General features: G+C 41.9%; 8 protein-coding genes and 1 non-coding gene across 9 annotated transcripts; 4 read left to right on the top strand and 5 right to left on the bottom strand.

Annotated features, from left to right (window-relative positions):
- Nucleotides 1-10,087: 10,087 nt before the first annotated feature.
- Nucleotides 10,088-16,601, bottom strand: ccdc3a (coiled-coil domain containing 3a). Its single transcript, XM_061081002.1, has 3 exons — nt 16,192-16,601; nt 15,723-15,981; nt 10,088-10,393 (listed from the first exon to the last, which is right to left on the bottom strand). Exons 1-3 carry the CDS (start codon nt 16,599-16,601, stop codon nt 10,088-10,090), a joined length of 975 nt encoding a protein of 324 aa, XP_060936985.1.
- Nucleotides 16,602-19,553: 2,952 nt separating this feature from the next.
- optn (optineurin) lies at nt 19,554-26,696 on the top strand. The gene is made up of 13 exons (XM_061072000.1): nt 19,554-19,686; nt 20,782-20,906; nt 21,133-21,344; nt 21,453-21,614; nt 22,085-22,272; nt 22,430-22,532; nt 22,726-22,841; nt 23,041-23,190; nt 23,395-23,485; nt 24,364-24,522; nt 24,656-24,798; nt 24,915-24,997; nt 25,701-26,696. The coding sequence occupies exons 2-13, from the start codon at nt 20,786-20,788 to the stop codon at nt 25,808-25,810; spliced, it is 1,638 nt and encodes a 545-aa protein (XP_060927983.1). The 5' UTR covers nt 19,554-19,686; nt 20,782-20,785; the 3' UTR covers nt 25,811-26,696.
- Nucleotides 26,697-28,904: 2,208 nt separating this feature from the next.
- Nucleotides 28,905-34,779, top strand: mcm10 (minichromosome maintenance 10 replication initiation factor). Its single transcript, XM_061080318.1, has 17 exons — nt 28,905-28,911; nt 28,986-29,270; nt 29,384-29,596; nt 29,697-29,837; nt 29,942-30,140; nt 30,246-30,411; nt 30,946-31,113; nt 31,678-31,794; nt 31,907-32,103; nt 32,353-32,438; nt 32,653-32,766; nt 32,965-33,459; nt 33,630-33,760; nt 33,905-34,018; nt 34,187-34,332; nt 34,549-34,591; nt 34,699-34,779. Exons 1-17 carry the CDS (start codon nt 28,905-28,907, stop codon nt 34,777-34,779), a joined length of 2,703 nt encoding a protein of 900 aa, XP_060936301.1.
- A 1,394-nt stretch (nt 34,780-36,173) lies between these two features.
- On the bottom strand, nt 36,174-42,334 carry ucmaa (upper zone of growth plate and cartilage matrix associated a). Its single transcript, XM_061068941.1, has 6 exons — nt 41,339-42,334; nt 40,725-40,826; nt 40,034-40,093; nt 39,853-39,945; nt 37,776-37,874; nt 36,174-36,633 (listed from the first exon to the last, which is right to left on the bottom strand). The coding sequence occupies exons 2-6, from the start codon at nt 40,780-40,782 to the stop codon at nt 36,545-36,547; spliced, it is 399 nt and encodes a 132-aa protein (XP_060924924.1). The 5' UTR covers nt 40,783-40,826; nt 41,339-42,334; the 3' UTR covers nt 36,174-36,544.
- Nucleotides 42,335-42,416: 82 nt separating this feature from the next.
- phyh (phytanoyl-CoA 2-hydroxylase) lies at nt 42,417-47,938 on the bottom strand. The gene is made up of 9 exons (XM_061068930.1): nt 47,818-47,938; nt 46,834-46,892; nt 46,331-46,441; nt 45,991-46,159; nt 45,661-45,742; nt 44,279-44,460; nt 44,036-44,185; nt 43,708-43,839; nt 42,417-43,181 (listed from the first exon to the last, which is right to left on the bottom strand). The coding sequence occupies exons 1-9, from the start codon at nt 47,881-47,883 to the stop codon at nt 43,128-43,130; spliced, it is 1,005 nt and encodes a 334-aa protein (XP_060924913.1). The 5' UTR covers nt 47,884-47,938; the 3' UTR covers nt 42,417-43,127.
- trnaq-cug (transfer RNA glutamine (anticodon CUG)) lies at nt 45,417-45,488 on the bottom strand. The gene has a single exon. It is a non-coding gene; the product is annotated as a tRNA-Gln (tRNA).
- A 2,339-nt stretch (nt 47,939-50,277) lies between the features above and the next one.
- Nucleotides 50,278-83,314, top strand: cdk17 (cyclin dependent kinase 17). The gene is made up of 17 exons (XM_061093892.1): nt 50,278-50,584; nt 67,108-67,252; nt 69,462-69,626; nt 74,814-74,947; nt 77,664-77,789; nt 78,600-78,656; nt 78,764-78,878; nt 79,079-79,173; nt 79,566-79,628; nt 80,109-80,232; nt 80,396-80,516; nt 80,659-80,756; nt 80,851-80,956; nt 81,198-81,240; nt 81,759-81,849; nt 81,957-82,034; nt 82,760-83,314. The coding sequence occupies exons 2-17, from the start codon at nt 67,126-67,128 to the stop codon at nt 82,798-82,800; spliced, it is 1,584 nt and encodes a 527-aa protein (XP_060949875.1). The 5' UTR covers nt 50,278-50,584; nt 67,108-67,125; the 3' UTR covers nt 82,801-83,314.
- Nucleotides 83,315-85,803: 2,489 nt separating this feature from the next.
- Nucleotides 85,804-96,091, bottom strand: elk3 (ETS transcription factor ELK3). Its single transcript, XM_061093777.1, has 5 exons — nt 95,681-96,091; nt 91,994-92,229; nt 91,110-91,829; nt 89,322-89,444; nt 85,804-87,871 (listed from the first exon to the last, which is right to left on the bottom strand). The coding sequence occupies exons 2-5, from the start codon at nt 92,198-92,200 to the stop codon at nt 87,782-87,784; spliced, it is 1,140 nt and encodes a 379-aa protein (XP_060949760.1). The 5' UTR covers nt 92,201-92,229; nt 95,681-96,091; the 3' UTR covers nt 85,804-87,781.
- A 1,342-nt stretch (nt 96,092-97,433) lies between these two features.
- hcfc2 (host cell factor C2) lies at nt 97,434-105,149 on the top strand. The gene is made up of 17 exons (XM_061093661.1): nt 97,434-97,610; nt 98,214-98,362; nt 98,456-98,616; nt 99,885-100,087; nt 100,268-100,352; nt 100,475-100,578; nt 100,678-100,908; nt 100,997-101,203; nt 101,814-101,878; nt 102,178-102,298; nt 102,646-102,705; nt 102,803-102,855; nt 102,934-103,068; nt 103,161-103,358; nt 103,458-103,755; nt 103,851-103,923; nt 104,025-105,149. Exons 1-17 carry the CDS (start codon nt 97,442-97,444, stop codon nt 104,032-104,034), a joined length of 2,322 nt encoding a protein of 773 aa, XP_060949644.1. The 5' UTR covers nt 97,434-97,441; the 3' UTR covers nt 104,035-105,149.
- Nucleotides 105,150-105,785: the final 636 nt, after the last annotated feature.

The following is a 105,785-nucleotide window of genomic DNA, read 5'->3' as shown; positions in this document are numbered from 1 at the left end:
TAACTTTTAACAAATATATCATTGTCAAACTGATCTTTGGTATCATAGCTGTAAATGAAAAAGACCCTAGACAAGGTGACAGCTTGCTATTGATTGCACAACTGTTTGTCAAGATTAAGATCCTATTTCCCATAACCCCCCTTGTTTCATCTTCATCCATCACCACATTGTCTAAAATCCGTAACTTTCTCTGTGCACCAATCAGCAAGATTTAAATGCAGAAAAGAGGCAGGCAGACTTCTGAGTAATGACCTCATCAGTTTACACAAATCACACTAATGTTGTAAACTTGCTTGACAATGATTTACCCATGTGAAAAAGTTACACACACCACCTTTAAGACCTTTTCTATGTCCTTATGGGCTTGTTTGTTTGTTTGTGCTTTAAGAAGTGCTTTAAAAGTACCATACGACTGTTGAGATGTGAAAACATGAGTAAGCGCTTTATCTATTTTGCACAGAGAGGGTCAGATATGTTCTCAGACACAGGTAAGCCACTCTCCACTCATAGTTCAAAAAACTTTAAAAACAGAAACCCAGGGTGGACTTCAAAGCATTTCACTACTTCTATATTGTCTGAAACATTCTGAATTATTCTGATTTATTTATTATTTTCTTGCTTTATAAGACTTTTATAACAATCACCCCTAAAGGGGAACACATACAGGTTACTAAGAAGCATGCAGCAAGTTAAGGATAGGTTAGGAGAAGATAGAGATGTGTATTTACTGGAAGAACTGCCTCCAGCTGAGAATGTTTGTGACCAATAGCTCACATTTCACTTCCCAAACAAAGGAGCCACGAGCAGCACAGGGAGCTACAGGACATACAGATGTTATCTTATATTCACCTGCCTCCCACGTGAACCTTCGGAGTATTTTAGCCCATGTGGAGTCAGAAAAACAGTTTGGAGAAGCTGCGACCTCCCATCGTTCCTTCCCCCTCTAATGAAGCCATGATCTCCCCTTCTCGCGTCGTGAGGCTGTTCGCAGATCAGTAGTGCTCAGGGAAAACCGCAGCTGTACTGTGTGCTGTCCACCGCTGGTTTCCTGGTTTAGGTGTTTCCGTCATGGTCCAGGTGATGTGGCGTCGCAGTTAATGATCCAGGGCTCCAGACGTTAGCCGTGTCCTTACTGCAGAGTCTTTAGTGACTCGTGACTCGAGCATTTAGGACTTTACCACCACTATGGACTGGGTTTTGAACCATAAACCTTGCTTTCTTTTTCTCAGTGCTACCTTAACGTCTCACCTGATCACCTGTTTGGTTAATAGGCCGAATCATCGAAAAACAAGAATGGCGTCGAGCCCAATGCCTCCTCTAAGGTCCAACAGTCCACATTAATTCAATCAAGGTGCAAAAAATTGCACACACTCATAGATATCAGTCCCTGAAATGTGCTGGATTATAATAATTATCAAGATAAGTTTCCATGGGAAATTGATGAAAATGTCAAACTACCCTATCTTGCAATGTTGAAAAAAAATGGACAAAAGAATTCCTGGATCCACAATTTCATCCAGATCCACGGCTAGATTAAATTGGTTCCCTCTGGGCTCACGTCCCAAAACTCGGTTTAATCTGACTTTTCTTTTTTCAGACTAGATTTAACTGTTACTTTGGTATTGACCTTTTAAGCATGACTCAGAGTGCAGATGTGAAAAATGTTCGATGCTCAGTCACACATATCAGATTGTCATGTCTTTATTAGATGCAAATCTATTGATCCCTTTATTGTCAATTGTGGCTAAAGACTAGTGCTGGGTACTAAGATAATTTGGTTCATTCAACAGTATGTGGTGAATTAACCAGAACAGAACTAGGAACTGAACGTAAGGGCTGAATTAATCCGGAGAGACATCATTGACTTTTGACTTCAACTTCCTACTCTGTTGCCATTTGCCTTTTTTTGCTATCTCCACTCTGTGCTGCTGAAATCTATCTGCAAATTATTCATAGTGCTTGTTGTAATCTGTTTGAGGCGAGGTGCCAGTAAATCAACACTCGCCCAAGCTGTCTGGAATTCACTTTGGCTCACTGCTTCATTTTTTTGTGTGTGGATGTGTTCAGCCCAAACGATCTGGCACTGAAATCGACTTCAGAAAAACATGACGAGACATTTGTGAATGTTGCCCAATCTCTGGAAGGACAATTCCAGTTTTTGATTCTTTTGCGACTCTTTCAACTTTAAGTGCAAGACTAAATCACTGGAATACCCCTTTAAGAAATGAGAAACGTTTCACCTTTAATGACGCTGGAATTGTCCTTTAACAGAACACCTTGCACTCAACTCATTTATATATGTTTAGAGCTTTCAGACACACACACCACAGATCTGCTGCATGTTTCCCCAAGCACTTCATACCTTATGTGAGTTGCTTCTGTGGAGACAGCAGGAGCAGACCCTCTGTTGTCCTCATGGTCCTTTTTAGATTTGAGACAAACCTTGCTGTGACTCGATGCACGTCCTCCTTTCAGGTTGAACTAGTGTGTAAGCAAAGGCCAGTTAACCTGATTTATTGTGTTTTTTTTTAAATGTGCACATCTCAAAGCGGTCAGAGAAAGCTAACCTTGTAGTGTTTCTTACTGAACGACAACACCCATGTGTCTACACAGGAGCCTGTATTTATTCTGGCAAGGTCTTGTGTTACATTTTTTCCCCTCTAACCACACATTTCGAGTCGGTCCAATATAATTACCCACGTGTCACAACAGAGGGGAAGGTTTCAACCATGTAAGGGCTTTATATTCCAATGATCACCTTAATCTGATTAATCACTGTAACTGTGTGTAGTACCCATTTACTGCTATGCATTTTTTAACACTTTGGAGGGATTTTTTTTGTGTATTTTCTTGGATGTGAAATCAGGAAACACAGAGGAAACATCAGCAGCTATAGTAAAACAGTTACAGACACTGAGTCCCTCTCAGACAATTTCAATCTGTTAATTATCATATTTATCATTAGTATTGAATGAGCTACGATGTGAGAATGGTGTTCCAGGTGCTTCTCTGGCACAAAGAATCTTCTGCCAGGACTGTAAGCTTGATTCAATCCGATGTCGTCCACTTCAGTTGGGACGCTTTGGGTTTACGAATGTGTCGCGAGCCAGGCAGAGGGTTCAGGTTCATGCTCTGTGGTTTCATGTCGGCTGTTTGTGTTTGCTCTAGTCTACAGACACAGACAGAGATAAAAAAAAAAAAAAATCTATCTTTCCATGTTAAAGAATCTCCTGTAAATAGATTGTGAATATGAATGATCATTTTCCAGATAACATATAAGAATGTTTTGCTTTTCAGGCACGAGCGAGTGGACGAGCCTGTGTCGGGGGAAGTTGATTGTATTCTTTGTGGAATGTTTAATGTAGACAAGAAAAGAAAAAAAAAAGCTGAATTCCCCTTTACACCCCACCGCAGTTTGCTTTTCTACACTGTAGCGCACTGTGTGACTGCCACCTGCAGCGCTGCACAGTCCAATGCCATCAGTGTTCCACCACCACCTCAGTCACGCCCACTGAGGGGGGGAAGCATCGTTTACTGAACTCAGGCTTACGTTTTTTTTGCCATTCTAAAAGGAAGAAATCCAAAGCTGTGACCCACTCAGAAACAGAAGTCAAAGCTGTTTGAAGGAGCGACAACGAGCCGCTCTCATCCGCCCATCGACATCCTCTGACATTTTCCTTTTTTTAACCGAAGGCGCTGCCGAAGTGCATCGTCGCAAAAAAAGATGAAAACACAAGCATGTCGGGGGGGAAGTGCTTCGAGAATCCAACTCCACCATGAGTGTTTGCATTATCTTGTATCCCCTTGTATGATGTTAGTATCTCTGTATTATGTAAAGACGCGCACAGGTTCAGATGCCAGAGTCCACGAAAAGCTGAGGTCGGCGGAAGATGCAGTTTCACATCTACCAACAGTTTTTAGCGGCGGAAAGAATCTCTCTGCTTAATGCACTTTCATATTCTTTTTTTCACATTCATTTTAAAAGACATTGTGCTCCCCTGACACGTTAATAATGTAAAAATGAAAGAATTAGCGACAAATGGTTACAGTAAATCATCTATTGGTGGTTGTGTCAGAAAAGTTTTTGCACGATTATTTGGGAGTATACTTTGTAGTACATATTACAAGTTGATTTCCTTTGGCCAGTGGTCTTAAAGTTTTCTACATTTGTGACTGTGGACCCTATAGAAATATAGCCTCGTAGCTTAGCACCATTTTTTTAGGCCTCAGTTAACATCGTAAAAACTCCAAAACCATAGCTAGGTTAGTTGAGGCTAACAACACATCTCATACAGTATCTCATTTCAAGAAAGTTGAAAAAGATAATGATTTATTGTGTTCTACCTTGAGTCCTGCCCCACCCCTCCAAAAGATTTCATGGAAATCGTGTCAGACAGTAGTTTTTTTGGTAATCCCGCTCCACCTGGCGTCCCCCTGTGCGCGTCCCCCCCCCCCAGCGCCTGCTGAGCTAGCTGGCTGTATTTACTCTCTGCATGTGACCACGACAAACTCCCATCTTGTGCACTGTCGCCACGTTGGCGCCACCCTCACGTCTCCGAGCGGGCGCCGCCCCGCCGCACTTACTGTGCTGTGATGAAGATGACGACTTTCTGTTAATGGGGCTTGTATATCCGATGCCTTCGACAATCATGTGCACATATCAGAGTTACCATGACGACACAGGCCAGAGCGATTGATTGTGTTTCGTTTGTCTTTTCTCCTCGAATAAATCCTGAATGATCGTAAGATGACCCCTCGCCCATATATTCTTTGGTTGTGCTAGTTTTGTTGTGTGTTTTTGTGCGTGCAAATTAAGCGATGGCTTATTAGTGTAATTAATACTCTGAAGAATAGGGACAGTTCTACGAAATATGTACCTGTGCATTTCTGTGTGCAGACACCAGACACTCCTCACCGCTCTGACAGACATTCAGCCCATATACATATGCTGCACAGCAGATGTTTAGCAGACAGGCAGATGTTGAGGCACATGTTGGGATATATCATTATGGTTAAAGCATTAAAAGCACATTGGCCACAGATGTTTCTTCCCTTCGTGGTTTCTGCCTTGGGATTCACTCCCAGTATTCCCACTTCAACAATGTGCATTTGCAGCAGGTTTCAATTACAACAGACCTCTTATCAATTTAGCAATATCAGTGAGTTTCTGTGAAAGCAATTATTTTTGGCCATTAGGCATTAGTTATCAAATAAATTAAGGAAATTCATAACTTGTTAATTATACATTTATCTGAAACTAAAATTTATGAAATAACTTTTTCTGTTAATCTGATGCTATAAAAACAGCTGAGATTAGTCATTGGTGTGAAATGGCAGCGTTTTTATCCAGGATACTTTTACTTCATAAGTGGTCTGACGGAAGAAGTGGAAACCTGTCATCCATCTTTAATCACAGTCTATATGTTCAATATTCTAACATCACATTTACACTGTAACACTTTATTTCTCCTCTGTCCTGATACCTACAGAGGGCCTGGTGAGATCCATCAGTGCTGTTGCTGTTCTCTTGTGAAAGTGCAACCACAAACTGCAGCAGACACCAAATTCTGCAGTGTGATAAACAGGCATCTGTGCGCTCCATTAACTCAAGATGCATTTGTGCCATGTTTGAATTCCACTCTGGCCCTGAACACAACTTAAGAGAGAGGAAGAGTCAGAAATATATATCAACATGAGCCAGAGGAGCTGCAGGCTGCTTCCTGCTTCCTGCTCCTCGGAAAACCACAGCTAATAAGCTCTCGTACAATCTCACTTTTGGAAGTCAACTTTGAAATTATCTTCAAGTGAAGTGACGCACTTGGCTGACTTTTGCCTGCTGGGCTTCTCTGCATGAGCTCGTCACGGTTACGTTGTGTTAATAATTACAATGTTATTGGTCCTTTATTGGCAGAGTTGTGGCCTGAGGCAGCTTTTTGAGGTTCAAGTCATCAGATTTTTTTCTGGACTGTCCTTTATAGCAGGTTATTGGAAGTCTCTCTCTCTATCTCTCTCTCTCACTCTCTCTCTCAATCACGCACACACACACACACACACACACACACACACACACACACACACACACACACATTCTGAATGTGCCAGCTTAGTCAAAAGTATTCATCCCTCTCACACACACATTCACCAAAGCTTTGAAATGAAAATTGTGAAATCAAAGTATTGTGTTTCCCTTTGATGCTCCGTCCCTAATAGCATGCACACACAACATCGTGCTCAGCCACACACACACACACACAATCACACAAACAAATTACCCTTTACAGCTCTTGTTGACATTGGCTGTCAAGCTGTGTTTGTGCTCCAGAGTCACTGATCTCTCTGCCTCTTAAACTGATTTCTCCTCATCTTTAATTCAGGACCTTGCCCCCCCCCCCCCCCCCCCCCTGTCTCCCACCCTCTCTCCCCTGCAGAAACATGGTGTTTTGTTCTTCACTAATCGCCATAACAACGCTAATTACAGGCAGATCATCTGAAACTGCGAGATAGCGCACAGCCTCGCGGGAAGCAGAGCAGAGATCGTGGAATCCGAGGTGTTGGAGGGCGGCCCGTGTCATCTGGGCGGACAGTTCTGACTGCGAACAGCAGGCGGTGATGAGATGTTTCCCCCCTGCTGCCCCTCAAGAATATCCAAAAAAAATACCCAAACTGTAAGCTGTGTTGAAAATAAACTTGCAGCACCGTCATTATGCCACCAGTTACCTTAAGAGATCTCTTCTTCTAGAGTCATGCAAGATAATGTTCTTTTAAAAGAAGTTACAGAACTAACTGGTAGGGGAGAGGAGAGTCAGGCCAAGACTCTAACCTGCCCTACAATGTCCAGAAGCGAGAAACTCTTGATTTGTCTTTATTAGGCAGTTAATTGTCAAGAAACAGACAACAAGGGGCCATGATGCAGAATCTGTGAAGACTCTTATTCCAAAGAGGTAGATACAAAGAGCCAAATGTTCTAAAATGACCCTAAGATGAGTGGGAGTCAAGTGGACGAGGACATAAGTGAATACATTTAAAGATGAAAAATGACAAAGGGGGGCATCAAAAACAACCCCATTGGATTGAACTCAGGGTCACTTTGGTGACTGCTTGAAAACAAGACCAAACAAGTGCGTGTGTTGTTAGTCTAACAGACTGGCTAGGTTTGGTAATCCTGGAAAAGTGGACCCACCCCAGTCCATCGGCCCTCTCGTCAAACCTTTACCCCAAAACACATGAACGCTCACCGACTCACAACCACTAGAGGACGACTTTTCCTTTACCTGGCTTACTAACTTATGTCTCTGTTATAGCGGTGTATGTCTCTCTGGCTGAAGACTCTGGACAGGGGCCGGGTTGCGAGCAGGTAGGTCGGTTAGTGACAGACTGGTACGACCGATCATGTTTGATCGTTGTGTTTATCACAGTCCTGACACAGTTTTTTTTTTCCAAACGCCTATGTATTGATTCAACAAATAAGATAAAAACAACCTTTAAAACATTTTAACAATCAAAAAGCTGCAGCAATCGGGCGAAGATCCTGCACAGTAGCTTTAAAACCTTAGATCAGGGCAGCATGTCTAGACATTTACAACTAGTCACAACATGCATTTGGAAAGTAAATTAGTTTTTTTTATAGTGTTGCTGTATTTCTTTGAGTGACTCTGAGCTCTGCAGCAATATTGACATGTGGTGTGTATTAATATAGAGCTTTTCTTGTGTGATCGACCACTCAAGGCACCTCACACTGCTGGCACAGCCTTCAGGGGGCTCAGTATGTTGCCTGAGGACACTTTGCAGCCTGGACGATCCAAGGATCAAACCACCGACCTCTGGAGTAGCACTACTATCCTGTCCCGCCCTGGCTGTTGCAGTGTAACAAAACACATAAAGAACTTCCTCCACATGTTGTACTTCTCTATCTGCTCAGCGCAGACCAGGGGGATGAAGGTCTGTTACACCTTTAGAAGAGAGAAAATGTGTTTTGTTTCAGCGTTGATGCTGGCATTGACCTGAGCCAGGTCATAACTCAACTGCTGCTTTGCCCCTCACCTCATCCCCCCCCTCCCCGTCCATCCAGCCCTCCTCTCACTGTGGTGAGTTGTGGTGATTTGTTTTCCTCTCATCGACCGGGATCTCGTGATGAGACGGACGCCTGCCTCCCTCCAGAGCTTTTAAATTTCCAGACTGAATTAGAGGAATATTTCGGCGACATCCTGCTGTTCAGAACACTGCTGCTCACAAAAACACATTCCAGTCACTTGATGGACCAGACGGACACACACACACACACACACACATACACACCCAAATAGTGCATGTATACACATGCAGTGTCTTCTCTGACCTTGACTCTCTGCATGACATCGTAAGGATTAAATTATGTCGTAGAGATTAAATGGTGTGTGTGTGTGTGTCTGTGTGTGTGTGTGTGTTGCTATTTGCTTTATGTAATCAGATGACCCAGATGTTAATATTCTTCTTCGAAACACTTCAAGTTCACACTGTTATTCATCCAATTTCAATTTTATAAGCAGAAAAACGTTCATACAAAAATATTTACATACAAGCTGATGTTCAGTCTTGAATTAATAACAAATCAAACATCCAATAACTTTCATTCACAGACATAAAACTCTCTCTGAAGTAACAGTTGACTAATAAGACATGTTAAATATTGATTGTTATAAGAACAAAAATTGTATTTAGATTGCTGATATTGATTCTATGAAGACAGTGCACTTGCCAGAGCCAGATTTTAATGCCCAAATTCTGACTTTACCACTGGATCCATAGTGCAACTCAAGTGTCCTTAGGGTTTAGGGTTAGAAGAGATAACACAGTCGACTTCACTGTGATTATTCGAAGGGGGCTCCTTGTGGAAAGAAAAATTGCTTTGTCCCATTTCAGGGGCTGCATCCTTCACAGGCCGCATTTGAAGACGGCCTGCATCACAGCGGAGAAACTAGGCTGTTCCATTTCGAAAAGCTCCTTCAAGTGCGTCCTTCCATTCCTGAGCAACAAAGGATCCAACAGGTGTATCCTTCTCAGGCCAACCTATCCCAGGATTTATTTCGCGCTCGTAAGAGTGGGACAAGCCAGTGATTAGGAAATCCCCTGTGGAACACACCGTCTCATTTCAGCTCGACATCCGTGGACCATGTCCTTGAAAGAAGGGGGCCCCTGAATTCAGACTATCGAAAATAAAAATGTAAAATATAGGTGAAGGGCCCATTTAACTTTCTTATTTTCTTGTTATCGATCCTGCATAAACAGATCTGTACTTCATAGATTTAGTATCAAAGGTTGGTGGAAACACAAAATTTGAGAATGACCATGATAACGTGTCATTATCATGGACCACGCCACAAAAATGTATTGTTAAATCTTTTGAAGGAACTCAGGCTGTATTGGATATTGTGGATGGATGAATGGATGTGAAGGCTGAGGAAGAGGACGGATGAATAATGTCTCTGGGAGGATATGCCGTGGACTGGGCGGATGGAGACTCAGTGTGGGGACTGAACCTAGGGAGAGACATGAGAGAAAAATGCCCTGGATGGAGCTGGAAGGGATGAGGGAGCGGATGATGAATGGATGTAGGTAGGGATGAGGAAGGAAGAGGGAGGTTGAGATCTGAGACATATGGAGCAGGATGGGTTGACCAGGTATAAGAAGGGTTGATGGGTAATTAGAGGAGTGGTTAAGGTGTGGTCCAGCTCCCGAACCTAAATTAAATTATTAACTTCATCTCTTTGCACTCCTATGAGCGCCTGCTGATGTTTTTACTGTCGCTCACTCACAGTTGTGCTGAGTGTCAGGAAGTCAGCGGAGCAAGAAGTGCTGCTTATCCAGAGAATAAATGTTGGATTCGGTGACCATGGAATCATCCTAACCCTCACTGTAATTGCAATCAAAGATATAAAAGAGAGAATTAATAAGACAAACCTACGTGGATTATTACTTTACAGCTGATTTTGCTCTTATATGAGGATAATTGTTAGTCCCGCCCCTTCCTGAGAGGCCGCCCAGCAGCCTCTCCCTCTCCACAGCCAGTGTTCTGTCCAGGCGGGTGGCAGGTTGTGGCAGGTGGGAGGAGTTAAAGCTGCATCCGCTGGCGCATCGCTGTGCTCGCATAACGCCCCGGTGAGGGCTCCTCCTGCGTGATGGCGTTGAGGTGGTGCCCCTCCCTCCGCTCCACGGCCTTCAGCTTCTCCTGCAGCTCCTGCACCTCCTGCTCGGCCTTGCGCGTGGCCTTGCGGGCGTTCCTCAGGGAGCGCTTCACCTTGCGAACGCGCTCCTTCAGCTGCCGGTTCCTCCTCTCCGCCCCGGAGAGGCGCTCCTGCAGCTTCCGGCCTCGCTCCTCCTCTTCAAACAGGGCCCCCTGCACCGAGGAGCACATCAGCTGTGGGGGGGGGGGGGGGGGGGGGGGGACAGAGAGGAAAAGTGTGGAAGTTAGTGAACATTAAGGAAGGTGTGTTTTTGTAACGGCTACACAAACAGTTGTAAACCACCAGTTGCCATCTCGTCAGCTGGTTGTTTAGTGTGGGAGCCCTGGTGATGGGATTTTCCCAGCAGCCTCTCTGGGAAAATGAAAGAAAACCTCATCGGTCTTTTGATCTGCACAGCTAGTTCTCCTCTGCGATCACACTTGGAAGGAGGGAGCATTGGGAAAAGTGGAGGTCCTGACCCTCGTCATTTGTATTTATCCACATAGGCGCCCTGCTCGTGGTTCAATAACACACCAGGAGAATGTGTACGCTGCTCGTGTGTGTCTGTGTCGCCCCCCCCCCCTCCCTGACATTGTGAGGGTCACGCACTCTGATGTTGCAGGGGCCCTAATTTTCCTTCTCATCATTAGAGCAGAGCTGACCTGAACCATGTGGGGTTAGCAGGGGTGAACGCTCTCAAAGTGGGGAGTGTGTGTGTGTGTGCGTGCATGTGTGTGTGTGTGTGTGTGTGTGTGTGTGTGTGTGTGTGTGTGTCTGTGTGTGTGTGTGTGCGTGTCTGTGTGTGCGTTTTCCTTCCTCAGGAACACAAACTTACACCATGTACACTAAACCTACACAACATTATTTTTTCACCACATTTTTCCACAACAGTTTATGTTCTCTGTGGCTTTTTTTCACATTTCTGCAGTTGTAGGATGCTATTTCTGATAACTGGTATAATTTCACTGATACATTTAAGGAAATACACTTATCAGCTTTTTGGTCAAGCGGTAGCTGATAAGATAGAGAAGATCGAGATGAGAAGAAGATATCACTGTTGTTCGTGTAGGTTTGGAACAATGATGTTTAACTTCAGTGCTGACATGACATGAGACACTACAAGAGTCTATTGCACTTCTGTCCGTCCTGGGAGAGGGATCCCTCACATGTGTCTCTCTCTAAGATTTCTACGTATTTTTACCTGTTAAAAGGGTTTTTAGTAGTTTTTCTTTACTCTTGTTGAGGGTTTAGGACAGAGGATGTCACACCATGTTAAAGCCCTATGAGACGAATTGTGATTTGTGAATATGGGATATACAAATAAAATGGGATTTATTTGATTGATGAGTCAACGTGGTTCTTGAATGTTTGGAGGTGGTGACGGTGTCGACTATGATGTCCCTGATGATGACTGTTTGTATTAGGGATAGCAAGATGCTGATCATGTTCATGTTCTTTGATGTGTTTATGTTTCATGTCTTATGTGTCGTAGCCCCTGCTATGAACACAAATTGCCCTTTGGGGACAAAGAAAGTTTAAGCTGGACAGAGTTAGCTCTTCAACTTATCTTCTAAATAGGTGAATATTCACCTCATGAGAAAAACATGAATGGTAGCAATCTCCCAAAATGACAAACTATTGTTACTGGAGTGAAAGTAGGTTTTGGATTTCCACAAAAAAATCCAGCTTCATTTGAAATTACCAAATATGTAATTTATATATTCATCGAGTGAAAGGTACTTTGACTTTGAAATAATGTTTTTAACAGCAAAGATAAGTTATGAATGATGACATGTATGAACTTTTGTATTTTTCTCCATGTTTATTTGTTATAGTCAGTTCACCAAGGACATGTCAAGCAACAGAGGCTCCAACTAGGAACATTGCTGTTGCACAGCCGCTGCCTTAGAACAAGGAACAAGAGACAAATATCCTTTAAGTCTTTTTCTTCCTGTAACACTGATACTCTTTTTTGTACAGTTTGAACTCTTTGTCGTAGGAAGACTCTCAGTCTGCTGCTTGACCCCAACAGACACACACCACCTGTCAAAACATCTGGGTGTCACCTGCCTGCTGTTCATCATCATCTGTATAAACAGTATTTAGAGGACATGTGCAGACACACACACACACACACACACACACACACACACACACACACACATGAATGCGCACAATGTCCTTAAATACAAGTATGCTACGTTTTAAATGCAGCAACACAGAAAGACAGTTTCTCTATTGTCCAACACAGTTGAATGTCAAAACAAAGGGGAGATGACTGTCATACATATGGATAGATAGATAGATAGATAGATAGATAGATAGATAGATAGATAGATAGATAGATAGATAGATAGATAGATAGATAGATAGATAGATAGATAGATAGATAGATAGATAGATAGATAGATAGATAGATAGATAGATAGATAGATAGATAGATAGATAGATAGATAGATAGATAGATAGATAGATAGATAGATAGATAGATAGATAGATAGATAGATAGATAGATAGATAGATAGATAGATAGATAGATAGATAGATAGATAGATAGATAGATAGATAGATAGATAGATAGATAGATAGATAGATAGATAGATTTCCATATCATTATTTTGTTTATATCCCATACATCTCATACTTTGATGTCTATGTTGTGAACTTGTTGTGCTGACCCCAACAGCAGAGGAAAGTGTGAATACCAGGATTGGAATATATATATATATATATTTTTAAGATATCACTAATTCTACGACATCTTCACTTCTGCTGATGTTTTCTTCTCTCTATGAAGCCTGACATAACTCGATGAAACAAGCTTCATGTTCTCTGGGATGTCGTCTGTCCTACTTCACTGAACAACCACATGGGGGATTCAATGAGGTTTAATGGGAGTAAACTTAATGTAGGAGCCTTGGCACAGTGATATTCAATATATTTCCCCCTGGACCAGACTACAGCACAAATTTTATCTTGTTAAAAAAACAATTTGAATTAGAAAAAAAAACTGACAGAGGAGGAAAATTAGGAAAATAGAGACTGTAAACAAAAGAGCTCATTTATTTCGGAACTTTTGGAAATGAGCAGGTCGCCAGGGTTTCTCCTCTTCCTCCTGGGTGAATTTTATTTTGAGACGTGTGTGTGTGTGTGTGTGTGTAAGGGATGTTAAACAAGAGACAGAGAAGAGAGAAAGTGAGTGATAAAGAGATAAAAAGGAACAGAAGGGAGACAGAGAAAGGAAGAAAAACAAAGATGAGACAGAGACAGTGGGAAACACACAACACACACACACACACACACACACACACACACACACACACACAGACACACACTGCATTCTGCATTCACCCTGAGCTTTAACTACTGAGTGAAACAGGCAGAGTAAGCGTCCACATAAAAATGTTAATGGCACAGAGAACTTGTTAAAGGTGTTTACTTGACAGTTACCACCAGAGTTGGCTCTCGTTGTGGCAACAATCATGTCATTAGGCCGCACGTAAACAGAGAAAAGTGCTGATTTAGAGGTATTTGGGGAATTCGTCTTTATCTCACCGTGACCTGAAGGCTAAAGCGCCCATGATAAGTGAAATCTGTATTAAATATACACCGATCTTGCAAGAGTCTCTACCTCTGGCTCATGGTTAAAGCAACTCAGCACGCTGCCGATAAGAAGAAGCTTTGAACAAAAGCTAATTGAAGGGTTTTGGCAGAAAAGTGGAGGAAGTGTATTGTCTCTCCCTGTGGAGGGGCGTCTGGTTCCCACGAGGCGGAAACCAGAAGCAAACCTCCAGCTGGAGGATCTCTTTGAATCCTCCACGCACTTGGAGAGGGATACGACCGTGGAAATGCTTTAGAAACCCTTTTGGACCAAACCCAAAATACAGGACGAAGAAATTAGAAATAAGATCTTGTCTCTCTTTTTAATTTAGTTTCATTTGCAGCCCAAACAAACAGAGGGGGAAGAAAGGCAAGAGGGGTTTTCTTTAGCTTCCAATCTGATTTTCATCTTCTTCTAAGGGCGGGGAAGGTGAGACATGAAGTGGAAGAAGGAGGTCCTGCTATCTCAACACTCCTCCATAAATTCCCGGAGCGAAACATCCGCTTGGCGCCACGGCCTCGCCTGAGGGTCACAGCCTCTGCATGCGGGTGCCTGTCCACTAAATGAGCAGCGCGTTTAAACCCTGTCTGTCTGACCTCTGACCTCATGGATCAGACCTGCAGGTCAAACATGCAGAGAAAGGGAGAGGACGACACCACCCACACCTCCCGCTCCTTTAAACCATTCCAGGAACCATTAGCCATGTCAACCTGTAGGAACGCTGCAGGCAGAGATTGGCTCGGTCTGGAACAAGGTGCAGTTTCCACTGAAAAGTGCAAAAGATCTGAGATGGCAATGATATACAAGTGAATTTAGTAATTTTGTGCAAATTACCTGCAATGTGTTGATTTTTTAATTACCTTAATGATGCAACTAGGTTAAAATCTGTGTTGTTTTGGAGCATGTCCATGTCTCAAGACATTCAACACAAGTCGAGTCAAAAAACATTTAAAAGACTGTGGAAACACTTTGGGTCAAACATATTTTGGAACAATTCCAAGTCAAATCTCATGTCACGAGATAGAAGACCCAATTCAACGTCAAGTCGACAAACACAGTCACGTTTTAAGAGTCAAGCGTTGTCAATTGGAGTCAAGTAGCAACAGATGAATTCAAGCCTGAAGTAATTTGCGATTGTGTACAGCTAAACTATGCTTGCTTTCGACGTTCAACAGTTTCTCCTCCATCTGCTCTACTTAAAGCAAAACACTTGTGTGTGTTTCCTCCTTGTTCTGTCTTGTTCAAGGTGCGACCTGCTTATTTCAGTCAGAGCAGGTGATAAATGCTTGAACCTCCGCATCGGCCCGTCGTCTCCTGTCGAAAGGGCTCAGCTTAACTCTGCTCTCAAGTCAGCGAGATTGACACACTTTCAAACTGCTGTCTGCACAAGGATGTGGACCTTTGCTATTTGCCCTTTGACCCCTGGACGACCAGTATCCCGAGGAGCCAGACAGACGGACATTGACCAATCAGCGATCGCTCTGATCTTCAACTTGCTGGGACGTGATCACACAGGACCAATCACACGCTGGAATTCTATCAAAGAGGCGAATCATTTCTTTTGTGTATGTTTGTGTGTGTGTGTGTGTTTGTGTGTGTGTGTGTGTGTGTGTGTGTGTGTGTGTGTGTGTGTGTGTGTGTGTGTGTGTGTGTGTGTGTGTGTGTGTGTGTGTGCTTGTGTGTGGATACCTAATCTTTCATCTTTACTTGAGCTTTGCTGACAGGAATGTGGTAAGGATCCCTAGAATCTGAGTTTAACTACCCTCTGGCACAACACACACACCCACACACAAACCAAGACCTCACTCGGTCACACTTTCCTTCCAACACACTGAAATGAAATTCACACTTCATCACCACAAGCATGTGTGTGCATGTGTGTGAGTGTGTGTGTCTGTGTGGTAGTTGAAACAGGCCGTTACCCTGTTGTCCTCCTGGGTGTCCCACTCAGGGCTGAAGGTGTGGAACGGCTGGCTCCCTTGGGTGCAGTTGGAGAACTGGAAGAGGCTGGAGAACGTGCGCCTGTTCTCAGAGGTGTCCGGGAAGATGGCGTCCTGGAAGTTGACGCCGTGGGGGAGGATGTGGTAGTTCTCGTCCATCCTGGAGGAGACATGGACAGGAGGAGATTTGAGGAGGAAAAGTATCATTTCCAGTCCCTTAATGGAAATGCTGAAGCAGCCAGCACCTCAGAATTACATTGTATTATAAGTGCAGGAGTCTGACTCTACATAGTTTGCTCCAAAAATGTAAAGACAAGAGTTGTTATTTTACTAAATGCACTTTTGTTTGGGAGTTTTTGTGTGTTTGAGAATGTTCAGAGTAAGTTTTAAGTTATATTCAGAGTCTAAGCATCGGTGTGTTTGCAGTGTGTGTGTCCAGGCCTTGCATCCTCACCTGAGGAAGAAGAAGTAGGAGTAGTTCTCCATCACCGTGTGGGACTGGCAGGACAGGTACCCCAGCCCAGTCAGGTTGAGCCTGGACCCGGTGGGTACCTCCAGCATGCTGCCCCAAGCCTGGTCGCACAGCAGCTCCACCTCGGCCGAGTACAGCAGCCCTTCCTCTGCGCCCTCGTAGCCGTACCCGAACCCGAAGGACAGCGAGTTGTACATGCTGCCCTCCCCGCCGCCCACGGGCTCCCGGTGGAGAGCCAGGACTCGGGCGTACACGATGATCTCCGCCAGCTCCGCCCGGCAGCCCTCGCTCAGCGGCCGCCACTCGGAGGGCAGCTGGCAGCCGTGCGTCAAAGTGCCCATGTGCGCAAGGACGCAGAGCGCAGTGAGGAGGAGAGTCGCAGAAAACATCCCGAAGAAGTCCGTGAGCACACTGGATGATGCAGCTCCTAATATCGTGTTTCAAAAGTGTTATTTGTGAAGAAGTCAACACTTCTGGTGGTTACCTGATCGCTTCAGGATGCTCTACTTGACCCAAAATACCCAAAAGTCAAATCTCCACATTCCATTCGAGCATCAATGCAGAGATTTGCATTTTGCACAATTTCCCTTAATGAAAAAGTATAAAGATCAAAGCGCAGAAAGTCCCACAGCTCCAACCTGTTGTGTTCGTGGAGTTTCTCTCTCATCTGCTGCTGCAGGAGAGAGAGGAGCTTCTTCAGAGCGCACCGGTGCTGCGTTCACGGTCTGATGTGACGCTCTGACATCTGAGGTTTCCTTGTGGGACGTTCACTGCATCCAAGTGCTATTTGTTTTGGATAAGTGGGATGAACTCTATTTTGAACTGGCTGAACGAGATAATGTACTCGTAAAACCTAATTTAACACATATTCAGAACATTACATGTTATCACTTAATTCATTTAAGACAAGATGTGTTTTTTTTCTTTGTTTCTAGTGTTTCTCTCCTGTGGCTGTTACTTCTTCTGCCCCTGGTCTCTTGCACTCCTGCTGAGCTCATAATTATAAGGCTGTGGTCTGTCGTACATATTTGAATATAGGTTTTCAACCTTATCGCTTTTAAAACTAGACTTGGTGTCCATATTTATCAATGAACAACTTAATCTAATTTTGCCTCCCTTATGCTATGCCACTTTTGGTCTATAATTTTCAGATTTGTATGCATATTTCTCTCACAGATACATATGTCGCTGTAGTGAAATTATAAGTATGTTTTTTTGAAAATTTTATTTAATTTTAAAATATATCGATTCACTGCTCTCAAACCAACAAGTTGCTCTTTCATAGAAATCATTTCAACCATTAGGCATTTGAAAGCATCAAAGGAGGATTCAAAAAGCATGAAAAAACAAGTGGTCCCTCAGTGAGGTAGAAAAGTGGTGTCTAATCTAAGAGAACATAGAAGCTTTTGAGTAGTTTCCAGGCAGCACTGAAGGATTTTGACTTCCCCAGGGAAGTGTCCTAAATTCTGTTTTCCAGGGGACACTTAAAGTTCCTGACATGGACTTACATGTAGGTGAGTCTAGGTTTCAGGCAATGGTCAGATGTAATGAAGAATATTTACTTCATTATGTGCTTGATACATTTTTCATTTATCCTAATTTACTTTAAGTAGATTTATTATGAGGTACTTCCCACTTTTACTCTTCTTCATCTATCAGCAAATATATGTACTTTCTACTCCAATACACGTTTACAATGCATCGTGTCACATGTTCACATTGTTTTTAAAATGTTTTTAGTAATCAATACGGAGAGGTGATTAGATACTGATCCAATCAGGTGGGGTCTAATGGGCAGTGACCATTAGACCCCACCTCTTGCAAGAGCAGCATCACTGATGAAGAAATAAAATGGATTTGGAAGAGGCCGAGTCTCAGCCATCAGATATCCCTGGTCTGTCCTATTCTTGTTTTAAAGAATATACAGGATATGATGTAGTAGACCGCTGCATTCAGTAAGTACTTTGACTTTAAGTAGATTCAAACACAATGTGGGAATTTCAAATATAAATATATTGAATACATGAATAAAATCTTTGAGTAGTTCCTCCACCACTGGTTCTGGGGACTCCTGGTCCATGTCAGTATTAAGTCCATGATAAGAGAAGGTGTTGGAGGAACAGGGATGGTGCTCCTGGTCCTAGATCCAGGGGCTTTGAGGGATTGAAAGACCTTCTGCTGGGAGCTCAGTGGGACCAGTGGGGCTGAAGAAGAGACTGATGAAACTCTCCATCAGTCCTACCACCAACAGGCCCCCTTGCACTGTCATGCGTGGTTTGCTTGGGCATCACTGACATCTAGTGGCCGTTGTAGTGAAATGCAACGTGTGCTTGTTTTTGTTTTTGCGTAACAAATGCTCAGAATGGATTAATTGAAAGGTTGCTATGGAAATGAATACAAATAAAAGAGGCAAACTGGTATTTCGAAACCATGATATTAGCAGAATACATTTTCCACTACAGTCTAATATTTGTTTTTTGCAGTGTTAGATTTTCCACTGGGATTGGTTATATTATTGTTCTGTTTAATTGTATTATACATTTATATAAGACATGACTGTGCGGGTGTGTCTCAGGGAAACTCCAGTTCCTCCCCTCTCGAAGTGCAAGGTGACTCTAGCAGGGAAATACCCTGACAGCAGGCCCCGCCCCCAGCTGTCAGACTGCAGCTGATGTATAAAACATGTGGATGAACCTGTAAAGCTGCGGCTCTGCCACCGACGCTGCTGCGCGTTATATACACATCTTTGCTGCTGCATGACATCATTTCAAGGAAATGAAAGTCCCTGCAATAAGCAACACAAGTCAGAGCTGCGTCAAAAAACGATAATTAGACCAGTGTGGACCGGAAGTTAAAAAAGTGAGCCTGAAAAATAAAATAAAATAAACGAAAACAAAACTACTTAACTACAACTGAATTTTTTTATTGAGGTTCAGTCTAGTGTATTTAGACATAACAACATAGTTAGTTGGGTCATTAGATCAAATAAAAAAGAATCAAGTGATTTCTGAATACAATAATGTTGTATAATATGGTCCGTTAAACTGTAAGGGAGATTAGATTTTATTTGTTCGTTTTACCTTTTGAAATATGTTCTATTTCCACGTGTTGTGTATTTAATTGAATTGAATTCCATTTAATTTAATTCTATGTATCATTTTAGTAAAAAATTAAATAAAGTAAAAATCTGTTATTTTACATTTACTTTAAAACCATGTATTATAAATGTGTTGCTGTAGGTTTATCTCCAATCTTTTACCTTTTCCTGACCGAACCACACATCAAGTATCAAAGTGGAACTTTATTTGTTTAATCCCTTCCCGGAAGTGCCGTGTTGCTGCTCGTGAACTGACGTCAGCACAGAGCTCTGGCTTGCGGGACACTTGTGTGTGTCCGTCTCTCCATGACTGTGATCTGAAGACATTGCGAACACAAACACACAAACTGTGTTTAGCTCCACGGCTCCTACAGCAGGTGAGTGAAACGACCTTAAACCCCTTATACCCCCCCACCCCGTGTGACGCAGTCAGTTCGGACTCGGACTCGTGTTCCGTGTCGTGTGAGTCGGTGTTGAACTTTTCACTGAGTGGCAGCAGGGGCACAGCGGACAGGCCCACAGAGGACCGGGTTCCAACCCAACACCTATCTCCGTGGGACCAGTGAGTCTGTGGCGTCACACGACGGGTTCGAGCTGTTGTTTACCTCTCTGTGTTTCACATCGTGTTTATGAAGTGACCGACCTGTCCTGTCACATCCCTCCATTATTAATACTGTGTGATTCATCAGAGACCTGTTTCCGGTCAGTGTGTGAGGACAGGGACAGACAGGGGCTCCCTGCTGTCTTATTATTTAATGGTTGATCAGTCATGTGACCTGATCACTCCCTGTCTGTGGCGGAATCACTGACTCACCGGCTCCTGTCAACAAGCAGATAAAGTTGATCATACTTAAAGGTCCAGTGTGTCCCATTTAGCTGAAAGGGATCTATAGGCAGAAAATGAATAGAAAATAATCCTGGGGATGTTTTCACATTTATTATTGTCCTGGTTTCACGGTTTTCACAATTATCTATACCATAGAAAGAAAAAAAAACACACAATAAGCAATATATAGCTAATAATGTAGCTAGTGAACTAAAATGTGTTTTATTATCGTCAACTTTATCCAGTTAGTTTCATAGTGAACCTTTTGGCTATTTACAAGTAATTTATAATGGTTACTAGGAAGAGAGAGAGAGAGAGAGAGAGAGAGAGAGAGAGAGAGAGAGAGAGAGAGAACAAGAGAGGGTGGTGGGTTTGTGTGTGTCAGAAAACGAAAGTAAACAGGGATTGAAAGACAGAGCAAAGGTCAGACAGATATAACAGACAGACGGACAGAGATGATGATGGTGAGGATGATGATGATGATGATGATGAGAAGATCTTCAATATCTCAATGTAGAGAAAAGAACATGAGAGGGAGAGAAAGATATCTGAGGGTCTGTTGATTTGTGTTTTTTATTTTTTAAAGTAAATTCTTAAATAGAAAGGTTTAGAAGGCTAAATTGTCCTCTTATTTCCTTCCTCTCAGCATCATGGCGTCTGGAGGCCCTGTGATAAACGGCGACATCGCTCGCTCTCCCAGTCAGTCGGGCCCGCTGGAGGACACGCTGCTGCAGATGAACATCCTCATCCAGGAGAACCGAGACCTGAAAGGTGAGTGCCAGGGACGAGGAGGTTGTGGTCAGAGCAGCAGGCTCGTGTTTGAGGAGACAGTCATTTGTTGTTGAACAATGCAGAACTCTGTCCAAGTCATTATCTGGACTGGCTGTGCCGTCTTGGGTCAAAGGTCAGATTGTTTTCCTGACGCTGTAGTTGAGGAAGAATGTAATTCAGTACAATGTGCATTTATTCAAACTTTCTGTCTGACTCTCGTCACCAGAGGCCCTGCGTCAGACCAACGTGATGATGAAGGAGCGCTTCGAGGGTCTCACCGTGTGGCGGGAGAAGCAGCGGGAGGAGCGGAACTTCCTGCAGACCAAGCTGGAGGAGGCTCAAGGCCGCATCGAGGAGCTGACCCACGACAACCAGGAGCTGAGCAGGAGGCTGGAGGTGGTGGGGAGAGCAGGAGGAGGAGCTCCAGGAGGGAGTCAGGTGAGGGTTGGAGCAGCTGAGAGACACTGTTGTGTTCCTGTGTTACACTATGTTAAGCTAGTGTATTATAACCCAATTAACACTGTTGACATGTGGTGTGGTCTCCAGGCAACATCGTCCAAACAGAGTGCGGAGGTGGAGGCCCTGCGTGCCCATGTTGCTCGCCTGCAGGCGGAGAAGAACGACCTGGTGGCCATGAACTCTGAGCTGCAGCTGAAGGCGGACGAGGACTCGCAGGACGACTCCTTCATCGAGATCATCAGGGTCTCGGTAAGATGCAAAGCGTTTACACACACATATTATATAAAAGAAATTAGAAAGATACACATATCGAGCGAGTGTTTCCCGAAGAATTTTCTGTTATTATGCCAGCAACTAGAGACTATGTTTTCTGGTCTGTGAATCCATCAGTGCAACTTTGAATGAGCAATCTCAGGAACGCCACAAGAGAATTTCTTTGACACAAACTTTTACCTGGATCCAAAATTTAATTGATTCGATTTTTGTGGTCAAAGGTCAAAGTCAGCATGGTGGTAATTCTAGTCCGGCCAGGAAAGACCTCTAACAAAAATGTCTCCATTGAAACTCACCAATCAAACTGTGATATGGGGACAGTGTAGTATTCATCAATCCTGCAGTTAGCATTGTGTCTAGAATAGAAAAAATCCAAATCAGGTTTCTCCTGTGATTATGGTCTTAAACTACATTTTTGCGTCTAACTGGGTGTTTTTTCTTCAAAGGATGGAGGCGTTGATGGCGTGAACAACGTGTGCGGCACAGAGCGAAGCACACGTCTGGACATGAGCATGACGGCGTCCCGGCTGGACAGCACCAAGGAGGAGACGGTGAGCCAGCTGCTGCAGCTGCTGAGGAACGAGACCCAGCGAGCCGATCAGCTGAAGACAGAGCTGCAGGCTTCTACCGCCAGGTGACCTAAGCATTAAAGAACACTCCACTGCATCCATATTGGATTTATTTGATTGTTTTTCAGTAATGCCGTTTAGTTCACATTTACAGATTTCTTTCAATTTGTTATTAGTGCAACATTTTCATTCAATCTCACCTCTTGAAATTTGTTACAACAGAGTTATAGAGCTGAGGGAGAGGAAGAGTATTGAAGACGAATCCACACAGACAACACAGCCAGAAATCACAGTGACCAAAGAGGATTCTGGGATGGAAGAGAAGGTATTTTTTTTTTTTTTGTACTCAATTCTCGATAGATCCATATCTATCTATTTATGTTTTATTTATTTGTGTGAAATGGTCACGTTTTTGTAGTTTATCCTCGCTAACAGTTTAAAAGAGGAAGCTGTGTCTGCTTTGCCTGATGAGAAATGTTTAATGTGTAATGTTTGTGTGCCATTCTGGAAATATTCAGACACCATCTGAGGTGGAGAATCTCAAGTCTCAGACTATGACGCTGTTCAAAGAGCTGCAGCATGCCCAGAGCAAGCTGGACGAAGCAGAAGGCATGAAGAAGAACCTGCAGGACAGGTTAGACACACACATGCGCGAATATGCAACATATGTAACATCTAGCCCCATGAATGAGTGCAACCGTAATTTAAGGTTACCATAATTTGTTTAAATTTTGCTTAATTTAAATTAAAAATACAGGGAGATGCAGAAAAAGCATTACAAAACTGGTACAAATGTTTCCTCTCCGTGTCTGATGTCCGTTTCCTTGCTCTAGATACCGGGAGGTGGAGCAGGACGTGGCGACTCTGAGGGCTCAGCTGGTGGAGAAACAGGTGGTTCAGTCGGAGAACGACCGGCTGAAGCTGCAGCTGGACAGCATGCAGGCCCAGAGCCTGATGGAGCAGAAGAAGGCCGGGGAGGAGAGGTCAGAGGACACACAGAAATACAGCAGACACAGACATCAGCAGGCCAAGTGATACGTTTGAATCTCTGCTGCGTTGAATGGCTTTAGCAAATGACAAAGCATAATGTTTGAACTGGTTAGGCACTGGAAACCACCTTTTTCCTCGAGCCACCATGACAGTAATTTTCCCTGAGCCTGACTCACCTGTAACTTCCTCCTTCACAGAAACACATTAGGCCAGCTGAAGGACGCCTATACCAAACTGTTTGAAGACTACAATGAGCTCATAGAGGAGGAGAAGAAGAAGAAGAGAGAGGTATTTTTGTGTTGCATCATGAGGACTTTTTTATTCAAATGCTTTACACCAAACTACATGCAGGTATACAAGTGTAAATCTGGAGCAGCGGAGATCTTCTAGTTTAGGTTAAACCAGAGGCAAAAATTAAACTACATCTTTATAACTAAGACGGAAATTAGGGTTGTAGTTTTACTGGAGTGCATGCACTCCAGAGGATGAAAAATTAGAAACACCTCACAATATAATAATGTCTAGTTCAAAATCACAGCAGACTACAACCTCAACTTGTAGTTAAATTAATACATCTCAACAAAGTGTGTCAACACAAATTATTTTTTTATTTGTAAATGTATTGCTGAAGCTGTTGCAACAAATCTTGTCTTAAGTGTGTGCAGTGGTATCTGCAGGTTTATGAACATTTAAACTAGAAACATAGTATATTATATTAATATTATATTATTTAGGATGAAAAATACATTCAGTAAGAAGAATCTATGAAAAAATACCCAAATCAGAATGAGCAAATTTAGACATGTCAAATTGCTACATCCAGTTTTGAAAAAATATTCTACATACTGAATTTGATTCAGTAGGGAAGAGGGAAGGCGAGTTGCAGGCTGAACTCAGACCAGGCAGGAGAACCGGAGCCATTAATATCAGTATCAGGAGTTATATTTTTAAATATACAGCCGTCTCTCACTTGGTTTGCTGTACTTTCTTCATTTTGGTTGCCTGATTTTCAAAGATTAAAAGCTGTTTGCTGGAAGATCTCTAAGGGGTAGAGGAGATGACCTTGATTGTGATGAATAGTCAAAGCTCCCTGGCATAAGTTGTGATAGAAACGATTTTTCAAATTAAATCCAGTCACGCTTGACCTTTGCCCTTTGCTCCGGCAGTCTCAGCTCGTGAAGAAGGATTTTGTGGACGAGCTGCAGGTTCGACTGACTGCAGCAGAAGAAGCTCTGGCAGTAAAACAGAGCAAGATTGATGACATGAAGCAGGAGATTTTCATGAAGGAGTCGGAGCTGGATACCATATCTGTGTTCCAGGCGCAGGTCAGTGTGTGACTGCATGTTTTCATGTGACGTTGAGTGCTTACATGTTGTCCAGCATTAGACCTGGAGTATCGAGCTCACATGGCTCCCTTCAGTCCCACGGTGTTCATCATGCTTTTTTTGCTGTGTGTAGGCCGAGGTCTACTCCTCGGACTTCTACGCTGAGCGAGCTGCGAGGGAGAAACTCCACGAAGAGAGGGAGCGTCTGGCTGCCCAGCTGGAGTTTGTGAAGAAGCAGAACTCGCAGCTGCAGGAGGAGATGGAGTCACTGGGCCGGTACGGAAGCTAATAGAAGTCTTGAAGTGTTTTTAGTTGTACAATATCCTGGACTCTAAAGTCGTTTGTCAGTGTGCCCTCTGTTCACTGAAGGCTTTTGTTGTCCGTCTCCACAGGCACTCACTGAACGAGATGCAGAGGAGACATGTGTCTGCGGGAGGAAATCAACGTGGAGCCGGCCCATCCCTGGTTGGAAGAGGTACAACTTCATTTATTTTATCACCCTGAGTTTGATTTACAAAGACGCCTTCCTCCCAGGCTGCGTACAATAGAGTGCATATGAATTTGATATGGTAAATACTGTATGTTAGTACACTTACAAATCCAGCAGACACAAAGCTGTTTTAGCTTTAACCATACGGGGCAACTTAAAACATGTTATGAAAACATGCCGATATGAAGCCTAGTCGGTTGCAAGGAATTGTTTTATTGTGAAAGACTATAACAAAACCTTTGACTACTTCACTTCCGCACTAGCTAGTACATGGAAGTGGTTCACATAAAGTCATAAATAGCCAGTGGTGAACACGTTGTCACTGGCTTTGCTGCTTGTAAAAAGTTCCAAAATGCATCAGCTTTTCTAGTCACAAGCTGGTTATGTCATCACTGAGGAAACACACTGACAGCTGAAGGAGCACAGGTGCTCTGACAATTCACAAAAACATTTCTAACAACACAACTCAACTGCAAAAACAAAGAGGCCATAACCCAGAATAGGCGGGTGGAAGACTTGGAGTTAATAGCTGGTAATGGGTTGTATCTGGTATGGAGCTTTGCAGGGGCAGGCGGGTGCAGGTTTGAAAACATGGACCCATGCAGGACTCTGATCGCAGCTGGTAGGAAGTGCTTGTTCAGTATCTAACCAGAAGATTCATGTTGTGATCAATGTCTCTAACCCTCAGGTACGGACTGGCAGCAGGGGAACATTCCCGAACACGCGTGTCCCAAGTGCAATGAGATCCTGCCAGACCTGGACTCCCTGCAGTGTCACATCATGGACTGCATCAACTAGACCCCCCCGTCATCATCAGTATCGATGACAACAGCAGCAGCATTAGCACCTTTATCTGAGTCTTCCTCTGCTTTGACATGTACCTCTTCTCTGGTCCCTGTGATAGCTCTTCACATGCCCTGTAAGATCAGTAATATTCACTGTAGGATAGGGACACTTACCGCAATACAAGTCAATGGTTCCCAAAGCTGTTTCAAGGGTTATAGCACAGGAAATTGTTTAAAAAAGCTGGCGTCTCAAGTTTGAAAATGCTGAAAACATTCAGAATAGTACATAAATAATACTGTGGGACTCGTCCTCTTGTAGGTTTTGTGTCTATGCTGTTTGTTTGTTGCTATGAAAACAAGCTGAAGGGGAAATTCTTCGAGGCATAAGAAATCTGGAACATCCAAACGGAAACTGTATGAACCCTTTGACAATATTTAAGTGTGGTGTTACCTTCCGGCCGAGCACTCATTAACGAATCAACCAAAGCTGAGAATTTATAATTTGTATTTGTGTACCAAGTTGATTGCTTAAGGCAATTTCTTTATTTAAAAAATGTTTCTTTGTCAAATTATAATTAAATTCTTTCTTTCTTTTTTAGCCTGAGAAGGAGATTTTGGGCTCATAGCTGTTATTTTTGGTGTTGGTGTAAAAAGGAGAATTCGCCATGTAGACATTTTATTATGAGGATATATTTTATTCTGCCTCTGCAGATGATATCTGGGAATTAGAACACACTATACCTAATTTGTTAATCAACCTATGACTTTCAGCAGCAGCCTTTGTATGATACGTCCAGGAGGCCTCAACACCATGTTGGTTCTGTGCTCTGTCCATTATAAAGGCTTGCTGAATCTATGTTGTAGTTCTGTGAATATAACAAATAAAGTGATTTCCAAACTGCTGTCTACTTTTACTAATATCAGAACCTTGAAGTAAATACTTAGATTTGTAAAACGATTAGTATCCATATTTTACATGATGATAATTAATCTGTTTTTACATTGTGACAAAATGTAAGAAGGTCTATCTGGTTTATTTATTTATTGTAACTTTTCTATTAAAAAATACATATTTATCAGACAAAAACATTTACAACAACAATATAAAACTGAGCGAATCAATATAAATGTGCAGTATATTAATATGCACAAACACAAAATCATAGGTTCAAAAGTAAAATAAGTTTTAAATAAATAGATAAATAAAATGAAACTATGGGCATAATAATATAATAATCCTACACACAGCCCGTTCCTCAGCCATGTAAATACATATTGTAGGCTCTTGGGTTCGCCTTGAAAAAAACAAAAATAAAAAAACAATATCAAACTGATTTTGTTGTAACATTTTCTTTAATCACAAAAAAAGTAATAAATTTTGAACAATTCAATATTAGTTTTTTGGTCGAAGTGCTAGTCGAAGTCTACGACACAGATACCTCTTCTCTTCAATAAGGCAAATTATTGGCCACCTATCACAGCTTTGACAACACAGCGGGGTCCTCCGTTTAGCGCGAGTTTAGATTTTCTCCCTCGCTCTGAGTCTTTGTAGAAGAAACGAGACGAACTGAATGGGACGTTTTTACTAAATATAACTGTAGTAATGGATCAAAGCTGTGGTTACTGTTGATTACAGGGACGTTTGTGTTATATATACAGACCGGACGTGTTTAAAAAGTCTGTCAAGGTTGCTTCTGAGCGAAGGACCCATAGCTTCACAAGATTCTCGAGGTGAGTCGGCTGTCATCTCAAAACTCAAAGTGTTTTATAAAACTGTCTCAATAGTTTCATTCTGAAATGCGCAGAGACATGTCATTGTACTAATCTCTCAAAGTTGAGAGTCAAGTCTCTGCTAGAACATTAAATGTCCGTTTAAATGGGCCCAGTGAACCAAGGCATGGCCTCCTCTGAGATACTGCAGTTTCCACAGGAAGAACCTTAATCATACTCAACTCTTTTATACAGAATGGGAGTTTTTTTTAATAGTCAGACAAGAGTTTTTCCTGCACAGATCTGTGCTGGACTGTTGTCACAGCACCACTGGGTTACAGATTGTATACATAGTGGGAATGGTGCTTCCATTTACTGGACACACATGATAACATGGAAATTCAATTTCTCTCAGAATACAGCTCCTTAGAAAACTTACATAGGTTGAAATGATCAATGTTTACTTTATGCTGTTAAAGTTGTATCAATCATGTAACTTAATATTAAGAGTCATATTGGAAATGAGCAGGGTTTTAATTGTGGTCACAGCCTCATATATATGTTAATATCTGATACAGTGTCATATAATATACAGCCTATGTTTACCAATGTAGACAACAAAGAATTTGATGTTGCTGCTAGTTTTGTTGAGAGCAGACATTCACATCTGTAAGAACAGAACATCCACATTTTAATACGATGTCCATCTTGTTCGCTTTCCAAAACCAAATGTTTCCTGCAGGTCTGGGAATCAAACCGCTGACCTTTTGTATCCATATTAGATACGTTAAAATAGTGTCATGCTTGAATGAAATACTCACCTATGTAGAGAATATGCGAATTGGCTGAAGCTGCTAGTGCAACAAGACAAAAGATCATACTTGAAATAGCTTCAGAGAATTGAGACACTATACTGCAGAGTGCCTGTTTAACATATACAAATGTGCAGTATTGGGTGAAGTAAACATATAAATAAAACTGTAAACCTGTTGACTACAGGAAGAGTCCTTAACATTTTAATGTGAGGAAAATATGCATGATAGGATTAAGTATCATGGGTCTTTGTAGCAGCAGATGTCATTTTAAAGGGGTAGATAAGGGATGAAAGACACATTGAAATTGATGTAGATTGACAAACCATGAAAGATTAAATATTGATTAGTTTACCAACAAGTCAAGTATAGTGTGTACAAATTGTCTGGATCATCATTTCAGTTTGTTTTGCAGATTTTATGGATCAAACCAATGAAAATGAAGTTAAATTGAAAAGGTGTTTCTAGAGAGAAATGTGTTTTAACTTAAAGAGCTACTGAATTAGATTCTCTTCAATTTCTTATTCTGCTTCTCTATAGGTCACCAGATCACCTTAAATCCGCCCCATCATCAATATCCCTAAAATGGACAGTAAGTATCAGAAGACTTATAATATGCTTTACCAATAGTTCAAGAAAACATATTTACACTCATCATCTGCTCAGGTGAGGATGATCTGGACATCTTGACTGCGCTGCTGGCCGAGAGCGAGGATGTTGTTGAAGAACAGGGCGGTCAGGAGCAGAAAGACGACTTAGAAGCCCTGTTTGATGATGACAACAACGAGGAGGAGGAGTACAAAGAGGGCATAGAGGAGGAAGAGCGGAATGCAGGAACGGAGGGCGTGGTGTCAGATCTCTTTGGAGATGTGGATGACATTGAAAATGAGGAGAAAGACACTACAGGGAAATCAAGTGGAGCAGAAGCCAAATCCAAGAAGGATTTACAAGGTTTGTGCCACAGCAGTCGCTCCTTAAATCTGTTCATGTGCAAAGTAATTTAGTTCAGTAAAACGTTGCTGGATGAGTCTGTGTTCACCCCCGGAGCCGTCTTCCCTCTCCAGAGGAGCTGAGAAAGATGCAAGAGCAGATGCAGAGGTTGCAGCAGCAGCTGGAGGTGAGTCAGAAGGTTTCCAGCCCGTCATCCACTCCAGTCAGGACAGCCGGGAGGTCAGCTGCTCCTAAACGTATGACCCCCAAACCAACACCTCCCCGACAGCTCCCCTCCAAAGTGACTCCGGCAAAATCAGCAGCTGCTACACAGAAGACACAAGCGGGTAAATGTTTTGTTGTTTGCTATTTAATGTTACACTTTAAGTACAATAAAAATCTGCCAGGGAAACAGACGATGACTGTGTCTCTGTTTTCTGACTGCAGCAACATCTTCATCCACTCCAGTCAGAGAAGGAAAGGTGAAGGTCCAAGAGTCCTCTGACTTTTCCGACCAGATGAATAACATTGACTCCTTCAAACGCAAAGCCAGGCTAGCCCACCAAGCCAAACCCAGCACATCACCAGGTGAAACTTGCACTTAAACCATCTTTTCACAAATTACAGAATCGCTCAAAATGTTCCTTAATTGTAATTTGAAGACTGTACTTTTCTTTCTGTTTTCCCCTCAGAGGAAAGGGGGCCACTGGTGGAGATAAAGCTCGGTGGCACCTTCCAGCCTCTGGAGAGCACCAGCAAGGTTTACAAGCCTCTGCGTTCACCTCCGGCCACCAAACCTTCACCAGCTGCAACCGCGGCACCCAAACCTTCTTCTCTCCCTGCTCTCCCTAAAGATGTGGCTATTGAGAAATACTCAGGACTGCGGCTCAGGTAAGGACACAGACAATTTGTGATTTACTTTTTATTTAAAGGGCAAAGATCCATTCACAATAAAGGCTTTTTGGTCTGAATCTAAGCTTCTTTTCTTTTTTTCAGAAAACCTCGGGTTTCCTCCATTGATATGGACCGCAGGATGGGAGACCGCCGCCTGATCCGTCTGTCGCAGGTGCCGGATTGTTTGGCTCGGGAGAAGCTGGAGGACAGTGACTGGGTGACGTTTGGAGTATTGGTCCACAAGGCCACACCACAGAGCAGCAGCAGTGTAGGTCTATGCACCTTCCTCCCATCTTGGATTGTAACTGTCTGTGTTTTAATGAATATTGTTGTTGTCTTCACCAGTTCTACATTTTCTCTTGTATGTTTTATGAGTTTAAGAAACAAAGATACTGTGACATCTGCACTGTGGTTGTTAGCACAAGACAGGTTTGTCAATCATGTGGAAGGAATCTCCAGGTTCTAGCAGCTCTGCAAATAAATTAAACTTGGATAAATGGATTTTGACTGACTATTAACTCAAACTTTTCAGCAATACTACAAATATGGATTTCGCGTTCCATTAAAACAAATTCTGTGCTTTTCTCAAACATTTTTCCCATGTTTCCATTCAGTGCAGCCATATCCCCGTAATGACAAAAAATGGGGGTACATTTTAGATCGTATGACTTCAAATTGTGATTAGTGTAAATTCTCTGTGATGAGTTTTTTTTTTCGCAGCAGTAAAGCTCCATCCAATCTAAAATGTATTGGAGAATTTTGTGCTCCATCACACTCCTGTCTAAATGCATCTTCTCTACAGGGCAAAACCTTCAGCATCTGGAAGCTGAACGACCTCCACAACCTGGACGTGTTTGTGTCTCTGTTGCTGTTTAGCGAAGTCCACAAAGAGCACTGGAAGACAGAGCTGGGCACCGTTATCGGACTCCTCAACCCAAACCCCATGAAGCAGAAGGAAGGATACGATGGGGTGAGTGCACAGTCTGGACGTTTCCAGTTCCCAGCAGCACATTTTGAGGATAGTTTTCTCTCATTATCTTGATGTTTGTGCAGCAAACTCCTCCAATCATCCCCTTTTATTAATTTAGTGTTGTTGAGAGCAGTTGTCAACATTCACAACTGTCAGAAAATCCCCAGTTAAATATGATGTCCACTGAACAGATCTGCTGGAGCTTTTTGATTTTTCAGGTTCCCCAACCAAATGTTTCATGCAGTTCTGGCTAATCCCACCATTGATCTTCCAGTTACAAGCCTGGTTCCCTCATCTGAGGGTCCTAAACTTAAACTTGGAATGACATGTCAGGAATGGATCTCCCTGAAACTCTCCTGTTTTAATATTAAGAAAATTACAGTTTTATCAGAAGGTTTCCGATAAAAATCATAGACTTTTCTCTCAAGGATCATCGACTGTCTCCAGTTTTTCAAATAATGAGATGAGAGGAACAGACAATTTCAGAGAATCTTGAAAAAACTGTTGACATGATATATCCTCTACCTCACTCCGAAAGTAAGAGTTTGTGGTGAACTTGTACAGGTCAGCCTGACGGTGGATCACCAACAGAAGGTGCTGCTGATGGGTGAAGCTCAAGACTTCGGCAACTGCCAGGGCATGAAGAAGAACGGAGACCCCTGCTCTCAGATTGTCAACCTGGTGTGTGCATCCTTTCAAGCTCCTTCTTTCCCTAAGTTTACCCGTGTTTTTAAGTCCACATCCTCACCACGGATCAATATTCCATTGTTTCTATGTGCTTGTTTGTTTACAGTACGAGTGCCAGTTCTGCCAGTACCACGTCAAGGCCCAGTATAAGAAGATGAGCTCGAAGAGGGCGGAGCTGCAGTCCTCATTCTCTGGAAAAGCTCCCAACAAGTTCAAAGGGAAAGGCGGCAGCCTGAAGGACCGGCTGTGTCAGGACGGCTTCCACTATGGTGGCGTTTCCTCGGCCGCCTGCGCTTCGTCACTGTGAGTCAATAGATTGATTGTGTGTTCTTGCAAATTAGTCTCATCCAATGGCAAACATATAACGTTTTTTTAATGACACGGTCATTCAAACTGAGATAACAACTATCCCAGTTTAGATTGTGGCATAAATGATATTTGCACTTTAACTATGTGTATGTTGAAGTCACTTGTGGAGACTAACTGGTGTTTTTAAAGCCAGCAACACTGTGGGTATTGGCCAGAGTCTCGGCCTCCTGGCATTTTCACAAGCACATCTGTGTGTTACAGAAAGTCCTCCAAGCCCGTCCAGAAAACTCTGGACAAGCTGTTTGTGAAAGGCGCGGATAAGAGGCTCGGTAAGTAGGAAGACACACACACACATACTGCTTACACAATTATAAGTCAGATTGCTTGTTTAGATCATAGATCATTATCTATTATTACCAGTACAGGCTAAAAAAGTTGTCTTCTTAAAAAAATGTAAAAATATTTAAATATTTTGAGGATTTGTTAATAGTGAATTCTCTCTACAGTTCATTTTGTTGTGCTTTTCTTTCTTTTTCTATATAGGTGTGCAGTCCGGCGAAGTTTCAGGTTGTACAAGTGAATTCAAGAGTCTGATGTCGATGCCAACACCAGGAGCTCTGCAGCTGAAGAAGCACTTAGTCCACGGCAGCAAATCAGGTACACAGCCCTGTTTGCTTAGTAATTTAGGTGGAATATATAACAAATGTTCAGTTTGACAACAATGATTGATTTCACTGAGGCTCTAATGAGGTTAGAAATGGAAAATGGAGAGTCTGTATGGGTCGATACCTGACTGGTAGCCTGGTATTTACATTGCCCAGATATTCTCCGGATTGTTCTGTTGTCCATCCTCAGTTCCCACAGATGCGACTGGTGCTCCAGTTCAGTCCATCACAGCCTCTGACCTGCTGAAGCAGCAGAAACAGATGCAGCGGGAGCTTTTGCAGAACCGTCGACAAAGAGCGGAGGAGATGAAGAAAGGGGCGCTGCAGACCTCTGCAGGGGTCAGACCCGGATTGTCGACGTCATCACGGGCCCAAGGTGGTCTGATGTCCCCGAAAGTAGCTTCTGAGGTCCCCAGATCCACACAAAGCCCCGCAGCACCCCATGCGCCCACCCTGGGCCGAGGCTTCTCCGAGGGGGACGACATCCTCTTCTTTGAGAACAGCCCCCCTCCGGCCCCTGCGGCCAGCGCTCTGAGCCTATCAGCCGCCAAGCTGGCTGCTCTGAAGAGACTGAGAGGAAAAGGGACGAAGCTCAAAAAGGAAGACCCCAACTCTGTGAAGAGGAAGAGGAGTAATGACGGGGAAATCAACGCTCGGGTGGAGAAGAATCTGACCTCACCCCCAGGTACATGCACACACACACATTTTTTTTTGTTTTTTTTTGTTTATGTTTTTCAGGACAGGACATCCACTAACGTATATGAAGAAATGTTCACTTCATTTCAGAATTCTTCGACAGTAAATTAGCTTAATTAGTAAATTTCTCATTACCTGCTCTTCATCTTACCTGAACAGGTGAATCGTCCGGCAATGAGGAAGAGGAGCCAGCCGAAAAGAAGAAGAGAGAACAGCTCCGCTACATTGAGTCAGACGAGTTCCAGAAGATCCTCAACGCCAAATCTCGCCACGGCGCTGTGCTACAAGCGGTATGACCCGTGCATCTATTTTCATAGCCCAGTTTGATTAAAATACATCTAATTTTTCTTTGTATTTTTGACATCAGATGCTTTTGTACATATTAATCGTAGTAAAATGTGTGGAAACTAAAGAAACTTTCTCCCCTGACTTAGGCGGAGTACCAGCTGCAGGAGCGCTATTTTGACCTTCTGGTGAAGAAAGAGCAGATGGAGGACAAGATGAGGGGCGTCAGAGAGATGAAGTGTCGGGCTGTCAGCTGTAAAAAGGTACTGAGCGGCTTGGATTAGTGAATGTATGTGATGCTATTTCAAAAAATCTTTAAGCTAAGGTTTGTATGTCAGTGTAATAATCAAGGTGGAGATGATTGGTGGCCTCTGACCATCTCAGGAGTTGGAGAATTAAGCAATTTTTTCCCCATGTTCTGCCGATTCCAGTGTAATTACACCTACTTTAAGCCGGCGGATCGCTGTGTGGAGGAGAACCACGCCCTGCGGTGGCACGACGCCCTGAAACGCTTCTTCAAATGTCCGTGTGGACAGAGAGCCATCGCTCTGGACAGACTGCCGCACATCCACTGCAGGTGAGACTCCGGCTGTGTCTCCAGCTTTTGTTGTCTCTCTCACATTTACTGTTTTTTGAATTTGCAATGGTTTACTTTCCATTAGTTCAGCAATAGTGAGTGGAAGCTAAACTGGAGTAGTACCTTGACTTATGGAATACAATCAAATGTTAATAAGTTGTTTTCTGTCTTTTTTATCCTTTATCACATGAATAACTAATTGTTTTACTATTACAGTAACTGTGGTCTGTTCAAATGGGAGCGTGACGGGATGCTGAAGGTAAACTTTCTCTCTGGCTCAGATTTCCTCATTTAAAGTGAAATAAATATACTTTTATGGCTGTGTAAGAAAACTCTCCTGAGGTTGATGTTCATATTTTATTTCAGGAGAAAGTAGGCCCAAAAATCGCCGGAGAGCTTCTCCAGCCTCGAGGAGAGGAGCATGGAAAGTTCCTCAACAGCAGATGAAGTCACTTCATCTTCATCCCTTCGGCAACCTGGTCGTCAACGGAACAGCGTGTAGTTGGATATTTTATTGTTTGTTTGTCTTGTGTCTATCTACATGAATGTCTATGAATTATGTTTTTAAATATTTTGATTATGGAGATTTAAATGTTTTTGATTATATTGACTGGAAAGAATCTTATTAAAGTAAGAATTTGCATCAGATTTCACGTGAAATGTGTGTTTCTACTTTCTGCAGATAAACTTAAATGAAGAAAAGCTGAGCAAACAGATGCTGTATCTAAGTATGAAAGGTTTAAATATGCATATGGTAAATATGTCCCTCAGGTTAAAACAGCAACATCAGATCAATTTTTAAAAAATCTTACAGAATAGTAATGAATTCCTTCTTTCCTCTTTGTTGGACTTTTTCACAACAGAGATTTTGACTAGAAAAAGAATGTGGGAGTGCATGATGGCTGAATTCCATGTAGCTGCTTCAGTCTCAGGACGCTGTTGTTGTTCCTGCTGCCTCACAGTCACATTGTCTTATGACCTAAACTGAACAGAGCCATTGTTGTTCCTATAAATAAGATCTGTGCTAGTCCTGCTGTGGTCGGTCAAAATGTCTGCTATGAAAAAGGATTATCCAACTAAATAAAAACTACTAAATGGATATCCACGAAACCTAAAAATAAGTCCTGGGCCGAGAAGGAACACTTTTCGTTTTGGTGCATTTTTTTTTATCTGTCATATTTAGGGAACTAATATAATGTGTGAAATTTGGTGCAGCTTGATTGAATTTAAGGGGGCTGCCACGTCTTGGCAATGGTTTTTATGATTTTCATCAATATTGGATGGAAGTTAAGATACTAAGAATGTAAAAATAAGGCAGTTTGCTTATATATCCAACTTATTTTTGTATCACATTAGTGAGGAATCATTATTGTGAGTTATTACTCCGTTAATAGTTCTGAACTGATATATTTGGGTCATGGGGACTGAACCAGTCTCCAGTGATGGGACACAAACACCCACTAACACGCACCATGTGTTGGAGCGATGACTGCAGAGGCCAAGTGGCACTCGCTCAAGTCTCCGAGCCAACGGTCTTAAAACAGGAGAGATCTGAGGTGGAATCATAGTATAGATATGAAATCAAGTTTTGGGATATATGTAATTATTCAGAGTCAAGAGTCAAGTTAATTTTCGGGTCATTACCCTGCTGCTGCTTTTTTTCTTCCTCCTCTCTCTACCTCTCTACCCAGTCTAATATTTCCACTCTGGAATGTGGAATGAATTTCCGCCTGATGACTTCTGCAGCTCACCTCGTCTTCTCTTTTATTCCAAACCACCTCCCTCCCTTTAAATTCTCCAAATACCAGACAGTGCTCGCTTGAGTCAAAACAGTGGCCTGGTAATGAGGAAATTCCCCTTTATTTGTCATTTACACTTAAAGTAATGACGTCACTCTCAGGCTGACTGAAGGACACTGTATATAACCACGTATGTGTGTAAAAGGTATAAAAACAAGCATGCAAAACATTGATGAAAACATTTAGCTTCAATTCAAAAAGTGCACTTTAAATGCACTTTACAGTTTAACATGGAGACACATATTGAACTGTTTAGGCTGTATAAAAAATAAAGCAAAAGAAAAATTTCATCCTGCAGATTAAAGTAGAAAAAATACAGTACAACTTTTTGCACTGGCTCTCAACGTGTCACAGTGGCAGTACCACTGCTGCCCCAGTGAGAGGCGCTGTAGCTTCCACACCAGCAGGTGTTCTCAGTGGAACCACTGGGAGCGGGGATAAAAGCCGTCGTAGTGATACTCCCTCAGCTGCTCGTTCGTCTCCCTCGATCGCTCATTTATCTCTGTGGAAAACAAACGTTCAATTAGAGCAGCTATAATCAATATTTTTAAAGTAACTCTAACTCTAACTGTTCTTTAACTACACGTATCGGTAATAGTTTGCTAATATGTCATATAAATGTTTTATTGCCGATTCGATTAAATGTATTTGAAAACCATAATATACATTTTTCGCTAAAATATCATTAAGATTAAATAATAGTCCTCGAAAATGGTAGCATTTAGGTAGGTGCACTTGACTGTTTGTAAAACCGCATTATTACGATAACACATGATCGTACAGACTGTTTACAAGCAGATAAGTAAAAAGCAATTTATCTCCATATTGGAAATTTCTGATATCTTCCATTTGGTGAAACCAACTGCAACTGCTTGTGTCAACGACCCACTAACAAAATCGTGGCAAAGCCAACATCACTTGTTAATGTTCAATTTGAAAAAGCTAAAGTTTCTTTCTGCTTTTGGGACTGCAATGGGGTAGGCATCTTTGAATATAATTATTTTAATTCAGAATAACAAGGGTTTTTTTCTCTATTCATGCTGAAGTAGTACATGCACTGACCCTAAACTTAACCCTAGGGGCTTTTTATTTAGCATAGGGACCAATGTATGAATATGTGCCTGCTACAGATGCTTGAATGGATCGTCATCTTAACCAAAAACAGAAAACAGAAATTTGACAGAGTCTTGATGGAAGGCGATCAGTTGTCTTCCTTCAACTGGAGCAGATCTTTTTTCCTAAAATAACTTGTTACCCCAAACACTGTGTCTCTAACATAAAACCGCATAAAAGCTGTCACATGTTTGTGGTTAGCAGTTCTTATTTTAGAAACTGTTGCTCCAACTTTATCTTGCTGACAGACAACCACAGAGAAGATTGTCGGTCTGGGGTCAACCACAAATTAACACTTTCAATCAGTGTGGAGTCTGCTGCAGCCCACAGGCTCATGGGTGCCGAGGGGTTCATCCAAGATCCGGACAAAATCTAATCTTAAACATTGGTATTTCCAGCCCTCTGTAGAAGGGGAGGAAATGAGGGACAGATGGATGGTGGCTTCTTTTTTATGTCATACCTATAGAAAGTTGTTTTCACTTGTTCTACCTCCACTCTTCGGAACCAAAAGCAGCCAAATCCAGGTCTTACCATCACGCTCCTCTTCGACGTAGTTCTCATACTCATTCCTCTGCTCCTCGTTGTACTCCCTCCTCTGCTCGTCCTTTTGAAGGCGTACCCTCTGCTCAGCTGCAGAGAGAAGAAGAGGATAGTGTCATCTGTGTACACCCACTCATGATACTGATCGATGAAACGGGTGAAGACATTTTCTGTTCCCTCCTTAAACAACCTTGACGCCTCAGTTGCTGGCCTGGTTCACATTTGGCCCAAAACATTGCTAAGATGGATGTAGAGCCAAAGTCTTATTAACCATTCGATTACTGGAAAACCATCTAAATCAGCCACTGTATATATTAGACATTACTACTCTGTCAGTGTTTTTCCCTCAATTTAATAATCAGCTTATAAATGTAGGAAATACAACGCGTCGTTCCATGTAAACACAGATCTGCGTCTACTCTGCAAACTTGTGTCTCACATTGATTAGTGGCTTGTCGCACTGCAGGACATGGCTCACGTCCACCCTCACACCAACTCGTAGAATATTAGCACATCACATAAGAACCACACAACACTAAACATTCATATTATTTTGAAGTATTAGTTGATTCCGCGCCCTTTTTAAAGTCATTAGGTCGTTTCACCACTTTAAGACTGAAACGTCTGCATTGCCAAATCGTGGTGGGGCCAGTACGGAGAGTGTGTTGTAATGGTTGCATTACAGCTGTTTAGCCTGCTCTAGCTATCTTTTACAGGATCACCAACCCTAGCTTTAAATAATGGTGTGCAATCTAATACTTTTTCTTGATCAATAATGGTCTTTTGTAAATGCTCCTTAAATGTTTGCCTTAGCTACTGCACATCACAAGCATAACAATTCAAGGTCCCTTTCACACACACACACACACACATACACACACACACACACACGCGCGCACACACACACCATTCTCATGGACTGGGCTGGTAAGGTACACAATCCACCTTTCCTCAGGAATGTGGGTCTGTGTTTTCAAAGCCAAGACCCTGTTTGGTGCTTCGATTGGCGGGCAAGACGAACTGACCCGCAGCCCCGTCTCCGGAGGCCTCTTCAGGGGCACATATGCTTCTCTGATGGGTTTTCCAGCAGAAAAGAGAGGAGTTCACAAAGAGACGCTTGAATGAAAAGATGGAAAGAAATGCTGTCTGCTGAATATTGGCAAGTGTGGCCCTTTCCATGCTTTCATCTCCATTAAACGACTGCCCGAATCTGCCTTTAGTTTGTGGAAGATTGATTTAGAAGCACATGGTGTTGGTATGAATTCTCCTGCAACACCTCTAGTGTGTGTGTGTGTCGGTGTGTGTATCATGCTGATGCTGGCAGTGGAAGAATGAGCTTATTGTACAGAGAAGCAGAGAAGGACAGCCTGCTCCATAGTACCCTGTGACTCCTTCTGCAGCCTCCAACTCGGGGGTGCATGTGTGTGTGAGCAGCTACTGAAGCACCTGCCTCAGATTCCCCTCCTCTGTCTGTGTTTCTCTCTTGAACTTTCCCAGCTCGCAGTCAAAACCTCCAACTTTCATAATCTTCAGACTTTCAACCACAAACCAACAAAGCAAAACTCCCCCAAACTCACATACACACGTTCTGGGCAATCCTGCCGTAGTGTAGGCTGCCCAGTGTGGCCACATCAACCACTCGGGCAGTGTTTGGGCAACTCAACCACAAATAGAAAACCAAATATGAATAAACGCCACTGACGACCCTCATCTCCTCTTCACCACCAAACCACTCAGTCAAGATCCTGCTGGTGTTCTGCCACTGAGCTGACAGACACGACCTTATAAGATTCTAAGATGAAAGAAGTTCTTAAAGAGAAATAATACTGCTTGAGTTAAACTTGTCTGTTAGGTGCAGAGTCAGATGATCCCAAATATTTGCCATCATTTTATGAAAAATACATCCACTGTCTGTGTTGATCGTTAACATGAAGACATGTGGGCCATTATCAAACGGGAATTTAGGCTTTTCCAGTTGAAATTGAATAAAGAGTATCTGTTATCTGTAGCAGACAATTAGAAACAACATCTTTCTGGCAGGCAGCAGCAGCCTTTATCTCAGCCTCACCTTGGAACTCATAGTATTGGACCGAACGGCGACCGCGCCGTTTGAAGAAGTTGGAGGCGTCCGACTCGGGCATGAACACCTGCCGTGCTGCGCCTGAGGGTCAGATCACATGTTTAATGTCACACGTGGAAGACAAAGTCAAAGTCATGTGAAATAGTGAAAAGTGTAGAACTGGTGCCACCTTTGTGGTCGGCTGGTTTAGAGTCGTCCCGTACTGCAGCGTTTTCCACCTCACTGGAGACTAAGGGCAAAAGGAGAAACTTTTATTTAGCGTTTTGGATTTTGTCTTTTTATCCCAGTGATAAGAGACCAATTGTACACAAAACCCCATGCATCTAACAAATTGATCTTGACAGCCAAACAAAAGTCTCGTCATGAAATATTCTTTATTTCATTACACATATTAGTATCAGATGAAAACTATAATGGCCAAGAATTGTGTAAATCCATTCAGTAGTTTTTGTGTTAACTTTCTTACACACAAACAACTGAATGGACGGAGGTAAAAACTTAAGAACTCCTTGGCAGAGGTATTTTATCCATAATTGCGAAGCCATCTTCAAAATTTCACTTTACAAACTAAAAATCTTCAAACGGAATTGAATCAAATCAGCAACATTTAGCAGTGCAGCTCACAAATAATGTTGAAATCAACAAATTAACTCATATATTAAAAGATGAAGTTAAAGTCAAAAGTCCTCCCGGCTTAATAAATATTAATTTAAATACTAAAGAGTGACAGCACATATCCATATATGGTGCTTTATATGCTCAAACCACTTCAGCTTATCTCCCCTGAAGATGTAAAATCCCCAGATACCCTCCTTCCCCCACCCTTCCCAGTCCCCACTCCTCCCACACACAATACTCACAGGTGAGGATGAGGAGGGTGGTGAGCGCAGAGAGGACAATCACTCGAGTCCAGGACATGTTGACAGAGCCAGGTGAGACCGTACTGGACTTAAACAGTGCACCTAACTCAAATGGGAGAGGAGAGGAAGATGAGGGAGGGAAGGGAAGAGAGGGAGTGGGAGGAGATGGAAAAGGGAGAAAGGCTCAGAGAGGGGAGGAGGGCTGCTGGAATTTCAATCTCCCAAGGGATTGGAAAAAGAAGAAATCAAGGAGGTAAAGGAGGAATAATGGATTGAGGAGATTTTTTATTTTTTTAAAGTAGAAACCAGTTGTTGATCTTCATTCAATTCAAACTTAGGTCAAAAGGTTGTTTTACAAGATTCACTCACAAAGGTTTAAAGCTGAAATCAATCCTAAATCTCCTTAAAAGGAATATATAATGTGTAACTGTTGCCACTCTTTAATGACATATTATAATTTAACAGACTCAGAAATGCTCTGTGTGCGTTGTTGTGTTTCTAAGTGAATGACGTGTATTTAACAGGTTGAATGTGTAGAGGTGGTAACACCTGAACCCATTTGTTAAAGCTCCAGATGTGTATGATCCCAGAAGGCAGCATAGACCTGTACTAACCTGTGTTTAATGCTTCATCATGAAGTTGAGAGATGCTCGGTACACACAGTAGGTTTCTGTGGATCGCTCCTTGACTGTGAGTGTTGTAGTTCAATCTGAAGTGTGTTTCAGTTCACCATTCACGACATAGGGCTTCACAATCTGCACGAGATGCAGTGTCCTCCGTCTGGAACCATCAACCAGAGTGAGGAAAAACTACCAAAGACACTTGAAACTGGGGAACAGTTTCAAGGAAAGGAAACTGGGCAGGGACGAAGGGCCACTGTGTTCAGATCTGGAGTCTGGGGCATATTTAGCAGCAAATGAGCCTGAGTGAGAGTGAAACTATTTGCTGTGTGTGCATTAGTGTATTTATGCGAATATGCATGTGCAAAATGTATCCTCGTATTTTGCTTGCTGGTGTTTAATTATTAAATGGGAACTTTTGTGCATTTGTGTGTCAACATTGGGTGAGGGGTAAGGCCAAACTTACAAAACGTATCAGAAAAATTACCACAAACAAACTTCAGGGTGATAAGAAGTACCTAGAATGAAAAATGTACTATAACATGTACTTTGACTGTGGTCAATGCTTTTTACTGTCCCTTACTCACTTGATTTAACACAATATACCACTATAATATACAGACAGTGGGAAGAGAAGTAAGTTAATTATTTGGAATTACTTGCATTAATGTATAAATTTGTACTTAAATGTGTTCACATCATAATCTATTTGAACCATTTACACACTAATCATTATTCCTGTCAAAAGTGAATACATCGTACAAATTTTTTCAGTGCAGGATGGAAACAGCACGTGCAACCCTCAGCTAATAGCATCAGCATAAACTAACTGTAGACAGGAATCCCTTCACTTACATTAGATCTGCGGATGTGAACTAACCCTCATGTACTTTTTCTTGCCGCTATATATGCATATACATAGTGTATATAAAGTATAACTGTATCAAATTGTTGACGTATAGTATTTTATCTTATGGGCACGAGGGAACATTATAATATTAAACCACGTTACACAGGTCAAAGTGGCAGCTTTGTCAGAAACTGTAGAGAAAATCAAAGCAAAGTGTCATAATTATAGCAGCAATTTTTTATTATTAATCCTATTAAAACTTTATAATTATCATACAAACAATATTAAAACCCACTCACTCGTTGACAAACACTTATCAATCAACAGAAACAAGACGATTTACACAGTGATACGTTTATAAGGCACTTTAAACGGTCAAGGCTGGGGTCGAGATCCTAAACTCTGAACCAAATCCCAAGTTGAATTTCAGTTCTGCTTATCAGTTCTTAGAGATATATCATAACCCATGTTAGTGATTTAATCAGCCAGTCAGCAATTCTCATTTTTCCCATCAAAGCAACGTACCACTAGTCTTTCTCAGGCCTATTTCTTCTCACTTAACATCCCTTTCTTTGAAGATTTTGGTGAATTACAGCTTTTTCCATTGTTCCAAACAGGTCTGGTTTTTTTAAATTGCTAATTTAGCTTTATTTTGTGCTGCGAACTCTGAAGAGGTAAATTGTATATATTTCCTTTAAATCTGATTCCCTGTCTTTATATTTTCTGTTAGGACCACATAACCTTTTCCAGAATAAATCTCCCAACTCTTCTGAGCATGATTAAATTGTACAGTAAGTAGTCTTAATTCCTCCTCTGCAAAAGGAATTTAGGGGTTTTACTTTAAGAAGCTCAGCACTATATTAACCTACTCTCCTCTCAGCTCAGTGACTGGTCATTCTGCTGTCATCTTCCGTCTTCTGATTAATGGCGTCCTCACAGTGAAATCCTCTCTCCCTGCACCAGACGACCTCTGAAAGCCCAGGTATCCTGTAGAGGAAAGATAAGATTAACTTTCTTTGTTTTTTTAATTATGCCTTTTTACAATAATTAAGCAATCATTTTCAGACCGGAGCTTAGACGCTCAATATCAACACTTAAGTAGAAAGTCATTTTTATTAAACAGTTTTTTTGTGAAAATAGGGAAGACTGTGAAGCCCATTTTTTAGCCATCACATCACATTCTCACACTGAATGCTTAGTAACCCTTGTGTTGCTCTAATTTCTGTATTTGTGTTGAGGCTTTTGTCTTTGTGTTGTGGTTTTTGCATTTGTGTTATCACTTTTGCAGATCTGTTGTCGCTTCTTCATTTGTGTTGTCGCGTGTTAAGAGGCAACGGGCTTGACCGCAGAAAGTAACTTCTATTGAGTGGCATTTGTAGTTCTGTGGTGGCTTTTATAGTTGTGTTGTCATCCTGTATAAAACACCTCAAAATCCAGGAGTCTGTTACACGTACCATTGCTTCAAAGTATATGAATAACAGTAAGAATAGTAATATGAATGTAAATCTCTGACCTTGAATGAGATTTCGTCCACAGCATACTTCCTGGACGCAATCTCCTTCACCTCCTTTTCTATGTTTTCCTGTGTGGTTCCTTTCACGTCGATGTAATAACACTCAGCGCTGGCGTAGTGACAGGAGATGGCCTGGAAACAACCACACATTGTCACACAGGATCACACACAAGTGCCTTTGATTTCATAATACTTTTTAAATCATATCTACCAATGCAATTTGTGGTTTTTAATTCAGATAAATAGAAGCTTATAAACCCTGTGACTCTACAGGATGTTTGTTCTGGGAAGCGCTAGAACACCAGGTGCATTGAGGGTAATGTCGTACCTTGCGGAAGCCCTGGGTCTGATTCATGCCGGAGCCATGGATGAGCAGCGGGTGGAAGAAGACGGTGTCACCCTTCTCCATCTCCAGGTGCACCCTCTGGTGCTGGGAGTCATAGCCTCGTACACCGTGATACATCTTGTTCACCCCACCCTGAGGACAGACACAGTGCTGAGGTACTGTACATGTGTGTGTGTGCTGGTGTGGTCACGCTTCTGGCAGTGCTGTTTGTGTGTGTTTGTGTACCTCCCACTCGGGGTAGTCGTGCTCCTTCAGCGTGCCCATGTGAGTTCCTGGCAGGACGACCAAGCAGCCGTTCTGCCTGTTCACTTTCTCCATCGCCGTCCAAGAGCAGACAATCTGGTCGGCCGGTCGGAACGGGAAGTAGTGCAGATCCTGATGCATCGGGTGACGGGACGTCTTCTTACCTGGAACACAGGACACACACCAGATTACTAATTTGACCCATAATGTCAAGTAGCAATATTTTTTGCACAAGGACTTGAGCAATGGGGACTGGCCAGGAATGGTCAGCCGCCAAGGCTGTTTTGAGCCGGCCAGGAAAATGTATAAATTATAATTTCTTCGTGTACGTAAAATGCAAGCCAGTGTGCCTATATGTGTTTATAATAAAAAGTACTTTATTATGGCCCTCGAAAGATGTGGCCCCGACCCACCCCTGCCTTAAAGGACAAGTGGTATAGATAATGGATGGATGATGATTGTTTGTTCTATGACCTGTCAGACCACTCGGCTGTCCAGGCTGTGAAAATATACATATGTTATGTAAAGTTTTGAGGAGGGTTGGGTACACATATATTCGTTACAATATTAGAGTCAAATTTCAAAACTCAGGTCCCACAGAGATTTTTTTTAACTCGGATCGCTGAAAATCTCAATCATGCCCCTACTGCCAACTGGTGTTGTGGAGGGTGAAGTAACTCAGCACAATCAAAGTTGGAAAAAGGCTGGAATAGATGAAGACTTGTGTGGTGAATGTGGATTTCTGCTGTCACACATGATGGGATCAGAGTTGGACTTCAGCAACATGGACCCATCTCTGCTAAATGTCAGTGGTGTCAATAGTGCAGTCTGCTGCTGGTGTAATGCTGTGGAGAATGTTTTCTTGGCACAGTCAATCATGGTTTGAATGCCACACCCTATTTAAGTATTGTTGCAGACCATGTTCATCCAATTATAGCCTCAATTCACCATCTTCTGATCGCTACGTCTAACGATATGTTGCGTCACTAGGATAAAGTCTCCGACTGGTTTTGTGTGGGTTGTGATATTTAGTGGGCTTGTAAACATTACAGATTTAATTACGTGGTTGAATAGTTACTTCCCAAAAGCAGCTTCTAGATACCTGACCACTGCCTAAATAAGGTTCCACCGAGATTTGAACTCGGATCGCTGGATTCAGAGTCCAGAGTGCTAACCATTACACCATGGAACCTGTTGGTGCTGCCCCCTAGTGTTATGGGAAAGTCTCCACAGCCCACAAATATTGAGTTAATGATCATATACAGCAAATCAGCTGGACAAATTGCTGAATTTTATGCTGATCAATTTGATGATTAATCGACAAATCGGTTCACCTCAGATAAAGTGATCTCCTCGCTCCGTACCTGCATCAGGAGGTTTGTTGATCAGCATGGTGTGCATGGCCATGATGTTTGGTCCAGTGAAACACTCCACATGCTTCAGGATCTAACACAAAAAGCCAAGGTTTGGTTTGTTAGTGTTTGGGTTTGAATTATTTCAAATTTTAAGTTGCTTTTCAATCAAAAATAAGTTTTTGCCTGTGGAAAATAAACACGGGCCCAGTTTAAAAATAAATAAAAAGTTTACAAATAGCGGCTTTGTGCCCCATAACTAATTTGACAATAATGGAAAGGTACCAAACTTTAAGTATTGTTGGAAAGAAGTGTTGAACATCCTACCACCAGTGTATGTACCTGTGGTAAGTTGCAGTACCGGAACAGCTCGGGATCCTCTGTGAAGTCCTGGAGTTTGGAGACGGCCCTCTGATCCTGGAGGAACTCTGACTTGACGATTGCCACATCCTTCATCACCACCAAGCCGGGAACTTTCACACTCTGTCGACAGATGCGTTCAAACTCCATCCTGCAGAATGTGCGTAGAACTTTTTAACAGACAGCACATCTGAGGGACTTCTTAAGAAACTGTTTTCATCATAGGGGACTGTGTTACAGTTACTACTCTTAATATTATGAGTTCATACACTTGTTATAAAGCTCTGTTTCCTTCGCAGGTGCCAGAGTTTGTGATGGTCACCTGAACTTGTCGATGTCCTCCTCCGACACCAGGTTCTTGATGAGGATGAAGCCATTTTCCTCATAGAAGAGTCGCTGCTCTGGGCTCAGCAGGTCCGTCTCTAAGGTGTATCTGCCAAAGACAAAGTGACAGTGAGCACAACTGAAGCTCCCTGCGTGTCGGCCCGTTGAAAGCTGTTGTGGAATTTTTCTCAGAGGGGATTGATTGACAGACACTGTGCATTGAAAGTCTTATTAGATTTACAATGAAAAAGCAACAACATCGGTGCCTCTGTTCATCTCTGTTTCATACTACTCTGCGTCTACACTACATAAAAACAACTTGACAGTTCTAGTTGTCACTTGTACCAGAAAGGCACAGCTGTCTGCTGATGTAAAACTGTGTCAGAGGTGAATGATAACAAGCTTGTCTGGTACAAGAACCTTTGCCCTGAGGCAACTGCTGAAGCTGCCAAATGCTGCAACAGAATGTAGGAGTCCCTTCAAACTAAAGGTGGATCTCACCTCAGTCTGTGTGGCTGGCTGCTGTGGGTGAAGGTTTGAGCCGAGGTCGGTGCTGCACGCTGGAGAAAAAACGGTTAAGGAACGAGGCCACAGTTCAAAATGTCTCAGAGAAAGAGATTTCCCATCTGTCCCCAGATATCAACCCCCTCAGTTAAATGTTAAAACCAGCCGGGCTCTCCACACTTTAACATGTGATAATAATATGATAATAACACATTTTATTTTGATAGCACCTTTCATCCATTAAATGCAACTAAAAATGCTTTGTTAAAAATCAAATAAGATAAATTGAATGAATAAAATTAAAGCATAAGTACAGCTACATGAAACAATAACACAATCAAGGTTGTTATAAAGCATACAAACATTTAATCGGGTCAAATTACAATTAAAATAGATCCGTATAAAATTCATATGATGACTTCTTGTTGATTTATATGATCTCTAGTGATGTGATCTCTTCTGTTTGTTAATATCTCAGCTGCTACAGTTTGTCCAAGTTGAAGTATTCTAATGCATGTCTAGTAAGCAGGACCCTAACCCTAACTTCCGTAGCACATCATGCTGCTGCTTTGTTGTTCTTGACAAGTCATGGTGTAAACACTCGATGCACGTTCTGTCTAACATCGTTTAAGCTGCGTGAGAATCAAAACACAGGAAACATGTTTACGTTAGCTTGTTAGGATAAAGGCTAGTAGCATATAACGGGTTGTGAACGGACAGGTTAGCCTTCTGAGCTACTTCAGCTAATGCCTCAGATATAGAAAGACATATTAAAGGAGACTTGATGTGACTGAGACCGAGACACAGTTTAGTAAAACCCGCAAAATGCTCAAACCTCAACCCTCCTGTTTCTGTGGACGGAGGCCCGCCGGCCGCACCGGGGCTGCGGAGCTCGGTTCCCCGCTGACAGGGGGTCGGTCTGCTCGGTCCCGTGGAGCTCCGGTGGGACATAATAATATCACCGTGCAAATGAAAGGATACGATCGCAGCTTGTGGTCGATCCAGATGATGGATCAGCAGTTTGAGTCTGTCCGCAGCCCGAGACATCCTGCAGCCAGGTCCAGATCAGTCCCGAGGAGAAAGTGGGACAGAGGTTAGATGATGACCACACAAACACACACACACACGTACACTCTGTAGGAGGTGGAGTCAGAAGTAAGTTGTGTGTTTGGTTTGTATTAGCTTTTGTTAAACTTGGTAAAGTTAAGTTTAGAGTCAGCTACGAAGTGGTCATGGTTAAGGTGATAAGGTTTTGACAAAAATTAATGGAAGTCAATGCAAAGTCCTGAAATACAAACTGCAGATAGAAAATAATCATACTAACTGTACTTTGCTCCATCCACTGTCTAGTGTCTACTTAGACAACATATTGCACAATCCCTCCCTGGAGCTTATATTAAATTTTATATGTCATCTTTGTATACTTGCACAAATACACCACAGCATTGTCTCATTTATCTTTTATATGTGTATATGTGGTCACTACATGGTAAATCGAATGTTGTTTGACAGATACCAACAAACACCCAGGTTGTAATGTTCAAGTCCCCACATGGCCTGGAGGTATGGATGCAAACACACACTGTAAGATGTCCTGTGAAAACCAGTTTATTATGAACACAGTGCAGGTGTAACATGCATCCTCATATTGAACACTAAGATCAAGACATTTCTCAGCAAACCTTCAACAGTGATAGTAATGGTTTTGGGGCCTCTGGATATTTAAGTGTAGCTGACCATCCCTTTATAGCCACAATGTACCTTCTTCTAAACACTATGTAGTTCCAGCATAAACATGTATAGTGTCACAAAGGAAAAGGTTTTATGAACATGATGAAGTGACACTCAGCGGCCTCCCCTTCATTTCATCTTAATGCAAGAGAACAGCTGTGGGATGTGGTAGAGCAGGACATGATGCAGCAGCCACTGCAGGCTTTGTAATTTAACCAGGACAGATTTAAATAATAATCTTTGTCAACATGTATGTAAAGTCTGTCTGAACAATGTTGATCAATTGCAGTACAATAATTCTTGCAGCTTCAGCTTTTGTCCAGCTGATGGCGGTGTGCAGCCCAAATAAATTCTGCTTAACACAAGTCTTTGGTACTTTGTTTCTATGGTTACAATTATTCATCCTTAAATCAAATTTAATGAAATTGGGTCAAGAGAAGCGAAATACTCACAAAATTCTGATTTCCAACTTGAAACTAAGATTTTTACTGCTATTCATTTTATATTCCGGCAAATTAACTCAAAAGATATTTCATGGGTAATCTTAAAATATACAACTGAAATATATTAAAGATGTTTTTTTTTATTTTTATAAGCAACCTTTTTAGATTATTTTTCTATTTTCTTTTTACATGAGGTCATAGCTATGGGACTATTTTTCGCTTTGCTCTGAAGACAGGAAATGACTAATAAGGGACAGCAGAAAGTAAATGATTCAAACGAAGATACTATTGTTTCGTTTATCTTCATTTCACATCCCTGCTTCCAGTTTCATCAAAGCTCAGAGCGGAAATTCTCAAACTATCAATCAAGTCATAACATAACCCAATGAATTTATGTCACGAGTATAAATGTCTAAAATGTTATGTTATGAGTATGTGTTGGTTATTTGGAACACTGCGACCAATAAAAGATGCATTCATGCCTTTATTTTAAAAGTTGTAAGATTAATATTATTGCGAAATATTGACACAGTTAAACCTCAAATAAGAAATTCCAGCATGTGATTTAACAATGACAGTTTGCATTTTCAGAGGATAAATAAAAATTGTATTTATAGTCTATATTTCCAATTTTAAACAATTACACCACAGTCATTCTTGAAAGGTGCAGCTTTTGTCCAGTAGACGGCGCCATAAAACCAATAATTAGACTTAATGCAACTTTATGGTTCTGTGTTTCAGCCTGATCCACAGATTCTGTCTTAAATGATTAATCCTTCAATACTCCTCAAGTCAAAGATAAATTAAATGAAATTAGGTAAAGAAAGTCATATTTTCTGATGACACAATAACCTTTTAACAGGAAAATGAGACAGTTAAAAATATAAAGAATAATCTTATTTGTTGTGAAAATTATATCAAGGATCATTGTGTTTATTTTGAAATGAGATCCTAGCTTTGGGCCTGTGTTCCATGTTGCTCTGAAGACATGAAATGACCAATAAGGCACAGCAGAGAATAGACCTTTCAAAAAAAGACACTATTTTCATTACTATTACCATATGATTGAATAAACCACGATATAACCTGGTAAATGTAGGTAACGTGTTTGTTACTTATTTTTGAACAAAGGGGCTTTAAAAAAAGGGACGAATCTTATTCTGAAAGTCTTCAAGTCCGCTTTTATCTCAACACGCCACAGGAAGTTGTTCTTTGCTGCGTGTGTTCCACTGACGGCAGCCTGACACTCCTCCTGCTCAGTCGACAGCAGCGGGTCCTCCTCTTCACTCTCCCCCGCGTCCTCCGCCTCACACACGGCGTCTCTGTCCGCTCGACCCCCCCTGGTACCCGTGTGAAGGAGTGAACGTGTGTTTTCTTGGGGGATATTTCTTCATTCCTCCCGGTTGTTCTGTCTCTCTGTCGGGGCGTGTGGAGCCAGGAGCGAGCCCGTCGCAGCCCGTGTCTCAGGCTGCACCGGTGGGCGGATAGAACGCGGAGGAGGAGGAGGGCATCCGGAGCAGGGCCTGGCACCTCAGGAGGGTCGCCTTGAAACCCACGGAATTCACCATTTTCAGGTAAAGACACGGAACACATTCTTCCACAGGCACATTTCTCAACGCGACGTCTGTCCGATAATGGACTCCGTGCCGTTACACGTTGTTGGACTGGGAGGGACGGGCAGCCGCGCTCGGGTGTAAATGTCAACACAGAGGAAACGGAGGCTGTAGAATAATTCTTGCGTTTTTTTTCTTATTTTACAGCTTCCGTTTTGACCGTTTATACACGTGACTGTCATGTTCCCTCCTCCCACATGATCCCAGCATACAACATCTTCTGTGTGTTTGTTTGTTTGTTTACACAACACACTGTGTTATTGAGCTGATCCACCCCCCAGCGACAGGGTCTCTATTGTAAGAGGATTGTGTATACATATATATATATATATATATATACACAGGATTGAGCATCATTTCAGCTCAAACACAACATTTAGTGACTATCGAGAGACAGAAGAACATCACTACATTCTTAGTGTTCATTTGCAGGACTGTCATTGTAAAATCAGTATCATACATTTAATGTAAAATCGATTTATTATAGCAATATCTAGAACCTCAGCCTTTAACTACTGACCGTGGCTGTGCCTTTGTATAAATGTAATACAGTGATGTTTCCTTCCACATTTACAATATATATATATTTATTATTATGATATTCTATTTAGTTTTACTGATTACAAATATCTTTCTATTATTGACTGCTTTAGTTTTCAATCCTCTCTAAATCTGAACTTTTTTTTAATATCCTATGTTTTGTAAAACACCTGAAAAGCACTATGAATTGCATTTGATTTGTGCGAAATTTGCTTTATAAATACAGTTGGATTTATTATACAGCAAAGCAACATTTTGCCTTTACTTTTTAATAATACAGCAAAATATACATATATAAACATTAGCTTTTTTTGCTCATGGAAGAGTTAAGTTCTATTTGTGAGGAAAACGCCTCCGTCAGACCCGACAGCATCTGTTGACTTGTTGAATTTGCCTCCACTTGAAATGACTTGTGTACAGAATAAGCTCTCAGAAGACCGTTGACTTTCGCCAGTCCTGTCGAGATGGTTTTGGTGATATGTGACTTTAGGTGGGAGATAATCCTGCTTCCAAATGACCTCTTTAGTATAAAGGCATAAAACTCTCAAGTGTACTGTACACCATTCCACCATCCTGCTGTCACCTTGGCAACTGAGTTCTTGAGGGAATTGGTGTCAGATGAAACGGCATCTTAACTCCCACAAAAACATTGATGGGCTGTGAAATTGACTGCTCATCATCAATATGTGATTCTCTTCATCATTTAGATTCTATCCCACTTCCTGTTTGACCTGGATTTACTTCCACCGCCCTTCATGTAGATCAACCGGCCACTCATCTATATGTATGTGTGTGTGTGTATTGACCCACATTCACATCGAGACTTGGCTGAGAGACTGATACACCCCCACAGGACAGAGTAATTACCCTGACAGCCCCCTCCCCATGTCGATTGGCCGGTATAGCAGTGCTGGTATCGATCTGCCTCTGCATTATATGGCATACAGCAGGAAGATGGGAGCATGTATTGTGAATATGTGCAAACACCCTCATACCAACACCTCCTCTCTGTCTGTTTGAATGGATGGATGAGGGTTTCCAGTGAAGTGAGGTGTCACGTAGAAATGCTCCTGTCAGGGTTGAAACGAGTATGAGCCAGAGGTCAGGTTGAGAGTTTAAGGTGGACGCATTCCTGTCAGCAACTTGTTATATTGCTCTAGAGCATCTGTTCTTATTTTTTGGAGAGCATGCTGTCTGGATTGGTGCTCATAATCAGCTAGTTGTTCATCTGCCGATTCAGGAGCATCAGTTTTAATCCCAGTCTATACTAACACACCTCTACCACCACAGCAGTTGTATCATTGTAAAATGCAGAGTGTAACTGCACAACAGCTGTTAGCAAAGACAACACTTGTAATTACTTATCCGTGTTGTGTTCTACACTGGTAGTTGAGACTAATGCCAGTTGTTTTCTTCTGGAAGAGGGTCATATGATAGGAGCCTGACCAGTGAGTGAAGGCTACATCGTGACCAAAAAGACTCAACTTTATTTGTGAAGCGCCAAATCATAATATACATTATCTCAAGGCTCTTTACGTATAAAGAGTTTGTGAGCTGCCAAAACAGGGAAGTTTAGAAACGCTGCTGGCCTAATTTTAGTTTGAAAATGAAGATCTATGTATTAATGAAGCCTTCTCACTGATTCAATCAATTCAAGTCCCACTCATTTTGTGAAAACGGTATAGTGGCTGTGGAGGAGTTTTCTAAAGTCTTGATGAAGTAAGCCTGATGATGTTATAAGGGGTTATCTCCATTTTGGCTTTAAAACAAAAACATACAATTTTCTATAAAGCTTTGTCTGCCTATATTTTCCCCTCAACCTTCAAGATCAGTACTTGATCCCTGAAGTGTCCGTTTGAATCTGCATGAACGGGAGAGACAAGTGTTAATCCTACTTGTTAGAAAAATCTGTGAAACTTGGTTGCTGTGAGGCACAGAGTTTGCTCACAGTTGAAAATGTTCTCAGCGCTGCTGTCCCATAATTTTCATGCTGTTTATGTAAACACTTATTAATACAGTCAATGTATCTGTAGGCAGAATCACGAGGTAGCATCATCTGTGATATCCCACCATGCTTTGCAGCAGACTTGGCTGCACTTACTAATGAACAACCTCCAAAACACTGTTGCCATTGACAACCAGGCCAAGAGCTTGCTGTCCCTCTCATTTATGTAACTCCAACTTGTGCAGTGTTTTATTGATCAGATAGGTGTGTGTGTGTGTGTCTCTGTGTCTGTTTTTGCATGTCTGTATTGTTGCTTGTCTCTGTCAGTGTGTTTTTATGAATCTCTCTCTGTGTGTCTTTGTGTAGATTTATGTAAGTTCAAATGTGCACGAGTGTGTGGTTGAATGTGTTCCAGTGAGGACAGTTCAGCAAATGTATGTTTCAGTGTGTCTGCCACTGTGCTGTCGCAGGGTGGGCATCATGTAGCTGGAGTAGTAATTATTGGGCTTTTTTGGGGTCTGACTAATTGTAGGGCTTCAGAAAGAGTACATTTAGTGTGGGCTGGGTGCAGCTTGAATACACACTTGCCACATTTTGTAGTCATATGAACATACACACACACAAGGAAAGTTATGTGAGCCATGCAAGGAATGTGGAGTGTTGTGAGTTCATTCTCTTTCTCTCTTTCTCTCTGTGTCTCTCTTTCTCTCTCTCTCTCTCTCTCTCTCTCTCTCTCTCTCTCTCTCTCTCTCTCTCTCTCTCTCTCGCACACACAAACACACACACATCACCTTTTCATTCTTGCTCTAAAAAGTGAAGCATGCTGGTCACACAACATCAAACACCTCACCTATGTCACTGTTTGGACTCAATCCCTTTATTGGTTGTTCACCTCCTCACCTTCACCATCGTGTCTCTGCGTCACTGTGATCAGTTAAAGTAAAGATCTGCCAACTAGCGTTTGGTATGGATGTGAGAACTTTAATTCCAGAGTCAGTTTTTTGGACATTTTCTGGAACTTTTACTGCCAGCTCAATTCTAAATGTATTGGATGCAAAAAGAGCTTAATCGCTAAACAGTCACATGTTGACAAAATGCTTTTCCATCTATTTTGTTATTATTTGTCAGACTTAACTCTGACTGGCACTCCCGCATTATGAACCTTATTACCCATTAAAATACATATGCTTTTGCTGAAAAGGGCTGTGGTCAGTCTCAATGTGTTGTGAACAAGTGAACAAGTGAACATGTGATTCTGCAGCAGAATGTATACGTCATGTCCTGTGTCCTGCTGCTCTACCCGAGTGCCACCCCTCGCCTGAATGTTCCGCAAATTTTCCTGTTGTTGGGAACAATGTGTTTGACCTGGACAATGTCCTGCTGCCTTCTTCTTTTGTAAAAGACAACTCCAGAAAATGTCTGCATCCAATTTTCTAAACATTTTCCAGAGTTTAAGTCACAAAGTAGCTATAGATTGGTGTGGGGCGTCATGAAAATGCAGGAAAATATATAATTGCAATAAATCTGACCAAAAGTGCAATTTATATTGCACCTTTTTTGCATAAACACATAACTTGTAAACAAAGGTTTGTTGGTGATCTGAGTCGCATTGAACAAGACATGATTGTTTCAAACATAAATGTTTTTATAATGCAAGTTAGAAAAGCTCAACTATTAAGCGCAGATTTAATATTATATATTATTAATGGCATTGGTGATACCATTATATGAATCAGTAACAGCTACATAATGACAAACCGCTGAGAAGTCACATTTGAAAAAAGGTGTTTGCATCTGCCCGATATCCCCTCATGATACTGGTGACATTACCATAACCTCTTCAGCTATCGCTAGCTTCACAAACTGATGCTAGTTGAGAGCCACAATACCCTCAAGGTTCTAATGCAGTGCTTTCAAGGTGATGAGCTTAAAACAGCGATTAGATGTGCTTAGAAGGTTAAGTGGCAGATTGTCAACAACGGCTGGTAACCGTATTTTAGAAGTGATATGACGCAGCTATACTTCAGTGAACTAATTGTACAGCTGGCTTAGTCATGGTTGAGCAATTGAAACCGTGCCTCTGATTCAAGAAGTGCAGTCAAATTGTGTTCTCAATATAAAAACAATGAATTGTCAAGCCGTCTCAAAAAGGCTTTTCATAAAACAACGCACACACAAATAAGAGGCACAGTGACAGTACCACATATAGTCATCTTTAGTTGACACTCTGCTGTTCAGTACACCCGTCCTTCATAACTCTCCATATGCCTGCTTCTCTTAAAACAATTTTTGCAATTTAAAGCTCATAATTATGAGCCTGCATTTCAAATTTGATTTACTTCAATCGATAAAGTAAAATAACATTTTTTAGAAGATGTTGTTCTGCACACTGCTTTTGTTGGGGTTGACCCTGAGACCGATTTTGTGACCTTGTTCCTTCTCTTCCCCTGCTGCTCCTTTAAATTCAACTTTAAATCCTGGTTTCTTTGTAAAGTGAGTTTCCTTTTTAATCTCAAATGGGAATCTCTAATTATCTTTCTCTCATCCCGCTGGTTTGATCATTGCCTGCTAGACAGGCGTTATCTGCAATTAGTGCCGACGAATTGCATCGAAAGTTCACAGGAAACCGTCTCAAAAACTGAAACCAAGACTCAAGAAGCTCCGAGAGAAAATAGTTGTCGTTTATTAATTCAGATATTTTTAATGAATTCTGCCAGGAATGTTTCCGTAATGAGCAGAACCTCCCGATGCTCCTCGTAAGTTTCATACTTCCCTTCTCAAGCTCTTCACTGTATCAGCATCACTAAGCACCTGATTCATCATTACCCAAATGGTCAGATCTATTTGAGCTCGACAGGGTCAGAGACATATACACGCACGCACGTAATCTGGTCTAATCAGATTAATACATTAATACAATCCTTGAGTGACGATTTGTGCAATGGCTGAACAAACAACAATCTGCAGACTGGGAGGGAATACAAGTCTGGACTGATGGACAGGAGGTGTCTCAGAAGCATAACACAGCAGTGAGCACATGGCTCTTAAGATAGAAAGTAGATGAAACATTCATATGTCTTCGATGATGCACAGATGCAGTGAGGCCAGAAATGGAAAATGTCTTCCATCATATTTTTCAGCTGTAGGGAAAGCAAAAGATTAGTAGCTAGTCCTCTGTTGTCAAAATATGTTGTTGTAGTGAGGCCATTCAATGTGATAAAAAAAAATATATATGAGCACTGTCCAGATCTGATTATTGGTGTTATCAATAGCATGATTTACCTTCAATGCCATATGGATTTTTGCTTATGACTGCATGGTAACATCCTAAATTATTTAATTTTGGAAAATACACTTCTTCACTTTCTCACTGTGTGTTTGTATGCGAGGTATCAATGCTGCCGCTCCCAGCTGGTAAGCTTCACAGTGGAAAACGACTGGAAACAGCTACTATGGGTTATGTGCCAGGCTATTTCTTGGCCAGACACATTTTTTTATTCAGATGAAGTTCAGGGCAGTTTACAGCAGCCTGTGTTTGGAAAACATTTAAAATCTGAAAAATGTCTTGACTTATTTTCAGAGCCTGATGGATACTATATTTTTGTGGCCAGTATCAGTTGTAGGGAGTAAAAGATTTTCTGAAATTTATATATTCCTGGGATGAACCGTGCTTCTGCTACAGGCAATCAGGGGCAGCTTTCACTGTATCAGTTTGAAAACCATACTTTTAATTTAAGATTTTTTATGACTAAAATGCCATTATCTTCCACTCAACTGACAAGCTACGTAAAGTAGCCAACCAGCTATCCAATTGATGCTAGAATACAACATTTTACTACCTAGCCATAGGTGTGATGATGAGACTCAAACGCAAAAAGAGTTTTGATGAATCTGCCTTTATAATAAGCCTTTTTTACAAGCTCCAGCAACCAAAAATGTCAGGTTTAACTATTGTGCACCATAGCAAATTAAATAAGTTAATTACTGGTTTAATGATTTTATGGGAAATCTTTGCCTCAGGCCCGGATGTTCCACCTGTCCTAGCACATAAAAGAGAGAAAAAGCTCTGGTCATTTTGTTGGATGGTGTGAGCAGAAAACCCACACATCAAAACAAGCCACCTTTGGAGAGGCAACACCTGTTCCTACAGGCCTCGGGGGGGGCTTGGAGGCTGTGTTTGAGGGAGTGGTGGGGCGTGAGAATGCAAAGCCATAAAACGGACAGAAGAGGAGGAGGAGAGACGATAACAGAAGGAGGGATGTTAATGTCCTGTCGTTCAGTTGTGTAAGAAGACCTGACCTCCCATAGAAAACTCTCTGTGGAGAAGCGTTGCTTTTGCTTTCGTGTTGTTGGGTGTGTTTGCCTGAAGCTGTCGTTGGTTTTATATGGATGTTGAGTGAGGTAATAACTAAGAACATTAAAATCAGGATTATGCAATTAGAAGTTAATATAATCAACCCAGATTATTTGATTAGTGGCATCAGTAATTACAGTATCGTTTTATAGTGACTTTAAATAATCACAATTTCAATATGGTGAGACTTAACTAATGCTATTAACCAATAAGAAACTTCTCTGACATACTTACACACGTGCTTGTGACAGGAGACAAAGAACAGTGTTGGGTCAAGAGAGAAGGTTCAAGCAGCAGCTTCAGTCCAAAAATTGCATTTTCATTTGTATTCAGTAGGCGACTACATTTCAAAGTAATCGGACCCAGCCCTGGAGGTAACTGACGTGAGCTTCTCTGGCCAGGAATTTAAGCAAAAACATGAATTATTGAAAACTTTCTCTGTGTGTGTGTGTGTGTGTCGGCTCAGCTCAGCTTATGCCGTTTCCCCATCTCTTGCCACTGGAATGTGCCATCTCCAGCCGTGTGTTTTGATACACAGACCAAACACCAAGACAGGAAAGCACATTCTTGTATGTTGTGTTCATCCAGCTGTGTGTTTGTGTGTGTTTGTCGGACAGACCGGAAGCTTCCCGTTTACCCTCATTTGTCTGGTTTAGCTGTAATGAGACAGAACAGCGTTATGTAACAGACTGAGCAGAGGAGAATGCGGTTGTTGATTTCACAAACACAAAGGAACACGGAGGGAGTTGTATATGTGTGCAGGAGCAGCAGCAGATCATTGTGGTTGGAGGAGCAAAGAGAGATTTAATAGCAGGTGGTACTATGCATCACATGGGGTCACGCAGCTTTGTCATTGGTTGAGGGAGAATGCAGGCGCTCTTATTTGGTGCAGTGGAAGTCTGGTTATCGTTGTCGATTAGAAATTATATTATATACTGCATATAAGTGTGAATCTATATTAATATCTTAATACGATGAATCATGCAGCCCGACTAGTTGGACACAATACAAGTGATTTTAAAGCTGCAGTTGGGAAACTGACTTGGGCTTGCAGCACAATACGCATCCATGTGCACAGATAGTGACAGCAAGGCTTTTGTTTACACTGTCAAAAGCTGCAATGACGTAACCAGGACATCATTCATTGGCAATAAAGCCGTCCGTCCCATTAAGGAGACAGCGCAAGATAACAACCACTTAAATTACACAAACAGCTCAGTGAGTGAATGTAGATTTAGCAGTTAACAGCAGCGATGACAGAAAGCAGAGGCACTGAATAAGTATAGCACCAGATACTGAGTTTATTACTACCCCTGATCAACACGTAAATTATCTCATAGCTATAACATTCACTGCTATCCCTGCTGCAGATACGTTTTAACTTTGCATTATAGAAATACAACTTATTATTTTGATCATTACATTAAGAAAAGACGAGCAGTGATTCCTAAGATTGGGATATTCTTAAGTTACAGAAATGCTTCTGCATTTTCTGCATTGTTAATTCTGGAGAATTTAAGGTTGTTGTATTAGCCTGTATCAGCAAACATACAAAGAATAAACTTATATGTCTGTGAAATACCATCAACCAACCAATAACTCCGTCAGGCTCTAACTTTTGTGTCAGTTTTGAGAAACTCATTCATGTGCGTGTGTGTGTAAACAACTGAAAAGAGATCATCTGTCCTGCGTAAGATCTCTGTTTTGTAAAGAAGATGAAGTTCCTCGCTCGTGGGATGACCTCAAGCTAACCCCCTTCACACATGTCCACACACCCATACATAAACAGTGCACTGTATACCTAGCTCGTTTGTTTTTTTCGAACCTCACACTTCTCTTTCTGCAAACAGATGATACTTAAGTGTTTTGGGTGTGCAGTCAAACTGTGTGGTGAGTGTGTCTGTTTTGTGTGTCAGCTGAGCTCCCTGTGTGTTTTGTGGCCTGTGGGCCTTGTGTTTGTCATATGGCAAGGGAGTGATAGGATAATGTTGCTGTGTTTACATTTGTTTGTGTGTCTGTGCAGCCTTCATGCCTAAAAATAACGAATTCCCTGCAGCTCGCCCCTCCTCTCCTCCGGCTTTATCTTCATTCTATCCATCAATAAACCTCTAGAGCAGCGTTCTTCTCCTTCCTCCTCTCCTTCACATTTTTCTCCATATATTTGAGTATTCTTTTTATCTCTTTGGTTAATTATTTGTTTAACAGTGCTCAGTAGTTACACTTCAACATATGTTTAGGGATTTACAGGTAGGAGCCACAAACTCATATGCAAACTGCCCCTTGAGGAGCAATAAATTAGGGGATCAAAATGTTTTTTGCTTCTACACCATCCATCCCCTGCCACTTGGTGGTTTTTGGAGGGAGCACTCTCAGCAAGGTAACCTTGACATGACACCCAGGGCGTTTACAGGCCAGATGGGATGTTTACTATATGATCCTGACTGCTGTTGTGGATCTACCCCGGGCCTCCTCACAGCTGTATATGGCTGAAAAACCTGATCACCGCATCCAGGCGAATTCAAAGAAAACAAAAACAGGTTATATTCCAGGCTTCTTTATAATGTATTGTCATCACATGCTCGCAGTGAATCCAGTGGGGGATCTCCTGCTGTGTTCACACATTGATTTTTCCCCGGGTATTTATGGACTTTATACTAGAAGGCTAGACGGATAAAGGCCATAGAAACTCCGGAGCGTCTCACTCGGACATTTGCGTTCACCCATGCACCTCCTTTCGAGAAAATATGGAGGAACTGCAGAATCCAGTGCAGTTCGTCCTATCGTTTAAATGAAAATTATTGATCAAAAAGTTGTTCATTACAATCTGCGACTTGTTATTCAGAACAGGAAATTTTAGGATTTTCTTACACCGATTGATATCTGCTACTTGGCGGCAGCTGAGGCTCAACTCAAGTTAGAATGTGGATAATTCCGCTGCCCGATCTTAACTTGGCCAGTAAGTTGACCAGAGACTCTCAAACTGCGCCACTTCTCCTTAAGTATCTCCCAAGATTGTGAAACTGTTCTCACTGGTTTATCTTCCCTTCCTTAATCTCTAAATCAAAAGACACTTTTTTTCTCGTGGTCACTGGTAATTTCCTGCTAATATTAACATCGCAGCCTTTTGTGTGATCACAGGCACATAGTGTTATTTCAGCTCACCCCTCTGGGTCAGTCATGCTGAAGCTCCTTTTAAAACAAAGGGTCTTTCAGTGGAAAGCGCCCACTGTACCGGACAGCAGCACTGTTGCTCTGTTTGTGTGTTCTCTTCACACAAACACATGCTTGTGACTGTTCTTAGTAGGGTTCAGCTGAAATAGCTGCTTGAAGGCTGATAGCAGGGGTAACAGTTTTGCGATAAGGTTGAAGATATTTTCAGATTTTAACTTGTGCATTATGAATTTTGTTGGGAAAGACAGAGAAAAACAGAATCTATATACTCATGTGACATAGAAAATTCTGGGAACTCGTTCATTTGGTGGGAAAGTGGAAATTGCACAATTTTGTATTACAATCAAAATCGGAAAAACTACATTGTAATCTAAAGTGAGCATGGCACTCAGAGCTCATACCTCCGGTTCAGTTGGTGAAAGTGTCAAAAAAACACCTGATATTGCAATGTTCAAGAAAGTGATAAGAAGTTCCTGGCTCTCGTCGTTGCTCGTGTTCCATCCTTCCACTAACTTACTTGGAAATCTGTTTGGTAGTTTTTGCCTCATCCTGCTGACAAACCAACAAAACGATGGTACCTAGTAGAGCCCACAGCTCCACCAAGGCCCAATCCTTAAATCTACTCTTAAACAGTCCGCCTTAATTTTTTAAATTATGAAAATGTAATCAGCGAAATATCTAAAAACATTAAGACTAGAGAGAAGATGCCCTTTGGGGCTTCTGGCTTTTGAAGCCTTTGTAATGGTGAACATCATGTAGGTGAGTGTGGTGCTTTGATTGTAATGTATACCAGCAATTTGAAGGGAAACTCCCGGGTGTCTACCTGTGCACTGCTGTGATCTCTGATCTATGTTAGCAGTGATGTAAGTGGACCTGGGGCATTGCAAACATTATACCCTCCTCTTATCCTAAAACCAGACATATCTACATGAGTGAAAGTCGAACGGGAGCACCTGTGTGTGTGCTCAGATTTTGCCCTCTAGCCTTTTTGGCTAGTCTCCAGTCTTTCATCTAAACTGCTTTGATTAGTGTGCGTGTGCTTGATTACCATTATTCGGTGTGCACGTGGGGAGCAAGCGAGCTGTGAATGTGAGAAAAAGTCGGTCAGTGAGGGACATTTGCAGATAAAGGACAACTGAACACACTTGCTGTTGTGATCTAAATTTCTTATTAGATAATCGTGAAGATGCAGAGGATGTTTAGCATGGAGCTAAACTCAAGAGTCAAAATCTGAAACAGTGACAAAATTAAGCTTACAGTAGCTGCTGCCAAATGTTTTTGGTGGATTCCGAAAATTGCGGTTTCAATTGTTGCCTTAATGAATTAAATGTCAACATATTCCATGAAAGGACAAAAAAAAACACATGTTTGTCAAAGTGTAATACTTTTGACTTCCTTATACTGTCTGTAACTCTTACACCTAAGCCCCAAAAAACTACATGTTTTGTTTAATCTTGAAATATCTTGGTTTTGTAGATTTCAACAAATTTCTTTAAGGAGTAAATGGTGCATTTGTTTGGAACTATTGTCAGCTTAGGATTTATACACATTTGTTGCCCAAGTAGAAATTTTACTGCAAAGGGATGGTGTACATGATGACTTATAATGAACTACTGTGTGTGTTTGTGTGTGTGTGTTCATGGTGATGAAGAAACATGTGACTGTGCAATGCTGTGGTTCATTGATGTGTTTTTAATAGTCTTCGCACCACAATGAAGCTCTATGGCACAGAAGAAAAAAATATATCAGGCTGGTGCTAAAAGTTGTTATACCCCCAGGAAAACTATTTTTGTCTATACAGGCAATACTTGTATTTAAGATCAATCCATTGTTTGTTTTAGATTTTTTATGGGCTTTGTTGATAATTGAAAATCAGTCCATCAAGCAGCGTCATATTAAAGTATTATACATGCTGACTTTGTTGGATGCATGACTTTCCATAGCACAATATTCCATAACATGCACACAGCAATGCTTGGACTCTAGTCGTGTCTTAGAATAGCTGTGATTGAACCACTATGACATTTCAGTTTATAGCCTGTATGTTTTGGCATTGTTCCCATACATTCTTCATTACATGTCGCAAGCCATTTTTAGTTTGGAGTCAACCTACGGTAAGAACTTCTCACTTTCTTTACATGTACAGTTGTAGACAGCGGCAACACAAATCTAGCTGATATTGGCGATGCCTGTGGTGTTTTCAGAACAAATGTAAACAGATTTCTTTCCATGCGTTACTCATGCAAGTATGGCTTCTGGATTGTTTCTGTATATTAGCGTATATTTGTGCTTGCCTGGCGTAAATCCGCAGCTATTCCTGTCATTGCATTGACTTTACATGTAATCACAACGTGGGAAGACTTTGCTTTGCACTTGGTCTGAACACATCATTTAACTGAAGGCATAAGGGACATAACCATTTTTTAAAGTTGCTATATGTGCTTAATGAAATCACAACATTTTCGAGTTTCACAGGCTTGTGAAAAGTTCTTGTATATCCTACCTCTAATAATTTGAAGGGTGTTTATATGAACGTTATTTAAGTCAAATGCTTATTTATACAAAATATTACATAAAATGTTCATCATTTCCTTTTAGTCCATAAACAAACTTCTTCTCAAACATTTGCATTCAACTCCAATATAGAGTGTGTTTACCCTGTTAACAGTAAGTCTTTTTGTTGGACAGCGTTGCTCCCATTGTGTACTGTGTGTTGAAATATTGTTGTGATCAGCAGTGCAGGGCTAAAAATGACTGGTGTTATCCATGACCTGATCTGACCCACACTCCCTGAAGGACAGTTTGAGTCAATGAGCTTTAAAGACCAAACCACATATAAAACTTTAAGATCTCTTTGACATGTGAGCTCTCTTACTCCTCAGGCTCTGTCGGACTCCTTCCTGTCTCCTTTCCAAGGAAAGTGATGACTCTGGTGTCTTTTATAAGTGCCTGTGATTCTTATATGAGAGAGTATTATTTTAACAACATTAACGGTTGTTTTGCTCTTTGCAAAAATCTCCAGCGACTGTTAAATATTCCCTTTAACTGTCCCTTTGTTCCCTTTTCTATTTGTTTCCGCTCCAATTCTGTCAGTTCCATAAACTTTTATAAAACAAACACAAGTGTTAAAGGGATACGTTATGACAAAAGGTTGTGTGTGTTACTTATTTATAGTGTTATCAGTGTTTGCGCATTAGCTCATTCTCTTTATGCTGAGGTTAGAGTTAACTGTTTTCAGAATTATGATTAATTTAATCTCTAATAGGAAACTTAACTAAAGAACTACAATTTTTCTTTTTTGTATAAACATTGTGAATTTTGGGAAGAACTACAGTTTCGATCGGGGTCAGTCAATGACACAATAAGGAACCAAACAGCTTATACATTTTTACATTTTGGGAACACACATGCTTTAAAGGACAAAGGTTTTAAAGGAACAGTCCAGCATTTTAATAAGAGTATTGACTTTCTTGCCCCAGAGTTAAAGGATGAAGATTCATTGTTACTGTCATGAGTTTGCTTCTCCCACATGGTGTTCAGGTCACATACCTAGATTCACAGGAAATGAACTGGGCACCATGCAAAAAGACGCACACAAACTTTTTTTCCAGCTTGATTTGAGGCAACATCTGACATCTGCTACCAAGTCCCAAATCTCTCATTAAGCTACTGAAACCAAACATCATGTCAACTGAACCGACGCCACTCTCAGTATATCTCTCCCCGTGTCAGCAGCACTGTACATGTCTGCAGTCACTTGGGTGATTTCATGGATCTTAACCAAACACAAAGACTCCATTATGGCTCCGCTCCCTGAAATAAACTCACTTTCTCTCCCCCGTTCCCTCTCTCTTTCCTCTTAGTCGTCTTCTTCTTCCTGCTCCCACTCTCCCCTCCTCCTCACATTCACACTTTCACCCACATCTCTGTTAATCGAATATAAAGCCTCATTTTTCCTGACATTACCTCACTCTCATGTCTGAGTTGGGAATGAAGAGAGGGAAAAAAATAGAAGAGGAAGGAAAGCGAAGGGACAGAGGACAGGGAATGGATGTAGGACAGTGATGGTGGTGGTGGTGGTGGTCTGTGTGTGTATATGTCTGTTGTGTGTGTGTGTGTGTGTGTGTGTGTGTGTGTGTGTGTGTGTGTGTGTGTGTGTGTGTGTGTGTGTGTGAGATCATTAGCCTGGTAATTAGGCTCCGACACATTTTGTCTCTCCCCTTGCTCGCCCTTTGAAGTTCCCTCCTCCAGACTACCCACAATGCACTGGGGAGGCATCCAGGAGGGTACAGAGGATTGATGGTGTGGGAGGGGGGTTGTCAGGAATGTGGGTCAAAATGTGTATGTAAGAGAATTTTTGGAAATGCTGATGAGAAGAGCGAGAGATAGAGAGAGGGAGAGAGAGAGAATCAGGGGTTCAGTTCTCTCTATGTCTCTCTGTTGTCTTTTTTATGTTATTCATATGTGCCAGATGCTGTGCACACACACACACACACACACACACACACACACACGAGCCTCTTTGTTTTGAGATAAAACCCAGCTCTGTTACACTCCTCTGTAGAGAGACAAAGAGTGCTTATCTCACTATCTCACATATAGTGTGTGTCTGTGTGTGTGTGTGTGTGTGTGTGGAAAGGGGGGGGGACAGAACGTGTGATTGTGTTTGTGAGAGTGTTTTCCTATGAAGTCATTATACATTTGTATTGTATTGTTATTTTCATGAGCCGGATTTTCTGCCTTATTAGATTAAAATTGGTCTTTCCGATCATAGCCCTTTCTGATGTGTGTGTGTGTGTGTGTGTGTGTGTGTGTGTGTGTGTGTGTGTGTGTGTGTGTGTGTGTGTGTGTGTGTGTGTGTGTGTGTGTGTGTGTGTGTGTGTGTGTGTGTGTGTGTGTCATCACATCTTTATGCCTATAGGGCCACCATGACACACATCGCCTGCGAATGTGGGCTAATCACACACAGGCTACATACACATGAACAAATGATGGTCATAGTTCTGTTTAGCTCAGTGGACAATTCTGAGACTTGTAGTGTTTTTAAGCATTTTATTACCCTGCTATATTACAACCAGTGGAAAGAGAATTGGAATTTGCACCTTGAGTAGAAGTGTAATCACTTCGCTTACTTTTACTTTGCTAATATAACAATATTTTCAATGAGAAGATGAAAATATAATCCATCTTTCAATTCACTATTTTATTGTACCAGTTAGACCAAGGTATCTGCTTTCAATGTGACTTGTGCTATTGTGTCACTGTGATAAATCAATATACTGGACCTACCTGGCTTCACTTGCACCAATGAGATTGAAATTACCAAATACCTCAGAATTTAAGATTTTGTGGTTAAATATGTTTTCAGAGGTATAATTTAATACTGTGTTTGTATTACATTTATTTTGAGTGGATGAACCCTGTGCTAAAATACAACATAATATTGCAGGTTAATTAGACCAACTGCAGGACACACACACAAACAGACAAACACAGACACACACAAACCTAGAAGTGTTTGTAGATTCCTTAAATGTGTGTTTTGTACTGTACAGGACAAATTGTAGAGGTTGTGTGTTGCTGTGTAAGTGTTTGATTGCGCCAAACACCCCTGACACTGATTGATGAATAGATTCTCGCTTCGCAGTACCATGAATGAAAAATTGCTAAAAGTGTGTGTGTGTGAGTGAGCAGACAGGCAGATGGTGTCTCATGAGTATAAGCAGAGCTAACGACCTTGAAAGGGAGAAGGAAAGAGAGGAAGAGAGAAAGAAAGAGATGGAGAGAGACGGGGAGGGATGGTGACGGCAGGGGTCAGCGTGTTCTGCGTTGTGGGTCAGGAGGTACGGGCGAGGCCTTTCTGCTGCTGCTTCCTCAATGCATTTCCTCCACTCGCACACACACATACATACAGTATTTGTACACACACACTTGCATGGGGCGTTAACACAGCAACACAATGAGCAGGGACTGGCCTTAGGCAGATTGAGCAAGGTGTTTCCTGTGACCTGAAAGGCTGCTGCGTCGACACAAACACACTCGTCTGGAGCGACACTCTCACGTGGTTGTAGCAGTGCTTTTGTCTGTGTGTGTGTTTTGTGTTGACTGATTTGACTCTCTCCTCAACCAATTAGACGTCATTAATCTCTCCGTGTATAGACGTGTGAGTGTAAGTGAAAACAGCTGTATTTAAGTCTGTGGTATTCATCCTTTATTTATGTTGTTGTCATGGTTTATTCATGTGCTGCTCTGCCATTTGCAGAGAGAATGAATATTGGATTAAAAGCGTTTTTATTTTATTCATGAGCTGAGAGATATTTTGGACTGTATGGAGGCTTCTGAAATCCTCAGTGCCCCACACACGCACAGACCCACAAAATAACAAAACATCCCTGTTAATGTTGTTTGTCTTTTTGTGCATCAGTCGTCTACCACTGACCTAAAGTAAACAGTGTGTCTCTGTGCGTCTTACAGGCTGCACACTGCCTCGCTATGGAGAAGATGAAGAGGATCAAGAAGCGATTGTCTTTAACGCTCCGCTCCAGTCACACCATCGACGAGTCCCTATCTGAACTGGCCGAGCAGATGACCCTTGAGGATGGCGGCACCAAGGACAATGGTCAGTCCTTTTAAGAGCTTCCTAAAAAATATTTCTAGTGTCCAGTGTTTTTAGCTTTATATTTAAACACTAACTGGCAGCTCAGTTCCAGATTCTTTAGATTTCCTGTAACTGCAAGATTTAAGGAACCGTGTTTGTAATAAAAACACCTCCCTAACAAACTGTATACTATCTGCATCCTCTTGCAGCAGGAATCCCAAAAATGTGTGGATGCACGGAGTTGTAAAATATGTCGATAAATGATTTGCTCCTTTTAAAACCTAACACATAATATTTGTCAAAATAATGTAATGTAGAAAAATATGGTAAAAATTTATTTAAAGTGATCTGTTCCCTAAAAAAAGATTTACAAAACACAGAAAAAAACATACATAAAGATACAAATATTGTACAAAATTAATTTTGATTTCTTAGAAGAATATTCAGTTTAGCATTCACATTTTAATTCTGTTGAAAATAATTATTAAAAATAACCTGTTAAACATTTGATCACCATAAAATAGTGTAAAATAACAAAAATCCTAGAAATAACTAGCTAATTGGTAATCAGACAAATCTGGATAAAATGTGTCCAGTTAATAAATATATCATGTGAAATCTTTCAAAAAAAATGTAACGAAGCTGCATTCAATGTTGTTAACCGTATTAAAATGCTGTTAGAGCATCAGTGCCACATTCAATATCTTCCTGTACATTTCTGTCAGCACATGTAAAATACTCACACACACGAGAGAGAGAGAGCTTCAGTGTCCTGGCCGCTCGTTGAGAAATTTAAGTTATGAAGCTCTGATTATGATAGAGAGAGAGTTCAGAATGTAACAGCTGTAATGGACTTCCAGTGAGGAGCTCTCTATCTCGTTATATAATAAGAGTAAGAGCGAGGGAGCTACTTCATAACACTCGCTCGCACGCACTCACACACACAAACACAAACCATTACATAGCAGTGATTGAGAAGAGAGAGAGAATCAACATTTACACACAGTTAAACACTTTCTCCAACTTCTCTCTGTTATGCAATGCAAAGCACCAGTGTGTCTCCAGCGAGCTGCTGCTTGTGACGGACACGTGTCATTGACACATGTGAATGACAGCTGCTAGGACAAGTTGACACACACGTCCATCTGTTGCACACTTTTTCCCCTTTTTAGATATTTGCTTTTGGCTCCACATCCACCAAGACTCAACAAAAGTTACAGGCATCAGGAACCAAGACCAATGTCGTCCTCAAAATAATCATGTAGCTCCATAATAATGGTGCGAAGAAGCCATTTCTCATCTTAAATAGTAGTTCCACATTTTTTAGGTTTATCTTGTTACCTTGACGGAGCCATGCTAGCTGTTTCCACCTGTTTGCAGTATTTGTGTTATTGGTGCTGTTAATTCAGCTGCTGTAGTTTTATACTTGTGGCATCTTATTTAACTCTTAGCAACAAAAGCAAGTTTTATATTATATTTATATTATAAAATATTTCCGTCCACCTAGACCTGACATTTTTACCTTTAAATTCTGACATATCTGACCACCACATTTAAGTTAGTGATGTTGACACCACAGTCTTTCAGCTCAGAGTTTCGAAGGTTGGTGAACAAAATTAGGTTGACAGGAGAAGACAAATTAATGCACGAAATCTGACAGACCTACAGCCTGCACCTATGGGTGTTGACATTGTTCTGCCCACAGGGAGAACACTGAGTCTCAATATTTTCCACTGACAAATTCCTGGGCTTCTATTACTGAGAGAAAGCCCATTAATGAACCCATGTGGCTTAACTGTAGAGTTGAATTGTCATTTTTTGATCGATCGTACAGAAATGCAAACAATTTTGTAATACCAGGAATATAAGAATTACATTTTATTCTGCTCATATTACGTAAGACCAGCAAACCCGAGTTAATGCAACATTACATAACTTTGGAGAATACTTGAAATCCTGTTATCTGTACCCATTTCTCTGTAACTGAGCCTGAGGGCTGGTTGTTTCTTGAAACTTCAGTACTGTGACTTAAATGTCAAATAAAGTTGTGTCAGTTTAAACAAAGCTCGGCAACACAGCTTGTGGTTCAAGTGAAGAACACACTGCTCAGTGCAGATGTTTAATGTTGCTCTGTGTTTGTACCTCATGTGGCTTCTTGAATATTTGTAATGTATCTGTAGAGCATCTAATTTCCAGAGGACCAGAAATGATGGCAGTTGTTGTTTTTCAGAGCCCTTCATGAGGAACGGCCGCCCCCCCACCTCCCACAGCATGCACTCCTTCCTGCACCAGTACACCGGCTCCTTCAAGAAGCCCCCGCTCCGCCGGCCGCACAGCGTCATAGGCGGCACCCTGGGATCCTTCATGGCTATTCCACGCAGCGGCAGTCGTCTGGGTAAGATACATACATGTGTTAACACAGTCTCACACAGCACAAATACAAACGGAAGGAAGTGAGTAGAGGGAGAGCAGATGGCATCCGGGAACAAACAGGAAACGCGTCACGGTCCTGAGATTTCCGTCCTCCTCATATTGGAACACACGCTTTGGGCCAGTGACTGGCTGTCCTTCCCGTGAGGCCGCTTCTCGCTCTTCACACTCAGCAGGGCTGTTTCTACAGGAGTGACAGCTGGATGGGAGATTCAGTCAAACGTGACAGAAAGTCCTGTGAGAACAGATTCATCACAGTCGATCCGCAGCAGCGAGTCCCAACCTCAGGGTTGGAAAGGAGGTGATGCTGATGATTCAAAGCAGCAGCACATTTGAAGCTGGGGGTGGGGACAACCCACAGGATGACAAAATGATTCATGGGAACAATATGTGGGTATCAAGATCTACAAGCCTCCAGGCTTTTTGAATATTTAGTCAAAAAGAGCTGGACATATTTTGTAGGATCTGAACCGATGAGGTATGCAGTGAACAGTTTCTTTTAAAGTTCAAACATTTTGTTACTGCAGATTTGACCTCACTTGAACCTTCTGTTTATACCTCAGACAATTCTGGCTAATATTCATGTTCACAAAATGATAAACTGCACATACTGCACTGTATGTTACCAAAAACATTTAATCTAACAGCACTCCATGAATCCACAAGTGGTGTTGAAAATCCCAGTACCGCACATTTCCTCCCTCAGTAAAGTGTCACAAGGCTTCTATTTGTTGTTGTGGAGGTCATGAGTCAAATCTTGGAAGTGAAAAAATCGTGAATTTAGAAACTGAACGCAACATGCACAGTATTGTTGGGAGTGCTATTTGAGTTTTACTTTACTTAAAGCCAAGATAAAATTGTGTCTCTCTTTTGTTCAGACCAAAATATCTATATGCAATATAATCTTGAGCAGGACTTTTCAAGGTCTTCGGAGAATCATCATGAGATCAGAGTTTCATTGTTTCAAAGAAATATCTCAACATCTACCAGATGGTTAGTGCTAATTGGTGTTGCTAGCATGCTAACAGGCTAACAGCATGTTAGCGTTGTCATGGTACCAGTGTCAGCATCGCTCTTACTCCTTTCTTAGATTGTTCAGCTAATGTATCTGTTGATGGATACTGACGGTTTTAACCTACACTGGTTGATAAATTAAATTTCATTTTTTATTATCAATGATCACTGACACTGCACCAGACAGATGCTGCTTTAAATGTCAAATAAACATAATGTTTAACATTGTCATTTTGCAGCAGTACCCAGCATCAGCAGAAACAAAATGTTCAAGTCATCTGAACTTTTTTTTTTTTTTTTTTTTTACTAATTAATTCAATGTTTCTGTTAGTGCTCATTATAAATACTGTATCTGGACTCTGATTGGTGCTTCTCTAAGCTATTTTTTGTCATACCCTTGAGGGCTGATAAGCTTCACACTGGACCCTGGCCTAGATTGAGGGACATGGATCTAAAAACAGGACATTTAAGTAGGACAGTGATGTACCACATATTGTTGCCACACTTTGTGTGCTTATTATCAAAGCTGCTAAAAATGGTAGCGATCATTAAGTCTCGAGTCACAAGTTCAAAAGCTCATTCAGAAGAAAGGATGTTTGGAGATGATTAGAAAAGAAAGATTAAAAATAGATGGAGAATGAAATTCCATAAGAGAGGTGCAAAGAGAAAATTGAAAAAGAACTTGAAAGGAGATAAGAAATCTGCTTGTAGGGTTTTTTTGGAGTGAGAGACACGCCCTGTTGGAAAGTGATTGCACAATGAAAAGTGAGATAAAGAGTTTCAGGGGTTTTTCAAACTTATTTGAAGAGGAGTAGTAGGAGATGGTGGAGGGCCACGGTATGTGAACGGAAAAGAAAGTAGGCCAGAGGAGATCATTTTAAGAAGCAGCAATAGAAAAGTGCAGGTAGTGGAGGAATGTGTTGAAGCAATAGAGTCAGGTGGACCAGTGCCAATTAGAACTACACAAAAGACAAAACAAAACCTGGGAAAAATGAGGAATATGTAGAGTGCCGGCAGTGGTGGAAAAAGAAATTGGCGAGGCAAGAAATATGTAAGTGAGAGAAGCATGACAGAAAAAGAGGGAAGAGATGTCGTGTGGATGTTTTCAAAGCGTAGACAAGAGAGAAAGTCACTGAAGAAAGAAACTCTCTTAAGGATGTGTTTCAAAGCATACAATAAGTTCTCTATTATTATGATGGAAATGCCTGTACAGATGAAACGTTGGTATTTATTATGGAACAGCCACATTCAACCTTTGCACAATGAACACTTTTAAAGTGTATGAGATTTGAAACAAAAATACTGCAGCCATCAGCTATTTTCTGTATAAAGATACAGTGGAACAATGGCGTCATAAGCAGCAAATGAAGACCCATCTCTCTGTGTGTTGTGATCCAAGTTTCAATGCTCTTTGTTTTGGTAGCTGATCCAGGTGCACATTCATTTTAGAGGGTGTGATTATATTATAAAAAGAGATGACCCCATTGTTCACCCCTTTTCCACACTGTCAAATCTTTCAGAGCTACAAACACTGAAAACACACCTGTCACCTGCCCACCACAATGTTGTACTGGCTACTTACTAACGTGGTAGCGCAGGCAGCTCACATTCAGAGGCGTGAGTCTTGCTACAACAGCTGCAGGTTCAGTTCCGACCCGGGCCTTATAGTGCGTGTCCTTTCTATCTTTCTCTCTCTGTCCCCATTTCCTGGTTAATATCCTTTCAATAAAGGTGAAATGCCTAAAAAAATATCCAGGAAACCGTTTTTCCCCGCATAGTCTCATCTTACCACCGATAAGACATGATGCCTGCAAGGCAGTTTGCTGGATTCCTCTACACACAGTTAAATTTCAGTTGTAGTGCTGTGTGTGTTTGTGTTGTGTCTGTCTGTTGTATCTATCGTGTGTTTAGGGACTGAACACCTTGCTCCTGGAAACAAAGGTTTCTCTGTCAGCCACGTCAAAAGGTAGCCTGGGGCTCACTGGGACATGGTTCATTTTATTGGTAGCATCTGTACCTTTCATACTGGGACAGGTCAGAAAGTCTGCTGTGTTAAAGGCCTGTTGCAGTTCAGTTGCAGGCCTGAAGTATCTCAACAAAATGTTTATGAATTTCACACTCGTGGTCCCCAGAGGATGAATCGTATAGATTTAGACAATATATATATAGACAACATAATTTGGTCAAAATTTCAATTCGTTCAATTTAGCTCAAGGTCTTGATATAGCCTCAGAGAGCTGTTAGTGTGCCTTTTTTATCGTCACCTGGCAACCCTTTCAGTATTATGAAAATTATAACTGGTAAAGTGGGAATCAAGAAAGCAGTCGCATGAGACTCCTAAGTACCTCTCCAGATTAATATATGTTCTGGAGCATATTTCCAATCAAACAGTGTATCTTTAAATGAATTAAAATGAATGAGAGACCTTATTACCTCATTATTAATGCAGATGAAATACAGTTGAGTGTCATTAACAGATCCTCAGGTTCTCTTGTCAATGAGCCAGCTGCTCAGTGATGCAGCACCAGAGAATCAAGTACAAATAGAGCCGCTAATGGTGTCATTTCCCTCTGAAATGTGTTCAGGTCTGATAGTTGACAATCTATCAGTTATGCATACACGGCTGGCAGTAAAGTTTGTGTTTGTGTGTGTGTGTGTAATTTAGGCAATAGTTTATCCCAAATTACATCTGTGTTTGTTGTATGCATATAAATGAGTGTGTGCATGTTCAAATAATGTGTGTATGTAATGGGTCCCCCGGGAGAGGAAACAGGAGATGGATGAAAGTAGATGGCTGCAGAGACAAAGGCTAGAAAAACAGATGAAGAATGAGGAAGGTGTTTGAGAATAGATGGACTAATGAGGGATGAAGAACAGTGAGAGGATAATAAAGAACATAAGTCATTTATCTCCCTCTATATATGGAAACATTGCCACCATTTCTTGTTCCTCCCTCTTTTCTTCTTCCTTTTTTATTTATTCTTTGTACCCTCACTTTCTCCTGTCTCCTTCCTTCTCTTCCCTGTCAACAAATATGTCTCTGACGCATTCTCTCCTCTCCTTCCCTGCAGGTACTTTGCAAACCCTGAAGCTTTTTATTTTCTATTCCACTTAAAAAACCCTGCTGTCGTATGTCGAGCTCTTCCCGTGCGCCAGCAACTAGAGTTCAGCCAGAGAAGCGCCGGAGAAACTCACACCAAATGATCTGTGGAAAAAGCAGAGTGACACGCAAGTGCAGTAGAACGGAACAGCCCCAGAGGAAAATCCTGAAAACATTTTTGTTTCTAAAAGCGGATCAGCGGTGCCTATAATCTGGGGGGGGGGAACTTTCGGTTTTAACCAGATTACCACAGACAGGTTGACATTCTGCGGCCTTTGGGTTGTGGCCGCACCACAGAGTAATGAATTAGCATTTTATGAAATGAGGTTTGTCAACAAGGTGCATGAATAGAGAAGGAGAGCTTTGTTTGGTGGTAACCAGCATATTATTTTACAACACCTAAACTAACAAGTGTAAATAATCGTCTTTGGTACGATATTAGAGAATTAATCAGGATTATCATGTTATGAAATAATTGTACACAGTAAATCTCCATCAACAGAAAGCTGACAGAGATTTCTCTCTTCTCGTTCCTCCACTCTGCGCCTCCGCATTTGATGACAGACTGCATGGTTGAAGGCGCTGACACAATGATGACAGAGAACTGCTCAGCCGTGGCTACTCATTAACTGTGTGTGTGTGTGTGTGTGTGTGTGTGTGTATGTATGTGTTTGGGAAGGAAAAGGTGGGCATGTGGTTTGTACATCAGCGTGTTCACCCCTGCTGTGCTATGGCAGTAGTGGTAGTTTTACAGCCCTGGAGGAAGTGGTGCAGGTTTGAGTGTTTAATCTTTGGCCTCTTGGTATACAAGGGTCTGAGAGATGAGAGAGATAGAATGAGAGAGTGGGATCTGTAGAAATAAAGATGCATATTTCCACTTTTTTAAAGCATTTTCACTGGTTGATAAATAATCAACATTATATACTATGAACTATAATCTATAATATAAGTAACCTGTGGTTTATCAAGTATTAGAATGAAACTTGTAAATGATAAATAAACTGTTATGTCAATTAGATATTTTTTTTCTCTTGTCAGATATTGTACATGAGAACTTGAAGATGGGCTCAGACGGGGAGAGTGACCAGGCGTCTGGAACATCGTCAGATGAGGTTCAGTCTCCGACCGGCGTCTGTCTAAGGAACCGAGTCCACCGGCGGATCTCCATGGAGGTGAGACGCCCACACACACAGCACATAGACACACATATGCACTCACACATACATAGACAAACACACGGTACAGTAATTGTTAAAAAAAGGCTGACAGGGCACGTCTGCATTTTAGCCCTTTACGCCCCCCTCATCTCCTTCTGCTCTGCTCTTCAACACCCTCCTCTTCTCCCCCTCGTTTTCTTGGGAGATCCAAGTCGGGAGGGGGTTGGGGAGGGGATCGCTCATCCCCTAATGGGCTCTCAGTGTCTGGGCATCATGATACTGATAGCAGTCCTGCTCCCTGAGGAACGCAGCAGCGTCTGGTAAAGACCTGCAGCGTGATCATCTGTGCTGTGACCACACTGGTTTACTACATGTTGGCTGTGTCAGCACGGCTCCAGTGCATGCTGGGACTGGAATCTGCTTTGTTCCTCTTTTAAGGACATACATAATATTCATACACCTTTTAATATATTGTTGCCATTTAAACATTTTCTTGACATCTTTACACCAGTTTTACTTACATAAAACGAAACTAGATATTATCTTTTATTTTTCCAGAGCTCTGCCATCTGTAAATGAAGAACTCCATCCTTTTCAGTTAGTAATTCCCTTTTTTTTATAATATCGAGCTGCATCCATCTCTTTTCTCATTAAATTGTTTCTCAGAACAGGCTTTTAAAATGCTTACTGAGTCAAAGACCATGAATTGGCTCTGATGGCCCTCAGGGTGAATTCAACACAGTCACTTGCACAAGCTCAGCAAATAATAAATGAACAAGATGAATTGAGAGGAGGCTGCATGGTTACCATGGGATTATTTTTGTCCACTAGTTTCTACTTGAACTGTGTTTTTGTATGAATTTTTAATTTTTTTGTCTCTGGACCAACATACATTTTTAAAATCAGTTTTTATTACTTTTTGCTAGTGATATATAAGTAATATAAGTTGAAAGAGGTGGTTCGGTAAATAAAACGATGCTAAATCTTGGCTTTAAAATCATCTTTCTTATAAATCTCAACCTGGAGGACTCCTGCCCTCTGCTGGCAGAGGATTGTACTTGATCTTAGAGTGAGGTCACACACACATACACAATAATGCTGACCTATTTTTCTATTTTTCACACACACACACACACACACACACAAATATGTTACATGAACACAACTCCACTGCTCTTCTTCTGGTTCTAATAGAGCTACAATGAGTCAGTAAAGAGGTCAAGGCCACAGTGTGCTCTCACTTTCTGACCCATGTTAAAAATGAGCAGCCTTTCGTTTTTTTAGCTCTGACTCCACACTCTAAATCCGTCCTCTCAATAAATTAGTGTCATTAAAAAAGAGACTGAAACCAAAATTAGCCCTGACGGCTGTGCTGACAGTGTGTAAATGGTTTGTGATAAAGCACTGCATATAGAAGCGCTGTTTGCGTGAATGGGACTCTTATTGTAAATTTCTTTGAGTAGTTGATAAAGACCAAAGAAGCACTAATACAAAATAGCACTAATACCAATATATTTTTTATCTTCAAAGAGCCAATCAACAAAAAGAAAGAACACACATCACAAACACTGATGCTTTCACTCACACAAAACAATAATGTATCCGTTTTGTATGCTTTAGTATATTTTCTCTGAACTGTCAGAACTGATCCTGTCACTCACAGAGTCCTTCAACCAGTTCACAGTGTAATAATCACTCGAAAAGTATTGTGCACAGTAAAATAAAAATAGATGAACTGTAGAGAGGACGGACCAAATTGAAGACTGACACTAAAGAGAGAAGAAGCAGCACTGAGTCTTATTATGTAATATTTTTCTTCTTCTTCCATACAGCGATATGCTCTGCATGATGTGAACTCTCCGTTGTCATAATACTGACAACCTTTCTGAGCAGCTCTGTGATAAAGAACCAAAGTAATGAAAAGAAATGAGATGTTTAAGAAAACTGGTGTCATTTTCTCTCAGTGTATTTTTATTCCACTTCACATCTTTCAGCGTTATGCAACTTCATGTCAGACGTGGTGGTTTTTTGATCCTGGAATAGATGCGATGTGCCGTCCACAACAATAAGATATGAGCTCGGTAATATTGACAGTGACAGTCTGCAGTGTGAGCTCAGGCTGACGATAAAAAACATTGCACGACCTTTTCTTATCCTCACGTTGTTTTCTGCGTGTGTTTTAACACTCACAATCTGATTTGTAGAAAGTTTTGCTGTTCAGCTGCAATCACGCGTCCAAACAACACCACTGACTTTTACCCCTCATGAGGTGGTGATCGACCTGATCTGTCCTCTCGCTTTGGGAGTAGCAAGAGAAGAAAACAAGTTATTTTAGACACTGTGCATGTGTGTGTACGTGTGTGTGTGTTTCTATGTGTGGGTAGACTCAGTTGCCTACATTGCGTTGTGTTGCTTGCTGCTGAAAAAGGTCCCAAGCTTCATATAGACCCAAGGCATGCAGCAGAAATTTCTCGTGGTGTGATGTGAGCAGATTGCCGAACAGCAACAGTGTGACATACAATCATAAGCTCATGCTGTTAACTATCAAAGTGTATAAGTATGAGTGGCACGAATTTAATCTGGTTTTAGAGATTTTCAGCTCAAAATACTCTGTTTCTTTTTCACAAGCCGCAAAGTTCTTAACCAAATAAACTCGACATCCACCGCAGGAATGTCAAATTAAAAGCTGGCCTCAATCCTTAACTGTGTTTTTTATGGGTTTGTGTTGCAGGACCTCAACAAGCGTCTGTCGCTCCCAGCAGACATCCGAATTCCCGACGGTTACCTGGAGAAGCTGCAGCTCAGCAGTCCGCCCTTCGACCAGCCGCTCAGCCGACGCTCCCGCCGCGCTTCTCTGGTCAGTGCATGTGTGCGTCTGTTTGTCTACCTCTGTGTGCGCCACCTTTATTGCTTTGTGTTGCTCGCAGACTCCTGTCGGTGCTGGTTACCATGGCAACAGGCCCAGTGTGAGCCGAGGAAGGTTTTATATGGAGTCACCAGCGCTCACCTCCAGCCTTTAGCCCATCAAATTAGATTATATTACTCAACTGGGGTGTGATCATGCAGCTTCTTTGCAGACAAGGTGACATGGTTTATGAACATCAGGATCAACGATGTCTGACTGTTTCTAAAGGAACAAATTAAACTCTTTTTTAAAAGTAATTACTGATCATTTATTTAACTTTTCTTTCTCCACCTCCAGATATTTCCTGAAGCTATTACAGAGAGTCTGGGGGGGGGGGGATTCTGACATTGTTCATAAGAACCATGTTAAAAGGACAGTCTGTAAACCTCTGCTCTAACACGTTGACTGTTCTTATCATGTTTGGTGTCGGTGTCTCTGAAACAAAAATCTTCTTGCTGCATTTCTGCATCGTTGTCCAATTCGTGAACAAGAAATCCATCACATTAGAAGCACAGACACCAACATGAGCGAAGGACTGACCGCGATGAAACACAGCTGCTTTTAGTTTTTAACCGTTATCTTGACTTTCTGAAATAGAAAATGGTACTGTAAGTCTGTAGAAATAAGTTTGACTGTAGTTGCAAGAGTAGTAAAACTACACATTCTCAAATCCAAAATTAGTTATAGCCTTATAGACATGTCTGATTGCTGATCATTATTGAAATTTATGCTTAATGTTGAGCTTTTCTGCCTTTTCTTCAGTCGGAGATCGGTTTTGGGAAGTTGGAGACGTACATTAAGCTGGACAAACTGGGAGAGGTAAGGAGGGACTGAAAATCTAGATGTGCCGATAACAAAAAAAAGACTGTGCTTCGTAGCTCTCTTTAAGTCAGTATTGTTCAGCCAGCGTTATCTTTTGGTTTTAGGGAACCTACGCCACAGTATTCAAAGGACGCAGTAAGCTTACGGACAACCTGGTGGCGCTGAAGGAGATCAGGTTGGAGCACGAGGAGGGAGCGCCATGCACCGCCATCAGAGAGGGTAATTCTACATTTTACGCCTTTTACCGGCAATAACTCGGCTTCATCAGCTCCATGTTACATTCCTATGGGAATAAAGGTCTTGTCAAATTGGTGTTTCATTTTCTTATGATGATCACAGACTAGAGGCTTAAAGGTATCTATATTTATCTATTATTTTTAAGTGTGTATGTGTGTTTATCTCTGTTTCTGTCTTTGTAGTGTCATTACTGAAGGACCTGAAACACGCCAACATCGTGACGCTACACGACATCGTTCACACTGAAAAGAGCCTAACGCTCGTCTTCGAGTACCTGGTGAGGCTGATATTATTTATGAATTAAAAGACAATTACAGCATTTTAATTGTTTTCTCAACTGTTTATACACACATTCATTATAGTTAAAGATCACACCCACACACTTTTGCCAACCCTCTCAGGTTACTTTATTCTTATTGATTTACAAACAGCATTGCAAACAATTAAGTCTACATTTGCCAATTCATCATAATGGATGAGAAGTAGTCATGTTTTGCAAAATCTTATTAGAGCGATGTCAGGTTGCCATCATTATTTATTCATTCTGTAAAACAGAAAAGTGATGAGTTAGAAAAGATGAGGAGAATTGTATTTTTAAAAGAAGTTTGTTTTGGAGGTCTGGGTGTTTTCGTATTTTGTGTCTGTCTAATAGCTCGTTATTTTCTGTAGGATAAGGATCTGAAACAGTACATGGATGACTGTGGAAACATAATGAGCATGCACAATGTGAAGGTGAGGACACTTTCCAATTGTTTCAATTCCCTCCCTGTGGAAACATTCAACTCTGCTTTCCCCTTTCTTGTTCTACATTTGTTCAATACGTTGATGTTATGAGACTTCATAGTGTTTTAGCTGGACAAAGGTTTCAAAATAAGGTTGCACTAGTCAATGGCCTTTTTGTTTAAATAGTCTTAGCTACTTGGGGCACTTTCACTTAAGTCCTAACTCCCTATTTTGCAAAGTGAAAACTAAACCAGCCAGATCAATAGTAAACAATGTAACAAAAGACATGAACTTTTGTTCTGATGTGAAAATGCTGCTGATGTGTGGTGTTAAAGCAAAAGTCTTTTTCACATATCTGTTTGCATTTCCTTCCCATATGAAGAACTGAGACATTTGACCCCTATGATAAAGGCATGTGAATAGAAGATATAGGGTTTGCACATGATAATGCTTATTTAACCTTCAGATATTTCCCTCACGTCTTTCCAGATCTTCCTGTTCCAAATATTGCGAGGGCTGTCATACTGTCACAAGAGGAAAGTTCTCCACAGGGACCTGAAGCCTCAGAACCTCCTCATCAATGAGAAAGGAGAACTCAAACTGGCTGATTTTGGTGCGTGGAGGAGCACAAGCATTTATTCTTGATGTAGCACTAATTGTATGAAAATGCGTTTGGTTCTTTTTGCACGATATCTGTTTCATTTCCTGTCTGTGCTATGCTACTTTCCTGTGTGAGAAATCCTAGCGTGTGTTCATGTGTGTGGTGGGTTTGTCAGGTCTGGCGAGGGCCAAGTCCGTCCCAACTAAAACCTACTCCAACGAGGTGGTGACTCTGTGGTATCGGCCTCCTGATGTTCTGCTGGGATCCTCTGAGTACTCAACACAGATCGACATGTGGTACGAGTCTCACAACAACCCTGCTACTAGATAGATCGATATTTGACATTTTGACATTGGCAATGCATTGAATAACTTTGAGGTGTTCAAAAGTTATATGGTAGATAATATGAATAAATATTCTCACTGTGTGTGTCTGCAGGGGCGTTGGTTGTATATTTTATGAGATGGCTGCAGGTCGGCCGCTGTTCCCCGGCTCCACCGTGGAGGACGAGCTCCACCTCATCTTCAGGTTACTGGGTGAGCAACATCTGCCAGATCACATCACCATGGCAACAGAAATGTTCCACCACACGTTATTCACAAACTGTGTGTTGGTTTGCTGTGACTTCAGGAGCGCCAACTGAGGAGAAATGGCCGGGAATCTTCTCCATCGAAGAGTTCAAATCCTACAAATTCCCCAAATACAAACCACAGCCATTAATCAACCACGCTCCCAGGTACTGTGTTTGTGTTTTTGTGTGTGTGTGTGATAGTTATGAGTACATTTGTGGTTGTTTTGTGTGTGCAGCCATACCTCCTATTTTTTTTTGTGTGTGTCAATGAGCCACTGGCAGGAAATCCTGTGGAACATTTCACCGACGGCTGGCCACTTCCTTCCTCCCATGAGCCCCCCCCATTCCCACCAGCCTCTGCTGCACGCAGACAATAAACTGTTGCTCCTCCTTTTGTCTCCTCTAGGCTGGACAGCGAAGGCATCGAGCTGCTGCTGTCTTTCCTCAGAGTGAGTGCTTACTGTCTTTATATCACCCAGAATGCACATCACTCTAACAGATTTATAAAGCAATCACTCTCATCTATATACAATACACAATATGGAAACAGCGCAATTTCTCTGCATAAATATTATTACTATTGGTAATGGTTGTATTAGTGTTAAGAGTTTTATTTGGTTTCATTGACAAACATAAAATCGTCATGAGATTATATTTGTTTTTTCGTTTATCTGAAAGTTGCTTGAACAGCTTGTTAAGAGACAATTTTGATAAAATCACACAATGCAGTAAAATAATGACTTGAATGATGCGGTTTCCCACAATATAGTAGTTTATTAGACGTGATTTTGTCTGATGAAAGTAAATAGTTTATAAGCATTTATAAGTACTGCCTTCAGTACTAATTGTAGACAGCAGGGGGCGCATTACTATCAGTGGTGTCTGATCAGTTCAACCACTGGAGACACAACAAGCCACCACAGCATTATTTAGTTTAGGTTGATGTTTCCTGTTCCTCTCCTCACAGTACGAATCCAAGAAGAGGATTTCAGCGGAGGAGGCGATGAAGCATTCCCACTTCAGGCAGCTCGGGATGAGAATCCACACACTGTCTGAGAGTAAGATTATAAAGCTGCTGTCTTTTCTGGCTCTTTCTCATTTTGTGTTTTTTTTTTCCTACGTTCAGACAATTTGCTGTAGATTGAAACTTTCCTCTGTGTTGCAGGTGTATCAATATTCACATTAAAAGAAATTCAGCTGCAGAAAGACCCCGGCTACAGGAACTCCTCGTATCCAGAGTCAGGTGGGAACTCATCCAGATGCTTCAGCATGTCACTTAATGATATCATTAGATAAAGATACTTCCCGATTCCGATACATGGATTTTGTGTATCTGCAGCTACCGAGTACCGATCCGATACAAGTACTTTTGAAAAAACTGTACTTTAGCAGCTGTATGCTACTAACGCTGGATAGAGGTGATGCTTGCCATCATTGTGTGGCACTAATGTTGTAATGTTGCAACACTCGAAACTGAAGTCTCGGACACGTCATCATTTTACTTGTCGGATTTTTTTGTGTGAAATGTTGCCAAATTGCTGTCATTGTTGCTAGCGCTGGCTAATGCTACACTACTGACTTTTGTGGAGACCCAGTCGCCGCTTAACATCTGATGCTGTTCAGGTGTCACGGCACAGCTGCCCTTTTCCTTTTCGGCTTGTCCAGGCACGTGTACCGTGACTCCTCAAATAGACATGTATCAAGTTCAAAGCGGCAACTGGGTTGTCGAAAAGTAACTCTGCTCATTTCAGTCAACATCTGTTTTCGCTTACTTCCATTGTGGTTGTGTTTCCGTGGTGTGGCTTTTGCATTCGTGTTGTGGCTTTTGAGGTTGTGTATTTTCTGTCAATGCGCTTGTTTGACGCTTCTCAGCCATTGTCTCACCCCCCTTAAATAGTTACTTTATATAATAGCGTCATTGATATCAGGCAAATGCATTATGGGTATTGTATTCTTCTTTTCTTCCAGGCAACGGCAAGATCAACAGGAGGCAGAGCATGCTCTTCTAATGTTCAGTGACGGTCGACTTCCCACCCTCATCATCACTCCCCATCAATGTCTCGCATGAGCCCACCTCCTTTCAGAGTGACACCCCTCCAACTACCTACACACACACTCACACTCACACACACACCACTCTGAGCAATTGACTCTGGGTTGAATCTGTTTGGAAACTGTGTTTATTTATTGGGGGGAACGGGGTGAGGTTGAATTTATTTGCTGCTAAACTACTACTGTCTGTATTTAACACACTGTGTGTGTGCGCATGTGTGTGTGTGTGTGTGTGTGTACATGATGTGAACTCGAGACGCCGTGCACAGTTCAGCAGTCAGGAAGGTTACTTTGTCTTCTGACTGCGATTCTCTGGCTTCGTTCGAGTTAGAATTCCACGGATGTTGATGTCGAAGCTGTGATCCCAAGTTGATGTTCTGTTGTCGTGCTCGGAGATCGAACGCTTCAGTTTTCTCCAGTTTTTTCCTTTTATAAATATGTATATCTATATAAATATATATTTGGAGTTTATGTTTTGTTTTCCTTCGAGCTTCCTTGACCGAACTCCACAGCATTTCCAGGTTTAGAAAGACTGGGACAGCTAAATTGTTTGGGGAAAAAATGATTCCTCTGGATTCCTTATCATCAGTCGTTCGTAACATTTCAGACGGACTTTGAGAGGTCCGGCTGGTCTGAAGGGGTTTCCCTGAGGGTCTGTGATCGGACTGTGTTAACTGAGGGTTAAGAAGCACACAGAGTGCAGTAAAGCTGGGAGAACCTTGAACCAACTAGTGGTTCTTTCCATCCAATCTGGCTCAGCAACAGGACCAAGCCTGAGGAACCGGGGAAGGAAACCAGTTGGGAAGATGAGCAGAAAGCACAGATGAAAGAGGAGGAATACTGGAGCCGAACAGGAAACCACGTGATATCCCACAGGAAGCCACAAAGCCTTCCGTAAGACCCCTCACCAAACTGCTAGGACTTCTGTGCTTTTTGTTTTTTTGAAATGCAAGCTTCACCTTCTCGCTCTGTGTCATTCGCAGATCTCACTGCAGTTACTCTTTGTTTTTAACTTGCACTTCAGTGTGGTGTTATGGAATCAGGGACCCGGGCCACGACACGGCCGAGTTTACCCAACAGTATTAAGATGTGTACTATGTATCTGTGAACTTTGACCTCTCCTTGTGAAACAACGGTGTCATTGTGGCATGTTTTGGGAGGGGGCGGGGCTGACGGGCCGGGACAGCGGGGACCAGTAGAGTGTGTTTCAAAGCAAAATGGTTGTTTTCCACTTGGCGTCGGACCACTGCTCTCTCCACCTTTCGTACTCAAGACGACAAAAGAAAAGATTTCAAATTGAAATGTTCAATATAACTGCCCACTGTGTTGTTTGCAACTGACAGTGATGCTACAGATGCAGCATGTCTCACTTTTGACAGTTTTTTCTACTGGAGCTAAAGAACAGAGCCCCCCCCCCCCCCAAACAGCACTTGAACCCTGTGACATTGATGTGCTTTGCATTCCTGGTTGAATTTAGTTGCATGCGTCATTTATTTTATAACTGGGATCCACATAGGTGTAGTCGAGATACAGTATGTCCAGCAGCTGGGTTCCCGTTTTTACCGTTATTAAGGAAAAGTTTAACCTTTGACAAACACTATTGATATTGTCCTCATGTCTGTATGGCAAATTAACTTTGCGCCGCCAAAGCTCACAAATGAACATGTTACATCTTGTTTGTCTTATCCTAACAAGTGTCACTCGCAGTGAGTAGAAATAGTTGGACTGAACTCTGAAAACACGCAACTAGGCATTTTTACACTTCTGTATTTGAACAAAGTAAATGAAACAAGATATAACATAGTAATTTTAGTTTCTTTTTATCAGGTTAGCTGATCCCCCATTTCCAGTTTCAGTGCTAAGCTGAACTCAGATAACTATCTTTTCTATGTAATGCATAGACGTTTGCTAAACATTGTGTTTCAGTGGTGTTTTAGTCTCTTGAATTTCCAGAGCTGCAACACACAAAGAGAAATCAGTTGTGAAAAAGTGAGTAAAGTGAAAGAGCTTCTGCACTAAATGACCCCAGGGATGCATCGAACATCACAAGTTAAACATGAACGAGTGTGTGAATATCCGAGGGGGAGGGGGGGTTCTCTAACTGCAGCTTGTGGTCTGTCGAGATTTCAATGAGCAACAACCCTAGAGTTCTCTAATTGGTAGAACACATGAGAAGCGTGCAGGAAGCTCCACTAATGCTCGATCAATAACAGACGTCATTAATGTAATAAACATGAACGGAAACACAGTTTGCCGCTGACGGTGTAATAACCCTGTAAACACACTGTATTACCTGTCATTCCTGTAGTTTGTCCTTTCAGTGATTTTATGAATTAATCAATTAAAGTTCAGCACAAACGGTTACAGCCGATAGAGATGAAGATACCGTACATTGTTTATATTTACTATAATGTAAGTTATTGTTTTCATACTAAAACATCCTGTATTACATTGACTCACAGAGCTACGGTTTCCCCTTAGTAGTTACAAGTATCTGCATTTTTGGATGCTTCACTTAACCTATTAACAAACCTAAGGATGAAGTTTATTCCAATATTAGCTGCAAACTGTGTTTCTGTTAATGGAGCATTTTGTATATGAACAGCAGTAACATGCATGAAAGAAGATTTCTACGATGGCAAAATTATTTATCATTGTAAAACTGTACTTTTTTCAAACGTATGAATGACCTGACTTCATGTGAACATGTCTGAATGCGTGTGTGTGTGTGTGTATGTACTGTATGTGTGCCTGATGCATGGAAGGCCTGCTGTGTTGTGAATACGACCTCTCGGAAACACTGAGCTGCCGGTGAACAGTTGGTGTGTGACTTTTTACTGGAACTATTTATTTCTCATAACCATCGAAAAAGTAAATTTAATCTGTTTCATAAACAGTCTGTGCAGCCGTCTGTTCTCTGTGTGGTGAATATGAGAGTGTGTTACAATATAAAGCTGAGGTAGCATCTCTGAAAAGGCAATTTTATTTTCAAAAAAACATTTCTCCCAAGCAAACAAATCATGAGAATACACTTCCATTCATCTCTTTATAAAAATAACCAGGACCCATTTTACAAAAAAAGACACTTCTGTGCAGTTTTGACCTGGAATGTCTGTTACCACCTTGTTTTAAAGCTTAATACATTTACATAAATCTTACAATATCAAAGGCACAGCTGGTACAAACAAAACAGTGCATTAAAAACAAAAAGCATGAAACTGCAGCTGAAGTTAAGTTCACAGCGTCGAGTCAACTTGTCAAAGCAATGCAAAAAGACCGCTCCGGCCAGCAGCTGCTCTGCTGGGAGTCGGTGAAGGTGTTCTCTCAAGTGTCCACGTGTCCAATTTTATAGTATTAAATAACTAGCAATAGATGTGGTCTATTGAAACTTAGAACAGGGGTAAAAAACTTGACTTGCTATCAGTCATAGCAAGGTGTCTTTACAGGCCTATGAAGCCTGTAGCGTCGAATTATCCAGTTATGGTCCCAGTTCTGGATTTTATATTTGGAGAGAAGCAGGTGAGAACAGCCAAAGATCTGCTTACCTGCACGTCTTACTCTCACTAGTTAATATGTTATTGCCTGTTTGTTTAATCCCTACAAAGACCAAAATGTCAAATTGACATGTTGTGGTTTTGGCGCGGTTAGGAGCTGAACTACTTCTTGGCATCACCTTGAATTTGACAAAATAACATTCAGTCCTCAATAAAACTCTGTTTTCCTTACACAGGTTTTCTGAGGGATATTTGGTCATCAAGTCTTAGATTTAGAAGCCTCCGCGACCAGACTCCTCTCCTGAGGAACCAACACCTCCACATTTAAGGTTACACTTAAAACGTCCCTTTTTGATAAAGCCTCTAGTTGGTTCTGGATCAGGTGAGTCCTGAACCATCCCTTAGTTATGCTGCTATAGGGCTAGACTGCTGGGGGGAACTCCCATCATGCACTGCGCACTTCTTAAAAAACTATTATAATAATAATAATAAGGTCTAGTCAAGATTATCTGGTGCTGTTATCAAGAACAACATTATTACATCTATGAATATAACTCTAATCCTTTTCGTTATATTAGCCAGTCAGAGCTCAAATATGAGGGTTACACAACTGTTCCTGATCTCGCTCTTTTCTTCCCCTCTCCTCTCTCACCCGTCCACATTAAATCTGGTTTTAGAAGTTTCTTCTAGGTAACGAGGGAGTTTTCTTTTCTCTTCACAGTTGTCAGTATTTGCTCGCTGTGGGAACGGTTGTGTTTCTCTATAATATTGTCAGGTCTCGACCTTACCTAGTAAAGTGCCCTGAGATAATATCTGTTGTGATTTGGCGCTATACACATACAATTTAATCGAACTGAACTTTCTTGTGAACATCTATTAATGTAAAGAAGCTGCACTCAGGTCTCATACGTCAATGACATTCTGTAGTAAACTTATAAAGTCTGTCTCTGTGAGGTGTGATAGTTTCTGATGAGGATTTCCCAAGATCTCCATTGTTTGAGTCAGGGCAGAAAATAAAATTCATAAAATTGCAGAAGACTGCAATAACAGTCCGTGACTCTTAAATCTAAACCAAGTGGAGCGAGATGAGAGAACATGAGATGAGATGTGCAACCTCCAGTTAATTCTTTTTTTTTTGCATTGAAATAAATTCATAGGATCTTACATCCTTAAAAGAAGAAAACATTAAAACATCAATGAAATGAACATGAGCAGTTTAACTGTGGTAAACACACAAAGAAAGGTTGAATGCAAAATACTGAAGCTCCCGTGTCTTTACGTGATAACCGTAAAGAACCTGGTTTCAAATCAAAGTGTGATCAGACTCGGGGGAAGCCTGTCTCCAGTAATGATGCTCCTCAGCAGAGATTAAAGCTGACTGGCTTAGTCCTGATCTGGACCCGCCCAGTCTGGTTCGGCCCAGCTCTCTTTAATGGGGTTGACATCAGGACTTGTGGGAGCCGGGGGACAACAGCAGGGGAACGTCCATGCTGGGGAAAGGCATCGGGATGTGTCCGTTTAACAGAGAGGGAAACTGTCGGGAGACAAGTTACAGTTAAATGATGAAATGACTACAAATAAAAAAAACTTGTGAGGTCCAACTTCATATAGCCTCTTTACAAAAATCTGCTTTAAAAAACAATGTATTGACTCTAACATAGATTGAAGAAACGAATCACAAAAAAAAACATATTTCAGTCTGTATTTCTTTTAATCTTTATTTAGTAACATTTATATCACAATATAATTAAGTTAAAGGTGATTGAGATTCTAGGGTCTACTAAAACAAAGTACTAACATTTTTTAATCTATGAAAAATTATTGATGCAGAGTAGTCAAACTAGCAATACTACACTAATAAGCAGAAGTAAATAATGTTACTGATTTCACTTCTCTCTAACACCTCATTTGTTAGTGGGGGGGTAATGTGATGTCATCCCAGAATGTGTAATGTCGCTTCGCGTTTGCGGACATGGGTGGGAGGGGCTCCTGACCAAAAAGCCCTCACCCTCTCCCTCTCCCCACCGAGCCAACAGGAAGTTGCCCCCTCTTCTCGTCCACAGCAGAACGGAAACATCTGTGGCTTATTTTGAAACCCTGGCACACGGTGAATCACACACACACACACACACACACTTACACACAAACTCACTCCGCGAAAACAACAGTAAAATGTAAGTCTGTAGTGTGAGGTGACTAGACCGACCCTGTGGTAATGAGAAAGGGCGTTTTTGAGCACGGAGAGACTTTTTATCAGTCACCGACAGAGAAAATCAGGCTGATGAAGTTCTGTGTGTTTTATTTAAATTAATAGGACTGTCAGAACCGACTCCATAAAAGCACAATTTAGATCAGTCGTTTTCAGACATGAACTCAAAAGGGTGTCTGCAGAAGTAGTTCTTGACTTTCTCCAGACTTTGCCTTTCACACAACGCAGCAGGAGATTCTCTGCTCAGGCGCTTTCGCAACATCACAGAAATCTCCGGGGGTTAAAGTGTAGCAGGCCTGTAGACAGCACATCGACACCGGCATCGGCCCTTATCACCGGAAACCCTGTTCAAATCTTGTTAATTGTAAAACTCAATACTATCAGTAAGCTCCCAACAGCTGCTGTAAACTACAGTGATAGCAAGAACGACTGTGGCAGCAAGTGTTTCATATTGTAGATAAAGTAGAAAATACATTTCAAACATAGCTTTATATTAAAATTAGGGTACAGGCTAAACTCTCTGTGGCTTTTTGATCTCGTTTTTGCATTTCCAGCTTCAACCACCTAGTCTGAGATCATATGTCACAAACTAGTCTGTTTTAAGTGTAACCAGCTGGTTCTGTCTTCATCTGGTTGGAACCAGTCAGACGTTCTGATGTAGTTTAGGGTACGGGATGAGACAAAGGTCAATCAGGATGAGACAAACTGGATAAAGAATAAGATGAAACAAGACAAGCATTAAAAAGGGGACAAGAAAATAATATCTGAGTCTTACCTGGAAGAGGGAGGCGTGGCTCTGAAGCTGTGCAGGGCTGAGGGGTCCCACCGGGCTCAGACTGGACCAGAAATGGATATTGGAGAGCAGAGGACTGGGTGTGAGCAGCAGACCAGACGGAGTCTGCACAGACAAAACCCCACATTAAATATCAGAGGATAAATTCACCAAGATTCACAAACTGTTTATTCTGGCAATAATTCCAGAGAGCTGTACTTCTGTGGTGAGGTTTTCATGTCAGTCTCACCCGGAGCGCCGAGCCACGTCTGCCCTCTCGTGAACTCACGTCCACCAGACAGACTGACTGACTTGGCAGACTGACTCCATGTAGGTCAGGAAGCTCCATTCATACAGAATTCATGTCATCTATTTTCTCCTGTCTCGTCTTTCTTCATGTTTAACTAAGAGCAGTTGGGTTTTCTCTCTGGTTCTGCAGGAGAACATACGTCTCTGTTCCACAACAACAATGACCAGCAATTAAACTGGAAATGTCAATACTTTGCACATCGGTGTGACATCTGATCACTTGAATGTCTGCCTGTATAGCATTTACCAATTATATTATATTATTCCATATATATGCCTCTTATTTTGAAATCCTCCTATTATATTTTTATATATCCTAGTATACAGCAGTTATACTATATATAGTATGCAACAGTGAATTTATATGCATTTATATACAGCACATACCATTTTTATACTCATATTCATATTGTATACAATATCTTCCTATATACTGAAAGTCTATATATTCAAATGTATACGTCCAATTCAATATCTCGTACAAAATGAACAAATACATTATACAATCATCCCATGCCAAATACATTTCTCTACAAACAATATTTCAGTCTGTAGTGAAAGGTGTATATTGGGTACGTATTCTGTGTAGTTTTATTTTAGTGCTTTATTCTATTGTTCCTCTCAGCTGCTTAATACTAGCTCGCTAATAAATACATAAAAAGTATGAAAGCTGTCTTTTAAGGCAGAAACTAAGTTTACAACGCAGTAACCTGTGAAAATAATAACAGCTCTGGCCTGCAGCTATACAGTCTGACTTGTCCACTAATCAGTCAGCACAGTTATTTCCCTGCTCATTTATAAACTTTACTTAACTTCATTTCCACTAAGCTACTTGTTAAGGAGCAGCTTACGATGTGCTTTCATCAGTGCTTTAACGGCTTCCACTGATTCACTTGGCAAAGCGAGTCGACTAAGAAGATATCGACTTGAACGGCAGCCACTATAAACTGGTCTGAGGTTCTTTAATCATTTAATTTGGGATATAGGCCAAAGTGAAGAGGGAGGAAGCGTCTTGAAAAGGTTGCTGTATTCTGAAGAGCAGGTTGCGAGGACAGACAGCGGCTGTTCACATGACCACACTACAACATGTAATGACTACCGAGTGTAATTGAGCCATCAGCCATATTTTCCATCAGCGATGTACACATATGATTACTGGGTCTGGATGAAAGCGTCAGCTGAATGCCTGAGTGTAGTCAGACTGTCCTGGTTTGGTCAGCGTGTTGTTGCCAGTGAATCTGGAGCTTCAGGAACATGTGGCTTCACTTATGAACCTCCTCCCTCCCTCCCTCCCTCCCTCCCTTCCTCCCTGGCCTCCTCCTTTCTTTCCGCTCACCTCTGTCTATCTCCTCCCTGTCTGACTTCCTCACCCGACATTTCCCCTCCACCTCCTCTCCTCCCTTGCCCACAAACCACTGCCATCACAGGGAGCAGTGTATGTGTGCAGTGATGTTAACACCCATGTGATGTGTCACACTGTACCTGTGCGGTGAGGAAAGCTGGGGTCAGGGACCCTGAAGGCAGAGCCGGGCTGTTGAGGGCGATGGAGACAAGGTCACTTCCTGTCAGCAGGAGGGAGGAGGCGGAGATTTCTAAGCCTTTGGGTTTCCTGCCCTTCGACGGCCCACCGTTGGCCAAGCCCCTCCTCTCTGGCGTGGTGGTGCTCTGTGACCTCTCCCTCTCTCTCTGACCTGACGACAGGTTTAAAGGTTGAGCGATCTGCTCCGAATCATCAGTATCTGTGCTCTGGCTCCGCCCCCTCCAATACGCGTGGGTCGGGCTTTGCTGCGGAGAGGGGGAGCAGGTGGGCGAGCGGGCCTGCCCGGGAGACGGCCTGGAGGAGTGTGAGGTGTCACTTGAGGATGGGGGTGGGGTGGAGGGGAGGGAGGAGTGACCACGGTTATTCACGAACCGGATGACGGAAGAGCTGTCGTCGTGGCGACCGGATCGGGGCTCCATCTTGATGGGCCGGTGAGGTTCCAGGGAGTGTTGCAGGGAGCTGACCGTGAAGGAGGAGTACAGGCCAGAGTGGAGGTATTCGTTTCGGCCGCTCCCGTCCTCGTCTTCAGCGTCCGGCTCCGATGTGGCACTTTCCTCACTGCAGCGACCAGACTCCACCATGGCAGGGTCCATCTTCAGGATCTCAGGGAAAGACACGAATTTGTAGACAAACTTCTGGCCGATCACTTTCTTGATGATGTTCTGCAGAAGACATGTGGTCAGTCAATTAGAGTTTTCCTACTTCAAAGATATGTATTAACACTTTTTTGGTTTGTTAACGTCATTTCCTTAGCTCATACAACTTGGAATTTCATCAAATCTGTTTTAAACTTCTGATGTCGTCGATAGGTGCACGTGTTGCATACCTTGTCGTAGTAGTAGCGCAGGGCTCTGCTCAGCTTGTCATAGTTCATGTTGGTTTTGTTCTTGCGCAGCCCCCACAGCTTTGCCACTTCTTCTGACTTGAGCAGCTTGAACTCGCCGTCGTTGGACGTCCAGCGGATGAGGTGTTTGTGGCTCTGGTCGAGCAGAAGCTGCAACAGGAACTGCCAGAGGGTGATGGAGCTCTCCATGACGGGATGACACCAGAGACACAAGCAATCTGCAGAGGTCAAAGAAGATTAAGACCAACATATATTTCAATATACTGTCAAGAAGTATAATGGCCGCTTCCTGTCTGTTAGATTGGGAGGGAAATCTACGAGATGTCGAATCAGGAGAGAAGCCTGTGGTTCCTCATTTGGAAGATTTCAAAAAATTTTGACCAGGACAATGCAAGCTGTAAACACATTTACATATTTATCAGTTATGGCGGAAATGTCAGCTTGTTTTGCTGTGGTCAAAAAACAAGCTGCTGTGAATCCAAAACAATAAGCTGAAAGATGCTAAAATGACCCATAGAGTCGACAGAAACTGCACACTTGAATGGCCTTGGTACTATCAGTGGCCTTGTTCACATTACACTGTAGTTCTTTGCCCCATTGATGTTATAAACATATTGACTATTACATCTTTAATAGTCATTATTAATGGTGAAATTCAGTTTTATACATGAAGCCGGCCTATAGTAAAACATTAGATTAAAAGTATACATGCACTTATGTAAAAAAGTTTTCACACATCCTCAGACTGATTGAGACGGAGACGTCACAGAAAATATGAAAAGAGGGTTTGCTTCCTATGAAGCGAACCCTCATAAAAACCCCAAGCATAACATCGCTGACCGTACCCAGCGACACCACCCCCCCGACTCAGACTGGGAATTTCCTGTCCCAAAAACCCCGAACCCACAAACACACAACAACACAAACATGTCAACAGTTTAAAGGCTCCACGGGACAAACCATGTTTACTGTGTGTGTCCCTGACTACGATTTTTGAACAAAAACCCACACAACATATATAACATATGTATAACTGAACAAAACAGGACAAATGCTGACACTGATGCTCCTTCTCCTGTTAATCTAAGAAAGAATATATCTTTTATACAGTAGTGTGGCGAGTCAAACCTCGGATTACTGAATGGAGAAATTGAATAAATCCAGATGCTTTGACACATGACATAAGAAGCCACTGAGTCACTGTCAGTGTTTCATTTCCTTTTATTCATCATATATGAATCTGTTAATGATGCCATAATGCTTAGGTTCACATCTTTACTTACAATCTTTCAATAAAGGAGTTGTGTAAGTTCCATAAACAACTAACCCTTCCTTTACCATGGAGACTTATCATCCTTTAAAATAGACGTCAGCATCAGGCCGTTAGCAAGATCAAATTACATTTTGTCATAGATTATTTATACAACTTACTTTTCACCAAAACAACAATCTGAAAAGCATTTATACCAACGGCTGCTGCTACAGAATAGTATCAATGAGGAGATATCACTATCACTATTTATAAATGTGATGGGATTATCGTTTAGATTTTACACATTCATGTATGTTTTTGCTTCTACTTCACACAAGATGTGAACAACCATTGTAGGCTGCTGGGGGGAAGATGCGTCATTGGTGTGTCCGTGTGTGTGTGTGTGTGTGTGTGTATGGGTGTGTGTGTGTGTATGTGTGTGTGTGTGTGTGTGTGTGTGTGTGTGTGTTACAGAGCGAAAGGAAGAGAAGATGAGCAGACATGGTTTTCAAATGTTTCCATGGTGATAGAGCAGGATGTGGTCAGTGACCTGCCAAGACAAGCATGGGTCTAACCAACATGTTTACCTGGAAGCCAGGCTGTGCACGCCTCTCTGCCTGTCTGTCTGTCTGTCTGTCTGTCTGTCTGTCTGTCTGTCTGTCTGTCTGTCTGTCTGTCTGTCTGTCTGTCTGTCTGTCTGTCTGTCTGTCTGTCTGTCTGTCTGTCTGTCTGTCTGTCTGTCTGTCTGTCTGTCTGTCTGTCTGTCTGTCTGTCTTTCTGTCTGTCTGTCTGTCTGTCTGTCTGTCTATCTGTCTGTCTGCCTCTCTGTCTGTCTGTCTGTCTGTCTGTCTGTCTGTCTGTCTGTCTGTCTGTCTGTCTGTCTGTCTGTCTGTCTGTCTGTCTGTCTGTCTGTCTGTCTGTCTGTCTGTCTGTCTGTCTGTCTGTCTGTCTGTCTGTCTGTCTGTCTGTCTGTCTGTCTGTCTGTCTGTCTGTCTGTCTGTCTCAGATTAATTCATAATTAGCAGGAAATACCATGACAGTTGCATCCAGAATCCCCATGGCAACCACATCTGCTTCCACAATGGAGACACATTGGAGCTGAAGACCTCACCTCCAGAGGTAGAGGCTGCTCCACCTGCCTTCACAACAACATGGGTCTGAATACTGAATCAATATAAAGACACAGCACTGGTCTTTGTTTCATTGTCTTTCTAACAGGAAACCAACCAGCAGAGAGGGGGGAGTCCATGTGGTGCCAACAATGATCCACCACCACAAACACACGTACAAGCAGCCATATCCCTTGCTTCCTTTTTCCTGCAGGGTGTGTGTGTTAAGTGATGGAAGAACAGCGGTGCCTTCTGTCTAAACCAGGACTTCCTGTCATTCAGCTGCAGGGGTGTCTTTCCTGGAGAAAGGGCCTTCCCTCTCGGGGGGGCAGGACTTCCGGTCACCGGGATTCACCAGGAACACACACACACACACACACACAAACACACACTCTCTTATTTGTGTTAATATCTATTATTGTCAACACTTAGCGGATGCAGAAGTTGTGCACCGCCTCAACACTACACACACACACACACACACACACACACACAGATTCATGACAATACATGTTGACGCACATTTGTCCTGATGTCTATCTGTGCTCAGCCTCTGACGTTTCCCCCCAGTCTAACAGTCTAACAGTTTGACAGTGTCTATGAATTCTCTGCCTCTCTCCACATAGACTCCCCCCCCCATTACACAGTATAGACCCCCCACCACCACCACCACTTTTCTAAATGTTAATCTATCAGATATCATCAGCCTTAGTCCAACATAAACAAACCAAACAACACATGACTCGACTCTCCATCCATATTCTATGGGCTACTTATTTCTAATTTTTGGACCTGTGCGAGTGTGTCTGTGTGTGTTTTTTTTTGGGGGGGGGGGGGGGTGTTCTTGCTGGAACTCAAATGGTTCTTTGTTTTGCACCAGTGACTCATTTTCAAGATGTTGTCTGCTGCCAGCTTCAATCCGGAAGCGCATGGCAATTAGTCTGCGAGGTCCAGACAAACCAGAAAGTCTACTAGTGGATTTTAAAGGAGCCACGGCAGATTTTCCACTGCAGCCTGGACACTTACCTCTTGTCGGCTATTTTTCAAATGTGACAGAAATTGGAGCAACTTTACGCACAAGCTTGTGCCAAATGGAGGCTTCTGGAGCGTGACCTAAACACATTTTACGCACAACTTTTACGCGCAGTTTTAACACGTAATTTCATGTTGTTTCCGTGTTACCTGTGGGCATCTGAACATACAGTGCGGAATACGGAAACAGCTAAAAACAAGTCTTCCTCTTTCTCTCCATTACGCACAAGCGCGCAGACACATAACTCAACAAAGTTGTAGGGATCGTGCACCTACCCGGCGGCTGTTCCTCTGTCCGTCTGCCCGTGAGAGACGTGTGAGTGTGTGCGTGTGTTTTTGTCTTAAAGCGGGGAGTGTGTGTTGTGTTGGGGCTCCATGCCGCTGCCGCTGCTGATTTCTGAAAGCGGATCCGGAGCTTTTCTCTCTCCCTCCCCAGAGCAGGAAGTCGGGACGCGCAGACGGAGAACCGGCGAACTTCCTCTGGCGCAGTATTCCCGTCTGTACACACACGTACGCACGCACGCGTACACACACACACACACACACACAGACTCACTATTCCGATAAACACACCCCCTCCGTTAAATCACTCTAGCGCGCACGAACTGAAGCCAGGCGCAACACACACTCTTTCAGACCTGCACACACACTTAACATCACGCACATAAACAGCTTAGAACAGTTTACATGAAAAGTCTCTCTCTCTCTCTCTCTCTCTCTCTCTCTCTCTCTCTCTCTCTCTCTCTCTCTGCGAAGCCGACTGACAACTGACGTCACCCTCTTCCTGTCCAACGGGAGGGGTTCCTGTTCCTGCACACACGCACACGCACACAGACAGACAGACGCATTACTTTGTTGCCCAATTTTGTGAATCACTTTATGAAGGGGAAGGGGGGGGGGGCTGAATTCAGCATTCAGACAAATTAAGGACGAATTAAAAGATTTAATTGTTGAGTCATCAAGGCTAGATAAGCTCTTTATGGATCCTGATCATTTACCTTGTGCAAAATGTAACTTCTCGTTTATTCACATTCTTTGTTTATTTTATTTTCCATCATTTGTTGTCATGTGACTCCATTCCACATTTGTGCATTGAACATGTTTACCACGTGTAGTGTCTGTGGTATTTAATACTGACTGTAATGTTATACTGTACTGTGGATGAGTTTTAGGTTTTGAACTGCTGACCTCTCACATGATCCGTTACCACGTGACATAGGATGGAATTATTAGTTACCGGTAAATGACCCAGATCTATATCCATCCTATTGGCTTATAACCACATTTTGACAAGGATGTAAACCAGAAGCATCTTCAGAGTTTCAGAGTCTGTGTGCTTGTCACAAGTTGTAGAGAGCTGGATTTGGATTTCACGTTTCCCCCAATGCAACTCAATGGTATCTCGAGTAAGACTGTACTTGGTCTTAACGTCCAGTTTATAACACAGACTTTATAAACATACATCTTCCAAGCCCAATCTTTTTAGCTATAAATAACAATGCAAATTTGCTTATATTGGATTTTGGCTATGTAGGTGTATGAGTTTGTATACATGTCTAAATATATGCATAGCCTAATTTATTTATTTATCTATTAAATACAATATAGAACACAGGTAAACCATATATTTACATATACTAGTATAAGTTTAAGATAATTATGAATTCATGATTTGTGGAGAAGGGTTGAGATATTATAAATCAAAGCTGAGATGATTGCAGATGACAGACAGCTGCCTCCAGAGTCGCACACGACGCGACACATCTGTCTGGATGGGTCGAATACTAAACTAAATCCTCGTGTGTAAAGTGAATTTCACCAGAGTCAGGTTGGTTTTACATTCACCGAGTATAGTTTTATTTAATACAAATAAATAATTAGCAAACAAGTCAATATTTCCCTTTGACTTCCTCCAAATCTTGATACCGGATAAACGAGGCGGCGTCAGAAGTCTCTCTCATTCTAAATCTCTGATGCCCCGTTAGGCCCCGCCCATTTGTTTGAAACCCCAACAGCGCCAAACCTCGGAGTGTGAAGATGAGCGCAGACTGTAGCGCGGAGCCGCAATGGAGGAGAGTCCACTCGGTGACCGGGGTGGTGCCGCGGGCCAGACACGGACACCGAGCCGCCGCCATACGGGAGCTCATCATCGTGTTCGGCGGGGGAAACGAGGGGATCTCCGAGGACCTCCATGTTTACAACACGGGTAAGCTAACGCTAGCCCCGGACGCTAACTAGCCCCGCTAGCGGCTATTGTTTTTAGCATGCGAAGGAGTGGAAGGAACCAGGCTAGCTCGAGTTCCTGCACGTTTTTTGTTGTTTGTTCATATCATCGACAGCTCTAACATTACTTTGTTTATAACGGCGTGGGGTTGTTGTCGTTAACTTGTCACCAACTAGAGCTGTGTGACGGCACTTCAGCTCACTAGCTAGCGTTAGTTAACTGTCCGTGTTGATTGTTGGAAACAGGATGAAGAGCAGCAGAGGCAGGTGGTAATCAGCGTAGCTAGCCAACAGGCAAGTGCATATGCTAATCATGCAGGTATCAGGTGTTAGCGGGGTTAGGTAGTGTTGTTAGTAGTTGGGCATTAATGTCAATACACGTTGCATGTAGTGGGCACGTTGTTTTTACAGAAGACTACATGATACTATTGTGACTAAATGACGTGTTGCATGGTGTATACAAGGCATTAAAGTGTAATGTAGTTATTTAACTAATTTGAATGGGACGAGGTTGTTCCTCCACCGGACTGTCTCCAGGTCAGCAGTAATGTGGATGCCATGTTTAACACAACGTCCTCTCTTCCAGTCTCCAAGCAGTGGTTCCTCCCCGCTGTGAGAGGGGACATCCCCCCTGGCTGTGCTGCCCACGGCTTCGTCTGCGAGGGCACTCGAATACTGGTGTTTGGCGGCATGGTGGAATTCGGCAAATACAGTAGCAGCCTCTATGAACTTCAGGTAACGCCGTCACATTTAATAACTGGTGATCCTGGAACTGGTCAGGTCTCGTAGAAAATATAAAAATCGTGTCTTTGCTGTTGTGTGGTTCAGGCCAGTCGCTGGCTGTGGAAGAAGCTGAAGCCCAAAGCCCCCAGGAATGGCTTGCCTCCCTGCGCTCGGATTGGACACAGCCTTACTCTTGTGGGTAATAAGTGCTACCTGTTTGGGGGCCTGGCCAATGACAGTGAAGACCCCAATGGCAACGTACCAAGGTAAGCTGCAATGTTGACTTTGGCCCTGTTAACACCTGATATTAACATCCGTCCTGAGAGATCCGATCACAAGTGGACAGCCTGATGTTCATCTGTTCACAACTGAATTTAAAATTCACTTTCACGCTCCCACTCTTTATGCAAAACACATTGCCGTCATTTCTGTTCATGAAGATCAAATGATGTTGCTTTTACCCAATCTGAGTTTACAGTTGTGTCTGATGACAGTATTTTTGTGTTGGTGTAAAAATATGGAACTCTCCAAACTAGCCATTTTTAAGGTTCATTTCAGTTCCTCATCACATCAGCTCACTTTACCATGCCTAGAACAGTGGATCCCAAACTTTTTATCTCCAGCTACGTAGCTCCATCAGCGCGTGCGATAGGACACGAAAGATGGTGAGCTATGCAAAACGCAACTCAAAACTGTTCCCGCATCCCCCTGAACCACTTTGCGTACCCCTGGGGGTACACGTACCCCAATTTGGGAACCAATGGCCTAGAAGACTGCAATTCCCATAATGCACCACCAGCAGGCCAGTGCAGACTGCTCATTACTCATCAGTTGGAATACCTGCGACTGGCAGGGACTCTTCAAACATCTCAGCAGAGAGAGAGAGAGGCAAACAAGGATTCAACTCATGGTATAACCAAAGAAGCCACTGGTTTTCAACCTGAATGGACCAACCAGTCAACAACAAACGAATAAGGAAAATTAATATTGAGGTGTGTTGGAAAGAGTTGTCCCGTGCATCCTTTGGGGTTCATGTACCAGGCCATTTCAAGTTGGTCAAGAGTTGAACAAAAAACCTAAGAGCTTGACAGTTAGCTTGAGCAAAAGATATAGAGAGTGAGCAAAGTCTGGAGGGACTGAATGGCTGTGCGGAGCTCTGAACATTTTACCAATATATTGTGGTTACAAACAAATCAATGCATGGACACTGAGAAACATGAATGTGGGTAAGTCGGCGGCCCTTCATATGTTGCCCAGGAAAGATTGGCATTTACACAGTGAAAAGAAGGTGGCCACCTCCAAATGTGGTCTGAGTTGTCAAATCTGAGGACGCATTCATTAAACATTTGAGTGTGTTCCGAACTGTATTTAGCTTTGACCATTTGTGATTGAATCAATCAGTGCTAGTACCAGGTCTGAACAGGGTCATTGTCGAATGCAAGGCCTCCAGTAGCTTGCTCTTACTTCAGATGCAAAACTGAGTCAAATGGGGTCAGAAACCTCACTCTCACCGTGCATCTTTCTACCATCTAAGGTACATGGGTGACCTTTATGAGCTGGAGCTGCAGGCGGCATCAGGTGTGCGAGGCTGGAGCATCCCAGAAACAAAAGGTGGTGGTCCTTCAGCACGGGAGTCTCACAGCGCAGTGGCTTACGTTGGCCTCAGCTCGCCGAAGCTCTACATCTTCGGAGGAATGCAAGGATGTCGGTTAGACGACCTCTGGCAGCTTGACCTTGGTAGGCCGACATATTTTGACAGATTATATTTATGCTGAAGTTTCGGGAAATGCAACTGCAATTTTCTTGCTTAAATACTAAAGTGTGGTTTACCTAATTTTATGTCTGTACTTCTACATGACAGTGAGAAAAAAATTGAATATTCAAATTACCTAATCTTCATCCTTCTCTCTTCTTCAGACACAATGGTTTGGTCAATGCCCAAAACAAAGGGTTCCATGCCACTTCCCAGAAGCCTTCACTCTGCCAGTGTAATCGAAAACAAGTAATCCACTCTTGGATTGGACTTATTGTTAATAATTTCCCTTTTTAAAGCAGGTTTAGTTTGCTTGTGACACCTGATTGAACAAGCCATGGACGAACTTCAGAGTGTCCCTCTATCTGCAGGATGTACGTGTTTGGAGGCTGGATTCCTGTTCCGGAGCCGGACAAACCCACCGCTTCAGAAACCAAATGGATCTGCACCAACTCTTTAAGTGTGCTCAACTTGGGTCAGCAATTGTCACCACAAATGTTACTATAGTTTCATATTTCCACGGTTGTGACTGATTAATTAGATGCTTAAAACTGCTGCTGTTTTCTTACCACAGAGACGATGAACTGGCAGAACATCGGACCAGAGGAGCAGGAAGAAATCGAGTCCCAGCTGCAGAGTCAGGGACCTCAGAGTGACGACACGTATGCTTGTAGGCCCAGAGCCAGGGCCGGCCACTGTGCCACCGCCGTCGGATCCAGGCTTTACATTTGGAGCGGACGTGACGGATACCGTAAGAGCTGGAACTACCAGGTCTGCTGCAAGGATCTCTGGTACCTGGAGACTGGTGAGGACTTGTTTTCAGGCTTGTACAGAAAAAAACTGAAAAGAATCAGCACTGCCACTCATTATACTATTTTGTGTCCTGCCCACAGAACGACCAGCCACCCCAGAAGCAGTGTTACTTGTCAAATCCACCATCAGCATGCTCCATGTGGCATGGCGCCCCCTGTCTGCAGCAGACTGCTACATCCTTCAGATGCAACCTGTGTGTCCTAACACTGCGGCCAGCAGTTTGAGTGACAAACCAGTGGAACCCACACCAACAGGTGAACAAGAGGGGAAGAACAAAGATCCTGAAGGTGAGAGAGGGCGTACAGACTCAGTACTATGTAAAGTGCCTTGGGATAATATTATGATTTGGCATTCTACAAATAAAATATAATAGATTAGGTTAATGTGTCTTTATACGCTTAGCACTGGCCACAAAAAGGGACATGCAAATGTTAACAGATGTTTTTAGCACAAGTAAAAACTAGGGCTGGGCAAGTTAACTCGTTTCAATGGAGTCGAGTTAACTCGAGTGATGAGTTAACTCGAGTTAACTCGAGTGATGAGTTAACTCGAGTTAACTCAAGTGATGAGTTAACTCGATTAATTATTTTATCTCGCATTCACTCAGGTTTGATTATTTATTGTTTTATTGTGAAAGTCAGGCTTTTATTTTGTGAAAGTCTGTTGCTGACTGCTGCAGAACAGGAAAAAGGAAAATAATGCTGCAGAACAGGAAAAAAGAAAATAATTGGCGGATAAACAATCGAGTTAACTCATCACTTGAGTTAACTCGATTAAAACGAGTTAACTTGCCCAGCCCTAGTAAAAACACACTGATGAGAATGTCAGGGTGTAGAACATATGCCAAACTTTCTGTCCTGGCTTCTTACCAGGATTTGCTTCACTCTTTTCTCTTAGGAGTCCAGTCTCTTAAAACTGAAACTGAAGGAACCACAAACGGACAAGAGAAGGCTTCAAGTCAGGTAGCTCCCTGTTCTATTATAGTATTCATATACAGATACACCAGTATCTACTATCATGGACTGAGTCTGAACACACTGAAGCTGATTTTCGGGGTTCATTCTCGCTGGTCGTGTTAAAAGCGGCTTCATCAGACACTGTTTTCTCCTTTTTTATATTTGTTTATTCATGTTACAATAATGCCATTGAAAGGAATGCAGACATCAAGTTGAGCCTGAAGCATTTAGGTTTTTGACTTCTAGCAGTGTTTCATATTAAGAACAAATAAGTCTTGTGATTACATTTTCTCTTCAAATTTCAGGATGCTTCAGTGCAGCAGGAAACTGTGGTGAAATCATCCGGTGGCTCAGCACAGACACCAACACCAGGAGGGAAGAGTGATGCGGGGAGAGGCGCAGACATTTCAGACACAAAGAGCGGCTGTAAGTCTTGTTGCCAGTCTCCCCTTTAAGAAGGCAGCGCCAACAAATGTATTGCCTCCGTTTTTACTTCTTCCTTATTTCACACACAGCGTTTAGGAAATGGTGAATTGTTTTTTTACTCCACACACAAACATTGTCATCAGACACATTTAAAACTTTCCCTGCCGGTTTTCTGCGTCTCTGCATCACCTGGGGTAAATGTTGTCATTGGTTGTTGGAGGAAGATGGAGCAGTTGTTTTGATTCTGAATGAGAGAATCAAAATCATGGTTTTATCACAATTAATCCTGCAGCCGTAAGCCGCTGTTTAGTCTGACATGATGTAATTTAATGCTGTTGTATTTGTAGCAGCTGCTGGACAAGAGACATCTGCAACAGAGGTCCGCAGCTCAGCTCAGCCCCTGTCAGGTAATGATGATGCTCAAGTTTAAATATTAATGATAAATAAGACTGAAGAAGGTCCACGTTTTTACAAGAAAGGCTCATTGAGTTTTGTTTTTTACAGACACACCTGTTTCTACTGATAGGACTTCTGATTTCTTCGCCCATGCAGATCAGGTCAGGTCAACTTCCCAACATCAACTTTTAGTTCATTCATTTGTTCTGAACTGAGAAATGTCACTTTCCACATTCCAGACTACAGAAGAAGCGGCATGGTTTGATGTTGGTGTGTTTAAAACACTGTTCTCTGAGGTCAACCACTACTTTCTACCCGACGATGGTAACCAGGTGACTGCAGCTGTCAGCAGCCGGCCTCCGAACACTAAAGAGGTGGAAACTCTAGATACTCTACTCTGTCCTGTTTTCTCTTCAAGCTTTGGCAATTCCACTCACCCTCTTTCCATCCTTTCCGCTCCCGTCAGGCTTTCCTACAGAGGAAGCAGCCGGGGCCTCAGGACTACCAAGGCAGAGAGAAGCAGGAGCTCACTCCAGGTCAGACCTACAGGTTCAGAGTTGCAGGCATCAACTGCTTTGGTCTAGGAGATTTCAGCCCAGTCAGTGAGTTCAAGACCTGTCAACCTGGTTTCCCTGGAGCGCCCTCTGCTGTCAAGATCACCAAGGTGACTTACTGATACATGTACACAATGGTCTGGCGAACGTGGGGAAAATTTGTTTCAATCCCCTAATACTCTTTATTTTTCTTTCTTTTTATTCTGTAGGCTAATGATTCAGTCCACATCACGTGGGAGTCTCCGTCCTCTCCGTCGGGCCGCATCCTGGAGTATTCCATGTACATGGCTGTGAGGAAAAGCCGCTCCACCTCCTCGGAGCGCCCGGGTCAGTTGGCTTTCATCAGGATCTACAGGGGCACCAAGACCTCCTGCTCCATCAACTCATCCCAGCTGGTCAACGCTCACATTGACTGCTCAGCCTCAAACCGTCCAGCTGTCGTCTTCCGCATCGCTGCCAAGAACGAGCAGGGCTACGGCCCGGCAACGCAGATCCGCTGGATCCAAGGTGGATCTCAGTTTGTTGTAATTTCTGCTCATTTCTTTTATATTTCTTTTATTTTGCACAGAGCTTTATTCAATTTCCTCTGTCTGTCTTTTTAGATCCCATTAAATTGCGACCATCTGCATCCAAAGCAGACATAGGTGCGGAGGCTGGCAGAGATGCGGCCGACAGGTAACCAAGACAACGCTCACCTTTTCTGTCCAGTTTTACTTTCCAAATGAGACTTTTAAATATCTCTTAATAATTTGTCTTTCATTCTTTTCTTTTTGCAGCTCCAGCTGAAAAAGTTAGATCCTGTGATGTTTGAAAAATACGGCTCTCAGGAAGGTGGTCATGGCACTCAGATGTTATATGTCTTAGATAGTTTTGTTAATTTATTTTTGTATGTATTTAATTCGTCCCCTGTAAATATATATATACACATTCCCAGAAGCTTCACCTCTCGACTATTTTACCTAACAACTGTTTTGTTATGTTATAATGATGTGAGTTGAACAAACACAAGTATTTTTTTGTATTGATTATTTAAAGCTCTGTTAACATTGGAGGTGCCTTATTTCCTGTTTCACCACACACTTACACGTCACGTTTGTGAATAAAACACCAGTGGGGAGAGGTTTTCAGCACCAGTGCACACCAGTGTTTCGTAAGTGGGGACCACTTTTAAAATCCTTATCAAAACCAGCCAGGTTTGATAATGAAATGTTGTTTTATAAGCAGACGTTTTGGTTCAAGATATTTGTGAATGTGTTTTTAATTGTAAATGACTGCATCGCTGCAAAGGATCTGTATACACACATCACATATCTGCATTTCATTTATTGGTTTATGATTTGTGTCACATTTTTTTTCCATTATTGTAAGAGTTTTTCTCAGGGTAATATATCCTAATAATCTAGTATCACTTTTGACTTCCAAAATTTAAGCACATCCTTTATCTAATTTGTGATATTAAAGCTAATAACAATTGAAAAACAGAGAAAACTTCCTGGAAGAGGTTGACTTGTCATTTAATGCACAGGCTTTGGTCAAGAAGTGTAATTATTCTCCTCCATCCTGTCAGGACTTGGTGTTCCAGACCTAGAAATACTTTTAGTATAAGGGTTTTGCTCTAAAGTTATGAAATCATATGTACAGACCAAGACAACAAACAGAAATACTAAATATAGGAGAAGGTATACAATGAAAACTTATGTGAATATATTACAATATACTAAAGCAAGTGAACATGTAAAATACAGTGTATACAACAGAAGATATCTCATTGTAAATGAAGGTGTAATAAGCTGATATGGTGGAATAGGTGCAGGGCCATTGACTTACAAAAAAGACTGTTGCACTACTTTCCTCCTATAAATTGTTATGAAAAGATGACATGTTTGTGCTTTCATCCATTAAGGAGCATATAGGTTTTAGTACTTTCGTTAACACACTAAAAACTTCTAGATGATAATAGCTAGATGTAAATTGTAGTTAGTTTTTGTAAGGATTCTTGAAACAATGTTCAGGAAAGTTTGAATCAGCTGCCAGTTTTCACACAGAGGATAACATTTATTTTATATAGACTGTATTTGGTTAATCTCTATTTATTTGTGTGAACGTTTAGAAAAAACCCTGTGGACACATTTGATCATTGCAGCATGAAAGTGATTGACTTCAGTGGTTGGATTAAACCTGTTAAGATCCCAAATAGAAAATTGTCCCGATGAGGAAAGTCACTGCTATACAAGCCACACTAAATCATTTCAAATGCAGTGTGTGTATAAAACCGATTAATGCGTCTCTTTGGGGATGAGTAAAATGGACCCGAAAAATAATACGGTCATTTTCCTTTTTTGAAAAAAACTAAAGATTGAAAGAAGATCCCTGCTGCTCTTAATATGTGGAAAGCTGTGGGTCTATAAAAGTGCTTTATCTGTTAAATGGTAAGAATAATGGGGACGTTAAGACTGTGCTTATACTATTTTTTTATATTTAACGGTTTCCTATTATTTCAATTTGTTATATTTATACTTGCACAAATACACCAAAGC

Source organism: Limanda limanda, chromosome 1, assembly GCF_963576545.1.
Source record: "Limanda limanda chromosome 1, fLimLim1.1, whole genome shotgun sequence".
In the NCBI taxonomy this organism is placed as follows: Eukaryota; Metazoa; Chordata; class Actinopteri; order Pleuronectiformes; family Pleuronectidae; genus Limanda; species Limanda limanda.
This window is presented reverse-complemented; position numbering and strand designations above follow the sequence as displayed.

Excerpts from the sequence above, each read along its gene's own strand:
- hcfc2 (XM_061093661.1), top strand. The coding sequence starts at position 97,442 with ATGAGCGCAGACTGTAGCGCGGAGCCGCAATGGAGGAGAGTCCACTCG. Across the intron at positions 98,617-99,884 it reads CCCAATGGCAACGTACCAAG|GTACATGGGTGACCTTTATG; the intron begins GTAAGCTGCAAT and ends CTACCATCTAAG. Across the intron at positions 100,909-100,996 it reads TCTCTGGTACCTGGAGACTG|AACGACCAGCCACCCCAGAA; the intron begins GTGAGGACTTGT and ends TCCTGCCCACAG.
- elk3 (XM_061093777.1), bottom strand. The coding sequence starts at position 92,200 with ATGGAGAGCTCCATCACCCTCTGGCAGTTCCTGTTGCAGCTTCTGCTC. Across the intron at positions 91,830-91,993 it reads TGCGCTACTACTACGACAAG|AACATCATCAAGAAAGTGAT; the intron begins GTATGCAACACG and ends TGTCTTCTGCAG. Across the intron at positions 87,872-89,321 it reads GCCACGCCTCCCTCTTCCAG|TTTCCCTCTCTGTTAAACGG; the intron begins GTAAGACTCAGA and ends GTCTCCCGACAG.
- phyh (XM_061068930.1), bottom strand. The coding sequence starts at position 47,883 with ATGTCTCGGGCTGCGGACAGACTCAAACTGCTGATCCATCATCTGGAT. Across the intron at positions 44,461-45,660 it reads CAACAAACCTCCTGATGCAG|GTAAGAAGACGTCCCGTCAC; the intron begins GTACGGAGCGAG and ends CCTGTGTTCCAG. Across the intron at positions 43,840-44,035 it reads AGACCCAGGGCTTCCGCAAG|GCCATCTCCTGTCACTACGC; the intron begins GTACGACATTAC and ends GGTTGTTTCCAG.
- optn (XM_061072000.1), top strand. The coding sequence starts at position 20,786 with ATGGCGTCTGGAGGCCCTGTGATAAACGGCGACATCGCTCGCTCTCCC. Across the intron at positions 20,907-21,132 it reads GGAGAACCGAGACCTGAAAG|AGGCCCTGCGTCAGACCAAC; the intron begins GTGAGTGCCAGG and ends TCTCGTCACCAG. Across the intron at positions 23,191-23,394 it reads AAGAAGGCCGGGGAGGAGAG|AAACACATTAGGCCAGCTGA; the intron begins GTCAGAGGACAC and ends CCTCCTTCACAG.
- cdk17 (XM_061093892.1), top strand. The coding sequence starts at position 67,126 with ATGGAGAAGATGAAGAGGATCAAGAAGCGATTGTCTTTAACGCTCCGC. Across the intron at positions 74,948-77,663 it reads ACCGGCGGATCTCCATGGAG|GACCTCAACAAGCGTCTGTC; the intron begins GTGAGACGCCCA and ends TTTGTGTTGCAG. Across the intron at positions 80,517-80,658 it reads TCAACACAGATCGACATGTG|GGGCGTTGGTTGTATATTTT; the intron begins GTACGAGTCTCA and ends GTGTGTCTGCAG.
- mcm10 (XM_061080318.1), top strand. Across the intron at positions 31,114-31,677 it reads AGAAGGAAGGATACGATGGG|GTCAGCCTGACGGTGGATCA; the intron begins GTGAGTGCACAG and ends GAACTTGTACAG. Across the intron at positions 34,592-34,698 it reads AGCGTGACGGGATGCTGAAG|GAGAAAGTAGGCCCAAAAAT; the intron begins GTAAACTTTCTC and ends ATTTTATTTCAG.
- ccdc3a (XM_061081002.1), bottom strand. The coding sequence starts at position 16,601 with ATGTTTTCTGCGACTCTCCTCCTCACTGCGCTCTGCGTCCTTGCGCAC. Across the intron at positions 15,982-16,191 it reads TACTTCTTCTTCCTCAGGTG|TGGCTGCTTCAGCATTTCCA; the intron begins AGGATGCAAGGC and ends ATTCTGAGGTGC. Across the intron at positions 10,394-15,722 it reads ACACCCAGGAGGACAACAGG|CTGATGTGCTCCTCGGTGCA; the intron begins GTAACGGCCTGT and ends CCCCCCCCACAG.
- ucmaa (XM_061068941.1), bottom strand. The coding sequence starts at position 40,782 with ATGTCCTGGACTCGAGTGATTGTCCTCTCTGCGCTCACCACCCTCCTC. Across the intron at positions 39,946-40,033 it reads TAAACCAGCCGACCACAAAG|GCGCAGCACGGCAGGTGTTC; the intron begins GTGGCACCAGTT and ends TCTGACCCTCAG. Across the intron at positions 37,875-39,852 it reads CCAATACTATGAGTTCCAAG|CTGAGCAGAGGGTACGCCTT; the intron begins GTGAGGCTGAGA and ends TTCTCTCTGCAG.